Below are 130106 nucleotides of genomic sequence, written 5' to 3'. Positions count from 1 at the left end.
AAAAACATGTGGCTGGGATTTTGAGGATGAACCACATACTGTGACAGAGGCTAGGGAAGGTCTAGGAAATTGGGGACAACAAAGATTAGAGGTGGAGTACAACAGACAAGTCAGATTGAGGGTTTGCTGTCCCGAACTGTGTAGCATGGGTGTTGAGCCCATGCTACACAGGGAGACTCAGCAGATGGAGGCTGTAATCCCAGCTTAGAAAGAATTTGAGATACTCTCTTCAGTACTTGAAGCGCCCGCCCCCCTTGAATTTAATGGATTCATTTGACATTTACTGACATTTTGTGTTTTCATTTACATACAGTCTTTGTTTTTTCCTGAAGTACTTGGCAGAAAGTTGAACATGGTGTGCTGTAATGGCTGGCTGTATTTTCCTGATATAAAAGTATTTTCAATACATATCAGGCTTGATTGGTAGTGCTATTGGTTTTGTATGTAATTTCTAGGCTCATTATATAGGTCTCCCTGGTTTCTTAAAAGTGATGGGAGTTGCCATGCGTTGATGGCGCACGCTTTAATCCCAACACTCTGGAGGCAGAGGCAGGCGGATTTCTGAGTTTGAGGCCAGCCTGGTCTCCAGAGGGAGTGCCAGGACAGCCTCTAACACAGAGAAACCCTGTCTTGAAAAACAAAAGAACAAAACAAAGTGATGGGGGTGTAATGCAGAAGACCTGGGTTCACTTCCTACTCAGTGGCTTACATAACTCCTGTTCAAAGGGAGATTTAGGAACCAGCCATACAGACATCCCTCATAAACATAACATAAAAATGAAACAAAAAAGCAGCCCAGGTGGTGGGTGAACTTTCTTGGGTTGACTTAAGGATTTTTGAAATGAAAGGTAGAACTGCTGATGATCCCCTCACTCTCCCCAATAAGTAGTTGGTGAGGCATCTAGTTTAGTACCTCTTCAGTGATAATATGCATGAAAATGGGAAAGATTTTTTTAAAAAAACAAATGCCAAAATATGCAATCATACCAGAGAGCTTTGTATAAAGAAAAGTGAAAGCTGGTGTCCCACACATTTAATCCCAGCCTTTACGAGGCAGAGGCAGGCAGATCTATGAGGCCTGCATAGTCTATAGAGTGAGTTCCAAGATAGCCATGGCTATACGGAATCCCAGTCTTGAAAACAAATAGCCACAGTTTGCAGGGTGGTGGTGCATGCCCAATTTGCTTGTGTGAGTTTGTGGCCAGCCTGATCTTCCAGGAAAGCCAGGGCTACACTGAGAAACTTTGTCTTGAAAAACAAAAACAATAAGATAAATGTTGAGCCAGATGAAATGTAACCACAGAATTCAGTAAGTTCTCAACACAAGAAAAATTAAGATAGGTTTGCTTTGGGAGCTTATTGTGCCTTTTAAATGTTAGTGCTTTCAAAAGTCAAAGTCTTTTCTAGGTAACAGGTGCCTAAATATGAGTAAATGCCAACAGAGTGGGTAATAACAGCCAAAACCATGGTACTAGAAGTTTTTCGTGGTTGCTACCCTTAATTTCAAAGTCCGCTAGCTTTAGAAAACCTGTTTCTGAGCTGGGCGTTGGTGGTGCGCGCCATTAATCCCAGCACTCGGTAGGCAGAGGCAAGCTGATCTCTGTGAGTTCGAGGCCACCCTGGTCTCCAGAGCAAGTGCCAGGAAGACTCCAAAGCTACACAGAGAAACCCTGTCTCGAAAAAAACAAAAAAAAACAAAACAAAACAAAAAAACAAACAAAAAAAACCTGCTTCTGAGTTTGGATTGGTAGTATCCAAAGAAGGTAAAAGGAAAATGAAGTCAGTTTCACTATTCCATCTTCAGCCTGCTGTTGGTCTGGGCTCCTGAACTTTAACCCTGCCCTAATGAGATTCCTGTGTGTCTTGGTGGCTTGTGGTTTTGGACTTTGCATATGCTACTTCCAGCATTATGGGGAGGTTGGTTATTTAGATATATGCTTGCCATTTAGAGCAGAATCTGATGGTATTAATTGGGAAAGAACTTACAATGACAATTGCCATTTACATTGAAGACATAAACAGCTTCTTGGGTATCTAGTAAAATACAATCTATTAAACCTTGGGTATCTAGTGAGCTTAACTAGTGCTTTTATCTTTATTTAAAGTTACTGTGTGGTTCTCACTGTAGATCAGGCTGGTCCACTTCCTGTCTCCAGGAATCCTGGAATTAAAAGGGTGGGTTTTGGGAGTAAGATTAGTAAGGTACTAACTCAAAAGCTGGAATTTGGGGTGGAATTTAGGCTGCTTTGGAGAGACAGTAAAGTGAGCCCGGTCCCTTCTGGTATTCAAGTGCACTAGCACTTAGGACATTCTCTCTCTCTCTCTCTCTCTCTCTCTCTCTCTCTCTCTCTCTCTCTCTCTCTCTCTCTCTCTCTCTCCCTCTCCCCCCTTCCTCCCTCCCTCCCTGGAAGGAGTGGAAACTTAAGATCAGGTCAGGTGCAGGAGTTGGGGTTAGGAATTGCAGTCTCAGAATGAGGGTTAGAGGGTCATTAAAAGTCTTCCTATTACCTAGTACGGGAGGACCAGGTCTAGAGGTGTTTGCTGTCTCCCTTGTGTGTGCTGTTCCTTTACAAGGTCAGTCCCATGCCCAGCCTAAGAAAAGGTGAGTGGGGAAAAGGTGGGTGCACTGCTTGTTCCTTACAGTGCTCTCTGGGGTGGTGCTAGGAGCAATCCTGGACCTTCAACGGAGGCAGCCTTCAATTGTGCTACACTAGTTGGTCACTAGGGGGCATCACTTCACCAGCTGATAGTTCAAAAAGCCTGAGAAGTAGATTTGAAAATTGATTAATTTAGAAGATACAAATTAAGAATTTTGAGGGTTTTTTCCCCCTAAATTAGGAAATGGCTGAGACATATGTGGATGGGACAATTTGTGTTTTATACACTGACGATTAAAATTTTTTGTCTTGGTGTGCATGTGATAGGGGTGGCACCAGTAGGTGCAATAGCTTGAGAGCCTACCACCCTTACCCCTGAGCCTTTTATTGTTGGTGGTTTCTTTTTGTTTGCTCCCCACCCCCACCCCCAGAGGGTCTCTAGCTTTGGAGCCTGTCTCTGAAGTGCTGCAATTAAAGAGCCAGGCTTAGCATGTATTGAAATCTTGTGGTGTGACATCTTGGATTTTTACTTTTGAGACACCATCTTTACAGCTGTTTAAGGTGTGCAGCACCATGCCCTGTGAATCTGCCTTGAAACATTTCTGTTCCAGTAAAGTAACAATGGGCACAATCAACTCATCACTGCTGGAAGGTAGTGCATACTATAGGAAACTTTAAGGCAGTTGTGCTGATTGCAGATTTAGAGTGACAAGGGTACATTGAGATGAATAAAATTGAGGAGTTGCCCAGGGGAAAGGTGATCAGGGTCAGGATGTATGGGGTAATAAGCTCCAGAGGTAGTTTGGATAAAATGGGGTCTGACTAAATGTGATAGCTAGGTGTTGATAGGGGTGAGATTGTTGCAAGGCAGGTGTGCTTAACACATATGTAGTCTTTACATCACATTTAAAACACTTAAGGGAAATACAGGAAACTGAGAAGCATGGTCTGAGTTTATGGCAGAACATGACTTTGGAGCAGTGCTGAATTGTAGCCCACATCACACATTTGTCAACACCTCAACATTTGTGATAGGGTGGTTATCATGCATGCATGTACCCACCCACCTACCCATCCATTCCCTGGCTGGAACTGTTTGGGTGCCATTTAGGTAGGATATTTGGAGTCCTTACAGGGAGTGACATGAGTGTTGTAAGTATACATTTCCACTAAAATGCAATCCCAAAGCTCAGGGATCTGGATAAGAGTTCTTGTGCCATGAGCCTTTAGTAAACTAATTATGTCCAAGGAGTCATTTTATTTATTTAATGATTCCTTGATTATCTCTGGAATGTTAACTTTGAAGGAAAAAAAAGACCACTATAGCCAGTAGCTGTTGAAATAAACAGAATTTCAATATACAAAGTTCTGTAACTTAAATGTACAGTAATTAAGTTCATTGTGGTCAGTGTACAATTATGAAAGTCCAGTCAGAATTAAGTGAATGCGTTTGCAAGTAATTTAGGTAAATAGCATGTTTTACATTCTAGTAAACTGTGGGTTCAGTTTGTTGTTTCATGTCTTTGTCAACCACACCTGGCTTCAGGTACTCTGAATTATATATTGGGAGTGTCCTTTACAGATCACAAGAGGGCGCCATTCTGCTAAAATGCTGGACCCCTGGTCGTGTAGGAACTGTAATGCTCACTTGTTCTACAGAGGCAGGGGGAAAACAAGTTTAATAGTCAGAATTACAAGTCTATTCACAGATACACAAGGAGATATTGTCCTGTATAATTGCGTTAGAAATATTTATGCAGTTCTAATGCTTAAGAGGCAGACGGATCTCAAGTTCAAGACCAGCCTGGTCTACAAGAAAAAGTATTGAAAGGCCAAGAAATATAGCTAAATTGATTTTATTTAGGACTCAAGATTGGTTTGGAACTGGCCCATTTGATCAAGCATTGTGCCTTGGAAGAAGGTTGGAATCCTGTTACGACATTTCTGCTAGAAATTCAAATTAAGTTTTGATTTCTTAGCATGGTACACAAAGAAAGGAGTACTTTATCTTTCACTTTCTCTTTGCTTGGATTCTTGCTGTGGCAGCAGCCCTTTTCTGACCAGCCCCACTATTCTGTCCTACCCTTATGGTGAAAGTAGACTTAGAGGTTTCTTTCCCAAACCAGAGTTTCTTTCCCTTACCAGGAAGCAGCATCTCTGAAAATGTTTAAATACAAAAATGGTAGTAGGACCTTCCCAAAGTCAGATTCCAATAGTGTTTGTACGACACCCGCCAAGCCTTATGTGTGCTGTAATACTGGCAAACTATGCTGCTACTGTTGGCTGAGGGCAACGTTTGATCCAGAAGGACGCCCAAGGGACCAGAGATGGATGATTCCGCTGTTAGGAGCACCACTCGAAGAGGACAGAACCCACAAGGCTCACAACCTAAATTCCAGCACCAAGGGATCTTCTGACTTGCGCTCACATACATACATACATACATACATGCATGCATGCACACACACACACACACACACACACACACACACACACACACACACACACACACACAGCACATAAAGAAAAAAAACCTTTGAGCTCGCGGGCGGGGAGGTGAATCTGGCTATTGCCTGTGCCCCCGGGGGTGGGAAAAGATTATACCTGGAGTGAGGAGTGAGTCCACCCTTCTTTCCCTGCCACTACATCAAACCAGTAGCGTTATTGTTTTAGTGACTGAGAAAAACACGAAGCACTCTTGGGCTTTGTTCCCTGCCTGAGATGTTTATATAGCTTCGGAAAGTCAAACCACCGAACCCGCTCGGCGCTAACCCTAGGGCTGGCTCCCCAGGCACAGCCGGGCAGCGGAGAGCCCACTCGCCGGGGAAGGGCGGGGCCGTGGGGATGGCCTTTCGGTGCCCTCTGGGCGTAGGCATTCGTTGCTTGGCAGTCGCAGAGACCTGGGCGACCGACCGTGTGGAGCCGGCCGCCAGGCGTTTCCGGAGCTCAGAGCTGGCGCCGAAGACCATGGGCGGCGGGGGTGGGGGCGGAGCCAGAGCGCGCGGGGTGGGGGGAGCGAGGGCGGCCGGGGCGGAGCCGTAGCGGGGGCGTGCCCTTGGCGGGTTCTGGGAAGGCCCCAAGTTAATGAGGCGGACGCCGGCTGCCGAGCGCCTCTCGGAGCTGGGTTTTCCCCCGCGGTGCGGGCGCCAGGAGCCGCCTTTTCCGCTGGGTGTCACTCGGGGGTGGGGAGGGTGGCCCATTGAAAAGCGCCGCGAGGGGGCCCGGCCAGTGCCCTTCAGTGAGCGCTCGCGGGAGGACGGCAGAGAGCAGCCTGCTCGTGGCTCCGGGATCTTGTGGCGCGTCAGGACGCGGCTGTCCCTCTGCCGGGATCCCGAGCAGCCACCGCCACCGCCACCGCCACCACCGCCACCACCGCTCTGCCTCCTGCGAGTCAGCTTCCTCTGCGCTCTCCGGGCGGGCGGCCGCGGAAGCCGCTGGAGTGAGGACGGCGCGCGGCTGCTGCTGCTGCCCCCAGCCCGGGCGTCTGGAAGCCGAAAGGCCGAGCGGAGCAGCAGCACCCCTTATGCCGGAAGGATGCTGGAGAGCAGCGGCTGCAAGGCACTGAAGGAAGGAGTGCTGGAGAAGCGCAGTGACGGGCTGCTGCAGCTCTGGAAGAAAAAGTGCTGCATCCTCACCGAGGAAGGGCTGCTGCTCATCCCGCCCAAGCAGCTCCAACAGCAGCAGCAGCAGCAGCAGCAGCAGCCCGGGCAAGGGACAGCTGAACCGTCCCAACCTAGTGGCCCCACCGTCGCCGGGCTTGAGCCACCAGTCAAGCTCAAGGAATTGCACTTTTCCAATATGAAGACTGTAGATTGTGTGGAGCGCAAGGGCAAGTACATGTACTTCACAGTGGTGATGGCGGAGGGCAAAGAGATCGACTTTCGGTGCCCCCAGGACCAGGGCTGGAACGCGGAGATCACGTTGCAGATGGTGCAATACAAAAATCGTCAGGCCATACTGGCAGTCAAATCTACGCGGCAGAAGCAGCAGCACCTGGTCCAGCAGCAGCCTCCGCAGACGCAGCAGATCCAGCCCCAGCCCCCCCAGCCCCAGCCCCAGCCCCAGCCGCAGCCCCAGTCCCAGCCGCAGATCCAGCCTCAACCGCAGATCCAGCCTCAACCACAGATTCAGCCACAACCGCAGCCCAAGCCTCAGCCGCAGCAGCTCCACTCTTACCCGCACCCGCACCCGCACGCGCACCCTCATCCTCACCCTCACCCGCACCCGCACCCTCATCCACACCAACTCCAGCACGCGCACCAGCCTCCTCACTCGCTGCCGCACGGCCACCGGCTTCTCCGCAGCACCTCCAACTCTGCCTGAAGAGGGCGGCACCCAGGGCCACTCCAGGTAAGGTCCTGGCAACTTGGGACACCTAGAAACGTGTCAGCATGGTTGTTGGGAATTGTAGAAAGCTTGTTCACTGGTTGCGTTCTCGAGGCAAAATGAAAACCCTTGCAAGTTTCTGGAAAGGTGGCAAGAAGATGGGCAAGCTAGAGCTAGTATAGGCTATGCGGGGAGGGAAGGACAGGAACTCGGCCAGGGAGCTGGGCACCATGAATGGACCACCTTCCCACCACCGTGATCGCCCCTGGTCAGTGCCACATACCCTCGTACTACTTGACCGTGTGTCTCCATTCTGGACACTCTATCCTTTGGACTGGCAGGGAGGGAACTGGGTCTTGACTTCTGAGCTACCCATTTCATTTCGTGTCATTTCTTTCCAGGTTTCGAGGACTTCGGGAAGTGGGACAAATGCATTGCTATTGTGTTCACTTGGATCCAAAACAACAGTCTCCCCCCTCCCGTGCCAGCTCGAGTAGTTTGTGGACATCACCCGACTTGCAGTTCTTTTCTGCATAATCTTCATCACCGTGCAGGAAGCGATTTTGAGTCAAGACGACTTTATTTATGAACCTTTGAAAGGATCGTCTAACGTAATGGACCTTGTAGGAGCAATTTATGTACTGTAATTTTATTTTAATGTATTTTGGTTTATGATTATTTATTAGTTTTTTTATGCCTATTCTAAGACATTTCTGAATGTAGGCCACCTCCCCTTACCTCCGCCCCCCCCCATGAAACTTTATTTTTAAAAACCTATTTCCTGGTAAGCCCTAATCTTGGAAAAGAAAAAGGGTGGTGGAGGGGGGCGAACACTAAAAATTGACTCCTTATCCTTAGGGTGTTCTTAGAAAGTTGACTCTTTCATTGTATTTGAAGAGGTTGAAATTAAATTCTGACATTACTTTTACTTGTTTAGGTCTCTTTCATAGATGTGTAGTTTGTACGGAAGTTTACTTTTCTTCCTTCCTTCCTTCCTTCCTTCCTTTCTTTTTTTAAGTCAAAGGGTCAGAATGTATAATTATGAAAACCTGATGGTCAAGACCATGCTTTTCTAAAAAGAAATCAGTAGGAATGAAACTGGATTTCAGGTGTGTGTGGGGGACACAGTGACTGGCTTGATAATGTGGTAAACTGAATCTATTATGGGAGGGACTTGCAGCAACTGTGTAAGAAAGTTTAATGAATCTTTATGGGCTGAGCTGGACTCAAGTGGTCGAGTGGCAGACCTCTGGGATTGAATCCTGGCACCAAAAAGTGTCATCTTCATTGTAACTGTTAATGCACCCATGTTTTTATTTTAAAATGTAGGGGGTGCTCCACTTCCCTTGAGGGCGTTTCTACCCCTGTATAGAATGCCATGCCTTTCACCAAGAGCTCTGCAGACTAGGCTTGGACCCCCGTTTCCTTAGTCTTTTACCGTCATGGACATACTCTGAAAATAATTTGTGACTATACCAAAGGACATAACATTTCTCATCCTGAAAATAACCCTGAGCAGAGAAATCAACTCTTTTCTCTTTATGGTCTGGAGAAATCCAGACCTTCCTTGTTTTAGGTTGGATTGCTTAGTTCAGTCAAGAAGGAAGGACTGGACGTGCTTTAGGTGAATGGTTCTCAACCTGTGGATCGTGACCCCTGGGGGTTAACCAGCCTTTTTGCAGGGGTGGCATACCAGATCTCCTGCATATCAGATATTTACATTATGATTCACAACAGTAGCAAAATTAGAGTATTGAAGTAGCAGTGAAAATAATTTTGTGGTGGTGGTGGGGTCACCGCAACATTCACTAGGAACTGTGTTAAAGGGTTGCAGGGTTAGGAAGCCTGAGAACCACAGCTTCTAGATTTGTCAGGAAGAAAACAATCTCTTGTTTTCACAGCATCCTCATTCAGGATGCTGAGGGGGTGAAGGGAGAGGATGTGCTTTTAAAGGTAGAACAAACCCTCCTCTGTGTAAAATGAAAGGGAAGAGCAAGATCTACAAAAGCAGACACCGCTTCAGTGGAGAAGGAGCGGACCAAAGGACCAAAGTCTCTCGGGGCAGAAAATCACTTCCTAGCTGCTCAGCTATGCTAACTGGTCTCTTGCCCTGACCTTTTCACAGTGTTTTGATCAGTATTTTTCCAGCATCCACATCGGAATGCTGTTTCTCAGAACTGAGAACAGAAAGAAGATTTGGTGAGGTGAATGCTGCAATCTGAAAGTTATAATTTAGTTGAAAAGTTGCAGGGGGAAATTAGAACCCCAAACAGGAAAACCTGACTGAGTTCCTGCTTTCGGGGCTGTCTAATCTGTAGTTGTGAAACTGTTTTGCCAATGGTGTAGAGCACACTGTGTATTAAGAACAGCCCTGAAAGACCATCTTGACATGTTTCCTAGGTTTGATTTGGCTTCCTTGGAGCTAATTCTGTGTTTGGATGGCATGCACCCAGGTAGTGCTGTAGTTTATACATGCAGATCACATAACCCTGATTAACCCACAGCTCTTTCCAGCTGCAGTATTTCCTTCTAAATTTATGTATTGTCAGCATAGTAAAGCCTGTCCCAAGTGAGGTGAAAATTAAGATTGATGTAGTTTTATTGTTTTTTTGTTTTTTGTTTTTAAGACATGTCTCTTGTTGTATTACATAATATAGAACTAGGTCATCTCATTGAAAAACCAAAAACAAGAAAACATGCCCAGGCCCCATCTTGGTTTCTAGAATATTTTCTTTCTTACAATAGCCATGGCTCTTGATATAGGATCAACAGAACTGTGGCCTCTTGTCTTTTTGCAGACTTGTATCTGCAATGACATGTTAACTTGACCCTTTCCAAAGGTTTCTCTTGACATTAAACTGTGAAATCTCAGAGATTGGAAAAGTAAGTTTCTTTGAATGGGTTTTGTTTTGTGTTTCAAGAAAGGGTTTCTCTGTGTAGCCCTGGCTGTCCTGGGACTCCCTCTGTAGATCAGGCTGGCCTCAAACTCACAGAGATCCACTTGCTTCTGCCTTCTGAATGCTGGGACTAAAGGTTTGCACCACCACATCCAGCTTCTTTAAATTGTTTTAACACTCTAAAATTAGTCCTTTTTTTTTTCTGGGGAGAGGGAAACCAAGTATGCTCAACAAAACAAAATACAAGCGCACTTGATGGCTTTATTCTACTTGTAAGAAAATGATAAAAGCCACCCGAGGCACTGGGAAATGTGCCTGGCAGGTCTAGTTAAAAAAGATATCCAACGCCTTTAATCCCAGCACTCCAGAGGCAGAGGCAGGTGGATCTCAGTGAGTTTGGGGCCAACCTGGTCTACAAAGGGAGTTCCAGGACAGGCTTCAAAGCTACACAGAGAAACCTTGTCTTGAAAAAAAGAAAAAAAAAAAAAAAAGGAAAAAAAGAGAAAAAGATAACCCATCCTGGAAACAAACATGAAATATAAAAAACTGAAAAATGAAAATGAGTGTCCCATCGGGAAATTAAACTTCTGTCGTTGAATTTCTGTTGGCAGCCAAACTCCAGCACAGTCATCTCAATCACTCAAATGGAAGGAAGGATGGGGAAAGAAACCCTCAGCACCCAGGAGGTCGTCTGTCTTGCTTCACTAAGTGTTTCCTTTATTTGCTCTCATGTTTCCGGAGACATTCTGGGGACAAGCTGGGTGCCATGACCTCCTTTAGTTGTACTTTCTCAGTAGAAATTCATTTGGATCTGTTATGTCCTGAAGTCAAAGAATAAATGTGCACGAGGTCCTTTCACAACTCCCAATTTAATCAGACAAGGACTCCTTAATCCTGGATGAATGATGAATCAAACTCGCTTTCTTGTTTCAATTTGTCTATTTCTTCCAATGATGGTTAAAAAGAAAACAGTGCACAGCTTTTTTTTTTTTTTTTTTTTTTTTTTTTTTTTTTTTTTTTTTTTTTTTTAGTTTTTCAAGACAGGGTTTCTCTGTATTGCTTTGGAGGTTGTCTCACTCTGTTGACCAAGCTGGCCTTGAACTCACAGAGATCCACCCGCCTCTGCCTCCAGAGTGCTGGGATTAAAGGGGTGAGCCACCAACACCAGGCAAAAGCAGTGCTTGTTAAAGGAGTTTCTTCTTAATGTACACAATGCCAGCAAGGCTGGCTGAAGTTGGGAAGGCCTTGTCTGTGTTAGCTCTTTTTTTCTCTTAAGTCCTAATTTTAAATCTGATACAGAGTAAGTACGGTCAGCCTGTGTTTCAAATGCATCATTTGTTTCTATCCACAAGGAAGGGGATGTGATTTATTAGGGGAAGGTGTTAACATAACATATTTAGAGCAGAGCTGGAAGGAACTGAGATTTGAATGGACATAGTACGATTCCATCGCTGATAGTACTATGTGGCCTGTGAATGTTGGTTTATTTCTTTTCCTGTAACTGTCAAGTTATTTGGGTTTCGATTAATGAATAAATACCCCCAGCAGAATAAATTTTAAGTGGGGGAACTATAGATCTAGATCAGTGGTTCTCAACCCAACAACCCTTTCACCGGAGTCACCTAAGACCATTGGAAAACACAGACATTTATGTTGTGATTCGTAATAGCAGCAAAATTACAGTTATGGAGTAGCAACAAAAATAATTTTGTGTTTGGGGGTCACCACAACACGAGGGACTGTATTAAGGGGTTGCAGCGTTGGGAAAGTTGAGAACCACTGTTCTAGATTCTGAGACGGGAGGCTCACTTAGCCCAGGCTGGCCCCACATTTGATATATATGTGAGGATGACCTTGAACTTCTGGATCTTTTGTTTTCACTTCCAGTTGCTGGGATCACAGGAGAGCACCACCACATTTAGTTTATTCAGTGCTGGAGAGCTAACGCAGGGCCTTGCACATGCCAGGCAAGCATTTTCCCAACTGAGCTACATACACAGCTCTAAGTTTTAAATTCTTGACCTACTTCTGAAAAGTGACTTTTTTTTTTAAATCTGCAGTTTGAATAAGCAACCAGTGTATGAGATTGGGTGCCAAAGATATCTGAGACTTTGTCAGCAAGTTATTCACCAAAGAGAAAAGAGGGCATTCTTAGGCCTGGGAGTAGAAGTGCATTGGTAGAATATCAGACTGGCATATATAAAGCCCTAGGTTTGATCACTTTAATAGGAATTTTTCTCCAGTGGAGGAGTGATCTCAGCTTTAGACACATCCTCTCAGTGCCAAGAAGCCAGCCAGCTAGTGACTGGCAGGCAGGGGGAAAGCAGGTTTTTTGTTTGTTTGTTTGTTTGTTTTGTTTGTTTGTTTTTTAAAGATAACTCTACTGATGGTTACCTTTCTGTGATCGGCCTTGTAATTTCAGAACATGGAAATACCAACCAGCTTTCCTAAAGCAAGCACTGCCTTGTTGTACCAACTGGGTTGTGAACCTAAGAACTTGGTCAGAATTTGTGTGAATGTGTAGAGAGGAGTTATTTTTCATGCTTTGAAAATGCTTTCCTTTTCAAATAAAGTATCTTTTGAGATGATTTACTTGTGCATCTTGGAAGGCCTTAATGCCTGGCATGTACACTTTGTGTGACAGAGGCTCCAAAGAGCTTGACTTATAAAAGCCACGACCATTCTTGGATGAAAGAGGTATCTTTGAGGTTAAGATTAGACATTCTTTTTTTTTTTAAAAAAGATTGAGAAATTTGAATCTAGAAATTCATCTTTTGGTGAAATCATTAGCTTTCCAAATGCTAATTAGGTTTTGGGGCTTGATTCTGTGTTCACTAGCCCACTCCAGTTCCTGGGGGTATGTTCTTTCTCCATAAACTATATTTCTCCTTCTAAAGAGGAGGAGGAATGGAGGAAAATGCTAATGAATTTGAGCTGAATTATCTTTTCCTCCAGACAATCCCCTGGCGCCTAGGGAATTATCTCTAAAGCAATTTTTGTCTTGAGCCTTAAGTCTCTGGGAAGAATAAAGCATTGACTAGGGAGTCATTCTTCAAATAGGTATCCCCAAAAGCATCCTGTTTGGAGTTGAGAGCTGAAGGCCTCTAATCTCCATTGGCATCTAAATGCTTTTAAATACCAAAAATCTTTAAAGTAGATCTCCAAAGGCATTTTAAAACTCATATAGCATAGTCTTAACATTGGCAGCTTTTTCTACTGTTTTTCCTAAGAACTTGAATCAGAAGGTACGTTAGTGATCTAGAGAAGGAACCTGAAGTCTACTTGAAATAGATGGATATAGGTTATCAAACAGTGTTGGTATGAGCTAGAATGGGGAGTCATGGATTCAAACCTTAGTTCTGCCATTTACCTACTGTATAGAACTTGGCGAAACCAAATCTCCTCTAAAATGGACTTAATAAAGCACTTACCTGAGAGTTCTAGAGATTGTGTGTTTAAAGTGCTTAAACTGCCTAGCATTTCTACAAAAGGGAGTTTCCTGTATTTCCGGCCAGATAACACAGGGTTGTAGTTGCTAACAGCCATGAGAATATGTAATGAAGTATTATGAAACAATAAATTACATTTCTTGAGGTCGTAGCACTTTTCATGTAATTGCAGGAAAGATGATGAAAACATAAGTAACATTTCGTTGTGGAGACAGGACCTCACTATGTAGCCTAGACTGGCCTTGAACCAGCAGTCCTTCTGTCTCATCCTCTGACATGCTAGGATTGCAGGTGTAAACCATCATGTCCGACTTTGAAAACAAGAGGAAAATAAATTATTTATAGTGCTAGATTTTTAAAAACTTTTTTATTACATTTATTTACTTACTACAAAGAGGCAGTGCACACAGCATGCACTGAAGGTCAAAGGACAGTTTGTAGAATTCAGTTCTCATTGTCTACCATGTAGGTCCCTGGCTTATCAGCGGGATATGATAAGTCCTGAGCCATCTTGCCTTCCCAGCACTATCAGTGCAATGGCTATTTTCATATTGTTTTCCATCCTTCATCTATGTACTTATGTGTTTTACAGTCTATGGTTATATAATCAATGACGCTCATTTCTGTGACTCCTGGACTCCACCCAGATTGCCAGTTACATGGAAGGCCAACACTACAGTGTTTGTGGCTCTCATGTTCCGAGGAATTGCCCTCATGGGATGTCACCTTGCTTGAGAACATATATACACCTTCCTTGGGTGTTGCCTATTTCTAGATACCAGTGCATGGGGAAGGAAACAGGGCAAGGCCCCGTTGTCTCCAGTCAACCAAACTCTAAAGGGCCATCTAGCCCCAGATCCTCCTGTGAAACTGGCTGAGGCTTCTCTCTCTGCAGTGAGTTGGCACTGCCGTTCAACTCTGCCCAATCCTCCTTCCCTTGTTCTTCTCAAAAATCCTGTGCCTCTCACCCGATCTCTTGTAGACATACCATAGTCTCAGAGCCTGTTCCTCAAGGAATCCCATGTGTGACCGTGTCTGTCATACCCATCACTAACTAGCTTGCTGTACATAGGCTGTGGTGCTGGGAAAGGAGTCTGTAGCATTGTGGTAGGCTTGAACTAGAAAGGGTGAGTCTTAAAATTGGAATGATTTTGTTCTGCAGGAAACATTCAGTAGTGTTTGGAGGCATTTTTGGTTTTCACAGCTGGTAGCTAGATCCTGAATATGCTGATAGTTCTTCTATAATGTGCAGGCGTGTCCTTCACAGCAGAACACTTTTCTGCCGTGACCCCTTCTCTCTCTAGCTCTTGCTTCCCGGTCGCTATGTGAACGGGTTCCTTCTCTCTGCTTCTTCCGTTTGTTTCAGGTCCAAAAGCAGAGAGGCCAGGCTTCTGGGGACTGAAACCCTTGACACACAAGCCAAATAAGCCCTTCCTCTTTTTAAGTGGGTCGCGCCAGGGATGAAGGGCTAAGCTGCTGTCTTTCTGTGTCTCTTCAGCATGGTAGTTTTGCTTGTTTCACCAACAGAAGAAGGCTGTGGTGAAGTTAGCGTTGTGGCATGAGTGCCTTAGAACTCAAGCCTTACTCACCTACAAAGTGAGCCGGGACCTGAGGACAAAAATTCCGCTGTGCTGTCCCCGGATAAAGTCAGATTCACTGCCTCTGAGACAGAAAAAGTGTGAGAACGGCTTGATCCCTGCGGGACCATTCACCTGAAGCATTTGGTGTTTAGTTTGACTCCGGAAATGGAAACTTGAAAAAATAGCCGGTGTGATCATGTTGCATGCTTTCAAGCCCTGCCAAAGTCATTTACAATAGAGTGTGCCAACCTGTTCCTCTGTCCTTAAGATCACACATCCTGGGCTTCCAAAGCCACTGGACAGTTTATTCAGGGGTAATGAGAGGTTCTTTGTCCTGCAGTGCCTTTCAGCCCCAAATAAACACACAGACGCTATATTAATTATGAAATTGTTGGCCGGTGACTAGGGCTTCTAATTGGCTAGCTGTCTTAATTATTAACCCATTTCTATCAATCTATGTATTGCCACGAGGTTGTGGCCTACCCGGGAGTGCCCAGCATGGTGTTAGTCCTTCAGCAGCATCACAACTGGTGGCAGCCTCAGTCTGCCTATCTTTACCAGAATTCTCCTTCTGGTTCCCTCTATCTTCCTGCCTTATTGGCCAACAGTGTTTTATTCGTCAACTAATAAGAGAACATATACAGGACACTCCCCATCATTCAGCTAGTGTGTAGAAAGAAACAGGAAACGTGTCTCCAAGTTTTGAAATTTTTATGATGTCACTGTCCTCTGCTTTCTCCTAAAGCTGGTGGTTCATTCAGGTCAGTTCTGCTGAAGCAGCTCGTTCACTGTGTTGGAAGTAGTCTGAGCTCTGCAGCTTCTAGCCAGTTAGTCAGGAGTGTGGCTCCAGCCAGGGCTGACTCATTGCCTCAGAAGGGGAGACCAGCTTCCTGATTCACTTAGGCCAAAGAAGCCTCCCTCTGTGTCTGTGTCTTTGTCTCTCTGAGTCTCTCTGTCTGGCTCTCTCTGTGTGTTCTATAAATCTTGGCTACAGGTAGTAAATATTCTTCCAAGTGACCCTAAATCTATACACATTGGGGCTCACGCATGCAGTGTGTGTGTGTGTGTGTGTGTGTGTGTGTGTGTTGGGTGTAATGTTATTTTTCCCTTACTTTTCCTCCCAGTAATTTTCATGGCCCAGAAAGACAGGCAGGCCAACTTTATGGTGTGCAATTTACATCTTAGAGCTTGGGACAGCACTGGGAAGAGCTGGCTTCTTCATGGGTCTAAGCACCCTGCTTTGAGGGTTAGTCCTATTGACTCTAAACATTCATTAGGTGCAGGTCTCATGTAATTTCCGGTGGTGAAATTTCAAGACTCGCTGGAGGGATGGCTCTTCTCAGTAGGAGGACAATTCAGTGACTCACACTTAGATACCAACAACAAAGGAGACTCACAAGGTGGCTGTTACTATCCAAGTTGTAGTGTAGCCTTGAGAATGAATGTGGTACTTCCTACAGCATACAGGCTTATAGAGTAGAGTGATGACAACTATTGCCAGAGGTTTATACAAAATTCCTGATGCCTGTGACTAGTGCCAGGGAGCTACTGGGTGGCCTGAGTTTCATGAATGTTTCTACGGGTAGACTCTGGTTTATATTTATTTTGTTTTTAATATAAAATGTAGTTTTATCTAAAAGGTAGTTGTATCTTTCCTTGACCCAATAAATGGTGAGTTTGAAGTAAGAACCATAATGACATTTTAGAAGTTGAGGTGAAGCATCATCCAGCCCATGTCTCTTTACAGAGGAGGAAATGAAACAATGAGGTACCTGTTACCCACCCAGGGCAGCATTTCAAGCCAGACAGGACATGAACTGGAATGAAGCCCTCTTGGCTCTTAACATATGGTCTTTCCACTGCTCAACTCTGTAAGGATGGAGGAACAATTTATGTAAATTGAAGGTGAGTTTTAAAAAATTAATGTGTGTGCGTGCGTGTGTGTGTGTGTGTGTGTGTGTGTGTGTGTGTGTGTGTGTGTGTGTGTGTATAACTTCCTAGTGTCAAGTCTCTTCTTCCACCTTTACAGGCATTTTAGGGATTGAGCTTGCGTCGCTAAACTTGCAAGGTAAGAACCTATACTCCCTGAGCATGTTCCTGGCCCTGATGGTGAGTATTCTTCCATAATTATTCTTACACAGAATCACTTGTAGCTTTTAGAATCATTTGTGGTCTTTTCAGCATGCAGATAAAGATTCATCAAAAAAGAATTTTTTTCCTCCAGAGTGTAGATTTTTATTTTAATTTCATGAAGTCTTTAAGGTCTTTACAAATATTGAAAACAATCTATTTAACTTTACAGCTTTTGCAGTGATTCAGTCATTTCAAATATAATCTGCCAGCATGAACAAAAACATCAATCATGGGGTCAATTCACAAAAGAAATCAAAAGCATATTTTTAAAATAGACATATTTCATTTGTTTAGTTAGTTACTTTTGGTTTTCTGAGGCAGGGTTTCTCTGTGGAGCCCTGGCTGCCCTGGAACTGGCTCTGTAGTCCAGGCTGGCCTTTGAATTCAGAGATATGCCTGCCTTTGCCTCCCATGTGGTGGTATTAAAGACATGTACTACCACTGCTGGGCAAATAGACATATTTTAAATGTGACTTTTAGACTATATTTTAAATTTTTTCGCTGAAAACAATTTATTTAGAAACTGGGATTTAAAAGCCATTGGGAATTTATTTTATCTTATACCTTATAAAATATTCATGGACTGTTTCAGTGTTGTTAGTCACCCTGAGGTCTTGGAATTATCTGTGGAGTTTAAAAATCGTTACTGTGCTTTCTTTATTCTGTTACTTGAGGAGGGAGCTGACCAGATTTCCTTGCATCTGGGGGTGGGGGAAGGGATTGGGGAAAATAGTGCCTGAAAGGGGCTTTTAGGTTTTGCTTATTTTTGTGGGTTTTGTGTGTGTGTTTGTGTGTGTCAGAGATTTAACTTGGAGTGCTGGGAAAACACTCTATACCACTGAGCTACACCCTCTGACAAAAAGATTTGTTGAGCCTAATATCTCTTAAGGGCACCTATGAGATCCTCATGACATTGTTTGCTGCGGCCCTTCTGAAGAACTAGATGAATGCCATGCGCATAGCTCCAAATTAAATCCTCAGCAACACTTTCTTTAGCTGGGTGTTACAGCATATGCACTCAGGAACCAGAGGCAGAAAAATCTCTGTGAGTTTGAGGTCAGCTGGGGCTATATGATAAGGCCCTGTCTTTAACTGAATTAAAGAAGGAAGGAAAGAAGGACGGAAGAAAGGAAGGAAGGGAGGAAAAAACATTTAAAAACAAAACAACTCCCCTACCTTAAACATTAATAACCCCAAATGACATATTTCCTCTCTCCTTTGACTGAAGGGCTCAAGCTGGAGCAGAGTTCAGAACTGGGACATCATAAAAAGGAGAGGGGTCCCCAGGAAGTGTGTTGTCCTTGGGTTTTCAGTAACCCACTTTTTAATTCAGAATTATGTATGTGCTGCGGGCGATGCCATATTTCCTCTGGCAAACAATGACCTTTCCTGGGGTTTCATTCATCGCACTTGGCTCCCTCCTGAGTCACAGCACTGTCACAAGGCAGCAGGTTGCCTGCTTGTTCTTGTTGGAGTGACGACTGGGCGTGTGACAGGGGCAATGCTGACAGGCTCTCTCTGTGACAGCAGATTGTCAGCGTTCTTGACCCGGGCACTCCAAGAGCCTGGGAAAACACTTTGATTTCAATGTAGCTTTCACACAGAATATCCAACACAACCAAACGACTGTAAAATAGGTCTGTGGGACAGCTTTTGTGAGATTAGCTGGTTGTGTACTCAACCAGCTGATGGCTATGTCAGAGATATAATCAGGGAAGGTCTTATTCATATGCACTTAACTTGCCACATAAAAATCCCTATTTTTATTTATTTTTTCAAATGTTTGCTTTATTAAAATCCTTTCTTATGAAAGGTCTGAAGTATTTGAGGCCTAGTTTTTGTTAGTTCCTAAAATACAGTCCACTGTCATTTCCATGTCCTCACAGGTAGGTCTGTAAACTATCTGTTTTTATTTTGAGTTCACCAGCTAGAAATTAACACACAGAACTGGATGAGAGACAATGTGTGTTTGTGAATTAAAAAGAGGGCCATAGGAAGTATACAATTGGAAGTTCGTGAGTTGCAAGGTGGGTGGGAGGACTCAGTCACCCTCCAGTTGCAGAGGAAGGGCAAGGGTTGCCAAAGGCCTGGGAAGGAGACAGAGAGGAAGGAACTTTCTGGACTCCTCAACTCATGCTTTCCGAAGCATCTGTGACATTGCCCTTTTGTTAGAGGAAATAAATCTTTTCCTAGGATGTAAACTCCCTCTAAAGGCTTTAGCTTTGGTTCTAACAACTGACTAGGTAGTGGTTTCTAAACAACTGATTAATAATAACTATTGTCTAGCAGTGGTGTCTGCTCTAGAAGACAGGGAAGTAAGTGAAGCATTCACTCTACAATTATCCAGTTGTATGCACCAAACAAGAAAGGATTTTAATGCATCTGTTAGACCTCAGTAGCGCCATTAAAAAGAATTCAACACTTCTCCCCTCACAAGAGCCACTGGAAAAGAAACATCAGATTCAGTAGAGCTTTTGTGTATTTTTTTTTTTTTTACAGACATGAATTTCTTAAGAAATGTTTGCTGTGATTTGATTTGAATTGGAAAAGCTGCTGTCCCTTAGATGATCGCTGCCGGGATCCTAGACCCCCAGTGAGAGACAAGGTAATCGTACCTCTCCAGCAGCAGCTGTCTTGGAGATGACTTCAAACAAAGCAACACAATGCTCAGTCTGCTCCTAGTGAATGTTCCATAAAGGAAGGTGATAGTAATTATAAGGCATTAACAGGGTGCGACAGTTGGTGTTTCCAGTCTATTTTGCCAGACTCCTCATGATTTTATTCTATATATTATTTTTTCTGCATAAAGATGACATTTTATTTTTTAAAATATATAGTAACAAAACTATTTGTTGGTTCATACAGAAACAAAACAAAGTGTACTATAAAACAAAAAGCAGGGAGAATAGTACTCTAAATGTTGGAATTTTTCCTTTGGCTCTTTTTCTTTTCTTCTTCTTCTTTTTTTTTTTTTCTTTTTTTTTTTTTTTTTTTTTTTTTTTTTTTTTTTTTTTTTTTTTTTGGAGGCAACAAGTTTTCTCTATGTAGCTCTGGCTGTCCTAGAACTCACTTTGTAGACCAGGCTGACCTTGAACTCACAAAGACCCACCTGCCTCTGCCTCCCTGAGTGCTGGGATTAAAGGCGTGCGCCGCCACCACCTGGCTTTCCTTTGGCTCTTATATTAAGGCTTCATAAGTTTGGCTTCATGCACTACGTTTAATCAAAAATATAAATCAAAGATGGGTTCATCTTAGGACACTGTAGGACACAGTGGATGTGGGATTACAATATACTCATTTGCTGTACTACAATAGTCTTTTCTTCACTTTTATCACTAAATATTAAAATATTAGCTATTTTCCCCATTGCTGTGACAAAATACCCCACAAAAGCGACTTAAGGAAGGAAGATAGGCTTTATTTGGGCTCAGGGTTTGAGATTATAGGTCACCATGGCAGGGAGAGTGTGGCAGCAGGAGCCCGAAGCAGTGGATCACACTGCATTTACAGCCAGGAGACATTGGGGATCAGTGCTGGTGTTCACTCACCTCAGTAAGTGTGGACCGCAGTCCATGGGATGATGCCAGCCATACTCAAGGCTGCTCTTCCTTCCTCAACTAAGGCTCTCCTCCAGATAGCCTGTGGGCAAATCTGCAGGGCATTTTCTTGCTTAGTGATTGATGTGGGAGGGTCCAGCCCACTGGGGTCCAGTGGTGTGTAAGAAAGCAAACTGAGCAAGCCGGTAACTAGCATTCCTCCATAGCGTCTGCATCAGCTTCTGCCTTGGGTTTCTGCCCTGACTCCCCTTCATGATGCACTGTGATTGGGATGAGTGAGCCAAACAAACCTTTCTAATCAGAGTTACTTTTGGTCACGTTTTTATCATAGCAATAGAATGCAAACTAGTCACCAAGTAAAGCTGAAACATTCTAATGTGGTCTGGAATTATTTCCCATACCGTGGCCCAGAGTGAAAAATAGGTGTTTCTAAATGATTGGATTTAGGCAGACGGTGGGTTGCAGTTGGATCTCCTATTAGCTGAACATTCTGTGAGCCGTCTTTTACTTCAGTGTGGAACCAGAGACGGTAACAGTTGAGAAAATAATCAACAAACTTCAGCAGCACCTTTAACATCTTCCCCAGCACTCCAGGTCCTTCAGATAGGTCTGCTCTCTCTTGTGTTGCTAAGAATGTAGAAATTTACAAAGGTCGCCCGGGAGCAGAAGGTAGTGACACCATAAAACATATAAAGCAGCCCCGGGTTCCTTTCTCTTCCAGACAGAGGGCTGGCAGGATCCCAGCCCCTTGGGAGCAGAATGGGAGGGGATAGGTGCCAAGTGTGGAGCCACCGGACAACTTGGAGGCTGCTGGGCCCGGTTCTCAGACCGCTGAGCCCCATTCCCAGACTGCTGCTTCACGAATACTTAGAGAACCTCAGACAATGCATCCTTTCGTGTGAACGCTGACTAGGCTGCAAATCAAGTGGGAAAACAGGAACATCAGTTTCATTTCTTATTCATTGGAGAAGAGCACATGCCTTTATAAGGAGCGAAATGGACTCCATTCTTCAAGGGCACTGCCTGGGGAATTTATGAACGCATCACCCCATCCCAGTGCCCCTTTCTGACTTTTCTAAATTGAGGGAAGAGTGAGGCATGCTGCCTGCGAACAACAAATGCAGGACTGCACAGTCAATGGATGAGGGCGACCTCTGCACTTACATGAGCAGAAAGAGCTAAAAAAAATCAGAGGCTGAAGACTCACTCCCCACTTGTTCTTTTTTTGAAAATAGACTCCCCCCCAACCCCCACCCCCCGCCGGTCCCTGATGCTGCCTGCACCCAGCACTTGGGAGGCCGAGGCAGGTGGATCTCAATGAGTTCCAGGACAGCCTGGACTGTTACACAGAGAAATACTGTCTCGAAACCCCCCCTCCTCCAAAAAAAAGAAAAAGAAAAAGATTTTTTTTGATGCAGTATATAATCTGATTATATCTCCTCTCCAAGCTCTTCCCAATTTCTGTCAGCCTTCCCTCCTATTGAGCTCCACCCTCTTTCTGTCTATTGTTAGGAAACAAAAGGGAATCTAAGGAATATTAATAAAATATGATAAAACAAACAAGGAAAAGAGCCAAAGAAAAAGCACAAGAAATGTGTATAGATGCAGAGACACACCCATTTACACACACAGGAATCCCATAAAAACATAAAACCTGGAAGCTATAATATATATGCAAAGGATCTACAAGTTTTTTTTTTTTTAATGTCTGGGCTTAACATTATTGTATAAACTGACAACATGGCCTCTCTCCATAGTTAAGGGGAAGATTTTTATATGAGAGAGAGAGAGAGAGAGAGAGAGAGAGAGAGAGAGAGAGAGAGAGAGAGAGAACAGCTAGAGGTATGTGGAAGAGTCCAGAGTAGAAAGAGAAAGTAACAGACTGAACCTGGAAGTAAGAAAAGCAGGAACACACAAACACACAGACACACACACACAGAGACACACACACACACACACACACACACAGAGACAGAGACAGAGACACAGAGAGAGAGACAGATAGACAGACAGACAGACAGAGCAGCTGAAATAGCAGGGTTATAAGGAGAAGGAGCAGCCGGGGGAGTTTGTGGAGAGCCACCACTAGCCTTGGTAATAGCCTGGATTCCCCTGAGCCACGGTTGGCCAAAAATTGATTATTATGTATCCCATTCCCCACATTGGAAGTTTCATTTGGTGATGAGAGATGCCCAGTTGGTGCTGTGTTCCCATTATTTGGGGATTTCATTTCTATCACCTTCACATATGCACATATTTTAAGGAACTGCTACTGTATTAGGTTCCTTACAACCCCTCAAAAGCCCCTTAGTTTGAGCTGTCCCTTCCCATAGTCTTTTCTACCCTCTGTTATCTACCCCTCCTTGCTTGATCTTCTTGTCTTTTTAATCAAATCTTTGTTATCAGCCTTGACTGCTACTGTGTCCTGGATAGAGGTGTCTGTTTGACACTTTTGTGACCCCTGAGGGCTTTTCCAGAGCCATAGAGATAGATGTATTTGGCCTTTGAAATTCAATGTCACCCCCCAGGAGGCTTCCCTTGGGCTTGGCTATATTCATTGAGCCCCTATCTGTATTGCTTTGGAGGCTGTCCTGGAACTCTCTCAGTAGACCAGGCTGTCCTTCAATTCACAGAGATCTGCCTGCCTCTACTTACAGAGTGCTGGGGTTAAAGGCGTGCACCACCAAAGTCCAGCTGAGACCCTATCTTAAAGTATCCTCAGTATGGATTCTACACAGGGCCTGGTCTCAACAGCTCTTGTCTCAGGCATTTCAAGGTGTCCTTTCTCACCTCCTCTTCTGAGAAGATAAGTCAGGATCTGTCTCCCCTTGGTTCATTGGGCTTCCCATGTCTGTCTGTCAGGATTTACACCTTTTGCTATTTCTCCTCAGAGGCCTAACGGCTCCCCAGATAGAGACATCTTACTGCCCTAGCCTGCTTCCCAGAGTTCACAAAATAAGCACAAACACTGATATATAACTTCACAAGTAAGAAGCAAAATAAATCTTTACGTGTAACTCATAGAAACCAGGTCAGATTTGTGTTTTTAAGCAAAATAAGACACTGTTTCAGTGAGGTCTTACTCAGCCCTCAGTTATTTTTTGAGGCTGATTGCTGGGAACCCTTTTGAGGATAAAGGCACATCAGACCACCCCCAGAGATACAAAGTGGATCTCAGAGGCATTCCAGAGGGGCTGGGAAAAACCTGACAGGAAGTATTCCCAGAACATTCTACTCCCAAAGTCCCTGCTGGCTAATGACTCGGGCATAATTGTAAACAAAGCAGATCAAACTTCAAAGAATAGTGATCTATATACATGAGCATCAGTCTCAGCAAATAGGAAAATGCCCTCCCGGCTTTTGGCAACTCATAGCATCTCTTATGCCAGGGCTTTGCAAGTTGAACCAAGAAAACACACACATTTTTTTTTTTTTTTTTTTTTTTTTTAACTTGGGGCCGTGTTGAGCCCCAGCGTCTCATGACTCCCCATCCCAAGTGTTCTCTATCTCTCGACTGGATTATCTATCCAGGAATGGAAAGAAGGGAGATGTAGGGTGTGAGGAACAGGGACAAAGGAATGGAAAGGTCAAGGTGGCCAGGTTACATGTCTCCTTTAATATCTACAGAAAACAGATCCCTGGTGGTCAGGGTCTTGATGCAGTCTTGCTAATTTCCCTGTTAGCCCAGTTCAGCATAGCCTGGCATGTGTGAACTTAGGCCTTAGGTAGCCCGAGTTCCAAATACTCAGCTTTCAGGTCTGATACACCGGACTTGATACCATTGCATGTTTCCTCCTCTGTAAAATAGAAACCACAAATCCTGACCCATGGCTAAAGCTTATTTTGACATTATACATGCATATGTTTAGTGGCTGGCACAGGGGGCACTACTACTGCTTCTACTACTCCTGAAACCCATAACTAGCTCCAGGCTACTGAGTGCTTGCTCTAAGCTTGGTATTGAGTTAATGTTGCACAATATTAGTTTAAGATGTGTTACATTCTTTCCCCCCTCCCCCCCCCCGTGGAATATTTGCTTAATCATGCAAAGATGTGTTCCATTCTTTCATGCTGCATTAGTTTAACTCTGTAAAGCTGTGTTACTTTGCCCATCTAAAACACCTGATTGGTCTAATAAAGAGCTGAATGGCCAATATCGGAGACAGGAGAAAAGATAGGTGGGGCTTCCAAGCAGGAGGGGTGAGAATGCTAGGATTGAGAAAAGGAGAAGAAGGGGAACACCAGGCCCCAGCCACCCAGCCACCCAGCCACCCAGCCACCCAGCCACCCAGCCACCCAGCCACCCAGCCACCCAGCCACCCAGCCAGTAATGGAGTAAGAGTGAAAGTAAGATATACAGAAGTAAGAAAAGGAAAAATCCAGGCAAAATGTAGTTAAAGAGAAACGGGATAATTTAAATTAGAAAAGCTGGGTAGAAACAGGCCAAGCTAAGGCCAGGCATTCCTTAGAATAAGTCTGTGTTTGTGTGTGTTTATTTGGGATCTGGGTGGTGGGCCCTAAAAGATTAAAAAAAAAAAAAACAAAAAAAAAAAAAACAAACAAAAAAAAAACTACAGGTTAATATTTTATGTTCAATACTTCTATGAAACCAATTTTTTAAAAGCCATAATTTATGATACAGTGGAGAATTATACCATTTCAATCAAATTAAGTAAGAATGTCACATTGGAAGGGAGTTTAAACAGATTGACAGTCCGTTTGCTTTTGCTTACCTGAAATTCGCTCATTATACTTCACAAGGGATCTATTCTTGTGCCAGGCAACGATACTGTATTCCAGCAGGTGTTAAGCCTGACTTGTCTAGGCTTTTAAAGGGATATTAAGAATTAAGACAGTTGGCTCTGTAGGCTAGATTAAAAGTTGCTTTAAAGCAATTATCAAGTAATTGAACTCCAACAATAGGTACTCTTTTAACTATTTTATTATTCTTGGCTCATCTCCCTCCCCCCCCCCACACTGCACCCTTCCCCCTTCCTTTTTTTGTCATCATTGGGATTAAATTCAAGGCCTCAAGCATACTAGGCAAGCATCGTACCAGTGTGCTAAATGTCTAGCCCTAAACACAAATTTTTATTTTTGTATTTTTTGAAATGGAAGTTTTGCTATATAGCCTTGGGTGGCCTGGATGTCACCCGGTAAAGCAGGATTTCCTGCAACTGGAAGAGATCTGCCTGCCTCTGCCTCCCAGGTGAATATTTAGATTAAAGCCTTGTGCCACTATAGCTGTCAACAAACAATATTTTAATACTGTTTTGTTTGTTTATTTCTTTTTTGAGACAGGATTTCTGTGTGTAGCCCTTACTGTCCTGGAACTTAGTAGACCAGGCTGACCTCAAATTCACGAGATCCACCTGCCTCTGCCTCCTGAGTGCTGTAATTAAAGGTGTGCGCCACCACCACCTGTCTTAATACCGTTTTAAAATAATAGTGTGTGTAAAATTCTCCGTGACTTTTTTTTTTTTTTTAAAGGCAGGGTATCATTGTGTATCTCTGGCCAACCTTGAACTCTTTCTGTACCCCATGCTGGTCTTGAATTCATGATCTTTTTGCCTCAGTCTTGTGTGTGCAAGGAGTACAGTCATGAGCCAGGAGACCCAACTTAGAATTCTGTGCTGATTGGACAGGAAGGAAACCATTGCTGTCTGGACCATATCTACAAGGGGCCAAGAACCATGAGCCCAGCACCTGCCATGTGCCTACCATGTTCTGTGCAGTGTGTCCCCAATCTAAGCAGGAAAAGGAGGACTGACAAGTTAGATGAGGGCCTGCCTGTGAGGTGCCACTGGGCAACGTGGAGGGAGCAGCCTGGACAGACGGACAGTGTGCTTCAGTCCAGCTTTTCTGTAGTGGGTCTGCTGACAGTTTCCTAACTGGGATGTCTCTGGGATGGAAACAGCCTGCTTTGTTTTTAAATGGGACGATTTGGCCAGTAGGCTGAGTGGTCTTTTCTTGGGACACAGATATGAAAATTGAAAGCATTTTTCTCTCACATCTCATTAATGGGTAAAGGCTACAATGTGTGGGAGACATTATTGACCTATTTGGGATGTTAGACCCCACGGTAATAGAAAACTTCATATATCTTACTATTCTAATTCCTAAAGTGAATCTGCAAAGTAGTTGCTGTTATCTAAATTTTAAAGATGAGATGATAGGTTAAATAACTTTGCCCAACATGGCTTGTGGTAAAATTAGGCTTTCATGGGGTCCTTGGAATCCAATATTCTGATCTACCAGATAATAAAATATACTCAGGAGAACTGCTGTATTGGCAGTAAGAGTATCTGTTTTGCTTTCAGATTTCATAGATTTTTAGTTCCAGCTTGCCTACTGTGTGACCGTGAGTAATTTAATTCCTCCAGACAGTTTGTCATCTATAACAAAGGCACTATACTATCACTGCCTAGCTTAATGAATTGCTGCAAGGATTAAAGCCTTGACACCTGGTAAGGGCCCAATATACCACCTGTTACTGTTCTGCTTTTTATTGACTTGGGGCACGCTGGTTTTATTGCGAAGGATGCTGGCGTTCCCAGTTAATTACAGTGACGTTTCGAATCCTGCCAGAGACCGCTTCACCAGAGGTGAGGATAGACGGGGGCTAGAGCATTCAGCAGTAACCAGAGGGAATTGAAGAGCTGCTGAAATTCAACTTGTGTGCTTGGGTGTCTAGAACAGCACGGGAGCTGGAGGAGACACCTGGAGACCCCAGAGAGGTTGGAAGGAATGATGCCTCACTCTGTCCAGTGATGGGTGACCAGTGAGGGAGGCTTGAGGGAGAACTGAGGGACCAGGGCTAGCAGCTTGTTACCACTTCTCTAGAGACATTCCCGAGCTGGCCCCTGGGGGAATGTATGTGCTCACATTTGGGAAGGTGGTCATATGCATGTGGTATCTGTGAGCGCGTGTACTTGCATTTTCATATGTGGTGATGGATGTGTGTGACTTGTGCCTGTGGTTTCTGTGCTTTTCCATGCATGTGTTTATGTGGTGGTGAATGTGTGCTTGTTTTTGTGTATACATGCACATATGTGTGAGTGTATGGTGTCTGCGTTGGAATATCTGTGTATCCATGCCTCGGGCGGGGGCACACACACACATGTATGGATGGTGTCTGTGTGGATGCATGTATTGTGTGTGTGTGTGTGTGTGTGTGTGTGTGTGTGTGTGTGTGAGTATGAGTATTGGAGGGGCAGTGGATCACTGTTTATGCTCAGTCATCTTTCTCGTCTTCCATTTATGCATTTCATCCAACAAACATTTATTGAATAATTTCTACTTTCCATGGATTTTCATAAGACCCATATTAAAAACTTGAATCAGACAGCCAATGCCCTGATGAATAAATAATAAGCTAATAAATATGACCGGCAATGTCTTGCAGAGGCTTTTTCTATTATTAGCTCCCAACCTGTCAGGGGACTACACGAAATTCAATTACTAGGATTTTGCTCCCCCAGTCAGACAGGATATAATTATTAAAAGACAAATTCTTGCAGTAATTCATGGAACTGCATTCTCGGAACAGTGTGATCCATGAGTGTGACTGGGGGTGACTAACTTTCATCTAATGCAGACTGAAGACAGAGGAAGGATGTAGGTAGAGAGTGACAGCGGCTAGGACACTGATGTAGAGAAGACGGCTCTACTAATCCCCTGCAGAGGGCAGCTGTTAGGGGAAATGCCTCAATGTCTCTTTGTGTCATTGGTGCTTATTTTCTTTGACTAGAAAAAAAGGCCAATTGATAAGAATGCCGTTCCTTAAAAAGTCCATCAACCAAGCCCTCACTGTTGACTCATTGCTGTTAGAAGCGCTTGGTCTTCATTATAGATTCTTAGGGGAGATAGCTAAAAGCAGGCTTGGGTTCCCCCGGGACACAAAACACTGTGGGACTCCCACAGACCGATGAAATTCAAGCCCAGTGTTTACTTAGTTGATGAGAACTAACTCAATGAGAATTGGCAATGTGGATTAACCCACTGCCTAGTTAGCTCTGACAATCACTTTATATAGGGAGACTCCATTCTCCATCTAGAAAATTCACTTGACACCTGTTGAGGAAGAAAGCTATGTTCTAAAAAATCAAAGTGGATGGAGTGCCAAATAGTGTAGTAAACTAAAGGATTGGAAGGGGAGGGTGGGCTATGTTATGCCTGCAGGTCATAACTCACCTTCTCTGAGGTCGGATTCTCTCCTCCATACAGTGGGTTAGAATAGTGCACACTTCACTGGTTACCTGAAGATTATCTGAGGTGGTTAAAATGTCTGGCCTGTGGGTACCCATCAATATTAGAATCAGGATCTGAAGCAAATGGATGGAGAGTCTAGTAAGAAGAAAATGAACATGATACTTTTTAAGGATTTAATTTTATGTGTATGGCTATCTGTGTACCACATGCATGAATGGTGCCCAAGGAGGCAAGAAGGTGCTGTCAAATTTCTTAGAACCAGAGTGATAGATGGTTGTGAGCCACCATGTGTGTGCTGGAAACTGAACCTGGGTTCTCTGCAAGAACAGCAAATGCTCTTAACCACGGGGCCATCTCTCCAACCTCGAACTTGACACTTTTGATGGGTAAGGAGAAGGGACCAGTAGGAGAAAAGGATTTGCACTGCAACTTCCCATGTTTGGCATGAGGTGTCCGAACTGGATATGCCAGGTCCCAAGCTGCTGGGTGTGTCTCCACAGCCTTCCCTTGGGGATCCTGAAGCCGAAGACAGATTCCACATTCCCAGAGCCCACGAATCAAACTGGAGAAACAACTTGGCCTTGAGTGACCATGGCCCCAAGTGCCTGTGCACGGTGAGTTTTATTGCATTTGTTGTTTTTCCCCCACAGGCATCTTTAATATGATGATTTAAAGATATTAATGACTAAATAAATGGTTACAAATGTTGGGGGACCGTGGTGTGCCCCAGCTTCTCACAGCTCCGAGGGCTGCCTCCTTGTTATTGTTAATTTAGAGGCAATCAGGTTTGCATATGCAGCTGTGCAGCTTATGTTTTTCTAGAACAGTTATGGCCATGGGCACCGGGAACATTTAGGACCAGAAAAAAAAATGGCCAGGAAATGGTAAAAAAGAAAAGATTCTTGTGATAAATTGAGAAAGTTCTCTTTAAATTCTTGGGTTTGTATAATCTTTTTGTCATTAGAGAGAACAGAGCAAATGATTTTTGAGCACCTACCACATGTTGGTTGCTTGGTTTAAATATTATTGCACTTATATATATTATGCTTCTCTCCCGCTCTTTTAATGTACTAATTGTATTAGTGTAGAGACAGGCTGAGGCTGGAATTCTTCATGTCCCTAATTTCTGTTAGAGCAGTGTGGAATATCCTATACTATCTGATTTCTTTTGCAAACACCCGAATTGTCTATATCTTTTGTATGATCTTATGGAATTTGGTAGGCTACAGATCTCTTTGAAGTAGATTTAAGCTGAGTGACAATCTACACCTGATAAATCTGAAGCAAGGCTTGCACTGGTGAGGCCCTGAGGTGTGGGAGGATCTTTTGATGTCTAATGCCCCTGTTTCTCTGTCCCTTCAATACCACCCAGATATTTTTTTGCACTAAATATGGATATCAGTTTTAAAAATTTACTTGGCAGCCAGGTATGGTGTGGCACACGAGCATTCCCAGTTCTTAGAGGGTGGAGGCAGGAGGATCAGGAATTCAAGGTCATTCTTGGCTACATAATAAATCTGAGACCAGCTTGAGCTACAAGAGACCCTGTTTTAAGAGGATGAAGAACCACCTCCCCTGCTACACCCAAATTTTTACTTAAAGATTTACTATGCTAGATTGTGAGCTGGGTGTGTTTGGCAAATGAACAAACTTATTTTTGCAGAGCTCCCACCCCCTCTATTGCTTATTAGCTTCCCCTTGCTTTCTGAACTGTAGGGAGCACAACCACATGCTAACAGATGGTCTGCCCGAGGGGTTGGCAGACAACAGTCCTGGCTCAATCCTGCCCACAACCTGACCATCCATTTTCTTGTCTAAGGCTATTTCTGCACTATAGTGGTAGAGACAGTCAGTTGCGGGAGACAGTGTGACCTGTATGGGTCTACAGAGTTCAAGTTTCCAAAGGTCCCTGCTTGGTGTAATGATCTCCTGTGTTAATTTTTTAGTAGTTTTGGATAATGATTCCCACCTTTTTTTCCCCTTTTGTATTGGTCCCTTCAAATTATATTACTTCTTTTAATGACTGAAGCTGCAGATCCCAAAATATTAAATATTGGCTCCTTAACAGAAGTTGCCCAGTTCCTGACTGCCATGACCTTCTATTCACTTGTGTTTGTAGTTACATTTAGCATTCCATGTCCACATCTATTAACTCAACTAGTTGTAGCTTGAAAATATATGGAAAATTTGTCTGTAATTTCAGTGTATATATTTTTCTTGTTATGGTTCCTAAACAATACAATCCATCCCAAGTAACATTTACGCTATGTAATAAGGAACACAGATTTGATTTTAAGTAAATTGAGGTTATGGGTATGCTATGTACAAATGTTATATACTATTACATAAGGAAATTGAGTTCTTGTTGTGAGCCCTCACACTGTATCCTCACAGACACTGAGAACTGATTACATTTAATTAATGTGCTGAGTGGGCCAGGGAATAAGTTGAAAATATAAATATTGAACCTGAATGCAGAGATTCTGAGTCATAGAACACAAATAATATCTTCTTAAAACAAACAAACAAATAAACAAACAAACAAACTAATGCTGGTTCTGATGTGACCACTCTCTTGGCCACACCTATAAACCTGAAAGAAAACTGGCCCCCATTACCTCATATTTACATTGCCTCATTAGAGCTGCCTGGTTTCCTCCCAACCAGCCCATTCCTTTTCCAGCCCATTTTTAAGTTGGTGGCCAGGTTAATAACCTCCAAACATGGCTTTTGTGAATTCTTATTCGCCAGCTCAAGATCTTTTTAAATATTACCCGATTCTTACAGAATAGAGCCCCAACTTGTCTGTCTGACATTGCAAGGCCTCCCACGCTGGCTGCCACAAAACCCCAGTCTAAATGCTCTCTCTTGTCTTGCTCCAGTGCAAAGGCAGTGAATGGCAGAGTCAAAGGCAAAATTGTGTTCTCATGCGAGTGATGCTACTTAATAGCTGTGTAGCTGTTTGTGAATTTAGAATCTGCATCTTGCAAATGGAGCCGATTGCTGGGTGGTGGTAGTGCATGCCTTTAATCCCAGCACTTGGGAGATGGAGGCAGGTGGATCTCTGAGTTTGAGGCCAGCTTGGTCTACATAATGAGTTCCAGGACAGCCAGGGCTACACAGAGAAACCCTGTCTCAAACAAACAAACAAAACCCAGGAGCTTCTATAACAGAGAAGGGCATATCTCTGCTGTGTGTCTCTTCCAACACAGGCTAGTTCTAGCCATAGGGAAACAGACAAAACTAAACTGGGGAATATCTGACAAAATAATTTTGCAGTATTATTTCAGTGTCAAGGTCAGAAAAAGCAGGGACAAGGAGGGACACACAGGAAGAGTCTAGGGAGTCATGGCAAATGCATTATGAGATCCTGGGTTGGACAGAAGGACATCATTAGAAAACTGAAATCTGGAAGGCCTGCTTTGCAGTTACTCATGAGATGGCTCAGGAATAAAGGTGCTTGCTTTGTAAGCCTAAGGATCTGGATTCGATCCCTGACCTCCATGGCATGTAAACAACCGCACATACACCGTACTTGCCCCACTAATACAAGAGCACAAAGAATAAAATACTCAATAACACATAGATTAAAAGCTTAAACTAACATCAGCCTACAAAGATTTACAGACATCAGATAAGCATTCAAAGAGATATTCAACATCATTAGTCATTATGCATGTGAAAGTTGAAACAGTAGCAAGATCCCTATTAGACCAACTTTATGGTACTAGCAAGAACACAGAGTTACTAGAACAGTAACATTATGTGAAAGCAAGAAAGGACAGTTGAAATCCCCTTAAACCAGATGTTCCACATAACCCAAAGCATTGTAACATTTACCTATGTAAGAAGATTTGCTTACATAAAAACCTGCATGTGTCTGTTTCCACTTATTCCTGATCACTGGAAAGTGGAGAGGCTCAATGTTTGTCACTGGTAAAGAGATGTACAGAGAGTAGGATGTCAATACCATTGAAACTGCTTCTCAGTCAAAACCAGAGGACCGCTGACCCCTGTGGCAGTGTGGGTGACTCTAGTGTATTTTGCTGACTGACAGAAACCTGACTCATGGCCCATAGATTTGGTTGCTCTGGTGGAACATTTGGGAGAAACAAACTGCAGGGACAGATCCAGGTTGGGGACGGGGAATAAGATTGACTAAATAGGGAACAGGTTTTCCTCGGTTAAAAATATATTCTGTGTCTTGATTTTCTCGGAGCTCTCACAACTCTTTGTAATCATTCCAATTTGTAGGACTGTGTATCTAGAGCTAACATTTTAGTATCTGTAAATTATAACTCAGCTGGCCTGGCTTTAGAGAGACCCTTACTTACTTATCCAGTACTTGAAATGGGTGGCCACTTAACTGCAAGCACTGTTAACAGAGATACTTGAAGCAGGATGGAGAATCTAATTCATTGGCAGATTTTCAGTTTGCCTTGGATAGCCAAATTTGTCCCTATTTTCCTGGGGACCAAGTTGGTTTAGCAGTTATTCCAAACAACAGACACATGATTTGCATGAGTAATATAGTTGTGTTTCGTTTGGATGGTATTTCTTAGGTTCTTCATATAAACTGTTGGGGGTGGGGTAGGTGGGGCAGGGGTTGACTGATTCTCAGCTTCCCCCATATATATATATATATATATATATATATATATATATATATATATATATATTGGTTTTTTCAAGACAGGGTTTCTCTGTGTAGCTTTGGAGCCTATCCTGGCACTTGCTCTGGAGACCAGGCTGGCCTTGAATTCACAGAGATCTGCCTGTCTCTGCCTCCCGAGTGCTGGGATTAAAAGCTTGCGCCAACAACACCCGGCCTCCCTCTATATTTTAGTTAGGGTTAATACTGCTGTGATAAAACACCATGACCAAAGTAACTTGGAGAGGAAAGGATTTATTTGGCTTGCCCTTCCACATCACTGTTGGTCATCAAAGGAAGTCAGGACAGGAACTCAAACAGGATAGGAACCTGGAGGCAGGAGCTGATACAGAAGCCATGGAAGGGTGTTGCTTACTAGTCAGTAAGCGTGGCTTGCTCCGTCTGCTTTCTTATAGAACCCAGGGCCACCAGCCCAGGGATGGCACCACCCACCATGGCTGGGCCCTCCCCGATCAGTCACTGATTAAGAAAATGCCATACAGGCTTGCCTGTGGCCCAATCTTATGATGCCATTTGCTTAATTGAGGTTCCCTACTCTCAGATGACTTAGCTTGTGTCAAGTTGACATAAAACTGTCCAGAACACCTGAAGAAAAAACAAAAGCTGGAAAATGCCCTAATTATGACCTTACATGTGTGTGACTGACTATATATATTTGTGCATTCATGCATGTGTATTTGCTGAATTTTACTTTAGGAGTCAGATTGCCATGTGTATTTTTCCAGGAAACCATCCTACACTACTCTGGCATGATAGTCAGTTGAAACATCCTCACTTATAAAGCAGGTGTTGTAATCATTAACTGGCAGAAGTTTTATAAGAGACTTAGAGAAATTGCTTGGTGTCAGTGCAATGCTTGGTGCTTGGTTGTGGTACTTTTCTCACTGCTGTCACCTCTGTCATCATCCCCTGTGGGTGGAATTCCAACTACTTTCTATGATGGGCTTCTCACCAGCTGAGGGTAAATGTGTTTCCATGAGATGTGTACAGTTCCCATTCAGATACCCAGTGCTGAAATCACATCCTCTCAGGTATTTCCTGTTTGCCCCTGGTTTGACTTGCACAGCACTGGGATCAAAAAGGACTTATTCTCCACTTAAGACCAATCCCTCCCCACAGAATTGCTGGCAGCACTGTCAACCCCTCTCCCTCTGCAGGTTTCTTGTTTGGCAATTTCCAAACAGGGTGCTTAATAGCTTCAAGACTGCAACAGAATGAAGGGAGAAGAGAACACAGGGTACCTGTGCCCTGGCTTCATCACTGAAGGTGGTGAGAGTCTGGACGCTGGGCTGAGGCAGTACTTGACGGAAGTGTGAAATTCAAGTATGATTTATTTGAACCAAGGGAGAGAGAGATTGTTGCTTAATGACTTACGGTGTAGCCAGAATGCCAGCCATTATGACCCTCAAGCCGTCAAAAAGTTAGACAGCTATTTTCCATTTTTTTATGTTTAAATTTTATTTTATGTGCATGGGTATTTTTTCCCTGCATATATGCACTTGCACTGCATGCATGCTTGGTTGCTACGGAGGCACAAAGAGGATGTCAGGAACTGGAGTTACAGATGGCTGTGAACATCCATGTTGGTAGGACCTGGGCCCTCTGGAAGAGCAGCCAGTGCTCTTAACCTCTGAGCCATCTCTCTAGCTCCTGGCAGGTATTTTCTTTGGACTATTGAATGAGCACTGTGTTATGCCACAACTAAGAATAAAAAACCCCACAATAAAGACGTGGGGGGTGGCACATGTCTTTAATCCCAGCACTTAGGAGGCAGAGGCAGGTGAATCCCTGTGAGTTCCAGGCCAGCCTGGTCTACAAAACTATGCAGAGAAACCCTGTCTTGAAAAATCAGAAAAAAAAAATAAGCCAAAACCAAACAAAACAGCCAAAAACAACTCCCCCCTCCCAATACCTGGAGTCTTCTATGAGTTTATACTGTAGCTGGGATAACACAATGCAGACACACAAAATGAGGAAATGATAGTATGAACTAGAACTACAAGCTGCATGACCTTCATGACAGAAGTAAGTTGAGGAGAGGTGACTAGAAATGGGAGTGTTGAAAGCCTTTTGCATGGCTTTAGTGTAGTGGTTCTCCACCAGTACATTGTGACCCCTTTGGGGGTCCAATGATCCTTTCACAGGGGTCACCTAAGACTATCAGAAAAAACATATATTTACATTATGGTCCATAACAGTAGCAAAATTAAAGTTAAGAAGTAGCAACAAAAATAATTTTATGGTTGGGGGTCACCACAACATGAACTGTGTCAGAGGGTCACAGCATTAGGAAGGTTGGGAGCCAGTGTTTTAGCATTTTGCCACACTTGGCTTCTGAAGTTCAAGCTGAGTACCAACTGTGATTTAATTGGCATCCTCCTCCTCTTGCACCAAGGCTGAGCTGGACACAGTCAGAGTGGTATTTCAAATTGCATTCAATTAATTGTGGGCAGATGCAGGATTGATCAGAGTGACAGATAACTGGGGGAGGGAAAGAGAATACTCTTCGACGTTTAAAAAGGCCCATTCATGAGCACTCAATGGCAAGCTGCTATGGAAACTTCTCAACATTTTTTGTTTTAATAAATGATGGGAATCCTATCCGACTCCCGGGGAGATGGGAAGCTGAGGTTATTGAGCAGAAACTTCAAAGGGCAAATGAATTCTTTTTGATAATTTGCCTCAAAGTTGCTTTCTTAAAATAAAAGGGAAAGAGAACGAATGAAATGGAGACCAAAGAAAAGCCTGCAAGACTGCTTGCTCACAGGCACTAAAGCCTAAAGTTCTGAGGCAAGTTCAGAATTCATGGCAAAGTTTTGCTTTTACTATCTCTTGGTAACATATGAGTGAAATCAAGACTTGCTTTAAAGCAGTAGCGTACCAGTGACTCAGCACCCATTTTTTTTTGTTTTTTGTTTTTTGTTTTTTCAAGACAGGGTTTCTCTGTGTAGCTTTGGAGCCTATCCTGGCACTCGCTCTGGAGACCAGGCTGGCCTCGAACTCACAGAGATCTACCTGCCGCTGCCTCCTGAGTGCTGGGATTAAAGACGTGTGCCACCAACGCCCGGCAGCACCCAAGTTTTAATTTGTCTTTCTGTGATCTAAAATACATGCATGTGTTACTATAAATGTAATATAGTTTGGTCACTGTGACAAAAGCATGCCAGCCAGTCCCTTTACAAATTAAACACAGAGTCACCACAACTGTTCCTTAGAATTGAAATCAGGGACTAGAATGGATGTTCATACCCTAGTATTGTCCCAGTAATATTTATTCAAAAACGGGCAAAAGGTAGGAGCCACCCAAATACACAGAATATGGTATTCATATACATTGGGATATTATTTAGGTTTAAGAAGAAATGAAATTCTGGCATATGCTACCATATGGATAAACCTGGAAGACATATTAAGTGAAATCAGCCAGACCAAAGGACAAAAATTGCATGAATCCTTATATGTGAATGCCCTAGGGTACTCTCATCCACAGAACTAAACTGTGGCTCGTGGGCTGGGAGAAGTGTGGAGTACTCATCAATGAGTTCAAATTTTACTTTGTGAGGGTGGAAAGTTGAGATGGATGGTGGAGACAGATGCACAGCAGTGTGATTCTGTGGAAGGCCATTGGACTGCATGCTCAGAAATGCCCAAAGTATGTTTATAATCAAATCTTAAAACCCAGACATATTAAAAAAATATATGCTGGTGAAATTGTCTCTTGGAGTACAGCTTCCTTGCTCATAAAGCATAGGTGGAAAGAGAAAGCAAGTTTCTTCTAATCTGGTCAAGCTCCATTCGGTTATTCTAGCAAATTCTATTTCAGGGTCAAGTGAAGCAGTGGCTACTGTGGCAGTAAATAAAGGAACCCGGGGAATCACAGCATGGCAAACCTAAACCAAGATGTGCTGAGGGTAAAAACGCAGCACTTTCAGCTGTGTTTGCACCAGGAATTCATGGAAGTTTGAACAGTTCCAGGTGGGCAGAAAACAATGGGTAAGGCCATTCAGGCAGGGGTAAGTGTGTCATAGTGGTTGGGTGACTGGAGGAGGTAAGAGTGGTCGAGGAAGCCCTGCAGGGTGGGGGTGTTAGATGCCGAGTAGTGAGATAAATTGTGCATTGTGTGAGGTCAGACTGTGTGGGGGGAGTTGGGGCTTAAAATTCAGAAATCCACAAGGATTCTTACTCTAGTTTTTTGTGCATTGGAGATTTCAAAACAGAAGTTTTTGCTCTCTCTCTCTCTCTCTCTCTGTGTGTGTGTGTGTGTGTGTGTGTGTGTGTGTGTCAATTGCCTTCTTCAGGGAAGAGAAGTCCTCTAAAAATGCCATGCATACAGTGTAGAGAACGGAGTCCTAGTACAGAAGGCTACTGTATTTGCACAGTGCACAATGACTACACTCCAGTGCGTTTGGTAAATGACAGGACTGGTAACTGGGTCCTTGAAATCCATTCTGCGATGAACTCGACACCGTTTCTGGTTGTTTGATTTGCTTTCTCGGAAGCTGGGGTGAGGGTCATGATGTACTGCCTCGTGGCATAAATAATCATGTTTCCTTCACTTACCTCTGCTGGCCTGACTAGCTAGCTGGGAGATTTCTGTTTGATTTGGAGAAAGCAGTGTATTTACCAATGACTGAAGGTGATTAAGAAAGAATGTAATGTCAAAGAGTCTGCAGAGAAGGGCTGAGATAAAGATTGCCTCTTGACATTGCGGGAAGTTGACTTAGGTTCAATATGAATGTGTTCTGCTGGATAGGTTGTTGAAAGAAGAGCACCAACTCAAGTGTTGGCTATTGTAAAATCAGTGTTTGCAATGGCATCCTTAGCTTAAGAGACTACCACTACCGTTTGGACCTTGTATGATGGATCGCGCACCCCAAGCATCATGACCACAAGAAGGTCTAAGGCTTCTTTTAGATGCGAGTGGGGCAGGGCTTGCATTTTTCAAATACTGCAATTAACAAAGGTAGAGTGACTCGGGTGAGCTTGGCCAACAAATATCACTGACAAAGGTGAAGCATTTCTGCAGGGATAGGTATATGTTGGGTACCACTGCCACTAACCTCCAGGGTGTACTGAGAAGGCAGCTGAGTCAGATTCTTTCCTCCTGGCTAATGATAAGCTTTGTGAATTATTATACCACAGAAAAAGGCCATACTATCTTTTCCTTTTCCAGCTAAGGCATAAAAACATGTGAAAAGGGTCAAAAGTCCTCAGTGTGTGCCATTTATTATGAAGCATGGGCTCTGTGTGGCATAGCTGGAAAAATTTTTGCCAAAAAATTAAAGAAGCCTTTGGGACTATGCCTGCTTGAGTGTCCAGATGTTGTTGGCCCTGTCTATGATGGGAGTGCCATTCCATGCGCAACTGTAGGAAACTTGGAATTGAAATGGGCTATGACTTTGAAGACTTAGTATCCCCCACTCCTCCCAAAGGGGTGTGTGTGTGTGCTCAGAGAGGCACATGCGTGTGGTCCCAGCACATAGGAGGCAGAGGCAAGAGGATCTTGAGCTTGAGACTGGTCAGCCTAAGCCACATAGTGAAATCTCATCTCAGTAAAACAAAACAGAACGGCCAGTGGGCTGGCTCCTCAGGTATAAGTATTCGGGTATAAGTATTTGCTATAAAATCCTAACCACCTGAGTTCTAACCTAGAAACCATGGTGGAAGGAGATAGCTGACTATTGCAAGTTGTCCTCTGACCTTCACAGGTGTGCTGTGGAATTTGAGAACTCTCTCTCTCTCTCTCTCTCTCTCTCTCTCTCTCTCTCTCTCTCTCTCTCACACACACACACACACACACACACACACACACACACACACGCTCATGTGCTTGAAAACACACACTGAATTTTTAAAGAAGAAATATAAATTAGTCCCTTTAACCCCCAAATTACTATCCTTAAATGAATTGTTTTATCTTACAAGTGGTTTTGAAAAATGTCCAAAGCAATTATCCTTCATGTAATTTCTTCAGCATTTATTTAATTATTTTAGTTCAGCATTGTTGTCATAATGATAACTTTCTATTGTTTGGGGAAAAATTAGATCAAATGATTAAATCCCCCTCCAAGCATTTGGTGGGGTGGGGGTAGGGGAGTCAAAGAAAGCTGATTTGAATATGGAGGATAAATAGTAATTAAACTGTAAATGTTGATTTTTTTCCTTTGAAGTCTACTGGTGTGTGGTATGAATAAATCTCACAATGTCACTTATTATTTCTGTGTGAGAATTACTGCAATGCTGTATTAAACTGGGGAGTTTCCCAGAGCAGCTGAACTGAAGCTTTCTTTGTTTATATTAAAGCCAGATTATTTTTCCCTTAAACAGTACACATTGGTTTTAGATAAAAATCTGAGAGGTGTTTTTTTTTTTTTCCTCCTTCAAATCTCATCCATGCCACTGTATTCTAGAGAAGAGATCTATCCTAAAACCCGGAAACGCAAAGGGGCTTGCTATTTCAATCTGCATATTCCCTTTTTGTTTTTAGACTTAGAAATAGCAATCTCAGGTTAGGCTATTCATTAGATTCATCTGGGGAAGCTTTAAAGACAATCCAGGGGTAAGGGATACACCTGTATTGGAAGCTGAGCTACAAATGAATCAGAAACCATCCTCCTCCCCCACCTCGGGATTCCAGTTGGAGGCTGAGGCCCAAGAGTTGCTGCTGTGCTGGTCAGAGGCACAGCTGTGTTCTCAGTCTTCTCCAGGAGCACTTACACACTCTGGCTTACAGTGTGTGGATGATTTAAGCATCTAAACTTTTCCCTCATATAACCGGAGATAAGCTCTGTAGTTTCTCAGTCTGAACACTCCCCTCGGGTTTTGATATAAACACCTAAGAGAAATGCACACTCTCTCACGCTTTGAGAGATACAGATAGACCAATGATCATAAATTATCAGTTCAGTAGTTAATTGGGTTTGCTTTATTCAGGATTCGGTGCAGAGAATTTGTCTCTTAAAACCATGTACACACATGATAGACACACATGTGTGCATATGACACCATGGTATTAGCCTCTACAGATAGATTTCTCAAGCTGTTTATCACAATATCAACCATATCGGCTGGATGTTCAAGAGAATGTTTGGAGTAAGGTGGATATCCTATGGACTTTGCATAATTATTTTGAGTTGAGCATTACTGTCTTCACAAATATAACTATTACCGTGGGACCCAAATTTTTCCATTGTGAAAATTAGTTGTTCCCCTTGGATCTGGGTCTATGAAATCCAAGGCCTTCACATGGATTCATGCAGTGAAAGTATTTTGTATATATAAAACAGCATTAAAGTAAGTTAATTATATGCCTTTTTTGAAGTTTTGGGTTTAAAATATTTTAAATTAATAGCAAATGAGACAATTCTTATTGTCAGTAACCAAAAGTGATTTTTCTGGAGCTACTCTGTTGTAAAGTCATTGCAAAATGGTTGGAGAACACAGAATAAAATATTGAAACAGGGCAACTTGTTATTAGAGATTTAATGAAAAGCTCCAGCCGGCTTGCTCATTCAGTCATTCATCCATTCAACAAACATTTCACCGATGGTTTGCTATTATCACACAATGCTCTAGGGTTTATAGAAACATGCAAAGCAGATGGACAGGAACCCAATCCTGCCTTCCAGGGTTTATTTCTACCCTTTGCCTGGCCAAGTTCCAGAACACATGTATAATTTATGTTTGGAGAAACATGTTTAGAGGAGTGGGGAGAATCTGGTTTTTGTCTTTCAGCAAGAAGGTGACTTTGGAGCAGATGGTTTGAGTAGATGAGAGAGTAGATCATATAAATGTAAGAAGGGCATTCCATGAAGCAGAAACAGGTCTAGTGCAAAGGGCTAGGGGTGGGGGGAGGCTGGGGCTTGCTAGATAAAATACATGGTGCCCAGTTAAAGATGAATTTCCCATAAGCAATACAGAATTGTTAATGTAAGCATCATGTAATACTTACAACATGTATATACTAAAAATGTACGGTGTCTGTGTTCTTACCCCCTAATCTAGCAAAGTTAGATATATCTCGAAGAGGTAGGGAATTGAAAGGAGGCCAATGGTTGGGCCAGAAGGAAGCAGGAGAGAGAAAGATGAGGTGGGAGAGGCCCATAGTGGTAGAGTGAATTTGGAGGGCCTTTTAGGCCACTGTAGGAAGGTGAGGGCTGGTGAGATGGCTCAGTGGTTACAGTTGCTCACCCCCAAGCTGCTGATCTCATTTCGATCCCTGCAACCCATGTGATGGAAGGAAGGAACTCATCTTGGCAAGTTATTTCTGACCTCTACATGTGTGGGGGAGCATGTGCACAGACACACAAGATAAGCAAGTTCTTTTTAGCTAAAATGAAAGAACTTGAACTTTTCCCCTAGCTGACATCACTGGAGAGTTGGAGCTGACCTGTTCTTGAAGTTTGGAAGCAGTTCTAGATCTGCTGTGGTGTGTGGAGGACAACGTGAGCAGAAGGAAGAAGACCAGGTAGGAGGCAGTCACAACCATTCAAGTGAGATGATGAGGCAGTAGGATGTGACAGTCTGGGTACGTTCTAAATGAATACCAGCCCAATTTTTGGTGGGCTGGGTGTGTGTCATAAGCAAAACGTTGAGTTTGGAGAAGGATGGAATTGCTGATCAATGAAATGGGGGCCTTTCAGATTGAGTGGGTTGTTTTGTTTTTAATTTGGTGATAGTGGGAAAGTATCAGAATACACATTCACATAAGTCAGAGATGTTTAATAGCTAAGTGGAAACATCAAGTTGGAAATTCATGGTCTTTCTTGTTTGGTTGGGTTTTTTTGTTTGTTTGTTTTCCTAAGTAGAAAAGCCAGAAATTCCACCATTGTATCCATGTTGAAAAGAAAAACGGAAGTTAGGATGAGGGATGGGAGGTAAGGCCGTTAGGAAGAAAGAAAGTAAAGTTCATTATCCAACAACGGAGACTGAGGACTGAGCCCACTTAGGAGATAAGGAGGGGCAGCTGTTGGCCCTTGTTGTTCTGCATCTGAAGGAAGCCGGTTTCCCAGAGCTCTCAGTGTGTGGAAGATCTGATCTGAATGCTAACTCTCCAGGCTTTCAGATGTCAAGGACCGGCTGAGTCACTCCATGCCACTCCTGCCCTTTCCCCTCCCCCACTCTTGTGTGGTGTGGCAACGTTAAATTGTTCTTGCTCTGTCTCCTCATAAAATGGGAGTGTGTGGGAGTTACATTCACTACAGATTACCTCAGAAGAAAATAAAGTTTTCCCATGGAGAAGTGAAAGAAATCCTTATCATTGTGTTACTATGTGCAATTGACACGATTGGCTCAGTGTTGTGATGTCAGAGAGGCTGGTCCTACCTGAGGATGCCTGAGAGTCTGAAGGGGCTCCTGGTTCTTCCATAGAGAGCTCAGCTGGCAGGATGTTAGCAGTGTATCTCTGCCGCCCACTAAAACCTCCCCCAGGCACTTTTGAATTTCCCCACAGTTTCCTTCTTGATTTCCTGTCAGCTTCTGTGCTCTCTCCTCCTCTGTAGGTTCTGTGTGGGCTATTCACTCCTTGGTCTTCTCTTGCTAGGTTACTTCTCTTCCTGCTCCATCTGTTTTATTTCTTATGACTTGTTCTATGGTGAAATTTGTTTTGCATTTTAGTCTGACTCTTATTGATACAGCTCCGAATGGTTTGTTGCTCAACACTATGTTCCTGGTGGGTTTTCAGTCTCATTCAAGAGGAAATTGTATACATTCTTAATAATGAAACTTCATGTGGACAAGTTGTGGTGCCCTTTTGTGTTGTCTTTGACCTCCGGGGGAGTTAGATATGTAACAGTCACCATTAGAGTCTGTGTTGAGATTATCAAATGTTCTTCAGAACTCTCCCACTGGTTTGGTTTAGAAAGACATCACTTGACCCAGCAATCTGGATGTGGGAGGCCTAGAAGGCTCAAATCACTTGGTTCTGGTTTTGTAATAATTCTGGCTCAGACAGTAGTCTTTTCTTTACGCCTGCCACAATGGCTTACCTTGGCATGTTGCCCCGTGAGTGTCACTTCCTGATATCTCAAGGATTTTTCCTTGTCTACTGCATGGGGAATGGGATATAGGTAAACTTCCTTGCAGAGATGTGCCGAACTAATCACCGTGTTGTAACCCAGCCCTAGCTGTTCAGATGTGAACATGATGACACCCTGAATAAAAATGCCAACTGTACTGTGTAGCGCACCACTTTGGGGAGCTTATTAAACACAGACTGATACTTTGGGGTTTCTAGATGGTGACTTGATGGGGGATGTCCTTCAGTGTATGTTTATCTTATTGACTGTTGAATAAAGCACTGTTGGCCAATAGGGGAGCAAGATAGGTGGGACTAGGAGTCTAGGAGGATTCTGGGAAATGTAGTAAGAGAAGTCTTGTGATCTAGGCAGGAAGTGACATAGCAGGCAGACTCAGAATATAAGCAGGACAAACAGGAAGTGGCTCTCTTCCTCTTCCTCCTGCTCTCTGCTCTGGAGCTACCATGTGATCCCGGCAAGACAGGACGAATTCCACTGGCGTCCTCCATTAGATAAGTCTTATGATTATGGCTGATAATTAAGACTGAGCTAGCAGATAAGAAATCCTTGTCATTGGCCAACAGCAATACAAGAGACCCAATATAAGTCTCTGTGTATTATTCGGGGCCCTAACACAGCGGGCGGAACTCGGGCAGCATGGGGGAAAGACTTATAGTTACAGTGACTGTTGCAGCTTTTAAGGGTGGCTTGGAACACTGTTCACTGGTTGTTCAAATTGCAATGCTGGTGGGAGATGGCATCATTGTCTTGACTACTGTTTACAACAGAAGATCAGAAGATGAATTCTAAGTGAGAACCAGAGCTAAGTTGGCCCCTTTCAGTGTGTGCTTGATGAGGCATTTATTGGTCAAGCTGGAAAGGTCAGTCTACTCTCAAAGGTCATATTTCCCATATTGGGGAACAAGGGAATAGGCTAGAAGCTGCTAGTATGTTTGCTGCTGTCTTTCTTCCTTTTTCATTTCTGATACAAAAGAAAGAAATTTAAAAAAATGTATAGATGACATGGTGTTAATTCCAATGGTTGAGAATAAGACCACTACCACAGTTTAAAGCCAAATCTGCAGCAAGCTTTAATTAATTACTGGCCAGTTAGATGGCATCTGGCCAGGTCCATACCTGGGTTTTCAGGAAATGGTCCTAGTCATGTTCTTTTGTTTGTTTGTTAGGTTTTTTTGTTTTTTGTTTTTGTTTTTTTGTTTTTTTGCAGGGACTTAAGAAGGCCAAACTCACAATTCACATTTTCTATCAGCTCCAATCAGGGGCAAGCATACATCCTGATGTATTTCCTGCCCATGTACTTCCTGCCCATATGTGATCAGGCACATCTGGTGTGGATGGGTCAAAAAAACTTGTTTAGGGAGTGAAAGCATGTGGCTTGTTATGTCCCCCAAACCATAGCATTTCAGGAGCTATCTGTCCTTGGGCAAGGGGCTTGCAGAACAGAGGCACTTTGTTTCATGGCTCTCTTAGGCATAGTGATTAAAACTTACAATGTAACTTTGGCTCTCACAATAGGGACAAGGCTTTTATTTTTCCCATCTATGTCCCGCTATGATTATTATGTACTCAGAAATAAGGAAAGGAGACAGACGTGGAGGTGGCAACAAATATACAAACCCACTGCTACCACTTCTGCTTCTAGTCCCTAGGGCCCCACAGTGTGTGCTTAAAATCGTGGAGTCTGAAGGTGAATAGCCCTGGGCTTGAGTTCTGGTTTCTTCACTAGTGGGACTGATTTGGGGCAAGTTATGTAAATTAACCCATGATTACCCATCTATTAGGAGGGATATAAATAGTATTTATCTAATATGATTACCATGAGATTAGAAAGGCTGATGCTTGTAAAAACAACAAAAACAAAAAACAGCAGAAGACCTGGTGTCCAATAAGCATTGAATAGATGAGAATTACTTAAAAAATTTTCTTTTTGAGCCAGGGTTTCATGTACTCCAGTTTGTTCTGAACTCAAAATGTAGGTGAGGGTGACCTTGACCTTCTAGTCCTCCTGCTGCCACCTCCTGAGTACTTGGATTGCAGGTATGTGCCAATTCTAGAGTGCTGGCAATGGAACCTAAGGCTTTGTACGTATTAGCAAGCACCCCAGTCTCTAACAATGGCTTATTTCCTTATTAGAAAATACTGATAGGAATGGGGTAGAGGGCCATAGGTGGTAGAGGGGTTACTGGTTTTCTTGAGTCCCCATTGTATGTAAGTCACTGAACTGTGAGCCAAAGAGGCAATGATAGAAATACAGGCAGGGTAACTTTATCAGGTCAATGGGAGGGGAAGGAGCCCTTCACCTTGGAGTCAACATAAAAATAGTATTTGCTTCATACACAATATGAATAATAAACAAGACTTAAAGCTTGAATATATATAACCGTGGAGAGAGCCTCATTTCTTTTCCTAGACATTTCCTGGGAATTTCAAACAACACTGTTAAGTGTTTAGAGTAAATATAGCCTGTCTTTCTGCATTCCTATGACCTAGACCAGTGGTTTTTCAACATGTGGATTGTGACCCCTTGGGGGTTGTCAAAAGACTCTTTCACAGGGGTTGCATATCAGATATCCCACATATCTGATATTTATTTGCAATCCATAACAGTAACAAAATTATTGTTATGAAGTAGCAATGAAATAATTTTATGGCTGGGGGTCACTACAACATGAGGAACTGTATTAAAGGGTCTCAGCATTAGGAAGGTTGAGAACCATTGCTCTGGACTTTTACTTTATCAGTTGTTATCCTGACAGGTGCCCCTAAGTAACCACAGGTGAGTGACCTCCCTTAGGTTTCTTGGCAACCCTTTAAAGATGCTAACTTCAAATCCCACCCAAATCCTATATATGAATATTGTAAGGAAAATAAAGTACAACTCCCTCTCAGAGAAGCTTTATATAAGCGACATATACATATACATACATACATACATACATACATACATACATACATACAGAAGGCTCTTTTTTTCTGGGTGTCCCTCTCTTAACCCATGTTTAATGTCTATATTAAAACAGCCAGGTGGTGGTGGTGCACACCCTTGATCTCAGCACTCAGGAGGCAGAGGCAGGCAGATTTCTGTTGAATTTGAGGCCAGCTTGGTCTACAGAGTAAGTTCCAGGACAGCCAGCGCTACACAGAGAAACCCTGTCTTGAAAAACAAACAACAACAAAACAAAACCTAAAATAAAATATAAAATATCTTTATTAAACCTCAATTCTGCCTCACGATGGCTAGCTCTGGGGTTCTTTTCTGCATATAAGTCATGAATCTTGGTTTGCCTGAGCTGAGGTCTCTGAGAAATTCAAGAAACTCCTGATGCTTGCTGCTAAGGGGGAACACTGGGAACCTGCACCCATGCCCCTGGTTGCTGACAAGAACATACTGTAATTCTGAACTGTGACTGATAGCTGAATAATTGCCATTACCAGCGATAAATGCTGAGGAAGAAGACCAATGTGCTACCTGCCTAACTGGAAACGACTCTCTCCTCTCTGTCTTAAGCAAGTGGACTGCTGCTGGAGGAGAAAGAAGAAGGAGAAAAGTGGAATTATTCAGAGAGGGCAGTAGGGATGGGAGAGGGATACATCTAGGGTCGGTTCCAGGCTTCCTTTCTGAGAAATGGCAGAGCATCTCTAATAACCAGTGCCCCTGTTCTGAGCACAAAAGGGAGCTGTGAACTGAGCTTTTGGGGCATAGGAGTGCCCAGCTCCCACTCCTGTAACCATGAGGTATACCCAGTCCTAGTGAAGTGAAGAAGACAAAGCATGCGGCTTTATGAAGGACGGTGTCGTCTTTGATACCAAGGAGTTTAGGAAGCTGAGATGCCATTTGGAGACCCAGATGAGGAGAGATGTTACATTAAAAAACTAAATCTGCTTTGGGGTGAAGGAAGGACTTCTGAATTCCAACATGTCATTAACCATTCTCTAAGGTGAAGTGTGAATCAGAGAAGCTGAGTGCTCTCACCGCCACACAGGCTCAAATGGACTCATGTAGACAAGTAGGAAGGTAGCACACAAGCAGTGAAGTGACAATTTAAAGATTGTCCTTCTGGTCTTCACTCTGTGTCTACTCTCAGTCATCTGTTTTTGGATGAACCGTATTTAGCTTTCCTATTAGTGTCTGGAAGACATGCATTCTGCTTTTGTTCAAAACCGCATGTGTTGGATTCCTCTTGAGATGGCATTAGTGTCCCTGCCTGGCTACTGGGAGCCCTTGGCCTTTAAGGAGGAAAGGTCCGGTGATTCCGTCTTCTGAGCCTGTAAATCACTCCGTCAGATGCCTTCCCACTTGCACGCTGGCATTAGTTCAGTGGACTTCCTCTAAGCAAGCCAAGCAAATTCTCGAAATGCCAGCCGGGACATGGAAATTGAAAGGTCACTGTTCTTCTCCATGCTCCCCCCATTCCCACCCCAGCTAGGAGTGTGAGAAGTTCAGATTACTGCACATGTCATGAGGACACTGGGCAACTCATAACTGTCGTCCGTGCCAGCGTATAGGCTCTGTTTTCTGTATCATAAAATGAATGTATGTATTTGCAACCCCAGAGCTAGTCTCTCCTGACCTGTGTCTCCAGCTCTCCCTGCCAATGGATTTACATCATTTCTGTGTGTGCCTTGTTTGGCTGCCCCTTCTCCAGCACTGTTGAGACCGTCTGTGGGTGGTTTCCCTGTGCAGAATGACAAGGGCAAAGGTCAGAGACGTCTATGATTCATTTCCTTTTTGCTGCACGCAGTGGATTGCATTCTAGATGAGTCACTCAGATGCCCAAATATGGGGGTTGGGGGCTCCTTTACACGAGCCCCAAGGCTCTACTGTGCCCTCAGTTTGAACAACAGAGTTCTTACGAGCGCCTTACAGTTTTGTATTTTCCTCCCATGGTTTCATAAGCCCATCTGGGCCCCCTTTCTTTGATTTGTGAAGGCAGCTTTCCATGCTTGGAGAAGTTTCTTATTATCTTGTGTTGCCTCCTTGAATTCTGACTCCAGAATTAATTGTCAGACATGTAAAATATACCCCAAGTATTCTCTCAGTTAAAATAATTTCCAGGGGCTAGAAGAATAGCTCAATAAGTCAAGTGCATGCTACACAAGCATGAGGACCCGAATTCAATCCCCAGAGCCTACAAAACAACAAACAAATACCCCCAGATGTGACTTGGCAGTGGTGGGGCCTGCCTTTGATCCCAGCACTTGGGAGCCCGAGGCAGATCTGAGTTCAAGGCTTACCTGGTTTACACAGTGAGTTCCAGGACAGCAAGGGCTACATAAAGAGAGAAACCCTGTCTCAAAAAACAACAAAACAAAGCAAAAAAACCAGATGCACCTGGACAGTGATGGTGACTTTAAACCCAGCACTCGGGGGACAGAGGCAGGTGGATCTCTGAGTTCAAGGCCAGCCTGGTCTACAGAGTGAGTTTCATGACAACCAGGGATATACAGAGAAACCCTGTCTCGAACTGTCCCCTCCCACAAAGCCAGATGTGCTTGCTGGCTCATACTGGTAATCTCAGTGCCAAGAGACAGAGAAAGGGTGATCCCTGGGGGGTCGCCGGTGAGCCAGGCTAGTTTAATCTGTAAGCTATAGACCAATGAGAAACTGTCTAATAAGACAAAATGGGGCTGGAGAGACAGCTCCATGCTTAAAAGCTGTACTGCCCTTGCAGAGGACTTAAGCTTGGTTCTCAGCACTGACTTGGGATGGTTTATAATTGCCTGTAACTTCAGTTCCAGGACATCTAACACCCTCCTCTCTCCAGATACCTACCCCACATATGAACACACCTGTGCAGAGATACACTCACATAATTCAAAATAAATTGTAGAAAACAATAAGAAGGTGGATGGTACCTGAGGAATGATACCTGAGGATGACTTTGGGTTCTATACACACACACACACACACACACACACACACACACACACACACACACACACACAAATGCATGCACACAGGTACACACGTGAACATGGAAACACATATGCATGTACGTGGATACACACACACACACACACACACACACACACACACACACACACACACACACACAATGAAGCAAAGTATCCTCTAAGATGTTGTTGTTGAGACTAAACTATTAAAAGCGGTGTAGTCACGGCTCCTCAAAAAAATCCACCTTCCAGAATAACAATGTATGGGGGGTGGGGAGAGCAGACATCAGCTAAGGAAGGTGACATTTGAATACCTAGTGCTAAGATCTATATCAAGGTGTTATTTTCTCAATGATGGGAGGCTACTGTTTTGTTTTTATCTTTGAAAATTATGAAATACAGTATATAAACAGAAAGCATAAATGCACACACAAGAAATAATTACCAAGCGAACACCCTCCATCAAGAAATGAAACAGGGCCAGCCCAGAGGCCCTTCCCTTGTTTGCCTTCCAGACCACATCCCTGCCACCCCTTGAGTATCCATAGCCTGACTTTTGTGGCTGTCACTTCCTTGCCTTTGTTATCATCGCTGTGTTCCAGGTTGTTATTATTTTTAGAGCAATACCACCTCTTATCTGCTACAGGCCACACTGTGTAATTCATTTGTGTTAAGTAATGACTACAGGGGCTTGATATGGGGCTAGCACCGTGTGTATGTAGAGTTCTTTCCTCATCTCAGAACAGCTTGGGACTGCTAGCCCATGACTCCAGCCATGAATTAATGGCACTACTGCTAAGACATGCATTTAGAAGGATGGCAGTGAGGACGTGACACGGGCACTATACTTGAAATGGTCCAAGCAAGACACTTGAGTAGTCCAAGCTTGTCATGAGCTCTGCTGCTTTTAGGCTGCAAGGAGAGTTAAATAACTTAGGGTAGGAAGACTCAGACACTCCTTATTCTAGCTCTTTAATGTTAGTGGGAAATAGCCTAGCAGTTTCTAAAATCTGCAGAACTTGGTCATGTAAAGGGTCCATTTACCAGTTCTGGTTCCCCCCTCAACTTCCGACTTGCTATTTCTGTGTATTTCTTCTTCATGGGAGTTCACTGAAGGGGTGTTTAGATCTTTAGTCTGTCATATTCTCTGTTGAACTAGAAAGAGAAGATAAGTGTGACAGGACATAGAACCTGATTCTTAGTCACTTTTACTTGTGACTTCTTTACTTTGTTGTTTGCTAATGCAGATTTGTTATGGGGAGCGCTCTCTTTGTTCTGGCCGCGTTGGCTGGGTTCTTAACCTAGCTCTGGCCTGTGTTTCACCCGGCTGTGCTTTGAAATAAAGAGACCATAATCCAATACAGTTCACAGTATTTTATAGGTATACCACAATGCTATGGGATCATGGCTTGCTGTCTGCTGTGTAAGCAAGGCCACTGACACTCAGGGAGCTTCAGAAACTACCAAACACTGACCAAACCAGACACCAGGAGTTCAAAGGAGACCTCAAAAGCTAACCACTTCTTCTCCTTCCTCTTTCCTCTTCATTATTTCATCCTCCTCCTCTTCCTCTCCCCGCTTCTCTCCCCTCCCCCACCTCTTTTCAAAAACAGTATTTCTCTGTGTAGCTCTGGCTGTCCCGGAACTTGCTGTGTGGACCAGGCTGGCCTCTGCCTTTCAATGCTGGGATTAAAGGCATGTGCCACCACCCCGAAGGGCAGCTAAATTTTTCTTAAGACAGCCTCCTCTGTGGTCATCTGTCTGAGGACCCTGGAGTTCCTTCATAACCGCTTTACTTTTTTTCTTTTTAAAAGAGTTCTTGTTTCTGTTTGACAAAAAAATATGGTCTTGGGTTTGTTGATAGAAAGTCCTAGGACCCACACATCTTTGTGCTTGAAACACTGGCTTTGACTTGGGAATCTTTAGGGTAAAGGGCCTCAGGATACATCATTTCTTTCCCTTCTCTCCTACAGGAGAGGAGTGGTTGTCGGGGGGAAGGGGTGGGCAGACTATCAGTCTTTGAAGTCCTGTGTTTGATCACAGGCCAGTTTCTGTGTTTTCTGACAGGTCTGGCTGCCTCTGACCTGACGCCCACAGTCTGTAGTCCTGCATTTTGAGCAGAATATAAGAAAATCTAATTAGGAAACAAGGAAGGTTGTTCGAAGTGAGATCACTGTGGTAACAATGATGGAGTTCAAGTTGGTAAACACCTGTCTACCTCGGACCTTATCCAAGTGCGGAACTCAATGTAAAGCTGCCCTCTGTGTCGGTTGTGCCCCTGAGGCAGTCCCCCGATGTGGTGGTTCCTGTGGTCAGTGTTTCCCCAGGAGAGGAGGGAAGGCAGGGGGAAGGTTTTGTGCTTTGCTCAGTTGATGAGGTGTTCAGGAAATAAATGAGGTGGGGATTTGATTTTGGAGCATGTCTGGAGGTGGTATTTACCGAGCACGTCAAACATATTTTCAGAAGCGATTATGAATTGTCCCAGTCTGTGTCCTTAAGTTTAGGAGAGTAACATCTGCGTCACACTAAATGTGGAACCTGGATGAGGCTCAGGGTGTCACAAGGGCCAGGATCCCGGGCCAGCAGTTTCCATTCATCAAGTGAGACTGGGTGCACAGTGCTAAAGGACATTTTCAGAGGCGGCAGCAGGAGATAGCCACCCGGTAGCAACCCTGCCATACAACCTCAGGGGCTCTAAACCCACAGAGGTCAGGAGGATTCTGTCTCCTTTTTACTCCAGGCTGGACTGCACCTCTGTGATGTGACGAAGTGACTGTATTATTGCTATTGTCCCATGAAATACTCCCTCCATCTGCCTTCCTAAGAAAATAATATCTGTGGCCAGCCTTTAATTAACATTTCTTAAAGCTCATACTGGCAGGTGTTGGCAGTTATTTAACAGTGCAAACCAATAGTGTAATTTGTTTCATTTATGGAGTCTTTATTTTTAAAGAAGTTGTTACATTTATTTATTCTCTCTCTCTCTCTCTCTCTCTCTCTCTGTGTGTGTGTGTGTGTGTGTGTGTGTGTGTGTGTATAAGTAAAATACATGCATACATATCATGATGCACAGGTGGAGGTCAGAGGACAACTCTGGGGAGTCAGCTCTCTCCTGCCATGTGGGTTCCAGGGACTGAACTCAGGTCATCAGTCTTGGTGGCAGGTGCCTTCACCTGATGAGCCATCTTGTCAACCCTTCATTTTTTTTTTTTTAATTCATGAACTTTGAAAACACAAATATATAACTGTAAGTGCCGTGAGAAAAAGTTGCCTGTGTTGGTCATCAATAGAAATAATAATAATAGTGATGAGTGTTATATATAAAACTTGACAGTAAGAAAATGCTGTGGGTTTTACTGAGTGATGGAGCCCAACCTGAGAACAGACACTGTCATCTCCCTTGTTCTCACTGCAGTGTCGACACTGGAAGCAGATTCTTTTTTTTTTTTTTTTTTTTTTCAGATTTTTTAAAAATTTGAATTAGAAACAAGATTGTTTTACATGACAATCCCAGTTCCCTTCTCCCTCCCGTCCTCCCCTACCACCCCCCTAACTAAAACCCTACCTATCACATATCCTTTCTTCTATTCTTCCCCTGACTCAATCTTTCTGCCCCCTCATGACCTCTGCATCCTTCCTCTTCTTCCCTTCTCATTCTCCTAGCTCCCTCCCCCCCTCTTCCCGTGCTCTCAATTTGCTCAGGGGATCTTGACCCTTTCCCTTCTCCAGGGGACCATGTATGTCTCTCTTAGGGTCCTCCTTGTTTACTAGCTTCTCTGGCAGTATAATTTGTAGGCTGGTAATCCTGTACTCTATGTCTAAAATCCACATATGAGTGAGTACATATCATGTTTGTCTTTTTGTGATTGGGTTACCTTGCTCAGAATGGTTTCTTCGAGTTCCATCCATTTCCTGCAAATTTCAAGATTCCATTGTTTTTTTTTTTTCCACTGAGTAGTACTCCATTGTGTAAATATACCACATTTTCTCTACCCATTCTTTGGTTGAGGGGCATCTAGGCTGGGAAGCAGATTCTTGAATTAGCTTCTTAGGATGTTAATTTCATCTCCAAGTCACTGGGAAAACATTGGCTTTGTGTCTTGACCCAGCATGAGCCATGAACAATTTTCATAGATCCAAGACAGCACTGCCTCTCACTTAGAAATGGAAGCATCCCCCAGCATGCATCCTTCTCAGAGGAAACTGAGCTCCAGATGAAGAGGTGATTGGTCTAATGCTGGTGCCTGATTACCAGCAGAATTAGCCTGGATCTTTTTATTAGAAACTGAATTCCTGCCTGGTTTGTCTTCTCAATCTGTGCCAGTGACTGGTCATCCTTCACTGTGCCACATCCTGTCTTGGAATCTGACCACCTGTATTTCTGTCATAGTTCTCCTGGCAATACTGCAATATATGTTGAAAATCTATAATGAGCAATGGCTTCAGGCTTATTGAACAGTATATTTGAGGTTGAAGTGGTAAAAAAAAATAATTGTACTTTAGTATTTTGTTCTTTTAAAATATACAGATATGTAGGACTAGGGACTAAATTGAATCCAGCATTAAATTCTTGTTTCTGACTGTATTTTCCAAATCCATATTCTATTTATTTTAAATAGGTGGCATAATTATCCCAACCACAACCCTGTGTGTAAGTATAAAGGCAATGCCAGCCCCATTGTAGCTATGGAGAACCCTGAAAGTACAACTATAAGGATGAGCTACTGTAATAGACATGAATTCTCAAGAATCTAATAATAAACACACCTTGGGCTAAATAAAGAGTGTAATCACATTTTTAGTATCCAATTGTGGCAAAAAGGCAAGGCCTATTTAGTGTCTTCTTCCTCGCTTGGCAGAGTCCAGCTCTCAGATAGCTTCAGGGCCTGGCAGTAAGTTTGCAGCAGGCTGGAAATACCCACATTTGGGGGGATTGCTTGCCAAAGGTGTGGCTAGGCAGGCTGTCAAGAGGGCTCTGTGCCCAAGCCCTGTTCCTTCTCAGTGTCTTTTGTGCCAGGCAACACACCAGTGCCTGGATAGGAAGCTGATTATAGCACGGATGTCTGACTCCAGGAGACTCCCATTTAGTTTGAGCGGAGGTCTTGTGTATGGCTCAAAGTTGGAGCCTGGACAAATGAAAATGGAAGGAAGATTGCTGTGGAAACTGCAACTCATTACTCTCCCAGCATCGCAGATAACAGAATTTACCCAGGTGTGACAGGCACTTTGATTTAGAGTGGGTTATACAAAGTCCTCTTTGGTGACTAATGGATCTCTTCTCTCCCATGGGTAGAGCTGTGGGCTGAAAGGGGAGAACAGGGATTTCTGCTCTGAATAATAAAGTACCAGGAACTGGGGACCTCAGAGGCAGTCAGGGGCAAGGAGGAGTATGCAGGCTGAGAATGGAGTGCACTACTCCAAGGCAGACACCTTTTCCAAACTTGTCTGCATTTGTCAGGTTAAGGAGAGCCTCAGAAAGCAGATGGACATTCCACCATGAATGGAGGTGAAGAATTAGAACATGACCCAGTAGAGTGGTTCAATCACTAGAGTTGGGACCCCAGAGTTCTGCCTAAATTGATGGGGCTGAGACGGGGACTCGGAGATATGTGTGTCACAGCATCTATCATGTGAGGCATAGAATACTCGAAGGCAGGGATTCATCATATGTCTAAGAGCTTTCCCAGAAAAAGGGCCCATTCCCTGATGATGGGGAATGTACTGTGTATGTTCATCTTATTGATTATTGAATAAAATACTGTTTGGCCAATGAGATAGCAAGTTAGACAGGACTAGGAGTCAAAGAGGATTCTGGGAAATGTAGTAGAGAAGTGGTGATCCAGGCAGGAAGTGACATAGCAAGGAGACTCATATGTAAGCAAGAAGAAACAGGAAGTGTCCCTTTTTCCCCTCCACTCTTCCTCCAGCGGTGCAATGTGATCCATTGGCAAGAGAGGGTGCCAGCAGAAGGCATCCTTTATAAGATAAGTCTTATAAAATATATAGATTTATGATAATTAAGACTGAACTAACAGATGAGAAATCCTAGTCATTGGCCAAGCAGCATTTGAACCTAAAACAAGTTTCTGTGTATTCATTTGGGCCCTAACTCGGGCGAGCAGCTGGGGTAAAGCGCACCCGTGGCTGTGGGGCTCAGGCAGAAAGATTTATCATAACACCCTGATACCACTTTTCTTCTCTCCTTTAGCAGTTTTCCTTTTGTGCATATATATTGTACCGAAATAGGGCTCCTGAAGAATAAAAGTAAGTTCCCTGTAGGGTATTGAAGGCTTACAGCATGTATTTTAGAGGAATACCCCAGTTGAGATTTATTAAGGAAAAGGAAAACACAAACAAACAAACAAGCAAAACAAAACAAAACAAAACCCAGCATGTAATATGACCCCTATTTCTATCATTAGTTTTGCTGACGTGTTATCTTGTAGAGCTAGAGGGCTACAGTACAGTGAAGCATAAGGGAGTGTGTGTGTGTGTGTGTGTGTGTGTGTGTTTATGTGTATGCATGTATTTGTGAATATCAAAATGGGAACTGAGTGAAAAACAGACACCGAAGACAGACATTACATCCAGATCTGTTTTTTCGGCAAAATGGCTTTTGTTGCCTTAGTCTGGGTAAGAGAGGATGACTAATCAGACTATTTTAGATTAACTACTACATTTAAAATGAACAAGGTGGAGAGAGTAAAACAGAGTGGGACCCACAGTAAAATGGCCAGTAGTTAACTATTCAGAGCTCATCATATAATCTCTATATATGCACTTTCTTATTTAAATCATCTTCTTTGTATCAAATAGATAGTATTATTAGCATCTTACCCAAAGAGGGAGAAACAAAGGGATGGAGGAACTTCCCAGGTCAGGGCAATGGTAGGTGTCTCCTGGCTCCCCAGGCAGGATCATAGCCACTGGCTGGCTATGTCTCTGCTACCAGAAAATTCAAGTTGAGATTTGGGAATAGTCTCTGTAGTTGTATGAACAGTAGATAACTCCTCTGAGTTTCTTTCTGGACATTTTGAGTGAAAAAAATTCTTTATTGTATTGGGCCATACTATTTAGAAGCACCAGGTTCTACCCATTGGTGGAGCCTCCCCGTCACTGCTTAGTGTGTCTTCCCATTGATGGACCCTCCCATCACTGCTTAGTGTGTCTACCCATGTCTCTTTCCCAGTGACTACTGGGTAAGAACTAAGGTAGGATCAACAAAGCATTACTGGAATGAATCAGACCTGGAAAACAGATCATGGGTAAGAGCATAGATAATTTACCCTGGAAATTAGTTCTCTGTTTGAGACATTTGAGTGTTTCAGGTATTCTAGGTCAGTTTTCCTAAACAGAAGAATGAAGTTGTTCCTCTGATCTCTTTGGATAATGGGAAGGAGTCAAAGCCTCCTCTTATTTTGGGAATGCTATAACATAGGGTTGTTTAGGCCAAATGCACAGAAGGATATAGAAGAGGACTGGCACATAAGAGAACTCAGAGAGTAGCCAGGTGAAAGGGGCTCTCAAGGTATCACACCACAAAGTAACAGAAAACTTTGCTCTACTCGGTCAGTGCACGGCCTGTTAACAGTGTCAGCATCTCACCTCTCCTGTCCCCCCATCCTGTGTGCATCACCTTGCCTCATGGGTGGAGTCTCGGGGTAGTTCCCATGCACAGAATATGAAGGCCTCTGGCAGTGGAGCCTACAAGAGGGAACATTGCTGTTGCCCAGAGAAGGAAATAGTAACTCTAAAAAGAGAGGAATGGGGAGAGGAGGTGGGAAAAGGGAGGGAGAGAAGTAAGGGGAGGAAGGGGGTAGTGGGTGGGTACAGAAATGACTCAAAGACAGCTGCAACACCAAATCATATCCCAGCAAGGATGAAAAAAATCTGGGTACATGCAGCACGCTGCATAACCTGCAGGCAGCTCCACAAGTTGAAGAGTGTCCTTTCCAGGCCGCTCAGCTGCTCTGAGACTCTTACAGACAACTCAGCTGCTCTCTTCTTCCAGGGAGCTTGTCTTCTCTGAGAGTCTTCTTTTTCACCTGGCTTGTCTGAGAGTGACTCTCAGCAGTCTTTAGTGTTTACAATGGGGAGGGAGGGAACTAATGAACCCAGTCAGTTTCAGGGACTTCCTGAAGCTATTTTCAGTTGTTTGCTTTCTGTTTAAAGGAACAATGGACTGTTTCAATCTCTGAGGAAACTGCTACACAACTTTTTCTTTTTTTCTTTTTTTTTTTTAGGATTGTTTAAGATTGCCCACATTACCTTGTCAATCATGATATGGGCTCAGGTCTTGCTTCCTGCTATGTGACTACAGAGAGCATCCCCAAGAAGGTGGATGCCATCCATTGTGACATTTAGTCATGAGTCACCAGATTTTCTGCCTCATCTTTTTCTTCCTTGCCTGTTCCTTGCTGATCATATGACCCTGAGCAGGCCTAACTCTCCAGACTTGGGTGGCCTTACCTCTACAATGATGACTATATATACTCCTTGTATCCTTTGTGAGGCTGCTATCAGGATTGAGTAAAGGCATTTGGAACAGCAAAATTGGAAAATCTTAGTCACCATCGTTTATTTTTTGAGACAGGGCCTCAGGTAGCCCAGACTAGCCTCCAACTCCTTATGAAGCTGACTGTAACCTCGACCCTCTTCTGATCCTCTTGCCTCCTCCTCCTGAGTGTTGTGATTGCCGGTGTGTGTTACCACATCTGGTTTATGCTATGCTGAGGCTTGAACTGGGCGCTTGGTGATTGCTAAGTGCATCCTACCAATTGAGCTACATTCCCAGCTCCTCCTCATTCTTGTTTTTACCTTTTCCTTAAGTTAAAAAGCAAAACTGAGGCTGTGTCGGGGAGGCATTACTCCATGTCAAATCTAGATGGGGTTGGATTTACACCAGTTCCTGTGCTCTTTGGACTCCTTAGTGCTTCATAGAAATTTGAATTGATTGGTTATTAGGTCACATACAAGTACCATATCTCTCATATGAACAAGACGTTAAGTCCATGGGTATGCATGCTAAAAATCATTTTGTTAAAAACAGCCATCCTCTTGTTCCAAAACTTTTTCACATAAATTCTTAGCAATCCAAGTTTCCATAGTCTTTCTTGGGTTTCTGTTATTCCACGGGTGAGCTCTTGAACAGGGACAGAGAGAGTAAGTGCAGCTATGGACACACACTATCTTTCTTTAAACCCTTACAGTTGGTTTGAAATTGCCAGCCACTCAAATCTCTGATTTTCTGTCTGCCAGACTGGTTCCTTCACCACCCTTCCTTTTCCATTCCATTCTCATTACTGCATGTTGTCTGATTTCACCAGGAGGTGAAAATACAACACCTGCTATAAATCTTTGAGGATTTTGTTCCGTTTTCTTGTAAAGTCAAACCAGAAACCCCCCACCGGCAGAGCCAGCTGTGCCTCATATTTAAACACAAACTATAAAATGTCAGGGGAGAGGGGGAGTGACTTAGCCAATGAAAACATTGCACTTGGGGGGCAGCAATCTGTTTTTGAGATTTATGAGCTGAGAGCCTGTCACACTTTAATGATTCGCAAGTGAAACCCGTCACATCTGTGGAACTCGGCCTTCATTTTCTCCAGAGCATCCCCATGGAATACATCTCTTCTGAAACTCAGTTGTCTCTTTAAAATACTACTGAGGTCAGCATGTAACAGTAGATCTGAGAACTAGATTATGTAAGAAAGCTTATATTATAGAAATCGTGACACCCACCCCCCAAAAAAGGGTCTGAGATTTATTTATTTATTTATTTATTTATTTATTTATTTATTTGTTGCTAGTGAAGGACAAGTTAAGAAAGCAGTATCTTTGGTTTCAAGTTACATTGTCCTTGTATTTATTTAAACATTTTGAAAGCCATGTTGTGTCTGAATTTCATCTACTTAGCCGGTGTGGACAGTGTCTTTCCCTGCCGTTCCCAGCACTTTCCCCACACCCTCCATCAATTTTTCCTGCCATATTGAGTCCTTTTCTACTACTCTCACCTCTGAATGTCACCAGGAAAAGAATTTACCCTTAGTATATTCTTTTTGTAAGAATATCTGCATTTAAAGCATTCTTACCAAGTGCAGAAGGAAGGCTTGGTGCACCTGGTGGGGGGCACAAGGGGCATGGGAAGAACTGAAAGTGTTGGTTGAGAAAGAGAGACAGCCTCCTATACCAGGAGTACTTTTGTGCCCTCTCCTCTGTGCCCTGAGGATGTGTAGTGCCAAAGCACATGGGGAAAAAGATGATGGAGTTCCTTCTTTGTTCTCTCTGGATTTCTAAAATCATCCTAAAATACTAAATATGAACCTACCCTTCTGCTTTGGTGTGTGTGTGAGAGAGAGAGATCCAGAAGCAAGTGTGGAGGTGAGGCAAAGCTATCCTGATGAGGTGCTGAATGGGGTGCTGTGTGTGGGGGGAGGCATCTGTTAGACACACTGCCCCCAGCATCTAAAGCACTGTCCCTCAGGAGGGGATGTAGTCAGCTGTTTTACAAACACTATTCCTCCATTAGTGCCAAATCCAAACTGAGCAGAACTTGACTAGAGAGGTCTTTTTTTTTTTAAGATTTTATTTATTTATTATGTATACAACATTCTGCTTCCATGTATATCTGCACACCAGTACAGGGCACCAGGTCTTATAACAGATGGTTGTGAGCCACCAGAATTGAACTCAGGATCTCTGGAAGAGCAGTCAGTGCTCTTAACCTCTGAGCCATCTCTCCAGCCCTAGAGAGGTCTTTTATTTTTGCTTATTTATTTTGTTGACTGTGCTGGAGCTCACTCTGTAGGCCAGGCTGGATGTGAACTCACAGAATGAAGTTTACTTTCCAGTGAGGCACTTCATTTTGGTTAGGGTTTGGAGTCAGTATGTATAAGGTTTCCCTTTTGTTTGCACAGAGGGATGCCAAAGGGCCATCAGACCATCGTGTCCTGGTGACTCAGGTTGCTGGACCACACTGGACAACTATTTGGTCTCTAATTTGGGAGTAGTAATTATGAAACAGGATGTGCAGGTGGATGGAAACAGGAACCACTTCCAGCTTGTTAGCTGACAACCAAGACCTAGCTGTTTCTGGCATGCAGATGGTACCTGATAATGATGGATGGATGGATGGATGGATGAATGAATGTGTCCTATGAATGAATGAATATTTTCACAATTTCAGAGCTTCTTATTTTACCTCAATGGCTTTATGATCCACACTCCCTGAGACTCTGTTTTTTTTTTCAATATCTTATAGAATTGTTGGAAGAAATAAAATGATGTTACATATCTGTACCCTTAGCACAGTGCTCCCTAAACACATAGGGAAGGGGTGCAATATTGTTCAGAGTTGACAGTGTGGGGGAGGAGCTGATTAAAGTTACTTGTGTTGATTCTTGTGGCAGACCCTGAGAGGATCAACAGAGAAACGTGGGACACAAGCATGTGGGGTGGGATGAAGATTATGTAGAGACTGTACATGACTAAGAAGGTAGACATGACTGGGTTAGAGTCTTAGCAAAACTGTCACTTTGGAGTTTGGCCTTTGAAAGGTCGCAGGTTCGTCTGGTTTCAGAGCTCAGTACTTCTCTCCCACATATTCCTACCTACATAAGAAAAGGATGCTTGAAGGTGGCACCCATTGAACTCAGTGAGTGGAGGACACGATGGTTCAGAGGGGTGGGGTGGGTTAGGAGTCTGGAGAGAGGGAGGGAGAGGGAAGCGTGGGAGTGTCTAAATATAGGATATATTGTATTCATTTATGAAACTGTCAGAAATAAATAAAGTTTTCAAAAAGTTAAAAAAAGTTAGCAAAAAGTGTGTTAAATCCAAGAATCAGGTGTGTGTGTGTGTGTGCATGAGAGAGAGAGAGAGAGAGGGAGAGAGAGAGAGAGAGAGAGAGAGAGAGAGAGAGAGAGGGAGAGAGAACACATAGTTCAGCAGTTAAGAATACTTGTTGCTCAGGGCTGGAGAGATGGCTCAGTAGTTAAGAGCACTGGCTGTTCTTCCAGAGGACCAAGGTTCAATTCCCAGCACTCACATGGCAACTCACAACTGTTTGTAACTCCAAGTTCTGACACCTTCACATAGACATATATGCAGGCAAAACATCAATGCACATAAAATAAAAACAAATAAATTTTAAAAAAGAATACTTGTTGTCTTTTTAGAGGACCCAAGTTTGATTCCCAGCACCCGTATCAGGTAGCTCACAACGGTCTGTGACTCCATCTTAGGGAGATCAGGTATGTCTGGCCTCCTTAGATACCCGCTCTGATAAACATATACCCACATGAAGACATATACACGTAGACATCATTTAAAATAGTAAATACCAATATTTACAAAAATAAACACAGTATATGTTATTTTCTCAGCCTCTTCCTTCTTTCTACAGGTGAGAACATGAGATTTACAGAGGTCAAGTAGCATAGTAAGTGCAAAGTCATCATTAAAACCCAGGCCTTTCTCTATGCTCTTTTTAATACTATGAAACACATGTAACCTTCAAGGTTGGTGCACTACAGTTATCTTGCATTGTGTAGAAGGACTAGCTCAGTGACAGGAATGGACTTGTTCATAGAAAATAGTCCTTTGCTATTCCAGACAACAGTTCTATCTACACACAGCAAGAGCCGCCATGTTGGCGCCTTCCCTGTGCACTGGTTACTACACTCAGGCGTCATGGTCAGCATCTCACTTAATCCTTGCAAGATGCTCAGGAGTTGAGCAATCCAAATGGTATGTAGGCTTTTGGGCTGTTGGGAGGAAGTGGTGAGTTAGCTTCAGCTGGGTGAGGTCTGTGCCATGGTCTTCCCCTCCAGATGCTAAAGAAACAAATGCATCAGAAACTCTAGTTCCTTGCTGCAGGAGCTGTCTCCCAGGACCGCAAACATCTGGCACAGGACCTTTCTTCCTCTAGAAACAAAGGAGTTAAGAGTGCAGATACAGTTCATTGACAGTCAATGTGGTCCATGGGGCTGGGTGGGATTGTGGTTTTTGTAGGCCACTTCTCCCCCAGTTACCTTCTTCCTTGCAATAGACAATCACAGTGTTAGCCAATATTTGTTGAGCTGTTGCTAAGCACTGGACACTAGCCCAGTCTCTGTGCAAGCTCTCACTTACTTAATCCACACAGCTCCTTTTTGAGGGTGGAACTGAGGCAGAAACATGCCATCTGTTTGCTCAGTGTCTCACAGTTTGCAGACTCTGATTCAAACCAAATGATTTTTTTTTTTTGGGTCAGAGGCCAATGATGGGTAAAGAGGGCCACAGCTGGGTGTCCTGATCACCCCATAAATCCTTGAGGACCATGTTGTCTTATTTACTTCCTGACACCCACACAGATATAGTACAGACTGGCAATGTCACTGGTGTAAGGTATGGCCTGAGTGCTGGCTAGCCAGCCTGGGTGGAGGCCAGGATTTCTTGTGCTCTGTCTGACCTCTGTGTGGTCCCTTTGGTTGATTGGTATCGTTTTTATGGTGGCTCACATTTTCCTTTACAACAGAACGTACATCCCTAACTTCATACTCGCACCTTAACTTTTAACCCAGTCTGTATTAATAGCTGGTCACACCTCTTGCTCATGTGAATGAGATTTGAGTTTTCACACAGGGCACTTGCTAGTCAAAGTGTCTCCCACAACGCATCTGTGCTATGAAGAGCATAAGTACAGGAGACTTTCTTTTTCCTTCAAAAAGAATGTATTTTGAAACACTCTTAATTCATCTCTAAGCTCACCCTGTCCCCTGGAAGTGATACCAGTTAGTCACACTTCATTAGGGAGCCCTTTAATTTATGGCCAATGGTTCTCAACCTGTGCATTGTGACCCCTTTGACAAGTCTCTGTCTCCAAAAATATTTACATCACAATTCACCACAGCAGCAAAATTATGGTTATGAAGTAGCAGTGAAATAATGTTATGGTTGGGCATGAATACAACATGAGGAGCGAACAGTATTAAAGGGTCCCAGCATTAGGAAGGTTAAGATCCCCTGGCTTAGGCATGTCCTGCCCTCCATCTGCTGCTGTGTGGTTGGCATGTACCAGGTGTGTCCAGCAAACATACCTGCCTTAGAGGCCTGTGCTCTCTGAAGTGCCGCCCCAGAATGCCACACTTCAAAGAAACCACACTGCAGCTGTCACCTGGCTATCGTGAGGAGGTCAGGGAGTTAATATGCAACCATGAAACTGTGCACTCCCACCTCCAACTGACACCTGGGACTTGGGGGACATTTTTTTTTTTTTTTCTGGTACAGAGAATTTGAATGTTCCATTCAATTCTGTTCAGTATTGTTCCTAATTTGCCCCAGCAGGAGTTCAGGGCCTCCTGCCTTTAGATAAAGAGCAGTGTACATATCTCTCCCAAAACAAAAGAAGAGGAGACACCGAGGTTTTCTTCTTCAAATAAGAATTATTGAGTATTTGCAGCTGCTGTTAGCAGGAGTTTAATAATGGGACTAATTTGTTTAAAAAAAAAAGTAGAGAAGCTTTCTAACATGAGACACCTTTTATCTGAGGATTACATGTTTCACATGCAAATTAGCCAATTCTCCTCTTGGCTGTGTTTGGTATGCTCTCAATTACTGTTTGACACTGTCCTTGGGCATCCAGCACTCTGGTTATGGGGTGGGAAGTCGAAGTTTATTTATAAGTTGTTGCAGTATGGATGTAGATTAGATCTCAGAGAGGACTTCCTGGTTATGATGCTATTAAGTGAGTTGCTGGGGGAGTTCTTTTTAAAGAGTTGCACGAGAGGACTTCCTGCCTCTTTGATGGTGCTCTTTTCAGGAATGAAAACCAAGCCACCATCCACTTCTCATAGAGCAAACTGAGTGTCTGACTTCACCAGAGATAATAGAGCATCAAAGAAAAGAAAGAGGTTTGAAGTGAGTGACTAGGGAGACCCAAGTTCTGTGAGATGCTGCTTGAAGGGCCAGGACTCTTTGAAGCCCAGGGTTGCAGGCCAGTGGGCCTCAGTTCAAAGATAGGACATGAGCTCGTCTAGAGTAACATTTGCTGCTGTTCTATTCTTTTCAATTTTATTTTACTTAGTGCGCACGAGTGTGTGTTTGTGTGTGTGTGTGTGCTGGTGTGTGCATGCATGTTCCTGTGTGTGCTGGTGTGTGTATACATGTTCATGTGTGTGCTGCTGCTGCTGCTGCTGCTGTGTGTGTGTGTGTGTGTGTGTGTGTGTGTGTTTATGTGTGTGTGTACATGTGTATTTGGAATATCAGGGTTCTAACTTATGTGCTGTTCCACAGGCTTCACTCATCTTTTTGTTTTTCTTTAGATGGCATCTTTCATTGGCCTGCAACTAGCCTACCAGGCTAGACTAGCCAGCCAGCCCCAGAGATCTCCTTACCCCTCCCTTCCCAGTACCAGAACACAAGCAGATGCCACTTTGTAGGCTCTGAAGATCAAACTTGGAACCTTGAGCTTGCAAGGCAAGTGGTTTTACTAACCAAGCAATCTTCACAACCCCAGGTGTGAAGACCTCTTAACGTCCCTGGCTCACTTCTCATATCTGTCAAATGAGAATAGCAATATACTTCTACTTACAAAAGTCATGAGCCCTAAATGAAAACAGGCATGTAGTCTGGTGGTGGTGGTGCACACCTTTAATCGCAGCACTTAGGAGGCAGAGGTTAGCAGATCTCTGTGAGTTTGAGGCCAGCCTGGTCTACAGAGCAAGTTCCAGGACAGCCAGGGCTACATAGAGAAGCTATGATCATAATACCACTTAGTTAGTCTCTCTCTCTCTCTCTCTCTCTTAAAATTTTAAAATTTATTTCTATGTGCATTCGTGTTTTGCCTGCATACATGTCTGTGTAAGAGTGCCAGATCCCCTGGAACTGGAGTTGCATACAGTTGTGAGCTGCTATGTGGGTGCTGGGAATTGAACCTAGGTCCTCTGGAAAAACAACCAGTGATCTCAACCACTGAGCCATCTCTCCAGTTTCATACCATTAATCTTGATTAACCACATCCCAGAGACTACTAGGAGAAGGTATGAACTAGTGTCTCTTTTCTGGATCCACAGCATTTTCAATTAAATTATTACCTCCTGGTCTACAGAACTAGTTCCAGGACAGGCTCCAGAGCTACACAGAGAAACCTTGTCTTGAAAAACCAAAAGCATGGAGAAAAAAAAAAAAAAAGAAGAAGAAGAAGAACATGAGCTTCTTTTACAGAAGACCTGAATTTAGTTCCCAGGGCACACATTAGGTGCTCATAACCACCTGTAACTCCAGCTCCAGGGCTTTGGATGCCCCTGTCTGAATCCAAGGGCTCCTGTACTCAAGTGCACATAGCCTTACATCACAGATACAGACAAACTCGTGCAGTCACACACACTTAAAGTTTTTGCAAAGCTTATTCTCTGCAAAATATATACAAGTGTAATGTTAACTGCTGTATGAAGAACACTTACAAAGCATATGAACAACTAATTCACATATAAAATATATGGCACACAGACATCAAACTATCTGTAGCCCCAATGGCAATAAAGGAATACATGTAAAGAGGTAACTTATTTATTCCTCTATCATATTAGCAATTTTGTTTTATTGCAGTACTCAACAAAGAGACAATTATAGGGAAATAAATACTTCCACTCAAGACCAGTGGGAACAAAAATAGCTCTTTCTTTGAGGGAGCAATTTTATTTCAAAAGCCATAAAAATGTATCAATCCTTAGAGTTAAACTTGCCTCGGATGTTTACCCTAAGGCCATAAGAGAACAGGTGCACAAACAGTAACCAGGCTGCTCACTGCAGGGCTATCAGAGTGGGGAAAGGGATAATGCTGTTTGGGGCTTTGTTTGTATTCCAGAGTGTTAGAGAAAAAAAAAGTCAACGATAAAATTTGGTGAACTTAAGCAACAGGATAACAGACTGTCAGTAGAAATTATCCTGCAATATGTTTCCTCAGAAAATTGCCCTTGGAAGAGAGCCTCAAACTTTGATTCTTAGGAGGCTTGCCTCCCTTGGCACTGGGTTCCTCTTAAGCCATCTGAAGATGGGAATCCTACATTTCACACTGTTGCCCAAGTGTAATAGGTTGAATTGAAACAAAAGTTCGGATGAGTAAGAAGCTGGCTGGCTTTATGTAGTGTAAGCTGTAGAAGAAATGATAGGTTAAGGATGTTAGAGCTGAAAATCCTTACTTGTCCTACTGTTCTCTGCAAGAGCTCTAGCCACACCTAGCTAAGCTTTGGCCTCCCTCTCAAGTAACCTAGTGCGATGGTCAAGCATATCAGATGGTTTTCACACCCACTGAGGAAATGCCCTCCCTTGCCTCACCCAGGTGTACCCAGGGCGATAAATAGATCCCATCAGGACACTGTACAGTTGCGGCCCTGAAGTCAGCTAGGAGCTGTGGAGCCATTGCCCTAGCCTGTCTTGCCAGCCATGGGGTAAAGGGAGCTTTGGGTGCATTCATCCCTGGCCCTCTCCCCTAGCTTAGTTCACTAGTTAGAAATAGACACACAAGCTCCTATCCCTATGACTTGCTGAAGTTCCAGTGTGGCAAGTGAGACCCTTAGCCACAACACAGTATTATACACATGCTAGGAAAAGATAATGTGTGTACCAGTTACTATGGTTTGGATGTGGCTGTCCCGAGTTCATGTGCACAAGTTTGGCTTTTATGTAGTGATGCTGAGACATTGGGTGGACTTTTAAATGATGGAACCATTGGCTCAGGAAGAAATGAATTCCTGCGGGGCTCCAGTTATTTTCACTGAGACTGAGTTGTTACAGAGTGAGTTCCACTCCTCCCCATACCTACCTTACCATGTGATCTCTCTCTCTCTCTCTCTCTCATATTGAGATAAAGTCTCATGTTTCATACTCACTATGTAGCCAAGAAGACCCTGAACTTCTGATTTGCCCCCTTCTACCTCCAGTTATTCAGTGCTAGGGGTCAAACCTAGGGCTACATGATCTCTACCAGCCTATTCCCATCTCTTTTTTTCTGTTTTTTTTTTTTTTTTTTCTCTTTTCAAAGAGACAGGGTTTCTCTGTATAGCTTTGGAACCTATCCTGGCACTCACTCTGGAGACCAGGCTGGCCTCAAACTCACAGAGATCTGCCTGCCTCTGCCTCCCGAGTGCTGGGATTAAAGGCGTGCACCAGTACCGCCCAGCGCCTTTTCCCATATTTTGCTTAGACAGGGTCTCATTCTATAGAATGGAATTTTCCCAAACATATGGTACTTCCCCAGCCTCAGCTTCGTAATGCTGAGATCCTGTGTGTACCATCGGGCCTGGCATCTCTTTGTTTTGTTTTGTTCCCACCATGATGTCTTTTAGTATGAGTCTCACCTGAGTGAGTACTATGCTGTTTAGACAATAGGCCTCCAAAACAGAGAGCTCAACAAACCTCTTTAATAAAATGCCAGTGCAGTAGCTTGTATTTGTCATCCCAGTATTCAGGAAGCTGTGGCGAAAGGATTGGTGAAAGTTCAGCTTGGCCTTCACACTAAGTTCTAGGCCATCCTGGGCCATCCTGGGCCACAATGTGAGACTCTGTCTTCAAAAATATCCCAAACCAACCAACTAAACCAACAAACCAACCCCAAGACACCCTCCTCAACCAGCCTCAGCTATTGAGGTGCTGGAAAACAGCCGAGGCACACACATTGAGGAGGAGACTGTACACTGTGTAGGTAAACTGAGGACATGACCACTCCAAGGTATGGGTGAGGTTTTTACTGTAGATCTGAGGAGGAGGACAGGAGAGCCATCTGGAAGAGTACAGAGCAAGAAGAGAAAGAAGTAGACAGAACATGGCCAGAAGACTGGACTTGTCAATGAGAGTAAGGGGGTAGGGAGAGAGAGCAAGAGAAAGAGATGATGAAGAGAGGGGGCAAGAGAGAGGGGGACAAGATAGCACATAGCCGGCTTAGCAGGGTTATAAGGGAATTCGAAGCTGGGGGTGGAGAGGGAAGCCTGTGAGTTTAGGGGACGGGGCCGTGTGAGAGATGGGAAGAGCCAGGATGCTGGCCTGGACCCTGAACTGTGTAACAGGTGCTTGTGATACTAAGGGAACCTGGAAGACAGTGGGAGCTCTGGGATGCTAATAGGCACCACAGATAGCATTTGTCCCTTCTGCCAGTGATAAAGAAATGGCTCCTTCGGTAGAAGGGAACCCGCTTTGTGAGAAAAGCTGGCTTTTGCTAACTGCCAAGATTTGGGCCCAGCATTAACAATGTAAACATTTTCCTGGTTCAAACTCAGATGGTTTCTCTCTAGTTCAGGGTCATTTTTAGATTTTTCTCAAGCTAGCCAGGTTTACATGGTTGACAAAAAGATATATCTACCATTATTGTCCTGTTCACTGATGTTTGGCTTCCAGAATGGTATCTAGTTGTGAAACCCTTGATGAGCCATGTTAGGTGGATACCTGAGGGAGCAATTGTTGAAGGTCAACCTCAGTTGGGAATGTGACAGAGTTAAAGAAGGCTTTAAATTCATTGCTAACATCCTATTTCTCTAATAACTTCAGCTTGTTGGGGTCACAGGTCACTGCTGTTAGCTTGTGTTGAAAGACATTGTGTCTTTTTTTCTCCCTCCCTCCCTTCCTCCCTCCCTCATTCCCTTCCTTCCTTCCTTCCTTCCTTCCTTCCTTCCTTCCTTCCTTCCTTCCTTCCTTCAAACCACCCATGACTCTGGGTGTCCTGTTGTATGCAGGGTATTTTTCTTCCAGCAAGGATGGTTTCTATAGGGATGTTTTTAGTTTATCCTTTGCCCTGTGATAATTTAGTGTGAAACAGCTGGCAATAATAGACAGATTGACAAGAGAGAGGGGAATAAGAAAGAAATTTATCTTTTATTATCATGCCTACCCATAGGACACCATGCATACATGCACACACAGAGAAACCATACACACACACCACACACATATACATACCACACATACACAAACCATATACACACATACACACACACACACACACACACACACACACACACACACACACACACACACACACCTTTAAGGAGTTCTAGACAGATGAGGCTTACAGGGAGCTAAGTGAATGAACAAAAGCTTAGGTTTCTGAGTGTAACAGCCTGCAGCAGGCTGGGAAAGCAGCTGGCAGAGGTGCACACTGAACTAGGGCCATTTTCTCACACAGATAATCTCCCGAGTAACAGCCACCTGTGGAAATCTCTGAGCCAACTGTCAAAAGCTCCCAGCCTCTTCTTTCTGTGCAAGGATCTTTCCTAGGTGGAAAGAGTGAGTGTTTTCAGTTAGAAATGTGTCCTTACACCTGGTGTTTATTCAGTCACTAATATGAATAATGAGACTTGCTTCTGCAAATGGGCAGCCTTTGGGAGTTGATTTTGTCATAGTCTGTTGGAATAGCCAACTTGAATATGCCAGAGGAACATATTTGAAGCCCCCAAGTTAGTTTCTGTAGGCTGATTGCCCTGGCTAGTTCTGTGTCAACTTGATACAAGTTAGAGTCAATGAAGAGGGGAGCCTCAATTGAGAAAATACCTCCTTAAGATTGGGCTATCGGCAAGCTTGCAGGACATTTGTTTAATTAGTGATTGATAGGGGAGGGCCCAGCCCATGGTTGGTGGTGTCATTCCCGGGCTGATGGTCCTGGGTTCTATAAGAAAGCAGGATGAGCAAGCCATGAGGAGCAAGGCAGTAAGCAGCACTCCTCTGTGGTCTCTGCATCTGCTCCTGCCTCCAGATTCCTGCCCTGCTCGACTTCCTTCAATGATGACCAGCAATATGGAAGTATAAGCCAAATAAACCCTTTACCCCCCCCACCCAACTTGTTTTGGTCATGGTGTTTCATTACACTGATAGTAACCCTAACTATGACACTCATTATGGCTGACTGGCCAGCCCAGCACAAGGGCTAATCTTCATTGTCATTTTGACTGGATTTAGAAGCTCTGTAGAAATATACATTTAGATGTATCTGCAATTGTATTTCCAGAAAGGTTTAACTGGGGACATAAGACCCACCTTGAAAGAGCTGGAATCTTCCAGTGACTCAAAGCAGAGCAAGCCAAGCCATAGCACTCGCCTGTAGGCTTCCTGACTGCAGATGCAGTGTGACCAGCTGCCTTAGGCTCCTGGCAACATGCTTTCCCCACCATGGTGGACTGTGCTCTCAAGCTGTGAGCCCAAGCCAACCCTTCCTTCCTTGAGTTGCATTGTTAGGCCATGAGAAAAATAACCAATAAATTCTGTCAACCTTTCTCTGGAGGGTGAGGTAATCATGAATGTGGCCAGAAGGCTGGCCTCTGATATTCACCCCAAGTCTGACAGAGTATGGAGAGTGAGGAATTCTTCCATGAGCCATAACTGTCTATGCAGACATCTGTCTAGGTAACTGGGAACACTGTTGTACTTCTGTCTTAGTTAGTTAGGGTTTCTTTGCCATGAAGAGACACCATGACCACAGTGACTCTTATAAAGGAAAACATTTAATTGTGGTGGCTTACAGTTCAGAGGTTTAGTCCATTGTTATCATGGCAGGAAGCATGGTGGCATGCAGACAGATAAGGTGCTGGAGAAGGTGCTAAGAGTCCTACATCTTGATAAAAGGCAACAGGAAGTGAACTGTCTCACTGGACACAGCTTGAGCATATATGAGACCTCAAAGCCCGCATCCACAATGACACATTTCCTCCAACAAGACCACACCTACTCCAACAAGGCCATACCTCCTAATAGTGCCACTCCCTTTGGAGGTCATTTTCTTTCAAATCACCACATCATCCTCAAGAATGCCAACTCATTTGGTGGTAAAATACTGTCCTTCTCAATGAACCAGAAATGGAAGTCACGTGCAAGGGTAGCACCAAGTGCAGTTTTATTCAAATAACATAATCAATTCTGTCACTATCATTGGCTTCCCAAGTTCTATGCATAACCTGGCTTTGTCCATTCAGTTAAGGTGAGACTGCTTCTCTTTTCCCATCATTCCTCATGGACTTTTCTGAAGGATAAATTAGCTGACAACTGGTGTAGGGTCAGGAACACATCAGTGATCAGTAAATGGCCTTCTGTGTCTCCATTCTGTCCCCCTGAGGCTTGCTATGTTGGAGGTTTTCCCTTGGAGACTGGCTGCTAATTATATCAAGCTGGTGTGGGAATTTAGCTTGAGAGACTGGTTGTTCAAAATTGGATTGCTCTGAAAGAGGGAGACAAGCTCTCCACCTCATTAAGTGTCTTTGTCTTTCTCTTTCCTCCCGATTTCTCCTCTTACACCTCTTTTAGACACTGCCACTGTACAACCTGCAGTTTTCATAACACCATGGCATTTGTGGGAACCGAATACATTGCTTCCAGATCTAACAAAAATAAGTTCTGGCCTCAAGCCTGAAAAGAGGTCACTGGGAACCCAATCAGGGTTGGGCAGCAAGCCCAGTGCAGGCTAATGAGACATTTACAAGCTAGGCCTATTTTTTTTTTTTTTGTTTGGTCCTCAAGGACTCATTCTTGAGTGGGTTGAATATGTACTGCAGGCAGTGCCCGGGATCAAAACACTAAAAACCCAACATATCCCACCAATCGCTAGCCCCAATTACTTGTTGGTTCTTTTTAGAAGGCAAACAATTGTGTATGATCTGAAATAGAAACCAGGGTATTGTTTATTTAATTCCAGGGTTTCAAAATCACATTTATTTTATGTACACATGTCTGTTGTGTGTAGCACATGTGTGGAGGCCCAGAGGACAATGGTGGGAGTTAGTTGCAGGTAGAGTCATTTGCTGGGAGACTATAGCATTGACTTTCCAATGATAAGAGAGTGGTTGTGTAGAAGGGTTATTGATTGGAAAGGAACAAAATGTAAGTGCTGAAAAGAACATTCTTTGCTCAGGTGTAGCCTGCTGGGTGTTACTGGTAGAGTGTGGTATGCCATACAAACAGGAAAGCAACTTGTGTGATGGCGGAGAGGGAAGAGCTAGATAGCTTTGCCAGAATCCTCAGTCTCTTCCATAGTACAGGGAAACAACAAAGAGACAGGCATAGGGGCTCCCAGGTGGAGACAAATATCTTTCAAGTCAGCAGTGAGAAGAAACTCAGTTAAGGATTGCTGCTGCATTCCCAGTGTCAGCCATGACGTCAGTAACTGCTCCTCTGCTGTGTAATACCCAAATCTCATTTTTAAAATTTTAACTAAATTAATTAATCAATTAATTAGATTTTGCTTTTCAAGATGGGGCCTCTCTGTGTAACAGTTCTGGAACTCTTTGTAGACCAGGCAGACTGACCTCGAACTCACAGAGATCCACCTGTCTTTGCCTCTACATTTCTCCTACAGAGTGAGTTCCAGGACAGCCAGGGCTACACAGTGAGACCCTATCTTGAAAAAAACAAACAAACAACAGTGAAAAAACAAAACAAAAAACCAACAATAAAACAAAGCCAAAGGAAAGATGGTCTTAAAGATTATGGTTTCATTGCCCTGTAGGATATTGGCCAGTTGGTTTAGCTTTTGGTGATTCAGATAACACTCAAGATCTATGCTTAGTGCCTCCTTGCTGTGGAATAATCCTTCTGTATAGTGGGAAAATGTGTTGATCTCATTGTTAATAAAAAGCTGAGTGGATGATAGCTGGGCAGGTAGGGATTGGGCAGGAGAGCCAGACTAGGAGAATTCTGGGAAGAAGGGCGGAGTCTGGAGACTTGAGCATAAGATTCAGGGAGAAACAAGATAGACATACCATACTGAGAAAAAGTTCCAAGTCAGTTGGCAAAGCATAGATAAGAAACATGGGTTAATTTAAATGTAAGAGTTAGGTAGTAACAAGTCTAAGCTATTGGCCGAGCATTTACAATTAATATTAAAACTCTGAGTGGTTATTTGGGAATTGTCAAATGAGATAAGAAACTTCTTCTGTCAATACCCCCTTCAGTGCTGAGCTAGGCCCCAAGCCCACCAGTCTGCATTTGACCTAAGTAATATTCTTCACACATTTTCCTTTACAAATATCTGTAAATACCCACATCCTCAGTTGCCCTTTGACCAGCTAGACTACTGCTGCCTCCCATCAATAGGTTGAGTGTAAGCTAAGGTGACATTCTGCATTCATACCTGCTGTGTTTGTAGCTGTCATTCCTCAATAATGAAATGCAATCTTTTATCACCTGCAATGATTTCTTCCATTAACTTTTCTCTGAAGGCTGATGGGTGGATTCATGATTTTGCCATTTATTTCTGTGAAGGCCTCATGTATAATCCCATCTATGTACTAAAAAACATTTGTAAACAACTAATAAAAACTCATTTCTGGTGCAAGTTAATGTGCCAACCTGTCCCTTTTCTTAAAGGAAGTTAGCATGAAATTTATTCACAACAATCAAGGGTTTTTATGCACTGCTACTCAATAATTTCCTTTCTTCCTCCCTCCTTCCCTCTCTCCCTCCCCTCCTTTCTCATCCTCCTCTCTCTCTCTTATGGTGGCACTGGGTTTGAACCCAGGGCCTTATGACTTACAAACCAAGCAAGTTTCTTACCATTCTTATATTATTTTGACCTTGAAGTTGCACATAAAACTCATGACAGAAGACTTCCAAATGATGACCTCAGTGTTTCCATATTTCAAACTAGAGTATTTAAAATCAGATTAACAATGCAAATGATCTTTATAAACATAGATGGATTGAATCTCTTCAGAAAACTGTCCAATAGTTTAGTTATGTGGTCAGGGACCATCAGCAGGAGTTTTCCTTTTCTTTTGTTGAGGGAAGTAGACAGTGATGCTGCTGAGGGCAGGCGGGGTTTGCACTTGAAGGTGGTACTTATCACTTCCTGTTCCCCACATCTACTGGTTCACAAATGTATGTAGCATTGCCTTGTCTGAAAACTCTTTCCATGACTATAATGATTTCATCAGCAGGCTCTTTCTCAGATGAAACATTGGCCTGTGTGGTAGAAGACAGAACCCTTAAAATGCCAAGTTAATATATTAAAAATCCAAGATTGGGCCAGCAAAATGGCCCAGTGAGTAAAGGGAACATGCCATGCATGTTTGATGACTTCAGTTTCATCTCTGGAAACCACATAAAGACAGAAAGACAGAAGTGACTCCAGAAAATGTCCCTTGACATCTACAAAAGTGCCACAGCACACATACCACACCCTAATCATGCACACTCATCTACACTAATAGTAAAAATGTTAGAAATCAAATATTGGGTCTGAGAGATGGCTCAGCAGTCAAGAGTGCTTCCTGTTCCTCCAGAGGATCCAAGTTCAATTCCTAGCACCATGTTACATGACTCACAGCCTACTGTAACTCCATATCCAGGGGGTCTGACACTCTCTTTTAGACTCTACAGGTACCTATGTACATTCACATTCGAACACGCACACATATACATGCATGCATGCATGCATGCATGCAAACACACACATCACATAAAAATAAATCTATTTTAAAAATTCAAGATCAAGAGAGACATCTTATTTGCTCATTATGTTAGTCAACTTTCTGTTACTATAACAAATATCTGAGGTAAATAAACAAAAAATATAAACAAAAAGTTCCTTTTGGCTGGTGGTTTTGCTCTACTATTGACTGGCTTTGTTGCTTTTGGACCCATGATTGTGATAGCACAGCAGTGTCAGAAACATATGGTTGAGGGAACTTCTTGCTTCTTGGCATTACCAGAAATTTTGGGGAGTCCCAGTGGTGCTATCATATGATACTGGGAAAATCAGGGTCTCCTGTTAGGGTCCTTAATCTCATTAATAAAAGAATGTAAGAACAGACTCAAATAGAAGCTTAAGGATAATTAGAGTTTAAAAGAAAAACACCCAGGGTAGGGAAACTGTAAATGCTGGTAGCTGCCCAGAAGAGGAGAGTGGGTAAGAAAAAGAAAAACACCCATGTCTTTTGAGTCAAGCTGGCATGGAGGTCAGCAATGTGGCCAGAAGGGGAGCTTCAGAGAAAGATCAAGGAGCCTAAAATACCAGAAAAAAGCATCTTAAAGAGAGAGACAGAAAATAATAAAAAGGACAAGCTAAACTCTGACTCAGGACTTCACGTGAGCTTGCAGGAATGCACTGGAGAAAGGCATTCTGGGAAGAGACTGTACATTACCTCATTAAAGACCCACATAGTGCTCCTTCCCCATTAGCATGGCTTAAGGTGATCCATCCTTCCTCAGGATGACCTCATTCTCCTGAAGGGTGGTCCCTTAGTCATGTTACTGACCTGATCAACTGGAATGTTATAACAGTCTCCACCCAAATCAGAGATTTCTTTCTCTTGACCAGAAGGAAATAGTTTTCTTTATGGGCCTTTACTGTCACTGTGATGGTGGCATCCAGAAAGCAAAGAGAGAGATAGACAAACAGACACTTCACCGACACTCCCCCAATGACTCTTCCCTTAGGCCCCACCCCCTAGAGGTTTCCACTGCCCTTTCAAGTGCCAAACTAAGGACTAGTTAGGCCTTTAGCACAGTGATCTCTGGGAAAACTTACCTAGAAGAGTTGCTCAAAGAATAGTGGGTCAGAATTAAGGCCAAAAAATTTAAAACGCGATTTTACTGATCAGTATGAAACTGACTGATATCTTTTCTGTTAGTGTTTCTCATATTGTATTATATTTACAGCCACCTGAATTATAATTTATAACAATTTAAAATAGCCAAACATGCAAGCCCAGATTTACAAACCTATCTATATGAAAACTAAAAGAAAAACATTTATCCATTTGTCTGTGGGTACATGTATGTGGGTGCATGGGTTTCATGGCTAGAGTGAAGAGCTTAGAACAACTTTTAGGAGTTGGTTCTTTCCTCCATGGTGTGGGTTCTGAGGATCCAATTCAGGCCTTCAGACCTCTTTACCAGGTGACCCATCTCACCAGCCCCCACCATACTGTGTATTTTTTTAATTAAAAATGTATTTTATGTTTATGCATGTTTTGCCTGCATGTATGTCTGTGCACCATATACATGCCTAGTGCCCTTGAAGGCCAGATGAGGATGTTGAATCTGTTATGGTTGAAGTTCTACCCAAGCCCCCTTCCCTAGCTCTCTCCAAACCCTGCTGCATCTCAGAAAGCCCTTCAAATGATGACCCCTCCCCCAGAGATGCTCCCCCATAGATGCTATCACAGGGTATTTAAACTGTACCTAAGAGAACAGACATTTGGGGTTTTCAGGTCTCCCTTTCCAGTCTCCTCTCTGGAGGTCTGAGAAGCCATCCGGGAGCACTGTGTCCATTAAACATAGGCTTTTTCTAATTCAGTTTGATTTGGTCTGATTTGGATGGCTGCATCCGAGGAGAGGCTTATCTGGGTGTAGAAACTTTTCAGGATCCCCTAGAACTAGAGCTACAAGCAATTGTGAGCTGCCAAATGGGTGCTGGAATGGATCCACAGTCGTCCGGAAGAGCAGCCAGTGCTCTTAACCACTGAGCCCTCCGTCTCTCCAGCCCTCCTCACTGCAATGCCTTTGATGTTTGTCAGAAGTTCCTTAAAGATATTTTTTGTTTCTCTTTAGACTACTAAGGAATCCTAAACAAATGATATGAAAAACCTTTGCTCTTAATACAATGTCTTCAAGAAAAAAAACAAATCTGGGTGTGAGATCACAGAAGCCGGTTTCCAGCACACCTACCTCAGGCTTCCGTGTCCTCCTGGTCTTCAGAGTAGATACGCCATGCAACCAATTGATAACAGGCAATTGTCCAACCTCTCTGCTGGCTGCTTATCTGGATGCTAGGGTGTTGTTTGATGTTATCGGGAGCCTGGATCCTTTTAAACAAGCAGTGTTTACACAGTCCTTTACTGAACGATTCTTATGCAGCTTTGATCTATTCAGAAGTGGAAAGCTCTTAGAACAAGAAAATTGATGGGACATTATTTATTTAGTTTTTTTTTTATAACTGTCAGTTGGAAAAAAATTATAGCAGCCATATGTGTTTGTAGCTGAATAAATGGAGGGAGAGGTCTGTAAAAACTCACTCCAGAGGTTAGGCTGTTTTTTTCTATTAGCCAAGAAATACTCACTGTTCTCCACCTTCACGAGATCTGAGGAAGGCTGGTCAGTGGATCTCAGATAAGTCACTCATCATGTTGAACTGTCAGGAGGACTTAATATCTTGAAATAACTGATCTAGAGCTCACAAAGAATTAGTTTAAAAAAATGGTGCAGGATTAGCCTTCAGTAAGCATGGCTGTTAAAGGTTTTCATAACTCTTTTCTTGTGTTCTCGGGCTCATCTTTATATTTCTTTCAGCTGTTCTTATGCATGTGGATTCAGGTTGATGTCTTTTGCAGGGGATACTCACACATGGAGTCTTCCTGGTACATTTACAACATGGCAAATGGGTGAAGACGACTTTTAGGAACAGAGCATCTTCCCAATACTCAGAATCTCATCACAAAATGCTGTCTACTTTAGGTTCACAAATTACCTGAAAAGCAAAGTGGGGATGTTCCCATTTACAGAATTTACTGTGTCACCAGTTTTTCTGGTGACACATTACAAGAAATGGGAAAGGCACCGTGTTCTTCCTAGTAGTAGTTTTATTCCTTTCTGTTAGACACCCGGAAAACTCAGGCCTCCGGGGTCAGCCCACGACCTCGGTCACCCCAATCACCAGGCGGACTCGAAAGCTTGCTGCAAACAGCATGAGGCTTTATTGTCATTTAACGAGCTAACCCCATGTTAGCTCAGGTCTTTCACCCACCCGCCATGGCGGATGGTTAGCAAAGACAGGTCAAAGTGGCTGCATAGAGATCTTATAGGGCAGCGTAAGGGGAGTGTCTAGGGGCATGCACAGGCTCAGGATTGGTGTGCCTCCAGGCTTGGAGGGTTTGCCCTGTGTTGATTGGTCAACTGGTTGTTATGGCCCATGGGCCCTTCCAGGGTGGTTGCTATGCTCTGTGCATCATTGCTGTGTGCTTGTCCATAAAGCATACTCAGAGCCGTAAAGCATACCACCACCAGCTAACTTCTGATTGGTTCCTTGCCACGAGACAGGCACCTAACTTCTAGTGACCAAGGCAAGGTCAGAAAAGCACGTGTCTGGCTGTTATGGCTGCCAAAATGGGGAGCTGGTCCCTTCATTTCATGAGAAGGGTTGAAGAATTTCTGCTTCCTCTCTACTCCACTCTCCTTTGTGGTCTTCCCTTTTGTTCCCATTCTGTGGTATGGATCTTGGACATCAGTTCCTCTGAGAAGACCAATTCTTGCTCCCCTCCTCCAACTTTGAATGACAACCTGCTCCTGACTCCCACCCTCCAATTACAGCACTAGCCCTTTGCCTGAATCACTGGCCACCTTGCAAGTCTCTTCCACTGGACCACAGCTCCAGGGGGACAGATAAAACATTGACTTACTTTGCTTGTTCCTGTAAGCTCGGTGTCTAGCACACGCTAAGCAAGACATTGCTGGAGTCTGGAGTCTGGATGGAGACTTTTAGGGACAAGCTCTATTTGCAAAGGAGGACAGCTACCAGTCCCTTAAATGACTGGCTAGCAGTGTGTTTTCAAGTCACTCCCTCTTTTTTCCTTTCCTCTATGTTTCTTTCCATTTTCTTTTGGAGACAGGATCTCTTGTAGCCCAAGCTACAAAGTCCTTACTTAGGTAGGTGGCGATGACCTTGAACTTCTGATTCTGATTCTCCTGTCTCTATTTGCTGAGTGCTATAGATTATAGGCAAGTGCTACCACTCATGGTTTTATGTAGTTTTGTTGCATAAACCAGGACTTTGTGCATGTTAGGTAAAGACTCTTATCAGCCGACACACCTCACCGGCCCTAAAGTTTTCTTTGGTTTTCAGGAAAGGCTCTTTGGAGAAACTTACAAGAAACCAACCAGTGTCACAAAGTCACCTTTCCCTCAATTGTTTTAGCCACCCTACAGAAACTTCACTCCTTATTATGCTGAAGTCTCTGTCCAGGGTTGTTTGTACCAGCCATCCATCTTTTCTTAGGAGGGAAAGGGGCATATGGTTATGACCCTAAATGGTCATGCTTAGGAAAGTGCCCACTTCACAAGTGATAACCAGACTTCTGTATATTAGCACGTATGCACTTCCCAAGGAAAGCTCCTATGTCCTTTGTTCAAGAAGAAATTGCAAGCTGAATATAGTGACACACACTGATGTTTCCAGTTTTTAGGAGTCCAAGGCCTGAGGATCTTGAGTTCAAGTACAGCCTGGCTATATCATGAGATCCTGTCTCAAAATACATGGGATAGGGGAGTGTGTCAAAAGGCAACACAGTACCACTCTGCAAATCAACTCCAGTATCCTCTCTGCCTGCTGTAAGCAGTACACATGCTTCTATTCCTTTAACTCTTGGTTATGCAAACTGGCATCCCATGGACATTCATCCATCTCTAGTGTGCAAGGGTGGATGCATTGGGTCTGGGGGTCCTAGGGGTCTGGGGGCTCCCAGAGGAGTGGGAATGCTTCCATTTCTACCTACTTGTTTTCTTTCTCCCCCATGTCACTCTTCACATTCAATTTTTCACTTTGGAAAATGGATCAAACCTCCCAAGTGTGTTGTGGGGTCCAGGCAAGACCTACAGAAGGCATTGGGAGGAACTGGTTCCTTACTTGGTTGGTGTGTATGTGTGTGTACTGGGGAATACCATCCTAGAATACTACTGTATTTTTGTTGAACTAGAAGGCCAAGTCCCTGAGCAAAGCCCTTCTCTGTAGAAGAACCTGTGGCTTGTTTCTTTTTTCCGTTACCAACTCTCTTGTTGCTTTCCAGAGAGCATGGGCTTGAGGTTCCCCAGGAACACATAAACCTGCCCTGAGTTGCTCAAGAGGTTCTTGCTTTTCACATTCCTTTATGGCTCACGCCAACTGTACCTGAAGTTTCCCCTCTATTTCTAGCTCCTAATCTGTCCTCGGCTCTCCATCCAGTTCTCCTTGGCTGTTTTGTCAAAGGAAGAGCCTAGCCGGCTGGCTGTCTTTGGGCAGGTCTATGAGGAAGGTATGTGCTGTGTAATGCATATGGGCCTTGATCTCTTTTAATTCTTGCTTTAGAGAGGAAATGACTCACACTGCAGATAAACTGGACTTGAAAGAATGTCTGGCTTATGCAAAGCCCTTATTTACATACCGGCCTCTCATTCATGAGGAAATGGTTTCTCAAGGACTTTGACTCTGAACTTCCCTTTTATTCCAGTTCTTCGATAGGCCGTGGCCACCCAGACCCCTGCGAGGAATTTTTGTCTGACAGGACCCTCCCCTTCCCCAGATTCTCCTCCCACTCAAAATTGAAGCTCTGTGACTAAAGACCACCTCCCTTCCATTTCTAACTCCTTCAGTCGCAAGAGCCTCTGCTAGCATGGCTCTATCTACAGCTTTCGGGTGTGTCTGGGTGGGGCTTGTTCACACACTGCTGTCTCCCTCACAGGGTTTAGTAAAGCACGGTGGAGCTGAGGTTAGGGGAAGGTGACCCAGTGTCAACCAGCCCTGGCTGCTTTTCTTATTAGCAATGTGGGGTGTCTGTTACCTCTTAGCCTGCTTTCTAAACTACCAAGGAATCAAGAGACCAGTACCTCATGCCCTTTGTCAGTCCATTAGTTTGGGCTAAAGGGACACAGGAGCAGGTGTGGCATAGGCTTTCTCTACTCAAAGTCCCACCCAGTAAGGAAAAAAGCAATTACCACTAGCCCCTCCCTGAGTTTTCATTAACTCATATCACAGGAAGCCAGACCGTCTGTCAACACACCTGGACGGACTTTGCCTCACACAATTGTCTTCTATTTTTAGTCCCCTTCAATATTCCAAAGAGATTTATGCTTCAGTGCTATGCAGGCCTAGTCTAATTCCAACATGTTCCTTCCAAGTTCTCAAAGTCACCTAAAAATCATTTACTATTCCTCCAAAAATTGCTACAGTTTCTGTTCTTCCCTTCCCCTATAGAGAAGCGGTATCAAGTTGAAATTTCTAAGTCCTGTTGTGTCAGAAGTTAACTGTTTTATGTGTGTGTCTTTTCTCCAACTAGTTTGTCTTTGTCAGTTTATTCCAGTTCATCCTTGAATGGCAGAGGGGATATTTCCTTCACTATGTGTGGGAATCACAATGGTATGAGGATCTCAGGGCTGCTGGATGGTGACAAGAAAATGTATGCAATGTATATGTTGTGGGGTATTCACAGGAGAAGACTTCTCAGACAAGGGTTTAAGCCAATAGAAAATCTTTATTAGCTGGCCTGAGACTATGCTGGGTCTTCTGGATCCCAGGGCAGCACTGAGTCTCTCAGGGAGAGCTTTTAAGCACAAAATCCTGGGTTGACATTGTAAGGATTCCGGCATTATGCTGGCCTGCCCCTGTCACCTGGCAGAATACACTCAGGCAGTACCCCTTCAAAAGAAAGACCCCGCTCACTTCTGCTCTCTTTTGTGTGCTGTCTTTTCCCACTGTTTCATGGGGTAGATGGGAGTTTTCCTGTCTCCCTCTTCTCTTCTGTCCTCTCTCTGTGTCTCTTTACCTCTGTTCTCTTTCCTTCCCTCTTCCCTCCCCTTTCTAATAAAACTCACTTAAGCTCTGTCTGCCTGGCGTGTTTGTCCCCAGCCTTGCTCACACTTGTCTGCCATGGAATCTGCCAAGGTTCCCCTCGAGCTTTATCATAACAGAAATACTTCAGTTAAAAAGAATAGTAAGCCAGAGGCAGAACTTCAGAAGCTAAAAAGCAAGGTTAGTACCGTTAATATTCAGGCATCTATCTGTACTGGTCTGTCCTTAGGGTTCTGACAGGATACGCCCTCGGCTGCAGACACTGAGAGCACCACCTGTGCACATTCACTATGTTCCCTTTAAAAGGCCCTGCCTACCTCCCACCCTTCTCTCTTTCTCTCCCTCTGTCTGTTCCCCTCTCTCTCCCTCTCTCCCCCCTTTCTTCTCTCCTCTCTCCTGCTGCTCCTGTCTCTGGAGGCTGGTCTCCCCCCTTCCTTTCCCCTTTTTTATGATCCCTTTCCCTAATAAAAAAAAAAAAACAAAAAACAAAACAAAAAAAAAAAAAACAACCTCGGCTTGAACCCTGTCACATAGCATCTTTCTCCCGAGTGCTGCTTTTAAAAATTATAACAAGTACAGGTAGAGAGTTTCCCAGACTTTGATGGATTAGGTCTTTGTTTTCATTTGGCAGGTAGTGCTGTCTATATGCTGAGTTTTGCAGCTTGAATGGTACTTCCATCAGGAAGTTATTTGTGCTAAGGTCTGGGGCCTTGTTATAGTATATATGGCCCGGTGTCTGTCCGGTGATAAACTCACTTGAGATCTGAGATGGTCATTAGTAAAAAGTTTGCTTGTAATGTAGCTTAGGGTGTCTTCTTTAGTTTTTAGAGTTCCCTTTCTGGCCTTTGTAATTGTTTCTTCAACTTAAATTTTTGTCTGTAGGAATTTTCTGAGTCAATGGAAAACTCATCTAGGTAGATGGGGCATACCATTTGCTAGATGGGGGGGGTATTTGTGAAATAAAGGAAACAACAAAGAACGGTGATGATTTATGTTTCCAGCAGTATGAACCAGAAGCAGAGGGAGGAGTTCATTCCTTTTTGCTGCCACTAACTGGATTCCTTCAGTTGGAGTTTCCTGCCCTGCTGCTGGCTTCTGAACCAGAAGTGACCTGAGGCTAATGCCAGCTAAAATGTCTTCCACTCACACCTGGACAGTCTTTCCAGCAGAGCAGCACCCAGGCAGAATGCTAAGCAAACAGTCTCCTTCTTTTATTTTATTTTTGATTTTGTCCAGACAGGGTTTCTCTGCATAGCCTTGGCTGTCCTGGAACTTGATGTGTAGACCAGGCTGGACTTGAACTCATAGAGATCCTCCTGCCTCTGCCTCCCAAGTGCTGGGATTAAAGGAGTGCACCGCTGCCATTTTACAAAAGCAGTCTCTTATTCTCCCAGCTCTTTTAGTATCTCTCAGACTATGCACTAGTCATTAGTGCAGTCAGGCTTGTACATTGGTTTAGGTAGCAAGGACTGTTGAGTTTTTTTTTTTTTTTTTTTTTTTTAGATTTTTACTTGTATTGCTTTAATGTTTCTTTTGCTTTCTGAATCCTACTTTGCCACATGTTCATGCGTGTGTTTTCCCCATCCCTTTTTCTTCTCTCTTGCCTAACCCACTAACTAGTAATGAGTGGAAATGTGGAGACTATATGGTAGTCAGGCTAAAATGGTCCCAGCAGGAATACAAGATGGAAGAACTTTTTTACTGTCTTGCCCTGTCACACTTGGAAATTTTAGGGTTCCTTAAGAACCCACATAGCATCCAAGTATCAGATTTTTGCAACATATCTTTAATATTTTTAACATGTAGTGCATGTATGCATACGTGTGTGTGTGTGTGTGTGTGTGTGTGTGTGTGTGTGTGTGTGTTGAGGTCCTAGAACAACTTGCAGGAATTGGTTCTTCTATCACATGGGTTTCAGGGACTGAACTCAAGTCCTTAGTTAGTGGTAGGCACTGAGCTATTTTGTTGGCCTTCATAACTAACTTTCTGTTTAATTTATTTAAGTGTGTGTGTGGTGAGGGGGCATGGAATCTACAGGTGTTGGATCCCCTGGAGCTATAGTTATAGTTAGCTCAACTACCTGACATGAGTACTGGGAATTGAACCTAGGTCCTCTGGAAGACCAATACATGTTCTTAACTGCTGAGTCGTCATCTTTCCAGCACTGTCACTTTCTTGGTTCCATTTGACTTTTACTTCCATTCCTGGTACTTTGTAGATAACCATTATCAGCAGGTAACTTAGCAATTGTAAGCAGCTCTACCTGACCTTGCCATGGTGCAGAATCAAAAGCTTCAAGTCCAGAGACTAGTTTCCTAACTCTGCTTCCCATCCTTCCAGATTTCTCATTCTGACTTTTAGTCCTGCATTTTCTTTGAGACTTCCATTTCTTTTTCTCTGTGTCTATCAGTAACTTCTATGGTTCCCCCACCCTGACCTGTCCATCTAGCCTAGGCAGGGTCATGATCTAACATTTCAGTTTTTCTCCAGTTTACGTGTAATCCCTTGCACCTTGGCTGTCACAGCCTTCCAGATTCTTACCTTTGCCCCAGTGTAACTTCCGTAGTGCCACGTCAAGGCTTCTCTCTAGGTGCTATTAGATAAAAGGTCATTCAACTTTGTCACAGCTTCATTGTCTTTGATGTTAGCTACCTAGTCACCTTTTCATATAACCATATATAAACCTTTTCTATAATCACCTTTTTTTATGGAGGGGGTAGGACTTAACATTTTTTTAGTATGGAAAAATCCAAACATACATAAAACCACCACAAGGGATATATTCATAGACATCCTTCTCTAGCTCTTAGCCTATGCTCTGTCTTGTTTCACCTACCTTTCCTTTTCACACCAATTTTTTTTAATTTAAATTAGAAACAGACTTGTTTTACATGTCAATCCCAGCTCCCTCTACCTCCCCTCTTCCCCTGCCCCTATCAACTCCCTATCCCACTCCCATTTTGCTCCCCAGGGAGGGTGAGGCCTTCTATGGGGGATCTTCAAAGTCTGTCATATCATTTGGAGCAGGGCCAGGCCCTCCCCTATGTGTCTAGGCTGAGAGAGTATCCCTCTGTGTGGAATGGGCTCCCAAGTCTATTTGTATACTAGGGATAAATACTGATCCACTAACAGAGGTCCCGTAGATTGCCCGGGCCTCCTCACTGACACCCATGTTCAGGGGGTCTGGATCAGTCCTATGCTGGTTTCCCAGCAATCAGTCTGGAGTCCAAGAGATCCCCCTTGTTCAGGACATCTGTTTCTGTGGGTTTTTCCAGCCTGGTCTTGACTCCTTTGCTCATCTCTCCTCTCTCTCTGCAACTGGATTCCAGGAGTTCAGCTCAGTGTTTAGCTCACACCAATTATCTTAAAAGTAAGCCCAGTATATTGTATTATTTTATCTGTCGACATTATACACTGCCTGCATTATTATGATGCTTAAAAGTCAACCACAATAGCATTACATAGCAAAAAGTTAATAATCATCTCCCATTGCCATTAGACAGGTAGCTTACATACTCCCCTGCTTGCCTTTTGGCTTTTTGCTTGAATCAGATCCGTGCATTGTAATAGTCTAACATGTTTAGTAACCCTCTTTGGATGTAAATATCCCCTTCCTTTTGTTTTAGTATAGCTAGCTTCTCTGGGTCCTGTTAGGGAAGCAGGATTTGGGGGAGAAGTCCTGTGTCATTCTGCCCTCTTGTCTTTAAAGCTATTAGTATCTGTAACCATTATCCCCGCCTCTGCTGGTCTCCTAGCAACACCGTCTCTTCTCTCTCTCAAGGTAATTCTTCACTAGTCCCTCCTTGGTTGCCTCCTCAGTGAATGCCCTCCTGTTTTTAGTCTTTTTCCAGTGTCCTTAGTTTCTCCCTGACTGTTTTCATCTCAGTATATAAACATGTTCAAGGCTCTGTCAACTGTAAAAACAAACCAACCAGCCAAATAACACACACCAACTCCCAAACTTCTTTCAGGCAAGCGTTTCATTTTGCTTTCATCTCCCATGTTGTTCTCAAAGTTCAGCTTCTGAAAAGGTCTCTACCTTCATTTTTTTTTCCCACTCTTTTAACTCACTGCTGGCTCCAGTTTCTATCACTTCTCAGTGTTTTGTTTTCCAAGGTCAAACCCTCTCTCGCTAAATGCCATGGCTGTTGTTGGAGCCTTTATCTCACTTCCTATCTCCCTGGCATAAGAGAGTGGTGGTGAAGCCCAGGGCCAAGAGGCAGGAGGTGAGCTCTCTGCCACTGAGATATATTCCCAGGGTTCCTGTTGCTTTGGGACATTCTCCAGCTTTCATGAGATGGTCTTTTCCTGGTTCTCCATCTTTCTTTTTGATTGGAATTTCAACTTTTTGTTTAAAAAATTACTTTATGTATATGAGTGTTCGCCTGCATGTATGTTAATGTCTCATGTCCTCAGAAGCCAGAAAGACAGAGCTGGATCCCCATGAAATTGGAATGACAGACAACCGTGAGCCTCTATGGGGGGTGCTGGGGACAAAATTCAGGTCTTCTTCAAGAGCATCAAGGATAAACACTGTGCCATCTCTCCAGCCCTTGCTTTCATATTTAAATGTTTCCTGATTTCTGCAGACCCTCCCTGGATGATCTCATCTATTTTTACCAATCTCTGGCTCTGAAATCTCTCTTCTGACATAAATCTGGGCCTGTGTTAGCTGAATGCCTATGGGACAGGTGCTGTGCTCCTCAGATAGTGTGTGTACTTGATGGATATCTCAGCATGTAAGTGTCCTGTGCTTTCCGATGGCCTATCTCTGCGATTATCTCTTCCTTCCCCGTTCTCTTTCCTCTCACAAATCACCAAGTGATACTCATCTTCCTACCCCAAGCTCTTCATGTTTTACACGGGGTATATGGAATGCTGCTGTGACAGGGCAAGACACTGCAAAGGTCCCTCCAGCTTGTATTCTTGCTGAGACCAGTCCAGGCTTAACTAGAATCTGATCTCCTTGAAGGAAAATCCCAACTACCCAACTCTAGTCTAGAAACCAAAGATCAAGATGTCCTAGCTAACTTACCATATACATAGCATTTGTTAAAACTGCTTGTTTGTGTGGAACCTCTTCCCGCCAACTATTTATCTTAGCTACCTGTTTGTGCAGGGAATGCCCCTCGGCTAGCTGGCTAACTGCTTATCTTAGTTTCTGTTCAAACTGCTTGCTTCAAACTGTTTGTGAAGCCTCCTCACTCCCTGCGGCATTGGCCAAGTGAGAGACGCTTAGATGAGGTCTCTCTGCCTTTAAAACTCCCGTGTTCTGGACACTCTTGGGGCCACCACACTTAGGTGTGGTCCCAGCCTGCTGGAAATAGACTTTCAATTGGCCATAAACTGTGTCTGGATGGTTATCTCTGTCAATCTCAGGGAACACTGCCATAGCCACACAGGTCATTCAGCCCCCTGTCCAGCGCCCACTGATTCTTTCCCACACTACCAACCACATACTCATATCACTGTAACTGGCACCCTCGCATAACGCTGTTCCTTCAAGAGCATAAAGGAACTTGGTGCTAATGGATAAATTTGTGTTGGCCAGGGCCCTGCCTTCCCAGCTGCTTCTTTCTATCAGTCCTCACCTCATACTTTGTCTTCTAACTCCTATATTTCCAAAAAAAAAAGGAAGTTTTTTTTTTTTTTTTTAAACCTCTAAATGTGTGTGGATGCTGGCCTTTTTAATAAGAATGTCCTTCCTTCTCTCTAAGTCAATCAATGAGCCTTGGGTCAGGGTCACCTCTTTTAGGAAGTCTTCTGACCTCTCCCCCTTAGGCACCCCCCCACAATGGGTCACAAACAAACAAACAAACAAACAAACAAACATTCTTCTCAATAGGCCATACTCACCATCTCACCCACTCTCTGCTGATCTGAGATAACCTGAGCCATGGCTCCCCAGGTCATGGCTGCACCAGCTAGAAGAGCAAGCTGCCTTTTCATTTTGTAGGTGAAGATTTGCGTGTAGCTTCCTGTTTAGCAATGCAAAACACTGCTTACTACAGACCTGCAAGCAAGGTACTGGGTGAGGCACCTTCAGGTAAGCAGGGAGAAACCCATCCCACTGTTAACTAGTGGGGTGGAGGGATAGATCCCAGTGTAAATAACTAGAAAACAGCTGTGAAACAAAGCGATTGACAGCACACGAGAGGCTGGGCATAAACGCTATGAGACTTCAAAGACTTGATCACTGTCCCTGGTACCACCAACGGGGCAAGGAATGTCCCATGTAGGAATAATATGCGAGTTCAACCTTGAACTTAGATGGGCAGTGAATACATATGGGGCAAGGGTATCCGGGCCAGAGTGAGGAAGGCGGAGACTACTTTTAATTGAAAACTTGGGGCATAATTACTTGACATTGAGCAGGCCTTTTCAGAGGCAGTTGTGTAAATTCCAGAAACGTCACAGTATCAACTCACAGATGTTTTGCAATGGAAAAGGCATTTCTATGGCATAGATATAGTATCCCGTGTCACCATGTCGCTTTGACTAGCTGCTATTTCCTACCATTCAGAGAACCGGATGTTTGGTAATATTTTTTTTTTTTTTCAGCACACAGCGATGGGGTCTCGGGGCCATCTGTGTGCAATGGCATGCATTGACGATCAGTAAGACAATTTATCGCTTCTGAGAAATCAGTGCCGCAGGTGCGGTAAGGTCGTGATGATGGTTAAAGAACTAAGTAATAAATGTTAGCATTCAGGCATTATGCTGGCCTGCCCCTTGGGGACCTGGCAGGACGCGTCATCCCTGCTCATCTGTGCTTGCCAGTACTCAGGCAGTACTCTGGCCTGCTCAGGGTCCTGACAACGTCATCTGGCCACTACAACAAATGCATCCCCTCACAAAAGGTGGCCCCACCCGCCTCCTATCTCTTCTCTTCCTCCGTTCCCATCTTCAGAGGCAGGTTTCCCCCACTCCACTTTCCCCACTCCCCTCCCCCAATAAACTCTCACTGTGAACCCTGTCTTGTAGTGTCTCTCTCTCCTGCCGTTTTTAAATTATAACAATTAATATCACGCAGATGAAGACAGGAGCGTCTATAGACATATAAACACATATAAATATGTGTTATTTTCTTTAGAGAACGGGAAGCATTACTGGTTATTATTAATTTTTTTATGTCCTGACACCTTTCCTTGCTTCAGTGTCAGTACTGCTCATGGAGCACACAATGCTGTGATAAGAACGGCTATTTTGAAAACATTATCTCATTTCATTTCCTAGAACATCATCAAGTCTCTACGGCATCAGTTTCTTTAAAGAGAAGGGTTATTTTTGTTCTAACTGAAGCCAAATATTTGAGTGAATTTTGCCTTCTGTATGGCTGGCTTCCTTCCCTAAGGTGGTGGCTCGCAGCAGCGCTCTTAGCAAACTCTCTCAAAGCAGAGACAGGACAGTACCCGGATTTGAAGTCAGCCACAGTCCTGATTCATTGTGCAGATCAACAGACTGGCTGTTGCCTTCAGCAAATTTCAAATCCTGAATGGAATTTCTTTCATCCTCATCTGTGGGCTGGAGATCTTTCTTCATTTCCAACCCCACCCTGCTCGTGTAGTGGTAGATAAAGCCTTGGGTCATAGTTGAATCTGTTTCATGAATTCCCAAAGGCTTCCAGACCATCTGAGAATTTGGCTGGACTTGTTTCTAAATCATGCTCCTTCTACCTCATCTTGAATCGTTATTCAGGAGGCCCATGCTCATTTGCACTTCTGTGAAAGGAGTATTTTAAACATTTGACAAGTTCCAATTTTTTATTTTTTTTATTCTGTCGACAAATTCATGATTCACTTATCCCCTTTTGTATTGGTGACTGAACTGCTATGTAGAAAGCTGGTTGCAGGCACCCTCCTCCCACACATTTACAGCAGTTCAGAGGGAAGGGAGGCAGACACAGTGTCCTATGAGGAACAGCAGAGACTTGGGAAGACTTTGGCGCTCCTGGGAGAACCTGGGTCTCCAGGGCCTGAGTTTCGTAAGAACTTGATTCAGCAGGAGGCTTGCCTCTGTCATATGAGTCAGCAGCATTACACTAGGCAATCCCGTTAGTCAGATGCAACAGAAAAGCGTTTGTTAACGTGGAAAGTATGAGATGGCTCTTTCACATACGTCATCGTGACTCCTAGGCTGGAGTCCTTTAGGCCTTCTAATGACTTTGAGTGAATTAGTGTATATATGATTAAACCCGTGTTACAATGTTCAGACCATTACGAGCTCACGAACAAAATCCCTGTAAGACAGATTGAGACATACCAGATAGTGAACAGATTTACTTAAAGGATTATGTGGGAGTTTACATCCTTGTAGTTAGAAAGAAACAATTCTTTTGTGTCATTTGTTTTTCTGACACAGCGTCTTGCTACATTGTAGCGGGCCTGGTCTGGTGCTTCCTGTGTAGCCCCGGTTGCTCTAAAACTTGAAGCAATCCTCTTACATCTACATCCTGAGTGCTGGGATCACAGGCACACGTCACTACACCCCGTTAGCAACAAACAATTATGTCCTTTTTTAATATTCTCAGATATAGCTTTTCTTCTTGTGTAACAGTTTGGTTCTTTTTCAATCTTCTCAGCTCTAGCTTTTCCTCATGTGTTTCTTTGACATTATACTCTATTAGAATTCAGCTACCAACTTTTTGCTTGTCATTTAACATTTTGTACAGAAGTGTCTTTGTCCGTAGGCTGTGCTTTTGGAAACTCCTGCATGGATTATGTTTTGGGCCCTAACCTTCTCTGTGGGTTTCTAGATTGTCCCACTGAGCAAAGGAAGCTGAGAAGTACAGAGACCTTCAGTGAACATCACCTTTAAAACAATTTGAAACTAGACATGATGGCATACAGCTTGATGACAGCACCTGGCTGCAGAGACAACAGGATCAGCATACATTTGAGAACAGCCTGTTCCTTGCAGCATGTTCCAGGCCAGCCACTTAGCTAAATAGTGCCCCAAAATAAAAGGAAACAAAACAAATTTTAATTGACACACACACACACACACACACACACACACACACACACACTTATGGCATATCCAAATGTACCCAAGCATGTATGTACTATGTAGTGAGGAGATATTTTAAAATGTTTTGTATCTTATATAATTTTTTGGGAGGGGGCAGGATTGTTCTTTTGTACTCCAGCCCCATTTTCTGGATCTAGAAGTTACAAACTGACTGATGAATGGGCAACCGAGGTGTGTGTGTGTGTGTGTGTGTGTGTGTGTGTGTGTGTGTGTGTGTGTGTGTAAAATGTTATGGGGTACACGAAGAGAAAAACTCCAAGATGTCTGAATAAGTAGAATGAAGTCTTTATTAACCACCGATGGGACTGTCCCAAGTAGGTTAACAGCAAATGGCTTTGATATCCAGTTGGTTCCAGTTTCTAAGGTGAAAAACCTCAACTGTGACATATATACAAAGACAGCTCTGGGAGTCTGCAGCAAGCTCCTCTCTTTCCCTCTCATTTCTTTCCTGCTCCTCTCTTTCCTGCTGTTCCCCTGGGGCAGACAGGACTTTCCCTGTCCCCATCTTCTCTCTGCGCCCTCCCCCCCCCCCCCGTCTCTGTGCCTCTTTACCACTTATCTCTTTCCTTCCCACTTCCTTTTCCTTTCTGATAAAACTTCTCACTAAGCCACTAAGCTCTGGCATGTTTGTCCCCCTCTTCAGTCAACCTTGCCTGCCATGGAATCCACCAAGGTCCCCCTCACACTTTATCATAACATTAGCTTCCATTATATTGTATAGGAAGTTAGAGTTAGTTTAAGAGATCAACTAGCTATTCAGTAACCCACTGCAAAAGGAGTATTTGGTGTCTCTAACATGTTGAACTTGGTTGGTATGGTTGGGTTTGGCTCCCTAGAAATCTTGTAGTTTCCTGTTCCATGTCAGCTTTTAGACTAGTGATTCTCAACCTATGGGTCATGATCCCTTTGGGGGCGGAATGACCCTTTCACAGGGGTCACTGAAGATGTTTACATTATGATTCATAACAGTGGCAAAATGCAATGAAAACAATTTTATGTTGGGGTCAGCACAGCCAGAGGAACCATTTTAACGGGTTGCAGCATTAGGAAGGTGGAGAATCACTGTTTTACATAATCTTGCTCTTCACTGGAACACTGGCTCTATCATTGGAGATAGGGTAGGTATCCACTCTCCTACTTAAGGAAGGCTGGATTCTGAGAAGGAGTGAGCATGAGCATCAGCAATTGACTCCAGGTAGAAACCAGGTAGGTGGCGAACAAGAGGTTAAGGTCCAAGAAGAACAAAGACTAGATGTGTAATTTATGGCCAGGAGTGGGCGAGAGCGTGTGTGTGTGTGTGTGTGTGTGTGTGTGTGTGTGTGTGTGTGTATGTTGGTTGGGGATGCTAAAGGGTGAAGCAGGTCAGGAGAGGCCATTCTCCATCTAATGAAGTCATTTGTCCTTAGTTCTAGCTTTGTGTTGCTATGTGGACCTAATGTTACCAGGTCTTCTCAGCTTTCAAAGAAAATTAATTCATTTGATGCTTTATAGAAAATAGGCCAGATTTCAAGGTAGCACTGCCTTTAGAAATTGTGGTGATTCTTTGGTCATCGATTGGTTACCTCTATTCAAAGCTGATTTCAGAATTTCATGCTACACACTGCTTGGACTACATACTAACTGGGTGTTAGGTTCAAAGGAAACATCTCCAAATACTGCCATGCAGGTATCCCTACTACCAAAAGAAACATTTCCTCATCTCTATCACATGGCTATCTGTGGTGCCAAAGCACATGTTGGTCTCCAGATGCACCCATGCCCGTGGCTCTTCTCACCCCACCCCAACCCTAAACTTTGCCAGCTCAAGGCTTCCCCAGCTTCTCATTCCTATGTGACCCTGCCATTTCAGCCCTGAGATTTCTTGGTCGCCTCTCTCTTGGTCTTCCTTCCCCAAGTCTCTTCACCTTTGCTAAAGAAGATATATCTTCGAGATAAACATTTGAAGCTGTAGACAGGTTTCTATGAGGTGCAAAATAAGCTACACACATAGGGCAAGCAGACATGGACACACGGATGATTGCATAGACACTGAACCTTCCTTCTTTTGCTTTTTGCCCCTGCCCCCTTCAGCCTATTTTTAATATTTCATTTTGTTTATTTGGGCATGAGCATGTTATGGTGTATGTGTGAAAATCAGAAAAATTTGGGGAAGTGACCTCTCTTTTTCCACCATGTAGGTCCCAGGGATCAAACTCAGGTTGTCAGGTTTGGCAGCAAGCACCTTTATCCACTGAGCCATCTTGTCAGAGCCACCATCCCACATTGTCTACTGCTGGAGACAATTTATCCCTGGAGCTTACTTCCAGCCATCGACCCCATACTGTAGATAATGAGTTCTCTGAGTAAGACTCAATAGAAACCCCATTTTCTTGAAAAGTCAGAGATGATTAATTAACACATGGTCTTTAGGGGGACATTTCAGGCATAAGATGTAACAGAGATACTGCTAATCAATTTTAGAGATTGCTAATCTCTGTTTTAATATTTATTTAGTATAGAGATTCTTCGCCTGTCATTCCCCTTGGTATACCCCCATTTAACATCTCTGCTCCCAAAAGCAATGATTCTCAAGGAACGAAGGTGACACAAACACCCCACATGTGTACCTGAGTCTGATTCCTGTGGGTTAGGTAACAGGAATCCTGTGGCATTTGAGAAGGCACCTTTTGAAGACTTTATAACATTGCATGTTACTTCCCAGATCTGGAGTTTCCTACACCATTGGTTTTCACCCTTGAGTCATGACAAAGTTAGGATTATCAAGATTCTAAAAGGATTCTTAGACAATGGTCCCAACCTTCTGGTCAAGGGAAGATCTCACACTAAGTGTATGTGTGCGTGTGTGTGTGTGTGTTAGTCAGCAGAGCTGGAAGGGAGAAGAATACTTACATGTAACCATGGATTCTGACACAGTTTTCTCATCCCTTTTAAGGGTTTATTTTTAGTTTTAATTATGTGCATGCATGTGAGTGCAGGTACACATGGAATTGGAGTTACAGGGGGTTGTGAGCCTCCTGAAGTAGGTGCTGGAACCAAACTCTGGTCCTCTGCAAGGGCAGTATGTGCTCTTAACCACTGAGCCATCTCTTCACCTCACTTTCTCCTTCTGATGTGACTCTCAGGGGTTACCATCTGGTCCCCAGACTATCAGCAGCAGTTTGGCACATAGTTTCCTCTCTTTGGTTAAGGATGGAAAGATGGGGCTGGGAAGGAAGAAGTACATAGCATTGACTAAACATCTGCTACATACAGACATGGTTCATTTCAAAGAGATGGCAACAGATTTAAAACCCAGCAGCACTACAAACAAGTGAGAGGTGCTGGGGAGGAAGAGAAAAAAGAATGTGCCAGCATGCTGCTTATAGTGAAGGGGTCTCAATTAGCTTTCTTCATAAATATCTATGTCTGTAAAATTATAGAACACTAGATGCTTGCTTAGTGTTCTATTGCTGAGAACTGAGAAGAGACATCATGACAAGGCAGCTCGTTTTTTTTTTTTATTTATGTATTTAATTATTTATTTTTCATTTTACATACCAAACCCAGTTCTGCCTCCCTCCCCTTCTCCTGTCCCCTTACATCCCCTCCCCCATCTCACTCCCCATCCACTCCTCAGAGAAGGTAAGACCTCCCTTGGGGAGTCAACAAAGTCTGACATACCAAGTTGAGGCAGGAACAGGGGCCCTCCCTGAAAGGTTCAGGCATTCTGCTGGCCTGCCCCTGTTAACCTGGCAGAATCCACTCAGGCAGTACCCTGGTCAGCCCAGGGTTCCATGGGAACTAAGTCTGCACGCAGGTGTAGAGGACCCCTTTAAAAGACAGACCCCTGCCCACTTACGCTCTTCTTTCTCTTCTCTTACACACTCTCTAAACCTCTCTCCTCTTTCTCTCTTGCTCTCTGCCTCTCTTCTCTTCTCTCTGCCTCTTCTCTTATTCTCTGTCCTGCTCTGTTCTTCTATTTCTCTCTCGATCACTCTCTCGTGATATAATAAACTATCGTTAACATGTCTCTTAGTCTCATGTGTCATCTTGCGCCCTTCTTCTTTCTAATTTAAGCAGAAACCTAACACTCCCCTCTGTATCGAGGCTGAGCAAGGTATCCCTCTATAGGGAGTGGGCTCCAAAAAGCCAGTTCATGTACCTGGGATAGGTCCTGGTCCCATTGCCAGCTTCCCCCAACAGATCAAACCATGGCAGCTCTTACAAAAGAAAACATTTAATTAGGACTATCTACAGTTTCAGAGGTGTAGGAGGAATTTTTCTATACTGCCAGCCAGTTCCAAATAACCACAGAAACGTATTAATTAGAAATGCTCACCTGATAGCTTATGCTTGTTACTAACTAGCTCTTACAACTTAAATTAACCCATATTTCTTATTACTCTCTGCCATGCGGTGGCACGTTCTTTCAGCACTGCATGCTCTTCGACTTGCTCAAGCTTCCTGAGACTCCGCCCTTCTTCCTAGCATCCTCCTTGTCTGGCCAATCTCGTTCTGCCAACTATAAGTCAGTCAGCTCTTTATTAACCAATAAGAGTAATACATATTTGCGGTGAACAAAGATTGTTCCACAGCACAGAGGTTCAGTCCATTTTAATCATGGTGAAGAACATAGCAACACATATGCAGTCATGGTGCTCAGTGAGTAGCTGAGAGTTCTAAATCTGGATCTGCAGGCAGCAGGAAGAGAGAGCCACTGGGCCTGACTTGAGCTTTTGAAAACCTCAAAGCCCATCCTTAGTGACAGACTCCCTCCAACAAGGCCACACCCACCCTAAGAAGGCCATACCCCCTGATCCTTTCAAATAGTGCCACTCCCTAGTGATCAAGCATTCAAATCTATGAGACTATTGGTGTCATTCTTATACAAACCACCGCAGCGCCCATAGGCAACTAGAAGAAGGTATACTTAATAACTTTAATTAGATTAGTTTTAGGTGTACAGGAAAATGAATGAGAAGTACAGAGATTTTTCGCACACTCCCTGCCTGCCCCACATGCAACCCTCACCCACAATGCACTTGGGAGGAGGTGCTGGAGTGCCACTGACCCGCCCTTTTCTTTACTGTTCAACAAATGAAGTTCATGAGACTTATTTGTCCCAAACCTACCAAGCCACCACTGAATTCTTACGGTGGTTGACCAACTTGCTTCTTCCTTCCTAACCCACTGTCTCCACCTTGATACAGTATGTGGACTTGCAAGAGCCTTGCAAAGCTGTGAGGAGAAAGTACCCGTGTCAAAGTGATTCAAAGCCTGACTGGTTCCCAGGCTTAGAGCTTTTCTCTCTCCATTCTGTCTCTCTTCTTTCCCTTGTCTCTTGCTTTCCTTCTTATTCCCCCCTCCTTTCCTTTCCTTCCCCCAGCACCCCCCCAGCACCTCCCTCTCCCTTCAGGGCCTGGTGGACAGTGCTTGCTAGAACTCTGCTGATGAACTATATTCTGAACTTATACTATACATTTCTGGTAATATATGAAGTTTATGCTCTAGTGAGAGCCATTATTAGATACAAAAGAAAGAATTTTATATGTTTTTTAAACTTTTATTTATATGTATATTAGTGTTTTCCTACATGTATGTGAATGTATGTAGGCCATGTGAATGCTTGGTGCCCATGGAGGCTAGGTAACAGTTTGCGATGCCCTGGAACTGGAGTTACAGACAGTTGTGAGCTGCCATGTGGGTGCTGAGAACTGAACCCAGGTCCTCTGCAGGAGCAGCAAGTGCTCTTAACCACTGAGCCTTAGGTTTTGGTTGTCTTCTTCTTCTTCTTCTTCTTCTTCTTCTTCTTCTTCTTCTTCTTCTTCTTCTTCTTCTTCTTCTTCTTCTTCTTCTCCTCCTCCTCCTCCTCTCCTCCTCCTCCTCCTCCTCCTCCTTCTTCTTCTTCTTCTTCATAAATATGATTTAAAGCAGAAGTTTGAAACTAACCTTACTTAAATTGTCAACCCCCTAGTGACAAGTCAGTATATTAGGTTTCAACTTTTAGCAGCATTTTTTTTTTTTTAAGGAACATTTGGACGGAAAATAGTAAAGGTGGGTGTGTTTTGTAAAACTTTTGAGCTGCACATCTTCGTGAGTGTGTGTTTGGTGTGATGTGAAGAACATTTCTCATTGCACTACAAAGCATTTGAAGTCACTGTTGTAAAACCTCGTGCTTTCTTGGTTCAATTTAAGTACCATATGCCGTCTTTACAAGACCTTAACTCACTTAGTTACCCTTTAGATTAGTCTCCATTTCCACAGAGACTATTGTACTGGAATAGAAATTAGAATTTTAAATAAATGTTTGATTTGACTGTATTAATACCGAGGCAGCAACTTATACAATAAACTCTCCATCCACTTCTCCAAACCATCTTTTAGTCCGATGCCTTTTGTAGCTATCACCAGATTATTTTGAAAATTCTTTAGGAGTACATCAGAAAGCTGTGGGGGCATTCTAAAATGTTGATAGAGATAGAAGGGACTTTTATGCACCTAAGACATCTCTAGAACACACCGTGTCTTCTTGACCAGAGTGTTGGGATGCACAGATGCACATATGATTTCCCTAACTGATGGTACCTTCGATGTTGATGAGAGCATCTGGGGCACAGACAATACTGGGCAAGGCTTCCTCTGGTTTTATCTTCTTTTTTAAAATTCCCAGTTTCCCAGAAAACTTAGTTGGAACCCTTCCTCAGACCTCCTACCTTCCAGAGGAGATTGAAGAACACAGCAGGAAGTAGATTAGAGTTGACATCACAGCCAGAGGCCAGACAATGTTTGTCCCCTCAAAATTCATTGCTTCTAAATCTCTCCAGGTAGTTAACCAACAGTAAACAGGTGGCACCCCGACCTGTATAAGAAATGTGTGTTTCTCTTGCTGATATATTATCAGTTCTTTCCTGAGATTTGTTAATGAACGTTAGTGGGGCAGAGGGAGGGTTCTCTTGCTTCTAGCCAGAGTACATTTTAAAGCACAGTGTAAGCCTGCTGGCCCTGTCCTCTGCTTCCTTCACAGCCACTCAGCTGGCGTGATGCAGGGTACAGGCTGGGTGATTACTCGAGAAGCTTATCTGGAGGTTGGTTATCTAAATGGGGTCCCTCTGGAGCTCCTAGAATTTGTGGAGTGGGGTTGTGTCATAGGAAATGCATGCTTGGCTGCTGCTCACAGCCAGAGAGGGAGGGTGTGAAGGTGCCTGGCAGAGCTGAGAAGCCCATCTTAGGCCGCTGCTTGGGACAAGAGGCTAATGGCAAGGCTGTAAGAGCACCATCCAGGCACAAGGAACCCTGGTTAGTTTAAAAGAAAAAAAAATCAAGGATATTAATAGACTCCTCTTTAAGAGCTCAAAGCAAAGCAAATGAAAACCCCCAAGACCCCTAGAGCTACGCCCCCTCCATGTGAAGCTGGTTTTTCTTGGAAATATTATTTATATGGAGTCTGAGATTTAGAAAGCTCCCCTATAACCCAAGAACATACCTGCAGGTCAATGGGTAAAGCTAGTTTTAAATTTTTTTTTTTTTTTTTTTGTCTTTCAAGACAGGGTTTCTTTGTGTAACAGTCCTGGCTGTCCCGGAACTCACTTTGTAGACCAGGCTGACCTTGAACTCAATGAGATCCATCAGCCTCTGCTTCCCAAGTGCTGGGATGAAAGGCGTGTGCCACCACCACCTGATTAATTTTAATTTTATTCTATTCAAGAATTAGTCCACTTAGCCTACTCTGACAGCACCATGGCTCCCCAGATTCAGGAATCAGCAGATGGTTTGGGAAGATACATGGATGTCCCACTTGGAAACTGACCTTTTTTTTTTTTTTTTGTCCTTGTTGTTTCTCTTCCCGACTTGTTATTTGATGTGAGAGGGACAAAGAAGTGCAGGAAGGAAGGACACAGCTTACTGTTGCCCTCGCCCACCTCCAACAAGCCTCAGGACATCTCCATACATTTATTTGAGACCCTTTGACTATATATGATCTGCCCTCCCGATTCCTCTGTCATGTGCAGACCCGAGAAGGACAGTAAGCCGCTGTGGCACAACCACAACAGGAGGGAGGAATTTACCTCAAGTTGTCTATCAGAGAACGGGTGCGCAAGCACGCTTCCTGTCTTCTCCCCCTAGCACCTCAGAGATATCTCATGACCTCTGAGCTCTCAGTGTTACTGACTGAGGCAGTGAGGAAGAAAGGGAAAAGGAGTCAGTCACGTGAGGTAGATGGGCTCAGCACCCCACCCCCCTTTTCAGATGCAGGAGCTGGTGAGGGGGGAGGGCTGCTTCTATCGATGTCTCAGCTGTTAAACTGATGGAATGTCTCAACCACTTCATTTCTTGTCATCTTTCTATTTAATCATTAACCCAGCTGCCCAGGAGCTGACAGGGCAAGGAGACAAGACTGAAACAAGCAAGCGTGTCCCCAGGAGAGTAGACAGGCATGATTTGACAGGATAATGTCCTCACTTGATAAATGGAGAGACTTCCCATTGGCTGCCAGTGTCCTCCCTGAAACTCAGTCCTAGCAATCTGACTTCTCAGAGCATTTGAACAGCTAAGCATTTCTTGACCCCCAGTTGCTGAGGGTGACCGAGAGTTAATTGCATGTCTGTTTATAAGTTTGCTTAGTTCTTAATCTAAAAGTTGTTCACACTCCAGACTTGGGCCCTGGAAGTAGCAACTACAGGGAATGATTTGAGATGCTAGTGAAATTCCTACCTCCCTGCTTTCTCACCAGCCAGACACAGTCACATGACACTGTCATTCAATTTGTCTGCAAGCTGCTTAACTTTTTCCAGAGGGGGTCCTTGGTTTTGTTTTGTTTTTTCCCTTTATAGTGGCAAATATATTATGTCTTTTTCTAACAAAACTTTATTGCATTTTTGTTAGGTCTCAAACCCAGGGACAAAAGGCTAACAGGTACTATTAACACCAAAGTGACTGCTGTCTGCCTCACTGTTGTCTGTCTTTCTCAGCATTGCTAGACCATTGATTCCTACCCTAAACTTCTCCAGCCCAGGGAAGTGGGCTAGCTAGGTTGTCCTTCACTTAGCTTCTCTTCCCTGTATAACCCAGCCATGTGGGAGGAGGGCAGGGAGAGGGAACTGTAGTAGGTATGTAAAATAAGTAAACTTAAAATTAAAAACAAAAATAGAAACCCCAGCCATTTTGGCTACAAGGCTCTTTTGGCCCTTTTGTGGCACCTTGCCCTCTTGGTGTTGTCCCTGGTTCCCCTGTTTGCTACTCCCTCTCCCCTCCCCCTCTCCTCACAGGGCCCATTCAGTTGGCAGGCCATGTTCAATATGAATCCTTCCAGATACCTGAGGCTATGCTCTCCCTTTTATCTACAATAAACCTTCTCCACCATACCTAGGAGCAGTCATGTTCTCCTTCTATTTCTTGTCTTCATTCAATTTGTAACGGACTTCAGTGGAATGTTGGATCTATAGCACACAAAACTGTTAACTAATTAAACTTCAGTGTAAATTATTTTAGGACTTTTGCCTCTGATGAGCTACCTTAAAAAAGGAATACGTGTGTGTGTGTGTGTGTGTGTGTGTGTGTGTGTGTGTGTGTGTATACACATATACGTGCATAATATAAAATTTCAAATGCTGGAAGTATAAAATCACATTAGAAAAATCTAGAGACTCAGTGAGTTTCTTGGGAAGAAAAATGTTATTGTTCTAAGTTCAGGTGATAGGGGCCTGTGAATTAAACTAACAAAAGATCAGTTAATAGGGGGAAAGGGATGTGGTTTGCTAACATTTATTTGTGTGGAAGTTGATAGGAAAGAAGTGAAATTCAAAGAAGCAGCTGGAACTTTTATGAAGGAAGGAAATGGGTTTGAGGTCAAAGGAAGGATGAATTGTAGGAATCTGACTAAAGTTGTGGGTGGGGACCAATGGACAAGATTAGCTGTTCATTGAAGCCTACTTACGTGTCATCTCCTGTCTTCACCAAGATTTTCAGGCAGATGAGGCGGAAACTAAGATTTTGTCCCAAATATTTCCCCTTCCTCCTCCCTACATATTTTGATTCTACATTGTAATCAACTCAAAATAACCCTTTTGCCAAAATGGTTTTTTTGAGGCAGCTGTTGAGAGGCAAGTGTGTGTGTGATGGGGTGTTGCGCTGTAGCTAGGAGAAAGGACTTCCATCAAAGGCTAGACAAGCTTGATTCTCTACAAAATGACCTCATTTGACCAAAAGAGGCCACCCCTTTAGTTGCCCTCTACCCCCAGCAACCCTGCTGTAGTAATCTACCTTTGTTGGCTGTAACGTCAAGATTGGACATCATGAAGCATGATTCTCAGTCAGGGCTGAAGATGGAGGTTTCTTGTCCTGCCTGGTTCCACAGACGCTTAAGCCTCAAATAAACACACCGACACTATATTAATTTATAAAACTGTTGGCCAACCGCTGGGGCTTCTTATTGGCTAGCTCTGTCTTAATTATTATTAGCCCATTCCTATTAATCTAACTATTTCCACGTGGTCTTATCTTACCTGAGAAGGGTCCGGACCTGTTACTCCTTTCTCCCCTGCATGGTGTCTCCTCGTGGGGCCTCTCTGTCTCTCTCCCCAGCATTCTCCTTGTCTTCTAGCCCTGCCTATTCTCCTGCCTCTACTGGATATTGGCCAAACAGTGTTTTATTCATCAACCAATAAGAGAAATATACATACAGAAGGACATCCCCCATCACAGGGCTGTTATCATTGAGTGAATAAAGGGAGGTTCATTAGACACTCACCTGAGAGTCCAGTTCACTGTCTCCTGTCCTCAAGCTGCATGTAGACTTAGGGGTGGAGCTAGGATATTTAGGAAGTGGAAGGTGACTTGGGGTTGGGCCTCTTCAGTGCCCATCTTGCATGGATTGTCACCCAGCTGGGGTGGCACTCGTGATGCAATGGCCTGTGAGACAACCATTCCTGTAATGCAACAAATTGTCATCTAAACAGGGACTCATCCAAAATGGGCCCTGCTGTAGGTGACAGTGAAGGAAACCGGGAGATTGAGCCATTTCTGGGAGAAGTGAGTGGGAAAGGGGAAGGCAAAAGCAGGCAACAGCTTGGGTCCCTCAGATGCTAACACGGGCAAGATTTACATTGGACGAGAGTTCCTAAGGAAGCAACTGACAAATACCCAGATTCTGTGCTGTCAGCCTTGGAAAGGCTTTAAATTCAGAACAGCAGCTTACAGAAAGTGTGCGCAATAGGGATGTGCAGGCAGATGTGCCTTTAGGTGAGCATTGTTTTAAGTGCCAATCATTAAAAAAAAAAAAAAAAAAAAAATTGAACCAGGCTGGTGTAGTCTTAGTTCTCAGGAAGCTGTGATAAGCAAGCAAACGGATAGTGATATCATTGGGCCCATGAGGAAGATGAATGGGATGATGAACTCCTGAGTCGGGTGGCGGGGTGGGAGGATGAGGGGATGGGGGATGGGGGATGGGGGAGGCGTGGAGGGGTGGGTGTGGGATGGGGCTGGGGCTGACTGGCTTTGGGTTGTGATATTGGTTGGGGCAACTGGATGTATAGAGAATAGAGGCTTGACTTAGAGCTTGGTGGCTTTTCTACCTCCCCCACGTTTCGAGCAGGGGCTCTGTGTTTCAAGCCATCTCTGTGGAATTACAGATGGGAGTGGCATGGCAAGTTTTCCTCATTCAAAGGGAAGCCACACGAGGTTTCTGGATTGGTGTCTGCAGTCCTGGAGCAGTGCCAGCGCACCTGTACTGTGAGGTCCCCTGCCACCCTCCCCTCACTCCTGGGACTACCAGGTACTTCAGGGGAAGCATTTGTTCTAATCCTCTCTGGAAGTGTCCTTGGAACATTTTTGTATTCTGTTTGTGCTAGGATCACACTAGAACCAAACTTTTTGAAGGTCTTTCTTGACTGATGAACTACTAGTTTGGGGGTGGGGCTGTGACTCTGCCAAATAATAGAAGAATTTCTCTTCCAGTTTAACCATTGACCTGACTTGTCAGAAGAATGTCTTTTCAAAGATAAATCCATGAAATTCCATTTCTTGTGTGTGTGGGGGGGGAGCAAGATCCTGGATTTGCACAGAGTATTGTAAATGTCAGCTGCTGGGCTCCTACTGCTGGCTGGAATGGCCACCACTGTCTACACTCTCAAGTTCATTGCATCGACCCATCCAACACAAGCGGGGATTCTGCTCTTTGTTAATCGAAGTCATGGCCCTCTTCTCTGTCTTCCTTCCTTTTTCTTCTGCGGACACTTCCCACTTGTGGCTTTTCAAGGTTGTGATGAAGTGCTGCACCCTCCCCTTGTTTTCTTGGGATGCTCTGAGCCAGCCTCTCTGTGATTGGTCCTGGAAGGAAGGACTGAGATCCCTGGGAGGCAGGACGAGAGCAGGTAGCACAAGGGGCCTGGGCAGAGAGGGCAACTACAGTGGGTTCCTTTTCATACAACTGGGAATTGACACAAGGAGCCAAACTAATTTCCCAATAAAAAACTAGCATCATCGGCATGATGTCTTTTACCACTGTGTCTTCAGGATCTAAGGCACAGTGGGTGTTAAGTGGATTTGTACTGGAGGCCACTTGCAGCAAGTTACCTCTAGTGACATTCTGACCCTTTTAGGTCCCTTTCTCATCAAGCACTGCTGGGGATTTTCTCTTGAGGAAGAGGTGAGGAGAGAAATGAATGAGGAAGGCCAGGCTCGGGGCTCCTGGCTGTGGTCGATGTCCCTTCTTCCAGCTGCTGAGCACTTTGTGAGTGACGAATGATACAGAAACATGCCTCCAGCAGCCAGCTGGCCCCACACCAGGTCTTTGTAAATGCCAGCCAGAGGCAGCATTGGTCGCCTGCCAGGCTAGAGACTGTAGGGGCACGTCGTGGGTTCTCAGCCCTCACATGGAGCTCTTCCCAACTCACAGCTGTGGCAGCCGCAGACCTGGGTTGATGACGTCTTTGTAATTTTCCTCAGAGCTGCTTTGCAGGCAGGCAATGCCTACTCTGCCCCCTCTACCTGTGTGTTTGCTTTGGCAGACTCTAGGGGCTCCTTTCTTCTCCACTCTCATCTCTTTGATCCCTCTTCTTGTCCCTGAAGGAACAGAACACATGCTTTGGAAGAAATATCTAGAAGATGTGGTAGATCACTTAATGGGGGGTCTAGATTAACTGAGTTGTGTGCCTTAAAATCTCTTGTACCTGTCGTTTTCCTCAGCTATCTTCCACTGAACCAGTCTGAGAAAGACAACTGGCAGGCATAAGAGACTTGGGGGAGTAACATAGAGGCATGTCACTGCATTTCCCTGCTTTGACGATGTCTGTGTTTTCATAGTTCATTCTGTATTGGAGAGTTAAGTATTTTTCTTATAATTGAGACATGAGATACATTGACAGGATTTTACTTTTGCTTTTTTGAGGAAAAGTTTTGCTATGTAGCTAAGGCTGGCCTCAAACTCAGGATATGGCTTCAGCAGCCCAAGCACTGGGATAATAGGTATACTACCATACCCATCTAATTGCCTGTGGGTTTTCTCTTCACTCTCTCTCTCTCTCTCTCTCTCTCTCTCTCTCTCTCTCTCTCTCTCTCTCCAGTGTCTCATGTAGCCCAGGCTGGCTTCAAACTCACTAACTAGTTGAAGATGACTTTGAACACCCAGTGGTTAACAGAGATGACAGACACAACATAGAACCCCATGCCTGCTAAGCCACTGAGCCACAACCTTTAGCCTGGCTTTTATTTTTTTGGTAGTGGGCAAAGCAACACATCCCTACCATTAGATGGAACATTAGATGTGATGAAATACAGTAGCTATGGGGCTGGAGAGATGGCTCAGAGGTTAAGAGTACCAACTGCTCTTCCAGAGGTCCTGAGTTCAATTCCCAGCAACCACATGGTGGCTCACAACCATCCGTTATGAGATCTGATACCCTCTTCTGATGTGCCGATATACACAGAAGCAGAATGTTGTATACATAATAAATAAATAAATAAAATCTTAAAAAAAAAAGAAATACAGTAGCTAATTTTGGCCAGAAAATGTCCCCATTTATTTCCCCAGGGTTTTGATTTTAGTGCTGCAGTATTAACCATGCAGACGAAACCATGAGAAAAGTTTTTCTTTAATTTTTTTATATCATTTTTGAGTATGTGTGTGGAAACTGTGCATGTGTAGAAGTCATAGGACAACTTACAGGAGTTGGTTCTCTCCTTCCACCGAATAGGTCCCAGGGATTGAACTCAGGTCATAAGATTTGAAGGCAGATGGCTATACTCACCAGTTTGTTTCCCCAGCCTGAGAAAAGTGTCTTTATAATCAAATTATTTTGAAATGGGTACCTACCTAATCACCATTATAATGATTTGGAATATGTGGGGGTAAATTTCCACAAAGGAAGAAAGGGGCAGGACTGGGCAGCCTGGTTCTGTTTGGCTCTAAGTGACTGTAAGACCTTGGGTAGGTAACCCCATTGTGACTGGGACATCTCCTTTCCGCTTGTAACATGATGGGGAAGAGTGGGCCTCTGGAAAAGGCGTTGGTTTTCTTTCTCCCCCTGTGGATTGTTACTCAGAGTCACAGCCTGAATTAGTCTTCCTCAGAGAGCCCTTCTGTCATAAGGAGCCTGTGAGAACTTGTCCTGTGTGAGCTGACGGTCTCATAATGTGAGTGAACAAGAGGCGCTGACAGTCACTGAGTGGCCCTGGGCTGCCTGTTTGCTGTGATCAGAACTGTGTCCCTTCCCAAAAAGTCAAAGTCTTCAGCACCTGTGGCCTTATTTCAAAACAAGGACTTTAAAGATCATCTAGTTAAAACAAGGTCTCTAGAGTGGACCCTAAGCCAGTATTATTGCATTGTTAGAAAAAGGGACAATCTGGGCACAGACACAGACAAGGGCATAAAGAAAGGGGCTGTGAGGACATGAAGGCTGAGATTTGATTGTGCACGCCAAAGAACACCAAAGATTGCCAGCAAACCACAGAGGCCAGGTGAGCGGTGGGTGATTCTTCCTTTTAGCCTTCAGGAGCCACCTACAGCCTAGTGATACCTTAGATCCTCAGCCTCCAGGACCCTGTGTCTTAGGGATTCAGTTACTGTGAGGAGACACCATGAGCACGGCAACTCTTATAAAGGAAAACATTTAATTAGGATGGCAGCTTACAGTTCAGAGCTTTAGTAGATTACCCTCATGGCAGGAAACAAGGCAGCATGCAGGCAGACATGGTGCTGGAGAAGGAGCTGAGAGTTCTTGTATCTTGACTCACAGGAAACAGGAAGTAGTCTGTCTCAGTGGGCATGGCTTGAGCATATATGATAACTCAAAGCCTGCCTCCACAGTGACACACTTCCTCCAACTCCACCATACCTACTCCAACAAGGCCAAACCTCGAAATAGTGTCACTCTCTTTGGAGACCATTTTCTTTTAAAAAACCACACCTTGGGTTAATAAGTTTCTGTGTTTAAACCACTCCGTTGATGGAACTTTGTTCTGGTGCCCTGGGGAACTACTCCTGGCTGTGGGCACATCGACTCATCTGATTCCTCACTGTCCTTATTGGTTGATTGCTGAGTGGCCAGTTCGATACAGCAATCAATTGGAAACGTCTTACTTTGCTTTGCTGGGGAGGGCTAAGATGAATAATAGACAAACAAGTATGTCCTGTGTCATGTGGTGAAAGATGGGATGGGGAGAAGTGAGGCGGGGGTGAGCGGCATGGAGTTACCGTGCTATGTAGATGTGATGGTAAGTATTTGGTTTCTCTTCTAGTTTCAAACTGTTGACATAATTAAAAAACAAAACAAAACTCTAATTTGGGGACAAAACAGTTTATTTGGCTTATTCTTTCAAATCTCAGTTCCTTATTGAGGGAAATCAGGAAAGGTACTCAAGGCTGAAGCTTGATGCAGAAACTATGAAGGGATTCTGCTTGCTGGCTTGCTCTTGTATGAGCTCCTCAGCACATCCTCATCTAGATTCCAAGACTGCCTGCCTAGGGATGCTCACAGTCAGTTGGGTCCTTCTACATCAATCAACAATTAAGCCCTAGAGACATGGATACTGGCCATTTTGATATAGGCAATTCCTCAGTCATGGTTTCCTCTTCTAGGGTGAGTCTATGTTGTTTCAAGTTGACAGTAAAAACTAATGAGCACAATTGTCAACTTCAAAGGACCTCGAATCACTTAAGAAATAAACTTCTGGGCGTGTCTGTGAGAGAGTGCCTAGGCTGAGTTCAGGGAAAATCCACCCTAAGTGTGGGTGGCACAATTGTGTAGGCTGGGGTCCTGGGCTGAATATAGAAGAGAAAGGGTTTCCTAACCATAGATGCAATGGGGTCTAGATGCCCCACACTCCTGCTGCCAGGACTTCTCTACAATGATGGGTTCTACCCTTCTTTAAGTTGCTTTTATGAAGTGTTTCTATTGCAGCAACAGGAAACACAACTATACAGTAGAGGATGAAACATATATGTAACAAGTACACTGCTGTTTCCCTACATGCTGCATGAAGGCAGATTCTGGCACACTCACCATGCAAGGACTTAGAAGTCTACTTTGTGTGTGCTGAAGCTTAGCCACATTGAGGTACTGGCCAAAACTTATACAAACAGTGAGGGAAGCCACTGGGTTTAACCCAGGAGGTCTAGAGACTCATGGTTTATTTTGTACTAAGATGTGGTATTGCTGGTTGACATAATGATCCCATGGCTTGCAGATCTCTTTATATGTGATAGCAAAAGCTTTCTGTTCATCAGTGTCTCTACCATCTTCAGTCTGTCCTGCTCAGGGTCTAGCCGCAATTAGGTAGATGTAAAGCAGACATCATCTACTTCCCAGCAATCTAGTTTCTAATATGAACATATGTCAAGTGTTCTTATGACTCTGGCCATTATTGACATATTTTATTTGAGAAAGGATCTTATACTGTAGCTCAGGGTGGCCTCAAGCTCATGGCAATTCTCCTGCCTTAGCCTCCCTGGTTCTGAGGTTATACCATGGCAACCAGTCATGGCTTCTTGACTGAAATGTTGAAGAGGTGCTCATTTAGCCCCTAGAGTGTGTCCAACCTGTGGTCTGGGCCACATGCACCCCAGGATAGTTATAAATGTATATTTGTATACGTTTATAGATCACACGTCACCATGTCAAAAAGCTGGATACTGCTGTAGCTATGTGATGCCATACTAAGGAAGCCAGTGCGATCCTATAAAATGGGAAGCTCAATTCTAGGCTCCCAGTGAATCTAAAGACCAGAGAATGGCAGCTATAAAAGTCATTATATCATTTGCTAACCTCTGTCAGTGTTTGAAGAAGCCTGGGGGCCAGAGGGTCTTTATGTCAGTCTCCGGTACTATATCTTGGTATAAAATAAAGCCCAAAGCATCTAGGGTGGGTGTGGTTATCGTTTTTACACTCTGAGCACATAAAATAGTTCTCTGTGTTGCAAGTAGTATTTTCTCTTGATCCTAAAAAGGAAAAGATTCAAATATTAGTATTTGATTTCAGATGATAAAAACTGAAAAAGCATAAATATGGTTGCACTTGAAGGGAGGGGCATGTTCATACTCAGTGAAGACGGAATGATGTCACCCTTCTATAGGTTAATTTGACAACACAAATTAAAAGCCTTTAACTAAGAATATTCTTGGAGCAATTTTAATTTCAAGATTTTCCCCTCTAAAAATCATCAAAAGTAGTTTTGCAGTTTTAGCTTCGAAAGTGTTTATTGCAGTACAATCGATAATAGCACGACTGGCTAATACGGTGGACTGTTATCTGGCTATTGAAAGTCATGGTACTAAATGAGAGTGTTCAGTGGTTTTTAGTTTGTGTATCCTTTTGGGACTGGAAGCAGTGGATCCCATTTTTGGTAAGAAAGTACACGTGTGCTTATATAAAAAATTCTTTATATAATTAAAGAGAATTCATGTACTGTGAAGTCCGTGTACAGATTTGGCTGAGGGTTCTAAGACTTAGGTTCAGAGCAGTGATTAGTGACATAGGAAATGGTCACAAAAACACAGACATGTGCTGGCATCAGGGTTGGAACAGTGCTGCCAGGAAGTTCTCCCCTCTGACAAGGGGTATTACAGATAGAACTTTTTTTCTTCTCTGAGCTTTTTTAAAATTCCAGCCCTGGGAAGGCAGAGGCAGGTGGATTTCTATGAGTTGCAAGCCAACCGGGTCTACATATCAAGTTCTAGGCCAGTCAATGGTACATAGTGAGACCCTGTTTAAACAAAAACAAACAAACAAAAAAAGCCAACGTAGTTTTTAAATGTTATTTTAACCCCACAAGAATAAAAGGAAGCTTGGAGATGTTTCCCCAAACAGATATATACCAAAAATGATAGGCAATGAAAAGGGCAAAGAAATGATGGAACATGGCCTACAGTGACAAGCTCTCCTGGGAGGAGTCTGCAGATAGTTGTCTGTGCCCATGCAACAATCAGGGGAAGAGGATTTAGTTGAAGTGCTGTGGCCAATCAGAACACAGAATTTCTTTCCTGATGATGCCATAAGGCTGGAGATGAGGCACTCCAGGGGGCTTTGCCTCTGGAAAGGCAAGATGCTTAGCAAGAAGTTGTTAATCTCACTGGTTTGTGCATCCATCTTTTGCAGGTGTGAGGAAGAATTGCTAGTGGGTCTTAGATCTGCCTGCCACTCTGTTTATAGCTTGGGAGGAGAGTATAGCGGGTTGCAAAAGGGGGAGTCACTATGGTGTGCTGCAGTCTCCACAGCCCTCACATGGTTCACCATGTTCGCTTCTCCCCATGGGCACCAGGATCTTTATCCACCGAACCATCTTGCTGGCCCTTCCCATTTTTTGTAACAACCCTAAAATTATGTATGATTCAGTTTCTATGACAAAATACATGAATTGAGTCTCTCTTCCTCCTCCCTCCCCCTACCCCTACCATAGCCTCTACAGATGTTGAAATAGGTAGGCATCACAGTGTTGTGGTTAAAAGCATGAGAGGGTGGGGCTACGGGTTAACTTTCTACGGTTGGGTTTCTGGTTCTACCACAGCTACAGTGATTTATTTGATCTTGAATTTCTTCATTTGTAAAATGGACATCATAATAGTTCCCTTTCTCCTAGGGTAACTGTGATGGCTGAATGACTTAAGGGTGGTAGCACAATGATTTAATCCTGCATGGATCTCAGTGCCTATTTTCTGGGTGTATCAAGTGTCGGTGGTTTCTGAGCTATTTTTGGATGTGTTGTCCCTCCCAGCCCCAGGAGATGACCTCCCAGCCCGGGGAGGTGAAGCTCTCACTTTAGTAAGGCCACCAGAACTAGGTTCACCCTTATATCTCATGCTTTTTCTGAGTCCTGGCTTCTCTAAGGCAGACACTCCCCGGCCTGTATTGGCTCAAGGTCATTACGTGTCGCTGATGAAGTTGTGGGGCTCTCGCAGGTCTTCAGGAGCCTGTGAAAGTGGAGTCCTTGCGGGTTTCCCGATGTTAGTCCATTTCTTGCAGCTTGGTGAGGAAAAGGCCCCCATCAGTCCCCTGAATCATTGCTGTTTTCAAAGCTGAGCATGAAGGTTCTTTTGGCAGCATAGAGTCTTATTTCATCCATAATTCCAGAGTCTGTTTTATTTATGCTTTCTGTATCTTCTCTCTACAGGAGGGGACTTGGAGTCCTCTTCTCTGGGATCTAAGACTTCCCATCTTTCCTATGTGAGCCCAGAGAACTAACATATTCACGAAGACATTTTCAGAGAATCATCGGTGGGCATGTCTCCCATTACACAGAAGGAAGATGCCAACGTCACTTAAACTTGTTGGAACAATTTGTTCTCCCTCTGGTAAAGATTCTGTCATTTCCTCAAATGTCATAACAAATGAACAAAGATCATAATATTCTCTAGTAGTCTAGGAAGAAAAACCTCGTGAGAAAATTATCAGAGAAACAGAAATCTTATTGGTCTCCATAGAGTTTCATGGTTTTTTTTTTTTTCCTTTTAATAGAGGAGTCAGGGGAAAATATAAATAAAAATATTGTTTTCAATATATTTGGGTGATTGTGTAGTTGTCGGGAACAGAAAGTCTCTACTGAACTTTACTAAGAAAATCTGTAATATTTTTACCGTTTTCTGGGATGGCATCTGACACATTTCATTGTACTCAACAGAATAAGTTAGAAAACCTCTTACCAGAATACCTCCAATAGTTTTTTTTTTTTTTGTGTGTGTGTGTGTGTGCAAATAAAACACAGACCAGCATGGAACATAAAAAGGACCTTTGGTATTTGGTGTTGGAAAAATGGCCTCTTGGATCCAGAGCTCTTTAGGAGTCATGGGTTCTTGGATAGAATTACTGAGAAAAAGAAGTCAGAATTACCCAGGAGGCTGCGGGCTTTTGCTGAGGTAAGAGTGCCCCTTTGCTATTTGCTGCATTGTGAACTCTACATTACCAATTGTTTGCTGGCCAACCTTCCCCCCTTGTCAGGGAGGATCGGTCATGCAATTTTTGTGACCCTGCAGTCATCTGTTCTGCCTTCTGGTGTCCTCCTCTTCTCTCTGATCATAGGGCCTCTTCACCTGGTCCACTTTGAAAACCTAATAGTCCAGGGACAGAGCAAGGCAGTACTGAGTGTCTGTCTGTGTCAAAGGCTGACTCTGAGAAGCCTTTCCTGTCTCTTGTTTTCAAGGAGGCTGGAGAGGGAGGTAAGACAGGGTGTTACCTGGCCCCATTGGCATCTCAGTGGAGACACAGAGAGTTTGTTGTCCATTTTCTTTGTGATTTGGGCTCCTGGTTCTTTACCTAGCTTTGTCCTTCATCTAGAAAAGGAAGTGCTTCATATGAAGCTTCACTTAATGGGACAAATAATTGCTTTAATGTCATACAGAAAAAGACACTGTCAGAGGACAGGAATCCCTCAGAGTCAAAGCCCATCCCCCAAAGTGTATGAGCGGAAGAGATAGGCACATTAAGTGATTCACTTCTCCAGTTTAGACCTCTAGCTTTGTGAAATCTCCCATGGTTCACACATGGAACCAGCCCCAATACATTTCAGAAACTGGAGCACAAAGCCTTCTCTCTGGGCTCGTAGTCATCCCCAAATAATATCCCTTAATTATGTGTCATGGGTTGTTTGATGAGTATCTGTTGGGTTTGGCAGATGTCATTAGCCATGTGCAATTGCATGTGGCCATTTTTAATTATAGCAGCTTCACGCTCATTGGAAGAAAACAAACGATTTTGCTGAGCAGAAGCATTTTGTTTTTAAATAATATCTGTTTTATTTTTGCTGCCCCTGTAAGTGGACTTTTCTGTCCTGCCAGCCAGCTCCCAAATAACCACATAGAGACTTATTATTAATTATAAAACTTGGCCAATAGCTTAGGCTTGTTACTCACAACCACCTTTTGAAACTCAACCCTAGGGGGAATCCGAAGTCTCTGGTCCCAAGCAGCAGCTGCACTGGAGTACATGTCCATACTCAGACATACATGCATGCATACATATAGTTAAGAACAAAACCATAAATCTGAAAAAGAAAAAAGAAAGTAGCCAGAACAAGTGTCTCACCGTGTAGAAAGATATGAAGGTACAATATAGTAGTCTGGGTGTGGTGGTTTGCCTTTAATCCCAACTCTGTTGTGAAACAGAGGCCAGTAGATCTCTGTGAGTTCAAAGCTAGCCTGGTCTACCTACAGAGACTGTTATATGTACTGTGTATTAATATAATAACCAGTGATCAAGGACATCTTGTAGAAACCACTGGGGAAGGTGTGGAGGCGGGTCCATTCTTCAGCAATTTCATCCAGAGTGCATCACAACATCTTGATGCTTCCCTTTGAATTTCTACTGGAATTTATTGAAATATCTTTTTTTTTTCCTGAGAGTCACAAAGTCTGAATTATGAACATCAAATGCGACACACTCGGAGCAGAGGTTTGGGTTTTTTCTCTACAACAGGCTATGCTGCCCCTACATCTCTTCATCTCTTGCTGCCATCTCCCCCTCCATGAAAAACTCTGAAAAGTATAAGCCAATTAAGATAATTTGATTTCCACCATGGAGATTGGGTTAGAGAAGTCCACAGGACACAATTCCACCAATGAGATGGTGAAAGAAGCTTGTCTGCAGTGTTTTTGGGGATGACTTCCTTGCTGATGAAAATAGGTCTTTTGGAAAATAGCCTCTGCTTCTTCCATTAGATTCATCAATCAGTCATGTCCAGTCGGTCACAGATCTTTAACTTCTGAGAAGGACCCATTAGACATCACGGGGGACACAGCTGATCTTTGGGAATGATGAACCCCAGACATGACCACCTGAAATCAGTCTGCATCAGGCCTTCGTGTTACCTGAGATGAGCATTCCTTGTGGTTTAAGCCATTCTGAGAGTCAGGATTTTCTGTGACTGGGAGCTGGAAATAGCCTAGTTTAGCTGCCTAGAATAACATCTGGGTTATGCATCCTGGAAATATAACCACTGCCATTGCATGTCCTCGTACTATGTTAAGCTCTACCACATGGTGTCCAAGTTAAGAGACACGTGTGAGTCATCAGGTTCTATTTTATCCTCCTCTCCATCACTCACTGCATAATGTCAGGGGCAAACTGCCTTAGCCTATCTCAGACCAGTCACTTGTATGGAGATTGTCTATACATGTGCATGAGGAAAAGAAACTCTTATTTGTGAACAGAGTGTGGTGAGCCAGCACTGAAGGCAGAGGCAGGTGGATCTCTGAGTTTGAGGCCAGCCTGGTCGACAGAGCAAGTTCCAGGGTTACACAAGGAAACACTGTCTTGAAAAAAAACAAAACAAGAAAAGAAAAGAAACTATTTCATAAAAATGCTTTATTTTAGTGAGTGTGTTTGTGTGTGTGTGTGTGTGTGTGTGTGTGTGTGTAAGTCAGTATTTCCACTTTGTACTTTTTAATGTAGCTAATTAAATCTAATTTTATTGAGTACTCATTTAAAATTACTTATTGAACACTCACAAATGCTAGTTTCAGGTCTTAACTGTGTAGCAATCACTGAGTGACATTAGCGTGTCTTCAGAAAACTTAAAATTACTTATTCTTTATTAAAAATTTTACTGTTGTTTATTATTTTTGGTGTGTGTGTGTGTGTGTGTGTGTGTGTGTAGGATGAGTTCATGCATGACATGGTGGGAATGTGGAGGCCAAGGACAACTTGAGGCTTTTGGTTCCCTTCTTCTGCCATGTGTATCCAGGAGCTCTGACTCAGGTTACCAGTCTTGCCAGTGGGCACCTTTACCTTTTGAACCATCTTACCAGCCCTAATTTATTTTAACTAATTTGGTAAAGTTATCTCAGCACATTCTTTGATGAGATTTAGCTATGGTTCTGGCCGTGCAGGGGTCATCCAGGTAGCCATGACTCTCACTACTCCAGTGGTTGCTTAAAATGTAGCTCTTTGTAACTATTATTATCTTTCGAGACAAGGTCTCATGGAATCCAAACTGGGTTTTTTTTTTTTTTTTTTTGTAATTTTTTTTATTAGTTCAAATTAGGAACAAGCTTGCTTCACATGTCAATCCCTCCTCCCTCTCCCTCCCTCCCCCCCCCCCCAACCCCCCTCCCCCACCCCATCCACCCTCCATTCCCCAGGCTGGGTAGGGCCCTCGACAGGGGCTCACCCAAAGTCCACCACATCATCCTGGGCCAGGCCTAGGCCTTCCCCCATGTGTCCAGGCCAAGAGTACATCCGTTCATGTGGGATGGGCTCTCAAAGTCCCTTCTTACACCAGAGAAAAAAAAAATTCACTACTAGGGGTCCCCTAGAGTGCAGAGGCCTCCTCATTGACATCCATGTTCAGGGTCTGGATCAGTCCTGTGATGGCCTCCCAGACAGCAGTCTGGGGTTGATGTGCTCCCCCTTGTTCAGGCCAGATGTTTGTGTGGGTTTCACCAGCCTGGTACCGACCCCTCTGATCTTCATTCCTCCCTCTCTGCAACTAAGTTCCAGAGTTCAGTTCAGTGTATATCTGTGGGTGTCTGCCTCTGCTTCCATCAGCCACTGGATGAGGGCTCTAGGATGGCATATAAGGCAGTCATCATTCTCATTATAGGGAAAGGGCATTTAGGCTATCCTCTCCACCATTGCCTAGACTGTCAGTTCGTGTCTTCCTTGTAGATCTCTGGAAATCTCCCTGGTGCCAGATCTCTCCTCGGACCTATAATGGCTCTCTCTGATATGGTATCTCTCATCCTGCTCTTCTCTATTCTTCCCCCAACTCAACATTTCTGCTACTCCATTTCCTCCTCTCCCCTCCTCTTCTCCCCCTCTCATTCGACCAGCTCCCTCTCCCCTACCCTCATGCTCCCAATTAGCTCAGGAGATCCTGCCCCTTCCCATTCCTGGGGTCCATGCATTTTTCCCTTAGAGTCCTTCTTGTTTCCCAGTTTCTTTGGTGAAGAGAATTGTAGGCTGGTAATCCTTTGCTCTATGTCTAAAATTCATATATGAATGAGTACATATCATGTTTGTCTTTTTGTGACTGGGTTACCTCACTCAGGATGGTTTCTTCTAGTTCCATCCATTTGCCTGGGAATTTCAAGGTTCCATTGCTTTTTTGCTGCTGAGTAGTACTCCATTGTATAAATGTACCACATTTTCTCTATCCATTCTTTAGTTGAGGGGCATCTAGGTTACTTCCAGGTTCTGGCTATTATAAATAATGCTTCTATGAACATGGTTGAACATATGACTCTGTTGTATGAATGTGAATTATTTGGGTATATGCCCGAGAGAGGAATTGCTGGATCTTGAGGTAGATTGATTCCCATTTTTCTGAGCAACTGCCATACTGATTTCCAAAGTGGTCATACAAGTTTATACTCCCACCAGCAATGGAGGAGAGTTCCTTTTTTCCACATCATCTCCAGCATATATTGTCATTGGTGTTTTTGATTTTAGCCATTCTGGCCAGTGTAAGATGGTATCTCAGAGTTGTTTTGATTACATTTCTCTGATGGCCAAGGATTTTGAGCACTTTCTTTCTTTTTGTTTGCTTGTTTGTTTGTTTTTGTTTTTCAAGACAGGGTTTCTCTGTGTAGCTTTGGAGCCTATCCTGGCACTGGATCTGGAGACCAGACTGGCCTTGAACTCACAGAGATCTGCCTGCCTCTGTCTCCCAAGTGCTGGGATTAAAGGCGTGTGCCACCAATGCCCAGCCTTGAGCACTTTCTTAAGTGTCTTTCAGCCATTTCAGATTCCTCTGCTGAGAATTCTCTATTTAGTTCTGCACCTCACTTTTTAATTTCATTGTTTGGTGTTTTGGTGGCTAGCTTCTTGAGTTCATTGTATATTTTGGAAATCAGCCTTCTGTCAGATGTAGGGTTGGTGAAGATCTTTTCCCATTCTGTGGGCTGTCGATTTGTCCTCCTGACTGTGTCCTTTGCCTTACAGAAGCTTCTCAGTTTCAGGATGTCCCATTTATTAATTGTAGATCTCAATGTCTGTGCTACTGGTGTACTGTTCAGGAAGCAGTCTACTGTGCCAATTCGTTCAAGGGTATCTCCCACTTTCTCTTCTAGAAGATTCAGTGTGGCTGGATTTATGTTGAGATCTTTCATCCATTTGCACTTAAGTTTTGTGCATGGTGACAGGTATGGATCTATCTGCAATCTTCTGCATGTCCGAATCCAGTTGTCCAGCACCATTTGTAGAAGATGCTTTCTTTGTTCCATTGTATAGATTTAGCATTTTTGTCAAAAAGATGTTCGTAGGTGTGTGGGTTAATATTAGGGTTTTCAATTAGATTCCATTGGTCTATCTGTCTATTTTTGTGCCAATACCAAGCTGTTTTCAGAACTATGGCTCTATAATAGAGCTTGCAGTCAGGGATGGTGATGCCTCTAGAAGAAACTTTATTGTACAGAGTTGTTTTGGCTATCCTGGGTCTTTTGTTTCTCTATATAAAGTTGAGAATTGTTCTTTCAAGGTCTGTGAAGAACTGTGTTGGGATTTTGATGGGAATTGCATTGAATCTGTAGATTGCTTTTGGCAAAATTGCCATTTTCACTATGTTGATCCTACCTATCCAAGAGCATGGGAGATCTTTCCATTTTCTGGTATCTTCTTTAACTTCTTTCTTTAAAGACTCAAAGTTCTTACTGTACAGGTCTTTCACTTTTTTGGTTAGAGTTACCCCAAGATATTTTATGTTGCTTGTGGATATTGTGAAGGGTGATATTTCTCTCATTTCTTTCTCATTGTGTTTATCATCTGTATATAGTAGGGCTACAGATTTTTTTGAGTTAATCTTGTTCCTGCCACTTTGCTGAAGGTGTTTATCAGCTGTAGGAGTTCCCTGGTAGAGTTTTTCGGGTCACTTATGTAGACTGTCATATCATCTGCAAATAGTGAGAGTTTGACTTCTTCCTTTCCGATTTGTATTCCCTTAATCTCCTTTTGTTGTCTTATTGTTCTAGCTAGAACTTCAAGGACAATATTGAAGAGGTATGGAGAGAGTGGACAGCCTTGCCTTGTTCCTGATTTTAGAGGAATTGTATTGAGTTTCTCACCATTTAATTTGATGTTGGCTGTTGGCTTGCTGTATATTGCTTTTATTATGTTGATGTATGTTCTTGTTATTCCTGATATCTCCAGGACCTTTATCAAGAAGGTTTGTTGGATTTTGTCAAAGGCTTTTTCGGCATTTTGTGAGATGATCATGTGATTTTTTTTCCTCAGTCTGTTTATATGGTGGATTACACTGATGGATTTTCGTATGTTGAACCATTCTTACATCCCTGGGATGAAGCCTACTTGATAATAGTGGATGATTTTTCTGATGTTTCTTGGATTCAATTCACCAATATTTTGTTGAGTATTTTTGCATCGATGTTCATGAGGGATATTGGTCTGTAGTTCTCTTTTTTAGTTGTATCTTTGTGTAGCTTGGGTATCAAAGTGATTGTAGCCTCGTAAAAAGAGTTTGGCAATGTCCCTTCTGCTTCTATTGTGTGGAACAATTTGAGGAGTACTGGTATTAGCTCTTGTTTGAATTTCTAGTAGAATTCTGCAGTGAAGCCATCTGGCCTTGGGCTTTTTTTAGCTCGGAGTCTTTTAATGACTGCTTCTATTTCATTAGGGGTTATAGGTCAATTTAAACCGCTTATCTGTTCTTGGCTTAATTTTGAAAGTGATATCTATCCAGAAAATTGTCCATTTCCTTTAGATTTTCGAATTTTGTCAAGTACAAGTTTTCAACGTATGACCTAATGATTCTTTGGATTTCCTCAGTGTCTGTTGTTATATCCCCCTTTTTGTTTCTGATTTTGTTAATCAGTGCTTTCTCTCTGCCTTTTGGTTAGTTTGGATAGAGGTTTGTCTATCTTGTTGATCTTCTCAAAGAACCAACTCTTTGTTTCATTGATTCTTTGTACTGTTTTCCTAGTTTCTACTTTATTGATTTCAGCCCTCAGTTTGATTATTTCCTGGCGTCTACACTTCCATGGTGAGTTTGCTTCTTTTTGCTCTAAAGCTCTCAGTTGTTCTGTCAATTCTCTAGTGTGACTATTCTCCAGTTTCTTCATGTGGGCACTTAGTGCTATGAACTTTCCTCTTAGCACTGCTTTCAGAGTGTTCCATAAGTTTGGGTATGTTGTGTCTACATTCTCATTAAATTCTAGGAAGTCTTTTTTTTTTTTTTTTTTTTGGAGATTCTTTTCTCGTTGTATTTTGCTCAAGGTATTTCCCCCCCAAATAAGTTGAGAATCATGGTAGGAAGTCTTTAATTTCTTTTTTTATTTGTTCCTCAACCCAGCGATGGTGCAATTGGGTGTTATTCAATTTCCACGAGTTTGTAGGTTTTCTGCAATTTGTATTGCTGTTGAATTCTAACTTTAAAGCATGGTGATCTAATATGATACAAGGGGTTATTTCAATTCTTTTGTATCTGTTGAAGTTTGCTTTGCTGCCAACTATGTGGTAAGTTTTAGAGAAGGTTCCATGTGGCGCTGAGAAGAAGGTATATTCTTTTGTGTTTGGATGGAATGTTCTATAGATATCTGTTAAACCCAGTTGGGTCATAACTTCTGTTAGATCCCTTGTTTCTTTGTTAAGTTTCTGTCTGGCGCTCCTGTCTAATGGTGTAAGGGGGGTGTTGAAGTCTCCTACTATAATTGTGTGTGGTTTTATGTGTGGTTTGAGCTTTAGTAATGTTTCTTTTACAAATGTGGGTGCTTTCGTATTTGGGGCATAGATGTTCAGGATTGAGATTTCATCTTGATGGACTTTTCCTGTGATGAGTATGAAATGCCCTTCTTCATTTCTTTTGATTGATTTTAGTTTGAAGTCTAATTTGTTAGATATTAGGATTGCTCCACCAGCTTGTTTCTTGGGCCCATTTGATTGGAAAATCAATCTTTTCCCAACCCTTTACTCTGAGGTAATGCCTGTCTTTGAAGTTGAGGTGTGTTTCTTGTATACAGCAGAAGGACAGATTCTGTCTTCATATCCATTCTGTTAACCTGTATCTTTTTATAGGCAGGTTAAGACCATTGGCATTGAGGGATATTAATGTCCATTGATATTGTTGGTTCTTGTTTGTTTGGATTTATTGTTGGTGGTGTCATTGTGTGTGGATTTTGCCCTCCTGTTTCTTTTCGTGTTTGGTAAAATTGGATTATCTATTGCCTATGATTTTGTGAGTGTAGTTATCTTCATTGGGTTGGAGTTTTCCTTCCAGACCTTTCTGTAGTGCTGGATTTGTGGATATGTATTGTTTAAGCCTGGTTTTGTCATGGAATATCTTGTTTTCTCCATCTATATTGATTGAAAGTTTTGCTGGGTACAGTAGTCTGGGATGGCATCCATGCTCCCTTAGTGATTGTAGGATATCTATCCAGGACCTTCTGGCTTTCAAAGTTTCCATTGAGAAGTCAGGAGTGATTCTAATAGGTCTGCCTTTATATGTTACTTAGGCTTTTTCCTTTGCTGCTCTTAATATTTTCTCTTTATTCTGTAGGTTTGGTGTTTTGATTATTATGTGTTGAGGGGACTTCTTTTTGTGGTGCAGTCTGTTTGGTGTTTTGTAAGCTTCTTGTACTTTCATAGGCATATCCTTCTGTAAGTTGGGGAAGTTTTCTTCTATGATTTTGTTGAATATGTTTTCTGTACCTTTGAGCTGTATCTTCACCTTCTTCTGTACCTATTATTCTTAGGTACGGCCTTTTCACAGTGTCCCATATTTCCTGGATATTTTGTGTTAGAGATTTGTTGGACTTGAGATTTTTTTGGTCGATGACTGTATATCCTCTAGAGAGTCTTCAACAACTGAAGTTCTGTCTTCCATCTCTTGAATTGTATTGGTAATACTCACAACTTAGTTCCTGATCGTTTATTCAGCCTTTCCATTTCCAGCATCGCCTCATTCTGTGTTTTCTTTATTGTTTCTATTTCAGCTTTCATGCCTTGAACTATTTCAAGTGCTTCCTTCACTTGTTTGGTTGTTTTTTCTTGGTTTTCTTTAGATTCTTTAAGATATTTGTTTTTTTCTTGAATTTTTTGGTTTGTCTTTTCCTCCACTTCATGTAATTTTTTGCCTATTTTTTCTTCTTTTTAAGAGATTTTCTTGTTTCCTCTTTAATGGTCTCTATTATCTTCCTAAGATAATTTTTGAGGTCCATCTCTTCTTCATCCTCTGTGTTGGGCTTTTCAGATCTTGCTGGTGTGGAGTCCCTAGATTCTGGTGGTGTCATATTGGTCTTTCTGTTGTTGAGTGTGTTCTTATTCAGTCTTCTTCCCATGTCTTCTTCCATTGGGTGCAGGTGGGGTCTCTCTATCTCCTCTTGTCACCTGGTGGTGTTTGTGGGCCAAGACTACCTCTCCTGGTAGTCTCCTCACTCAGTAATGGTCGGCCGGCGGAGGAAAGGGGAAGAGTGAGGTGTTTCCATACTCAGGGAGCTCCTCCCTGCCTGGGCGGGTCCACTCTAAGCAGGCACAGGCCCAGAGAGATCCACGGTAGGGGTCAGGCCGGTGGAGCCCAAACTGGTTTTTGTATGTTCTTCGTAGTAAAGGATGATTTTGAACTTCATTTTCCCCTGACTCTCCATCCTGAGTGTTGGGATAACAGAGTACCACTGCATTTGGTTCATATACTACTGGAAGAATAGGATTAAAGGAATGTGCCACCACCATCCAGCACCAAAGACTCTTAAGACATTATTCTTGCTTGTGTCCCTCAGTTGGTTTGGGATATGAATTCTTCTTGTTGTTATTGTTTTGAGACAGTTTCTCATAGAATTATAGCCCAGACTGCGTTGACTTCACTATGTGGTCCAGGCTTGATTTGAATTTATGACACTCTTCCTGCTTTAGCCTCTCAAGAAATATAATTTGTTACTAACATTAAGTGCATTGGGATATTTGATTAAAGATATACTCTCCAAGCCGGGTGTTGGTGGTGCACACCTTTAATCCAGCACTCGGGAGGCAGAGGCAGGTGGATCTCTGTGAGTTCGAGGCCAGCCTGGTCTCCAGAGCCAGTGCCAGGATAGGCTCCAAAGCTACACAGAGAAACCCTGTCTCAAAAAACAAACAAAAAAACAAAACAAAACAAAAAAGATATACTTTCCATAACACTACGATCATAAAGTTCTTCCCAGATAATCAGTCAACTGGAAAGGAACACAACCTTACACAAGATATGGTTATTGATGGTATATTATAAATGAAAACAATGAGAACAACTCACATGTGTAGCCGATAACCAGATTGGCCCTTCAAGAAGCTCAGTCTCAGATGCCTCTGAGTCCTGGCCTGAACCCGGAGAGAGGAGGAGCACCTCCTGTCCTCTGTTTTTATCCTACCCCTCTATTAATACCTGTGACTGTGCCCTTTGGGTGGTGGTACAGGTATCCAGGGTCTCTCCCCACAGTCAACATCTTTGAGAATCCTAATCTGGATTAGGACAGCGTGTAAAACAAAGGGAGCTTAGTATATTTCATGGATGCATTCATCCCTCTGCAATTAAAAGATCAGGCCTGTGGAATTATTTCCTCTCAAGATTATTCTAGAATGACAGCTCTTTCGATTCATAACAGTCCATCCCTTCCTCAGCTGATTGAAATGGGCTGCTCGCCGTCTTTTTCAACAGCTTATAAGGAATGCTAAGCAAACTAGTGTAGCAGAAAGAGGTGAATAAAGACCCCCTTTGTTCCTGAGCATGAGCCTTGAGAGAGAACGCTGCTTCCTTGGGACATTTGGTTCATATACTACTGGATGGATTCAGGATCGTCCCTCTTCCTGTAACAGGAATGACCCATTCTCTCAGCACTGCATGAAAAAGCAGGTCAGTTCCCACTGAGTGAGCCCTGTCATGGGTGCCCTACAGGGCCAAAATGCTAACAGCCCAGACAAGTGAGTTTGTTTATTCCTTCTGCCCAATGGAAATTTGCTTCAAACTAGGTAACGGGAGTTATGTGGTGTTAGAAAGTTCAGAATATTGAAATAACATGTATAAAAGAGACTTGGTTGCAACATGCATAAGTGATATCTTGTTTGGGGAAAACAACAAAGAAATAGAGCTATGTATTTCTCAGGAAGTAGAGAGAGAGAGAGATTTTTCACACTATTATAGTTTGCACACCACATCTGAATATCTGTCCAAATGCTGTGATATGATCCAGCTTACTTTTAATAGCTAAAATATGAAAGCTATTTAAATAGTAGCTGTATTTTATTGTTCAGGCAGTAATGACAAGCCAAAATGTCCTGTTCACTACAGATTCTGCCCTTTCTTGGGTACAAATGTTCAGCTCTTTAGCTCCCTCCCTAGAATTCCTTAGCTGTGTTAATAGCATAAAGAAGAAAGTGAAGGGAAACCTGAGGTCTCGTTTCAGCGACTGATTCCGTCCACACTAGTGTGCCTGGCATGGTGATTGTGGCAGTGTGTGTGTGACAAGTCTTTCTCTGTCCCTCTAGCTAGCTCCCAAATAATGACACTGAGACTTCTTTATGAAAGCTCAGCCTATAGCTTAGGCTTGTTCCAAACTAGCTCTTTTTTTTTTTCATAAATTTTATTTAAATTAGAAAAATCTCATTTTACATGTCAATCCCAGTTCCCTCTCCCTTCCATATTCCCATGCCCCCACCCACCCCTCATCCCATCCCCCATCACCCCCCTGGGAGGGTGAGGTCTTCCATGAGGGATCATCAAAATCTGTCAAGTCATTTGGGGCAGGGCCTAGGCCCGCCCCGGTGTATCTAGGCTGAGAGAATATTCCTCCATGGGGAATGGGCCTCCCAAATCCATTTGTGCACTAGGGTTACATTCTGGTTCCACTGCCAGAAGCCCCATAGACTGCCCAGTCCTCCTAGCTGACACCCACGTTCTAGGGGCCTGGTTTAGTCCTATGTTGGTTCTCTAGCTGTCGGACTGAGGTCCATGAGTTCTCACTTTCTTAGGTCAGCTGTTTCTGTGGGTTTTCCCAGCATGGTCTTGACTCCTTTGCTCCTCACTCCTCCATCTCTACAACTGGATTCCAGGAGTTCTGCTCAGTGCTTAGCTGTGGATCTCTGCTTCTGCTTCCATCAGCACTGGATGAAGGCTCTAGGATGGTATTTAAGGTAGTCATCATTCTCATTATAGGGGAAGGGCATGTGAGGTAGCCTCTCCACTATTGCTTAGAATCCTAGTTGGGGGTCATCTTTGTGGTTCTCTGAATTAGCTCTTATAACTTAAATCAACCCATTTATATTAATCTACATTCTGTCATGTGGAGTTACCTCTCTTCCATTTTGTACCTCCTGTTTCCCCTCTGTGTCTCCTGGTATCTCCTGTGTGCCTAGATTCCTCCTCCTACTTCCTCTGCCTGCTCAGAAGTCCCACCTATACCTCTTGCCTAGCTAGTGGACCTTCAGCTTTTTATTACACCAATGACAGCAATACCCCTTCACACTGTGTATAAAAATCCCACAACAAGTATGTGTGTGTGTGCGGGTAGGCACTGTTATCAACAATGCTGTGTTGAAATTCTGAGTTTGGAATTAACTAAGACTGCTGGTTTTTGACTGTGTTGACTAGTGTGAGGTTAAACAACTGAGTTTCCCCTTGTCACTTTGTTTTTTCCGTGCAATGAGTTTTCCTTGCAGAGAGGCCAAAGAAAGGAGATCTGTGTTGGTTGGGAGCTCTCATCGCCTCGCAGGGCTGATGGTTGGCTTGGAAGAGAACAAAAAGAGAATGCTGGCTGGAATTTGGGCAGTTGAACAGTGCGATGAACATGAAGCAACGAGCTCCCTCAGCTCCTCCTGAAGTATTCTTCGAAAGTGAGGGATTCCAGCTGGAGTAGGAGCTTTGAGGGACTCACCATGAACTTTAGGGGACTGGTTTATTGTCTGTGACAGTAAGTTTTTAAGTCATTGTTCCAGTTCCTTTTTACAAAAAAAGGCAGTTGTAATTCTCATCAGAATTCCCAATTTATAAATAAAAAAGGAATTAAATATGCTAACTCCAGGAGTGGCCATTTGTTCATTGATACAGAACTCTGTGGTAGGCATTGTTTGAGATGTGAGAAAACAGTTGGATGAAATTTCAGCCTTCACAAAGCCAGCATCCTAGTCAGGGAAGGAGAAAACAAGCAGATCTCCTGGTAAGAAAGGTTGGAGATAAAATCAGAGTAGAGTAGAGGCTGGGAATCGTGCTATTGGGCATGGGTGGTAATAGGCTGTATGATGAGACCCTGAGTGAAGCCCGAGACAACTCAGAGGGCCCCAGCTCTCCCTTCAAATATGAGACAAGGATGTAAGCATGGCAAATACTTGAATGAATGTTAACATTATGGAGATCTTTAACGAACGAGCCCTTTCAGGTTTAGTTTTCCTCTGAATACACAAAGATTTTTAAGTGCCAGGTCAAATCCTTTGATTGACAGAACCTTCTCCCGCCCCCAGCTGCCTTAATCAGGAAGCTTTCTGAGCAGCAGCACCTTTCTTTGAAGGTTGCATTATTATCATGATGGCCTGGCTGCTTTGCATGTGGTACACACACTCTCCTGCAGGAAACCACGGTTTCTGCTTCAGGAGACCTTGCTTCAGTCAAGTCTGATTCAGTCAACTTACCCCAGCCTTGGGAAATGTTCCTTTGGTGGGAATAAGCTCTATAAATTCCTGTAACTATTCTTGCTGGGGGGAGGAAGAGGCGGGAGGGGGGGACGGGGACGGGGAGAAGAGGGTGCACCTCCTGAGTAATGCAATATATGATTGGTGTATATGCAAATATGTGGATCTTGTGATTGGTTGACATTGAGGCTGTTTTGGTGGAAGTAGAGACTATGTTAATATGCCACATCCCTCTTCTGGCTACATATGTAGGTTATTTTTCAGTGTTTCAGGGTCATCCCTGAAGGTGTCTCTGTGGTAGTCTGCTTTCTACCTTGGGCTCCTGCATTAAGCACCCCAATAAAGGCTACTCCTAAGTGATCATATCTTTTTTTGGCTCTAGACTCACCCAGCAACAGTGCAAAGGCAACCAAGGGATCCAAGGACAGCCAGAGGCTGTGAGGAGCCGCATTCACATTCGCCACAGCGGATGGCGCTGACATCCGCTGCCGGATCAAGTAAACAACGTTGGTATCCATGTGCTCAGTGTTTTTCCACTGCCTAGCCCCGCCTATTCCATGGCGTCATATAGGGTGACGAGTCATCCACCTATCCCAGCTGTACACGCATCGCTCAGAGTTTGTGAGCCTTTATTAGGGGACGGGATTCTTGGCTCGGGTCTCCGCTCTGGTAAGCTTATGCTCTCCTCTCAAGACGCATTAAAGCTTTACTGCAGAAGGATCCGAATGTCCTGTTTGTCTTGCCGGCAAGACTATCGCGCAGGAAAAGAGGCGACAACTGGAGGCTTGGCCCCTGGAAGAGTGCCACAGAGCTAACAAGGGTTGAGAATCATGGGTCTATGGATAAGAATTCCCAGAAAGAAGCTGTGTCTGCAGAAACCGATTGACTGACTAGAATTGTACCACTATGGAGAGATTGGAATGTTCCAGGTCCAGAGACTAATTACCTTATTTGGCACTAGTTCTAGCTTTCTTATGTGGCCATTTCTTGTTCACCTCTGTGTCAGAACTAACATCTTGTGAGTAATATATGAAAAGCTTTTGGAATCCATTGACTTAGTGAGCCAATAGTTTCCAACAACCCCACAACTAAGGAAGTCATCAGATAGCATTGTGGGCCTTTAGAAAAAGCTTCCTCTATCCTGCTGTCCCACCTCTCTGATGTACCACCCATCAATGTATTTTAAATTTGCCTTGATTTATGACTTTTTTTTGTTCTGTAAAACTCCATGAAACTGCTTCCACACTAGGACATGGAATTTGGGTAACCTAAATCTGTGTTCTTGGGCCATGGGCACTCAGAATGACTCCAGAATAAACTATCTCTTATTCCTTCTAAGATGAGAGTTGTTGGGTTTTTTGCATCAATTAACACCAGAAACCTGGGAGCTACAATCCTTTCTGCTTGATGATTAGTGGCTGATGGGCTGCTGGCACTCCAAGCCCCAGGCATCTGAGGGTGGGGGAGGGCTAGGTCTCTGGCTTTTCAAACTTGAGCCCAGCTCAGGGCCCAGAATCATAAGCATGTTGGGGAATATTATTTTTAGGTGTGTGACTTTTGCTTTTGCTGCATTTGTTTAACTCTGTGAAGCTGTGATTGTTTGCCTGTCTAAAACACCTGATAGTCTAATAAAGAGCTGAACAGGCAGGAGCAAGGATAGGTGGGGCTGCCAGGCAGAGAGTATAAAGAGGAGAACTGAGGAAGAGGAGGGACAACAAGAGAAGGAGGGGAGGGCGCCAGCGGTCACCCAGCCACCCAGCCAGCTATGGAGTAAGAGTGAAAGTAAGATTGCAAAAGTAAGAAAAGGGAAACACCCAGAGGGAAAATGTAGATGGGATAATTTAAGAAAAGCTGGCAAGAAACAAGCCAAGCTAAGGCTGGGCATTCATAACTAAGAATAAGCCTCCATGTGTGGTTTATTTTGGAGCGGGGTGGTGGGCCCTCCAAAAGACCAAAGAGACAAAAAAGCAAAAAGAGCAAAAACAACAACATAAGCCCCAAGTGTGCTTATGTTGTGAAAACCCCAAGTGTGCTCTGAGCTAAACACCTACAGGGCTATAAGTCTTTGGTTTTTAAAACTTGGAGACACAGGTGTCAATTCCCAGGGCTGAGAGCCATTTAACCATTGGGTTTAAAACTCAAGCCCATAGTTTCTGGCATTCAGGAACTGCCAAGCCTGAAAAATCTGTTGCTTGCCTGCTGGTGATTTCTATACAGATAGAGCAAGAGGCCCCTTAGCCAGCTATTTGTGGTGAGATGACCCGGAAGAAGTGTGCTGCAAGGACACCTGGGACAAGATCTGGGTGAATGAGAACAGGAGTGTGCTTGCCCTACCAGGGATACGAAGGAAGCTAGTTCTGTTGAGTCATAATGACTGGAGGGGATGGTGGTATGCAAGATAAAAGAATGATGGAGTTGTGGGGTGGAGCAGGAAGGGTCTTGTAGAGTCTTGTAAGGATTTCTGCCTTGACTCTGAGTAAGAAAGAAAGCCATTTGTGGCTTTTGATCAGAAAGCAAGTGACATAATTTGGCTTTTGAAAGGGCCACCCCTGATGACTAAGTGGGAGAATAGCTTTGGAGAGGCTTGGGTGAAAGAAGGGGTACCCAGTTGGGAGGCAACCACACTAAGGTGGCCAATGGTGACAAAGTCTTGCAACAGGGTGGCCATGGTAGAGATGGGAGACGTTCTGGGAGTTTGCCTCCATCTGAAAGCACAGCGAGAGAGTGGCAGTTGAGCTAAGATGTCTGGGCAGGGATGGGGATGGGGGATGACAGTGACCATGGGGTTTGAGACAGCCTCTCACTGAGCTGGGGAGATGCTCATAGTTTTAGATTGGTGTTGAATTTACAACACGAAGTCCCACATGAGACTAGAAACCTAAGAGCAAGGGCTTGTTAGGCCTCGAAGACATCCAAACAAATGGCTAACTAAGGTGACTCTTACACTAGCTGCCAATCTCTCCCTACTTGGGAGTGCTTGCTACAGAGTCATCCTGGCTGGCCTACCTGTCCCCTATCCTAACTGTCTCCAGACCCTGAGCTCTGCTTCCCTTTTCCCAACTTCTCTTTCCTATATAATCTCAGCCAATGGCTATGAACCCTGTTGGCTCCTGATTCCTCTCTTGGCGTTACCCCCTCTCCTTTCTCTCATGGCCAGGTTCAGTCTGCTGGCCTGGTTCAGTATGGACCCTTCCAAATCCCTCTGGCTATGCTCTCCCTCTTCTACAAACAAAACAAAACAAAAAACAGAAAAAACAAAAAACAAAAAACAAAAAACAAAAAAAACAAAAAACCCTTTCTTCAACCATACCTAGGGGCAGCCATGTCCTCATTTTTCACTCAGTGCAACAAAGCAGAGTGATGTGGACTTCAGGGGAGATGCTGGGGATGAAAATCTTAATCTGAGAGCTATGTTAATCATCACCACAGTTGGGTGATACATTTCCAGTCTGGCTGCTTTGGGATCTGATATGCTTATGTAAATATTACGATACTCATGGAAGTGTGGGTTGTAAACCTAATAAACTCAATGGTCCCTAGGGAGGGATTTAATGGAACTATACTCTTGGTTGTTGCCAGGTCCTCTTAAAGGGAGTGAATAGGACTTGTTTAAAGGGCAGAGGGAGAGGAATGGGGCACTTTGCAATAGCAAACTGTTATAAAGCCCTTCAGGCAAAGCAGCTGCCATGTCCTAGCATCACCTGGGCCTGCTAATAAGAAACCATCTAGAGCACCGGTTCTCAATCTGTGGATATCAGATATCCTGCATATCAAGTATTTAAGTGACAATAGCAAAATTGAAGTTAGGAAGTTGCAATGATATAATTGTATGGTTGAGGGTCACCACAACACGAGGAACTGTATTAAAGGGTCGCAGCATTAGGATGGTTGAGAACCACTGATCTAGAGGCAGCCTGTTGATTACCAGTGTTCCTCCAAAGAAAGTGATGGGGAGATCTGTTGCCTATCTGAGATTCTAGCTCTTTCCACTTGCTCCTCCAAGCCATCTGCAAGCAATTCTGCTCTAATTGCACATGACCCCAGGGTAGGGGGAGCTGGAGGGTGTGTAGGCTGGGCTTGGTTAAGTGTGGGGAGGGAACTCCAGCTCTGTGGCTGTGAGGATATCATGATCCATGCTGGATGAAAGACTTTCTGCTTCGGCTTCTGCTATGCTTCTGTAAGTATTCTCGTGTACGGGCACTGTAGGTTGTAAGCCTAATAAACTCATAGGTTCCTGGGATGGACTTGGTGGAATTATACTCTTGGTTGTTGCTGGGTACTTGAAAGGAGGAGGCAGACATTAAGTCTCTTTAGGGAAGGAATTCTCACAACATAAGGAAACAGTAGATTGGTATCTGTGGATTAAAGCTCTTATCTGTGGTTGGGGAGCAAAGTCAACAGCGAGTAAAGAAAAATGTTGATGACTAAAGAGAGTGAGTAAAGGCCCATATATGGATGGTAAAGAGAGTGAGCTGATAAAGGGGAGACAATCAGGTCAGTATATGGGGACCAGGTGACCAGGGACAGTCAGCCTGTGAAGGCTCAGGTGAAACTGGTGGTTTTGAGGCAGGTATGGAATGGTTAGGGGAGATATTTCACAGCTCGGAACTACAGGGCTGCCTGTGGGCTGTGTGGTCAGCACCAGCCCTGTTTATCACAAGCTACTTCATCTTTCTTTTCAGTTTTTAGTTTTTGAGACAAAGTCTCCTTACATAGTTCTGGATGGCCTGGAACTCACTACACACATAGCTGGCTTTGGACTCTTACCAACCATTCTGTCTCAGCCTCCTGAGTTCCAGCATTACAGGTGTGAGCCATTATACCCAGCCTACTGCAAAGTTCTTTCTCTTTGCGCTTTCCTTCTTTCCTCCCTTCCTCCCCTTTCCTACTCCCTCCTTCCTTTTCTGTTTTTTTTTTTTTTTTTTAAGACAGAGTTTCTCTGTATAGCACTGGCTGTCCTAGAACTTGGTCTCTACAGGCTGGCCTGTCTCAGCTGACATTAAATGTGTGCACCACCATTCCCCGGCTTATTGCAAACTTCTCCATCTCCTTTTTAAAAAAATTATTTTATATGCATTGGTATTTGCCTATATGTATGTAGAGTGTTGGATCCCCTGGAACTGGAGTTTCGGACAGTTGTGAGCTGCCGTGTGATTGCTGGGAATTGAACTCAGATCCTCTGGAAGAGCAGTGTTCTTAACCAATGAGCCATCTCTCCAGTCTCATATTACAAACT

The 130106-nt window shown here is 43.6% G+C and overlaps 1 protein-coding gene and 2 long non-coding RNA genes across 10 annotated transcripts; 2 read left to right on the top strand and 1 right to left on the bottom strand.

Annotated features, from left to right (window-relative positions):
- Positions 1-5666: 5666 nt before the first annotated feature.
- Positions 5667-7851, top strand: LOC100761451 (pleckstrin homology-like domain family A member 1). Its single transcript, XM_027392419.2, has 2 exons — positions 5667-6947; positions 7325-7851. Exon 1 carries the CDS (start codon positions 5682-5684, stop codon positions 6918-6920), a length of 1239 nt encoding a protein of 412 aa, XP_027248220.1. The 5' UTR covers positions 5667-5681; the 3' UTR covers positions 6921-6947; positions 7325-7851.
- Positions 7852-11599: 3748 nt separating this feature from the next.
- Positions 11600-125449, top strand: LOC103162225. 8 transcript variants are annotated; one of them, XR_004771620.1, is made up of 10 exons: positions 11600-15843; positions 16127-16249; positions 16597-16754; positions 16879-16917; positions 19482-19587; positions 29251-29364; positions 37246-37397; positions 41784-41889; positions 87799-87888; positions 88404-88818. It is a non-coding gene; the product is annotated as an uncharacterized LOC103162225 (long non-coding RNA). The 8 variants fall into 8 exon arrangements; XR_004771619.1 differs by lacking the exons at positions 11600-15843; positions 16127-16249; positions 87799-87888; positions 88404-88818 and adding exons at positions 110451-110631; positions 111042-111192; positions 123905-124155; positions 125253-125449 and having other exon boundaries at positions 16258-16754; XR_004771622.1 differs by lacking the exon at positions 16127-16249 and having other exon boundaries at positions 11600-16095.
- LOC118239453 lies at positions 73934-75667 on the bottom strand. The gene is made up of 2 exons (XR_004771626.1): positions 75562-75667; positions 73934-74266 (listed from the first exon to the last, which is right to left on the bottom strand). It is a non-coding gene; the product is annotated as an uncharacterized LOC118239453 (long non-coding RNA).
- Positions 125450-130106: the final 4657 nt, after the last annotated feature.

This window comes from Cricetulus griseus (assembly GCF_003668045.3).
Source record: "Cricetulus griseus strain 17A/GY chromosome 1 unlocalized genomic scaffold, alternate assembly CriGri-PICRH-1.0 chr1_0, whole genome shotgun sequence".
Taxonomy (NCBI): domain Eukaryota; kingdom Metazoa; phylum Chordata; class Mammalia; order Rodentia; family Cricetidae; genus Cricetulus; species Cricetulus griseus.
The sequence above is the reverse complement of the archived record's forward strand: the minus strand, read 5'-3'. Positions and strand labels throughout refer to the sequence as shown.

Excerpts from the sequence above, each read along its gene's own strand:
- LOC100761451 (XM_027392419.2), top strand. The coding sequence starts at position 5,682 with ATGAGGCGGACGCCGGCTGCCGAGCGCCTCTCGGAGCTGGGTTTTCCC.